The sequence below is a fragment of the Phalangium opilio genome, unplaced genomic scaffold (genome assembly GCF_054372755.1).
Source record: "Phalangium opilio isolate 3A_F unplaced genomic scaffold, DU_Popi_V2 ptg000089l_1, whole genome shotgun sequence".
NCBI lineage: Eukaryota > Metazoa > Arthropoda > Arachnida > Opiliones > Phalangiidae > Phalangium > Phalangium opilio.
In genome coordinates, this window is record NW_028324194.1 from 2,935,323 (window position 1) to 3,079,501 (window position 144,179).

Below are 144,179 nucleotides of genomic sequence, written 5' to 3' on the forward strand. Positions count from 1 at the left end.
GCGGTTGGCATCTGGTATAAATTTGGCTATATAATTTATCATCCCCAGAAGGCTTTGGAGGGCTGGTTTGTCTGTTGGTGAAGGAAGCAAACTTATAGCTGCCACTTTGGCGGGGTCAGGTGTGATGCCAGAAGCATTGATGTGATGGCCCAAATATTTTATTGCAGGTACGGCTAGTTGCATTTTTGTAGAATTGAATTTTAGGCCATAAGTTAATGCACGATCCAGAATTGTTATGAGTCGTGCTGTATGTTGCTTCTCATTAGTGGTAGCGATCAAACAAGTTGGGAAAACCAAAATATTACCTCTCCGTGTCGAGAAGATTATATAACCTTAAGTATCCAATGAAGGAAATATATCACAATGCACGGGCCTTGATAGATATAGGAGGCAATGAAGGAAATATATCGCATGCACGGGCCTTGGTAGATATAGGAGGCAATGATAATCTCTCTCTTTGCACGAGAGATTTATCTTTAATATTTAAATAAATATAATTTTTTTTAATTATTTTAATCTTCAATAATTAACATTAATAATAGTTAAATCGTTTAAAACAAAGTTATACCTATTATCTTCTCAAACTTTGCTAATATTGACGTTTAAAGTGAAGGGTACCCCTCTTCCCGCATTCTTGAAATTTTGGGGTATATATACGATTCGTTTCCATTATAATAGTAAGGAAAAAGCGCAATTGCGAAAACCTCTGGTAGCGATCCTACCTTAGGGAGGCTAGACGTTTCTCGTAACCCTAGCTGATCGCCGCGTATATCTTAAAACCAAACGATGATAATGGAGTAGAAGCCAATGATACAGATTGGTGTCTATGTGGAATAGACGGAAGACAAGTGGATGGTGGTGTTAGAAGCCAGTGTAAGTGCAGACTGGTGTCAATGTGGGATTGACAAAGAACAGAAGATGGTGGTGTTGGAAGCCAGAAAAGTACCAGACTGGTGTTCATGTGGGATGGACGAAGACCAAACATGGTGGTGGGAGAACTCAAGTATAGAGTAGCCAACGGAGAGAAATACAATTTTCCAAATTTCTGTGAACTGTCAATGCGGTCCGGAAATTGGGAATACGTTTGCTCCGATACGCAAACTGCGAACGCGGTCACGTGAGTGTAACAACAGACAGACACACAGACACACAGACAGACACACAGACACACAGACAGACACACAGACACGGCCGTTACAGAACCTCTCCTGGACTACGTCACACGGAGAGGTAAAAATCATCAGTGGAGATGTGAACGTCAGGGAAATCTGATACTGGGTATAAAGAACGCATGGCATGTTGACAGATTTCTGTTCCAAGGGAGCCTGGTGAAACGAAATCGTCCATAAGGTGTTGCAAAAGTACATAATTTGGAGCTAGTTTCTGTGAGTTTTATTTGCCAAAAAGCACTCATTGCATCCAGAACCGTGAAAATGCGTGATCCTCTTAATTTTGAAAATATTTCTTGGTTGGTTGGTAAGGGGTATGGCTGTCGTTTAATCGAGTTGTTTAGTTTTCGAGGATCAAGGCAGATGCGTACACGAATTTCAGCAGGATCTTGAGTGGGTTTTGGCACCACAACCATAGGGTGAACCCATTCAGTTGGCTCGACAACAGGTACAATAATACCTTGTTCTTGCATTCGCTGTAGTTCTGTTTGGACAGCTGCTTGGTATGCTATCGGTATCTGGTGAGCAGCAGAGATTGATGGTGTGGTGTTCGGCTTGAGTTGAATAGAGTATTCGCCTGGAAGCAAGCCAATTTGATCAAAACATTCATGGTATTGTTTTAAAACCTCTTCTATTGCAGGGCTAGCAGTCTCTTGTACTTGACTTGGATGTGGCAGTATCGATGTCGATTGTATCCCCAGTATCTGTTGTTTATTTAAGGCTTGCCATCTCGGCAAAACCGGGCTAAGTGGTTGATATTGGTGAATGATTAGTCCCAGTTGAGTTGCTGCTTGCGCACCTAGGATAGGGGTGCGATTCTCCTTCGTGATGTAGAATGGGAATATAGACATCGCGTTGGGTGAAGCGCAAGGTATATTCGTGACGCCCATGATAGGGACTGAGTGACCCGAATAAGCTGTGATTGTGTATAATGGCGGTTGTATAGGTGGTTGTTGTGGAAGGGCCTTGTACATTTGTTCGGTAATTATGTTTACTTGGGAGCCCGTATCCACTTTAAAAATTGTTGGAGCATCGAATAAGTATATTTCATCATAGATTTGATCGGGTTGTTGTGATAGTGCTTCTATGGTGAGCGGTGATTGCTTTGGTAGCTCTTCAGAATTGTTAGGATGAGTTGTCAGGCAGTAGGTGCTGTACTGTAGAATTTCATCGTGTGGTGTGGGATCATAACACGTGAATGAGTCCCCATAGTCACCATTGGAAGGTTGAGCCTCATAGTTCGAGTAGGGGTCATGGAGTTGAGAATCGTCATTAGGTTCATATTCTTGGTTTGGTATGTATGGTTCTTCTGTGTTCAGTGCATGCGACGAGCGACATCGGGTGGCCCAGTGACCTCGGACGCCACATTTCAGACACGACGAGGTTTGTGCAGGGCAAGGACGTGACGGGTGTTGCGTGCCGCATCGAGAACATCGATTGGGGTATGAAGAGTTCTGTGGTAACGGTGAATAGTGATGTGGTCGTGAAGAATGTCCTGCACGCTGATTGTGTTGTAAGTTGCGAGGGGGCAAACGGTTAGAATGAGCTGACGATGGCGGCTGTCTGTATTGAGAGCGAGTAAAAGGACGGAACCGTTGTGAGCTGCCGCGGCGTTGTAGAGCGTCGAGTGTATTTGGGGGTTGAGGTTGAGAGGGAGCCATAGCACCGGCATAGACCCTCGAAATTTCATCAGCTTGACAGATCTGTATGGCTTCTTGGAGTGTTAGACGAGGAATGGACAGAAGGCGTTTTCTTGTCAGTTCTTTTTTGATTCCCATGACTATCATGAGTGTGATGAGATCATCAAGAAGGGCCCCCAAGGCACAGTTCTGGGCCTTGGTTTTGAGATCGATGAGAAATTCATCAAAAGTTTGGTTGTTGGCTTGTTTTGTGCATATAAACACGTAGCGGAGATACGTGACGTTTTTATAAGGTTCATAATACTTATCGAAAGCGGCGAAGATCACTGGTAGGGTGCGTGCATCATCTATTTCTTGTATAGTTAGTGTATTGTAGATGCGACACCCGGAGGTGCCCAGGATGTGCAAGAAAATGGCACGTTGTCGTGCGACTGGTTCAGCGTTGAGATTGGAGGCGACCGCATAAATCTCGAAGCACTCTTTATATTCTCGCCAGGCCGAGGCTGGATCAGGGCCAGGAACAAATTGAGCCGGGCCTTTGAAAGTCGTCATTGCAAAGTTAGGCCTATACGGAGGCCGGTAGAGAAGGACAGTTGAGAAACAAACGCGTGAAAGTCCGTAGAACCTCTTTCACCATGTTATAAAGCACATTCTTTATTTAGATTAAAATACCGACTTGGTTCTTTATTGTTATCTAACTTATCAAGTCTAGTTACATTGTAAAAGTGCCCTCCCGTCTTAACAAGATCGTCAGCTTCCACTTAATGTGGTCACGTGTTCTAGCCTAGTTCGGTTCAGTTCTAAACTGTAACCTCTTCTAGTTCGGTTCAGTTCTAAACTGTAACACATATAAACTTATGGTATTACACGTAACTTATAGCCTACTTCTTAGACTTTGAACTAAACTTTTTTCTACTTAAAGAAAAATTTATAGTTTTCAATTGAACTTACCAAAAATGGTGCTATTTCCAATTATTATTATTTTATTTTTATTCTGACAAACATACCAATAAGTTTATGAAGAAAAAAGGCAAATACTATGGAAAAACATATCCCGGTCAGGATTAACGCTGGTTCCATATTTGAAATCTTCTCAAAACCTATATTGGATTACTTCTTTTTCAACACATACTAAAAACTACCCTCAAAAAGGGTACGAAAAGGGAGTAGTTTAAGTTTTTCCAAATCGATATGTATTTCCTCGCGTCTTTAGTCAACAAACTAATTTTGAAAGTTAGAACCGTATTCCGTTTATGTACGTTTTAGATTTGGTTCCGGCAAGATAAATGTACTTTACAGATTAAATCCAAGAACAATCGAAGTTTCTCATGCGTCAGGATCCCTTATCGTTGTTATCTCTAAATTACTTAGATATTACTTATAACTGGAAGTTAGATACGGATTGTCGTTTTACGAAGTCCTACATTAAGATGAGTGGCGCCATCTCCACTTTATCAGAAAATTATCGTATAGAATAGTGTCAAAATTCGGTTCGATAACTGCGTGATATCAGTGAGCACGTATGAGAAGGAGAGTTACTCTCACGCGCACCTACCTCGGCGCACAGCCGAGGATCCAGACGTCAGGTGACGTGATGCTCTAAGAATACTGGCCGTAAACAAACGTCTCCGATTTTTCCCTCTCTTTTGCGCTGATTGCACATGTGCGAAACTCGGTACCGGTTTTAAAATGGGTGCGGGGGGGTGGCGGATAATTTGGCCTCTCTTTCTCATATGTGCTTACTGGTAATATTGAAATGCACGAAAACATATATCTATAATTATAAAATAGGTAGTATTAAATTTTTCTTAAAGACGAGAGCTACTGTGTCATCCGCCATTGGTTTAATGGCGTCTGCTAAATCGAAGCTCTTTCCCATAATTTCCACTTACCTCTCTCTGTCTGTGAGAATTCAACCAATTCCATAGAGGTAAGGTATTTTCGATTTAGCAAAACATTAATTAATCATTAACAAACATCAGCGAGTCAGCGACTTGTCACCCAACTTGGTTTATGCTTATCAAATATGCGATTAAAAAACCACCATTTATTCAATCAAACAGAATTTATTAATTAGCCTTTACCATTAGGGCCATACTCAGTGTGGTTGCCAAAAATGGCGCCTTTTTCCATTAACTTCTTGACTATAAGGCTGGAATTACTTTTAGTGGCGTAATAAAGTGAATACATATTGTCTCGCTCGTTTGTGGCGTTGACGTTGGCCCCGCCATCTATTAGTAACTCCACGCATTTTTCTATCTTCTTGGATAGAGTCCGTTTAACCATCATTTCGTGGCAAGCCCAATTTAGAGCAGTGTAACCGTAATAATCCCTTTGTTCAATATCAACTCCCAATTCAAGCAATAATTTGGTCATATTTACGTATCCTTTAGAGGCTGCGTCAAACAACATAGTACGGTTATAATCACCAAATCTTTTGTTTGTGTCGAAGCCTCTTTGTAAAAATAACTGTCGAATATCTTTTCGATCATAATCGTAGGTTGTCGTTAAAGCGATTACGTCTATGACGGCTCCTTTATCGAGTAGGGTTTTCACCACTGGCATCAAACCCTCACGCGTCGCTACTTCCAAGGGTGAACAAGATTCGCGGAGATAGCACGGTCCGGAATTGACTTCAGCTCCATTCTCCATGAGGATTCGAATTATCTCTTCGTTCCTTTTGGCAATCACGATTGAAAGGGGCCTGCAAATATTCGACCCCAAGCACCTGTTAATATCTGTTCCGTTCGATAACAAATCCAAGAGAGTTTCTTTGTCTCCCGCTATGATCGCCCTGATCAAGTCATAAGTCTAATAATCCCTCTTAACGATTTCTCTCAGCGATGATCCTACATGTACGTCAGCTCCATTCTCCAACAAAAATTTAGCCACATCTTCCAATTTTAGTTCTTTCGCAATTGCCAATGGTATTTCTTTTATATTGTCCATAGCGAAGGATAACGCCGTGTTTCCACTATTGTCTATGGCGTTAACGTCGGCGCCTTTTTCGATCAATCTCTTCACAACATTAAAGGCAGCATTCTTCGAGGCGTGAATAAGTGGGGTACCATTATCAAAAATGTCTGTGGTGTGGACGTTGGCCCCGGCATCTATTAGCATAACCATACATTTCTCAATAATACGGACTTCCGATAAATCATCAGCCTCTATACGGTATATGCTCAAGGCGGTATAATTATAACAATCTTTATGATCAATATCCGCTCCCTTTTCAAGCAACAATTCAGTTAGATTTACTCTTCCGCGCTGGACCGCAAAGAAAAGCAATGTTGTTTCGCAACTGCCATATTGTTTGTTTGGGTCGAAGTCCTTTGGTATTAATAACTCTAAAATTTCTGTCTTATCAAAGTCCATGGCGGTGACCAAAGCGTGTTCGTCAACTTCCACTCCTTTATCGAGAAGGGCTTTAACCAGCGTCACGGATCCCAAATGCGTCGCTGCATCCAGTAGAGGATAAGAGTCACCACAATTTTTATTCGGATCGGCTCTTTTTTCCATGAGAAATAGGGCTAATTCTATTTTCTTCCTTCGAATTGCGATTGAAAGGGGTGTTTCATAAACGTTTTCCAAGCACTTGTGTATATCTGTCCAGTTCGATAATAAATCTGATAACTTCTCTTTGTCTCCCGCTTCAATCGCCGCGATGGCGCGATGACGTCATTGCATTGAGCACCATCTACAAACAAACCCTGAAAGTAAAGCTTCGATTATAACTTTCAATTTCATTTTAATTATTTAGGGCCCCAAGAAAGCCTTAACGGTTAATCCCACTTGGCCCAGATACCACTAATAATAAAATTTAATTATTTAATATATCGAAGGGGTGTTAAAGAAGAGTTTTACGAAGAAATAACCACCTTTTCTCTTGATAGCTAACGATAATATTAAAGTTTTTCATTAGCTAGTCCTGGTAAGAACTTAATGTATCCCAACTGTTGGTTAATCTCGAATATTACCTTAGCGAGTTGGAAAACAAGAATACTGTACTACCATACCCCCTAGGGTAATCATGGTACTATATTCGCACATACAAAACTAACACGCCATCACCACCCCAACGACACCTAGCTATTTCGTAAATTTTTTACGTGTCTTGTTCTCCATTGTGACGCCATAGCTATATTAATTCACAATTTTAGAAGTCCTCGTAAGATCGTTCTTTCGGTGTCAGAGGGCAACCTAACCCGCACAGTGTTTTAGGTTCAGTTCAGTTTACCGTCTTCTACGTGAGGTTTTACTACGAAGTTTTTAAGATGAAATTGTTATATTTACCGTGAATGCAGCCAGGAAGAGAACCACCGAGAATTCTTTCATCACTTCGAGAAATTATTAAGATAGTCTTCGTTTTAATGTCGAATATACGATACCCGAGATTGAAACGTGCATTCCCTTTTTATTTTAAAAGAACAACAAGGAAGTTCAGTTTCATTATCGACCCAGATGGAGTAAAGTAAATAATTAAAGAATACAATCTGATTAAACTTCCTCAATTAGATGAGTTTCCAAATAAACAAGGTCAAGGTTAACCCAGACGTAACTCACTTTGTCTCTAAGCTATGTCTGAGAATGGCAGCAGAGTCTATATGCAAATGTAGTAATGCTTAATAAAATTGTCAACACCCCATTTTAAAATTAAAATATTAATATCAAAGTTCTTGGCATAGCGAATTGAAACAATACTTTTTAGCTAAGTAATTATTGAAGCCTGAAAATGAATTTCTCATTCTGGCAAGCGCTCCCGCAGTCCCCATCCCCCAGCGCCAACCCAACAAACCGCTCTATAAAGAAACTATTTTGCCTATACACGCTATCCTATAAATCAGCTTCGATGCAGCTTCCCATCAAATTAAACGTAAATCTTAGCGTTCTCGTAATATAACTGGGTGAATACTTCGACGGTGCCATTGTTGCTTCTTTCTCAATACTTCCAAGGGCCGGAAGTGGATCTGTTCTTAAAGAGGGTCCCGACTACCTTTTTTTACGTCCATCGGAAGTCAGAAAAACTGAGCACTGAAAGCTCATACTATAGCGCCTATGTACCTTCTATCGCGATTCTTTCACATTTCGAGCTCCAAGGTGATACCGGATCTTGCCTTAATCGGTTACTATCCACGGATGTTTTTCGTGTATCTCAAGCTACAAACAAAAGCACACAAACAAATACACACGAATAGCGCCAAGCTAGATCTGGTTACATAACTGCACCAAGCAAAAATTAAAAAAAAAAAAAAAAACACTCACTGGGTGTCCTCCGATTTTTTGGCCGTGTAGTCAAAAATTTACAGGCAAACACTATTCTTGGATGAGACTGTCTCATCCAAGCACTATTGTTGCAGAATGTAATAATCTCCATTGGTTGGTGCAAGCATAGAATATACACAAGAGAGGAATAGAAGGTTTAGCCTTCCCTAAGGCATTATTCAATATCTCGGGTTATTTTTAGTCTCCATTTCCGGTGTCTCCCAATTGGCTGAATTCTTTCTAGCGTAACTGGTTGAAAAGCATCGTCTGCTTTACAAACGAATGTTATTTTGTTAGGCTTAGCAATAGGCAGGCGGCTATGCGATAGGTATGTAATATTATAACAATTATATTAATTATATTAATTAAATATTATATAATTAATTAAATTTCTCTGTTCTATTATTTTCTAAGGCTTCCCTTTTAAAAATGTATTCATCAAGGTATATGTGTTGCTATGGACTATGCACCAAAAAAGGAATTACTAATAGCAAAAAGAAGCCTCTTTCTTCTCAAGATAGTTTTGTGCGTTTCCCATGTACTAAAACCGAAAGAGAAAAATGTATACGATGGGTTTCAGCTTGTGGTCGTGAAAACCTGTCATTAGCTGATGTAACGAAATCTAGCCAAATATGTTATCGACACTTCGAAGGTTTCCAAGGACCGACTTATGAAAACCCTGACCCCATTCCTTTCATTTCTTTGGGCATTAAATCAAAACCAACCAATGCAAGGTCTAAAGATGAATTTAACTTGAAAAATATAACTAACGTAATTGGTTTCTCAAGCGAACTATTCGAAAACCGCGTGAAATTTTGTAAACTTAGTAAAGGCTCAGCTATTTTGGAGTGCACAATCACAGTGAATAAGGAAATGATTGTAGAATCCATTGGTAACCGAATCAACCCTGAAAGTGTCTGCGCAAACTTTATCTTGAACAAAAATGAAGATATCTACACCTTTTTAAATGAATTAAACAAGTTTAACGTTTGTTGTGGAAACCCAGATCCAGATTTGGTTAATTATTTTAACAAACAAACAAAGCATAAAAAGGGATACTATTCTGAGAAAGTCCAAACCATTTTCAGTGAAGATTGTCCTAGATTAATTCAAGGAAGTAGAAAAAGATGTCACCATTGTGCGCGTTACCGTGGATGCCTCAGAAAATTGAGATCTGTAAAAATTTCCAAAAAATCAGTAGAGAAACAGAAACAGCAAAAATTTGTAATTAATAAGCATAAAAGCATGACTCGAAATCGAGAAAAAACAAAAGAGGCTATTTCAGCAATGAAGGAAATGTTTAAAAACAAATTAAAAATGGAGCCAACTGGATCATTTGGGCGGTATTCCTTAGACAACAGTTGAAGGCAATGCACCGATCAAAATATGGAATGAGGTGGGATAAGACCTTCTTAAAATGGTGTTGCTATCTTAAAAATAAATCTACCTCATCTTATGAAGCGTTAAGAAAATCTGGATGTATATATTTACCAAGTACAAGAACGCTCTATGATGAGGCACATGTGGTAACATCCAAATCTGGGTTTTATGAGGAAGTGTTCACTGACATGGTCCAAAACACCAATATTCATCAGCGACCAGATTGGAACCGCTACTTTTTAATTTTGTTGGATGAAATGAAGGTTAAAGAGGATTTGACTTGTCATAAAAATACCGAATTTTTAACTGGATTTAAAGACATAAACAAAAACCTAAATACCTTGAATGATATGAAAAGAGACATCAGTGGTGTGGACACTCCTCCATTAGCGACGCAAGTTTTGCAACTTATGTTGCGAGGAATAACTAACAATATTAAAATCCCCTTTGCTCATTTCCCATCCACGGGAGTGAGTAGCTTGGAAATATATTTTATACTGCAAGAAGCAATTGAGAAGCTAGAGATTCACGGGTTTCGTATTCTTGGAATTGTGGGGGATGGCTGTTCAGACAATCGTAAATACTTTAAGATGTGTGCTCAAGCTGCAGGCGAAATTGATGAAGATGGCTCCAAGATTTATTTCAAGGTCCCTAATTTGTTTGCCAACGATGAGGAGAGAGATATATATTTTCTTTCGGATGCTCCACATCTCATAAAAACAACACGAAATTGTTTTTACAATAGTTCAAAAAATTCTAAAGTTCGTCAATTGTGGAAAAACAACGAAAATATATCATGGGATGTAATTGTAAAGCTTTATTATTATCAACTACGTGCAAAGGGAGAATTTAAACATGTTTCAAAGTTGTCCTATGGCCATGTTTATCTAAATTCTTATGCTAAGATGAAAGTGAACTACGCTGTACAGGTCCTCAGTGAAACTGTCGCGTCGGCCATCGAAAATTGTTTTGGCAAAGAAACTTTTCCTGAAACAGTTAAATTTATACGTGTATTTAACAAGTTTTTCGACATATGCAATGTTAAAAACTGTAAAGAAGGATTCCAGAGGAGAAATCGGAACAAAGCCCCTTTCAAGTCAATAAATGATGAAAGACTAGAGGTAAATATTCAAAGCCTTCTCCGTTAAGTTCTAGAAAGCTATACTACGATTTGATTTTTAGTGGCTCGAATACGATTTTATAAAGTATTTGGATGAATGGAAAACGGATGTCTTCTGTCGAGAAGGAAAATACACAGCTGCACAACGGGCAAAGATGCTTCCTAGCCACGAGACAATTGATGGTCTCAAAATTACTGGTAAAAACTCGGAGATTTAATGAATGTGAAACCATAGAATATACACAATGTGTATATTCTATGGTGAAGCCGACCTACAGAAATATTAATTTTGTAATTTTAAAATGTTTTAGTGTGCTCAACTGTTGGAATTGTCAAATTTCTTTTGAATAAAGGAGCACCCTATGTGCTAACACAGCACTCAGGATCCACTAGAGCAATACTTTGGACGGATGAGGTCAGCTGGGGGCAGAAACAATAATCCCTCTGTGTGGCTTTACCAATCAAATATTGATAAATTAGAATCATTAAGAGGATTTGTTTTAGAAGCCATTGGTGGAAATACCAAATTACAATAAAGTAGAGAAATGAGATCAGTAAACAAATTTTATTATAAGTACTGTAGAAATAAATCCTGGTCAGGATCATTTTCTAAGAAACTTAAATCTTCCTTATTCAAGTTATTATTTTCTATACATGTAGATGTATTAAACTGAATATTTTGGTCACTGTTTGTACTAGGCAGTGCTTTGATAACAGTAGGAACCTTTGCCTTTTTAAGGAGAGGAGTTAATACTTTTTCATTCTCAAAAACATAAGTAATTATTTGGGGATTTTTTCTAATTGCGGGAGTAGTTATTGCTTTTTTTAGAGAAGTAGCTATCCTGGATTGATTCACAGGAGCAATTACCATTGCATTTTTAAATAAAGGAGTATTTAATATGGCTCTTGTTGGTATTTTTGGTTTTTCAATCACAGTACCCGCTATTTTTGAGTTTTTTATCACAGTACCCGCTATTTTTGAGTTTTTTATCACAGTACCCGCTATTTTTGAGCTTTTTATCACAGTACCCGCTGTTTTTGAGTCTTTTATCACAGTACTTGTTATTTTACGCTTTTTGGACTCAGAATTATTTAAAACAATTTTACTTGGTTTTTGCGGGGAGTTTTCTTTATTTTTAGGAGTAATTCTTGAAGGGCTGCCTGTGTATTTGTGTGCGTTGGATTCTATATTTTGTGAAATTTCTTTCACTTTTGAAGCAGCCTCAGATTTTTCTTGCAGTGATTTTCTTAAAGACTTTTTCGCCTTTAGACATTCTTTTGTATCATGCTGGTAATGCTGCAACACGTCACCAACGAGAACTTTCCCACGAGTATTCAAAAATGTATCGGCTACAATTTTCAGCCACTTCTTATCTGTGTCAATCTTACCAATCTTTACCCAATTTTCTAAAATCATTGGATCTTCAAGGATCTCATTTATTGCGATGTCCTTTAAATTGATATTGGTGATATTGCTGAAAGATTTGGAATAGTGCCTGTCTGAGATTACTTTCATTCGAATGACAAGATTGAAAAACACTTCTTCAACTCTGATTAGTCCTCCTCTGTCGACCATTCCTATCCATCGTTCAGATTTATCATGTTCATCTAATAAGTTCTGTCCTTGTTTTTCTATTTCATCTAGAATCTCTTCGGGCAATTTTTCGTTCTTAATGATCTTGCTAAAAACCCGGCTACATACCGAAGTACATCTTCATTTATTTGAACATTACGTGATTTCCAGGAAGAATCTTTCACACCCAAAGCTTCTTTTTTTGCCCTCATTTCATGGGTATGTTTTTTAAATTCTTCTAATCCAATTTGTGCAACAGAAATTAGGTCAGAAAACACCCTTCTATAAATTCTTTGCACAAATGTTCTTTGAACACATTTGGACAATGTGTGTGGTACTCTGTAGCACTTTAAATTGCTCTAATTGTTTCAATATATGATCTACGACCGGAGTATCGTGATTCGTATTCCATATTTTAGAGAAACATTCAAAAACAATTTTCCAATTATTTATTTCCTCGTTTGAATTTACCTGTTCCCGTTCAATTTCTGAACAAACCTCAGGTAAACGTTTCCGGAAATACACTACAAAACATTCAAACAATTTAACGGTTTAATTTTAAGAAAAATATCAAATAAATTTGTTACATACCTTTTAGCTGATCAACGTTTAACATCTTCGTGATCAGCTCAGCCATCAGCTTAAAAAAACCGTTTGTAAGCAGACGACATTCGGATAACTCCTCCCAGGAACAAACCGGAAGTTAACTATGAAAAATACCCGAGGTGTTTAGGGAACGACCTTCTATTCCTCTCTTGTGTATATTCTATGGATAGATTCAACGGTATTGGTGATGCCCATAACCAGTGCACTAATAGCGCGACGAAATTCACGCATGCTCAGTAGAGCTCTATTTGAAAGAAGATAACCTTAATATTGGTACAACCCCTACATAACACATTGTACATCTCTTTAATTTATTCGTGTTATTGACACTGGCAGGTTGGGTTCAATTTAATTATTCAATAAAGTTTTAATTACTATTATAGAAAAAATTTACTTTGGCTTTAAGGATTTAATATACTGTTATTTTAATGTCCGTACTTACAAAACATTACTTGCTAACCTGGACAATTTTCATACTATATTATTTGAATTTTGTGAACAGTAAATTATTTGAAGGATAACATTACTGTGATTGTAGATATGGCTCGCCTTGACCGATTGCGAATCTGTTTCAGATTGTCTAAGGTCTCTTTGAAAAGGAAATTAACTAGGTATCTTTAAAATATCGATATGAAAAATTAAAAGTCTATCCTTTCAATTCGTACAGTTCATTATTTTCGAGTCTAGGTTACAAAAGCTATTTTTCATTCTACGCTGTTCTGAACTGCGAAAGTGCTACCCTTCTCAACTTTTATTGTGCAATCCTTGAATGTGCTGCCCGTTTTAGCCGATTTCAAATCTCTTTTTATCTGTTCGAGGTCATTTTTAAGTTCATTGACTTCTTCCGAAAAAGACACGAACAATTGCTCATTCGCTGTCAGGTCCGCAACTTTTGTCCGCAGTTCTTCTAACTCTCCGCTTCTTTTCTCCACGACCAGATTCCGTTGTTTTTTCAAGTCAGATAATTCTTCCTCCAGGATAGAAATTTGATTACTCTTCTTATTTTTTTCTTCCATGACCAAATCCAGTTGTCTCTTCGTTTCCTCAATTTCGGTCTCAAGTTGAGTAATTTTACTACTCTTCGTGTTGTTTTCCTCGATTAACAATTCCTCTTGTTGTTTTCTTTGTTTTTCCAGAACGGACAAATAGAACTCGAGTGCATCTGAATCTTTTTGATGCTGCACCTTTAGTCTCGCAATTTCTTCCATCGTTTCCTCCATTTGTTTCTCCGCTTCCTCTTTTTCACTGAGAGCGGAATTCAACTGATCTTGAAAATTTTTAACTCGATCATTTAGTTTTGATAATGTTTCTCTCAGCTCTTCATTATGCATTTCACTGCCGAATTTAGCTCCACGGTCCAAAAGAATCTCCGAAGTACTCCAGTGGCGGTTTCTGATAGCCAAATCCAAAGGAGAAATGTGATTCATATTGTATACGTTAATCATTGCGCCTCGGTTTATGAAGTACTTTGTTATTTCATCGTGTCCCTTTAAACAACTATAATGTAAAGGCGTCCTACCATGCTCGTCTCTTACGTTGACATTGGCGCCGTTATCTATTACAGCTGGGGTTATGCCAAAAAAATCCCTCTTGTCAACAGTCTCACCTTTTTCGAGCAAACATTTTGCAACATGCAAATGGCCATAATATTATGCATAGCGTAAGGCAGTGTTTCCATTTGTTTCTCTCTTATCAATCCGAGCTCCTTTGTCTATCAACAGTATAAGCTCCACCTCCTTCAAGTCACCTCTCCTGCAAGCTTCTATTGGCCGTGTCCTGTTATCCTCACCTTCTTGCTCTATATCAGCTCCATTTTCAATCAACAATTTTACAACATTCAAGTGTCCATTGTCGGCAGCGTACATTATCGAGGATCTGATTTCTCTGTCCGTTTCATTAATCCGAGCTCCATTTTGGATCAACAATTTGACAAGATCGATATGGCCAAAACGGCAGGCGTGGATCAACGGAGTCCGACCTGAACTGTCCTTCTCGTTGGGATCTTGCTTTCTTTTCAACGCAGTCTCTACAAGATCTAAATCACCATCAATTGACGCAGCATGTATGTCTAAACGGGATTGAGAATTCCACATATTGTGATTTTAATTAGTTTGATAACAGCAGTAGAATATTCTCTTTTTCGTAGTCAGGCCTCTGGTATTTTCTAGATAATTAGAAACACCGTCATAAGTTATATTATAAGGCCATCTCTCACATTTACCCGAAAGATCTTTACTTCTTGGATTTGATCAAGCATTAGTGAGAGCGCCAGTTGTTGACTGGTTCTCCCAGCTGACGAGTATAGTTCGTTATTTGCGCCAGGAGTTAAGTTAGAAAGATTTCTTGTAATCCTGCAAAGAAATTTGGTACAAACTATAAACCAAGGTCCTTAATATCCACGTCTTTTTTACAATTATAGGAAAAGTTCGAGTTCCACATCAGTAACTTTTGCATACATATATGGATCCCACCGTCTCTTCTCGCAATTACTTAAAGGGGCTGTTCGGACAGTGGGACAAACGACGATCTTCCTCATAGAGCTTAACATAGCGGGTGGGTAAAAAAGGAGAGGGGGTCGGACAGCCCCTTTAACCTTATATTAAGTTTCCATTATAATTTTACCAACTTGGAACTTAACAACTATAGTGCATTAAAATCTGTACTTTCTATTGTTGATTTGATTTCTGCTTGACATTTTGTAAAATCATTTCTTAAAAATAAGGTTGTAACCCTCGATAGGAATTAATTAAATAGGGAGATTCTCCCGAGGGCCATAAAAATGAATAAAGACAACTTACAGTTTTAATCCAAATGTAACAAACAACTTTATTGGTTAACTGATATAGGGATAAACACGTAAGCTAAGTACCGAACTGGTAGTACAAACAGAGTCGCTCCGTCTTAGGAGAAATCGTAAACAGAACTGATAACAAAATTCTAAATTATCCTAGATCACATGTGTGGAAGGGAGAGTGGCTTGTAACATGGAGGCTAGATATGCCCTGCCAGAACCAAGGAGTGGAAGCTCCAAGGATTCTGGCAGCCATGTTACATCGTTGAATTTTTTTTGGGGCCCAAGGGATGTAGGGGATAAAATGGGACAGTGCCAAGGATATGTGAACTATTCAGGAAACACTTGTGCCGATGAATTCCTCTATTTTTGTGTGGTAATTAGAAAAATCAAGGTAAATAGGCCTAGATGAAAACTATGAATTTATTTGAAATACAGTTAAAAGATTATTGCTCGTCTTAAAGGGGCTGTCCGGCCCCCTCTCCTTTTTTACCCACCCGCTATGTTAAGCTCCATGACGAAGATCGTCGTTTGTCCCACTGTCCAAACGGCCCCTTTAAATATAACCTTACCATTCAAACTATGAGAGGAGCGCGTCCATCAGCGCGCAATAAACAACCGAACTGTTTGGGGTAATAGATGGTTGTTGCTTACAAACTAAATTGGGTTCCAGTTTCATAATCATATTAAATCCATTAAAAACTTACCAATTTAATGCGACTCAATTTGGGTGTGATATCACCTCCTGAATGCCGATGAATCTTTTCCACAAAAATTCCCTTTATCAGTAAATGTAAAAGGAACGCTATTTCAATATCGCACGCAATACAAAGGTATTATAATCTATCTGAGATAAAATAATCTTTCTGTACAAGTGAAATTTTTTGTTTCCAACTAGGCCTAGGGCCTATAGGCATATATAATATTTTTTAGCCTTTCATTTAACTGATTTTATAATTCCGGATATTGTCTTAACCGTTAATGAAACAGATTTATTTTTATTCAATTTTATTTTAGCAGAACTAGGGTTGGTACTGGTAATTGTGAACACTTTTTACAAATCTTTGAATAACTTCCGTAGCGTTAACGTTAGACACCTGAAACTTTCACAATATCTTATTTCCAAAACCCCTTAGAGAACCCCAAAATGTGAACAATCGCTGGTAAATGTGAACACCCTGACCCTAAATACTAAACACGGGACCCAAATGTGAACGACAATGTTAATCAAATTGGAGGAATAAAAGAGCCCCTATGAAAAAGCTACCAATACGTAGGGCCTAAATTAGGGATGAACCGGTGCCGATACCGATATGGTATCGGTACCGGTTCATCCCTCGGGGTTTCCCGATAGTATCGGATCGGTTGGTTCGATACCGATACTAAACCGATACTCGTTTAAAATGTGTTATATGGCGCTACAAGACATTTTTAGGTGATAATATCTCATTTCTATGAATTTCAATCGTGACGAGTTCTCATTTATATAAAAAGTACCTGAATTCAGTTTATCTAACAACTAATAAGCGAAAATCTTTCTTAGCACGCGCCTACTACTCTAGGGATGAACCGATACCATATCGGTATCGGTTGAAGTATCGGGTTTTGGATCATAGTGAGTAAATATCGGCATCGATCGGTATCGGTTCATGTTTGTACCGGTATCGATCGGTATCGGCCATCTCTAGCCTAAATTCATGCACCTAGATTAAAGTTTACGAAGGTTTGATAAGTGAAAATAGGATAATATTGTTTGAAACATTACCTGAGTCAAAATGTTCAATAATTTGTTAAAAAGTCACACTTTATTCAGTCCCTAGTATAACAGCTGACTCGCGAAGAGTCGCGATCCCGTTTTCCCGCCCATGCGTTCAAGCCTCCATTCTCTTGCCTCTTGAGCTTGTTCAAAATTTTACTATCCCTAGTTTCCAACAACAATCACCTTTACCATAAGTTTATCATGCCTCTAAGTAGAGATATGGCTGCTACTCCTATGGCAATAGTGTTTGTCTGGCTCCCTTTATTGAAACCCTATATTCTCTCCGTATCATTTATCACCTCAACTTGAATACAAAATTGTACTGCCTAGCCTAGCGTTTCTTTTATACCTTTTAGAATGTTTCAGGACTGAAACCGCCTCTATCTCACGAGAGAGAGAGGGATTCTGGGGTTGCTTAAGTAAAATTCGTTCCCCCCCCCCAATGCCTGCCTATACGAAACGTAAAAATCTCCTTTATCCCATTGGATGATTTTTTTCACGTGACCCATTTAGTAATCGTCTCGACCGCTTGGTGGCTGCACCGCGACAGAAATTTCAAAATTTTCTCTCTTCGGATCTTAGCGCTATAAGAGTTATGACATCACAGTAGCCTGCCTAAGATGCCCAGTTGTAACCCATATTTGTGTACTTAGAGGCATGATAAACTTATGCCTTTACCAAAGGCCTGCGCGTAGAAGTTGCACGCCACTGCATGCGGTCACTTTCTCGTTTATTTTTTTACCTCCCCACTTTCTAGAACGAGTCTCTCCTCTTATACATCCTCCTTGGGCCTTACTAATCAGGCCGGTATCATATTGTTTTAACTAAGCTTTTTCACACGGCTTGCTCGGCGTGGTAGTTAGTAACAACAATTTTGTCACAAAAAATAAAATTATCAGTAGCAAACCTACTAGTGGGTTTAAACGTACCCTGTATGTTAATCCAGGTCGTAATCAACCTACATGTCAAATTTCATCCAAATCCAATCAGAAGTTATAGCGGAATTAAGACTAAGAAACATCCAAACTCAAAAACTTAAAAAATTACAATATTTGTAGGATCAACTGAGAGTTTGCATCATAGCCTTTTCTTTTGGTATCAAAATTCGGCTGTCTGTCCTTAATGCAATTAATTTGAAATCATCAATATAATTCATTCTTTATTATTGCAACAATTACTTTTCTGATATACAACTTTACATTACAATGATTGTTAATATCATGCACAAAATAAAATTCAATTCAATTCAATATGGCTCGTCTTCGTTTCAGACTGTCTAAGGTCTCTTAGAAATGGAAATTAACTAGGTATCTTTAAAATATCGATATTAAAAATTAAATATCTATCCTTTCTATTTGTAAAGTTAATTATTTTTCAGTCTTTATTATGAAAGCAATTTTCTTCATTATGTATTATTCTGAAGTACCAAAGAGCTACCCTTTTCAAATTTTAGTGTGCAATCCTTGAATAAGGGCCCCGTTTCAGCAGATTTCAAGTCTTCCTTAGACTGTTCGAGGTCACTTTTATGTTTTTCGACTTCTTCCAAAAGGTTTTTGTTTTGATCTTTCAAAAGTTGCCTATCCTTGGTCAGTTCAGACATTTTTGTCTGCAGTTTTTCGACTTCTTGCAAAAGGGTTGCGTTTGCAACTTTCAATAGTTGCCTATCCTTGGTCAGTTCAGACATTTTTCTCTGCAGTTCTTCTAACTCTCGGTTCTTTTCTTCAATGATCAAATCCCATTGTTCTTCCGATTCATTTAATTTCTTCTCCAAGAAACAAATTTCATCACTCTTTCTGTCAAGCAAACCCAGGACGGCATCAACATCTTCTTGTTGCTTATTCTTTAGTCTTGCAATTTCTTCTTCGTACTTCTTCTTCAGTCTCTCAATTTCTTCCATTTTTTCATTCAAAGCTTCGTCTTTTTCATTCAGGACCGATTTAAATTCATCTCGGAATCGTTTAAGACGATCATTCATATTTGAAACCTTTTCTCTCATTTCTTCATTTTGTACATCATTGCCAACTTTAGCTCCAGAGTTTAAAAGAATGTCTGAAATAGTCCAGTTTCGTTTTTCGATAGCCAAGTCCAAAGCTGACTTCCCGTCATTATTGACGGCGTTAATATTGGCACCACCGTCTAAGAGGACCGTGATTATTTCCGAGTGGCCCAATGCGCAACATTCGTGTAAAGGTGTCGAGCCAATATCATCGTCTCTTTTATTGTTGACATTTGCGCCATATTCGATTAGTGCACGAACCACATCTGACGAACCACCACGAATAGCAGCGCATAATGGTGTAAGGTTACATTTCGCCACGTGCTCAATGTTTGCTCCATTTTGCAGCAATGATCGTACTACATTCAAGTGGCCATTTTCGGAAGCTGCGATTAACGGTGTTAAGCCTTCAAAATCCATCGTGTCAACTGCAGCACCTTTTTCGAGCAAAAATTGCACAACTTCTAAATGGCCGCTTTCGGAAGCGAAGTACAAAGCAGTTTTTTCCATAATGTCTTTATCATCAATCTGAGCTCCGTTTTCTACCAACAATTTAACCACTTTAACACGGTCTTGATTGGAAGCGAATATTAAAGATGTCCAGTCGGAAACAGCCCCCGCATAAAAATATAGGCCTATTAGCTTAATTAGCAGGGATCTCGACCTTAAGCATTTCAGTATTTTATTACTCGAAGGAAGAATATACGTTGATTCCTTAATATCTCCATAGTAATCTAGGGGAGACAGACTAACTTGGGCTTTGTATTGGATCAACATTTTTACGACATCGAAATGGCCGAAATAGGAGGCGATAATCAAGGGAGTCCGGCCAAATTGATCTCTCTTGTTTGGGTCTTCCTTTCTCTTCAAGCAAGCTTCAACGCTTTCAATGTCGCCACGCATTGACGCCTGCATTATGTTTAAACAAGACTTAGAGTTCCCCTCTGACGCCTCCATTATATCTGAACGAGATTTGGAATTCCCCATCGTGTAGACCGCCACCTGTCCTGTATTTACTCCGTAATTCTTCTCTTATTTCTTGTCTGCTTTTGATATTAGATAATTAGAGAAATTGTAAAATTATATATTAAGACCCTCCCTCAAAATACAATTACCCGAAAGTGCTTGAGTGTTAAGCCAATAATTGCTTCTCGGATTTCTTTTAGCGATGGTGAGAGCGGCAATGGTTGATAAACTCTCAGGTACAGTCCCTAATTCAAGTGCAGATTACTGCTAGAAAGATTTCTTGTCGTCCTGGAATGACATTTTAGAGAAAAATTAAACAGAGGACCTTATTACTATGTGGCAACGTTTCAGTTATAGAAATGGTTAGCGTTCAACTACATTATCATTGCATATATATCTCTTATAGAAATGAAGTCTGATGTTTTTTTTGTTTTTTTTTTGAATATACCAGAAGCAAGATGAGACTAGAAGTATCGAGGTAACTAAATTCTTCTCTTGGTGAAAGTGAATATTCTTTATAACTAACGGCTGGCCCTCTGGTAGCGGTTTCTGAATTTTCCCTCTAAATCGTGACCCGCTCGTGGCGGTAGACGGCTGAACTAGATTCAAGCACCCGCGTCCGTGTTCCGCGGCTTTAGGATGAGGAGAAGGGGACAGGAAATTGTTTTTGAAACTCGTCCAATTTTTACCTCTCCGAGTGACGTATGTATACCCCAAAATTTGAAGAAAGCGGGAAAGAGGGGTACCCTTCACTTTAAACGTCAATATTAGCAAAGTTTCGAAAGATAATAGGAACAACTTTATTTTAAACGATTTAACTATTTTTAAAGTTATTTACTGGCGATTAAAATAATTAATATCATTTATATTTAATTAATTATTTAAGATAAACTTATTTCTATGTAATGACACAAGTGAGAGTTTATATAGAACGAGTAATGAAGATCGCATCCGAATCGAAACACTACACGCATATCAAAGTTAATATAAAGCGAGTAGTATGATAAGATCTCTTACAAAACGATAACATTTCCTTTTTGCAAAATATTAAATGGAAATATTTTAAATATTTTTCGGCATTACGATTCTTTTAGTAGTTGTGTAGCTATAAAGCTCTGTTTCATCTCAATATTCCAAGAACATCTTTTGATATTAACATTTCAAATTGGTGTTTACTTTTTATTTCAGCTTTACTACATTTATATATAGTGTAAACGCAACTTATTATTTCACCACATAATAACTGGCTTTTAATACTTGAAGCGATTGGTTCTATAAATAAGATACCCTAGATTTAAGCCAGAATTGACCTTGTTTCGTGTCCTCTTACATGAGGTGTTAACGGTTCGGAGTGAGCCGAAAGTTAAATACACACTTAAGTGATAGATATTAGGTGCTCATTAGAATAATGAGAATACACAGGGAAATGTTAAACGATTAAACCTTACGCAATACCTCGCCAATTTGAGCTACGTATTTCCGGTTTTTCTCATTGGTTGGTGGACCCATGGACGAAGTAATACTGAAGAACCAATGGCAACCCATTACTGCCCCCATTACTAAGCGACTAAACAACCAATGTAAAGCTTACTTCCCCCTTTTCATCCCCAAAATGGAGGGGGTTATGAAAATGCGGAGTCAAATCCCGGAAAACGCTAGAGCCATCAAGACAAAATTAATAAAAACTGTCTTTGTAGACAAAGACGCGAAAAAGTAAGAGATAAGTGTAGAAAATTAAATGTTTGAAGTGACAGATATTAAAATTTTCATTTTTGAAGACGTGATTATAAAACATCAATTATTTGAAAAAATTTCTTATCTTAGTTTTTTTCACCAAAATTCCTTAAGTAAAATATTTTATCCTTAAACATGTGCATCATTTTAAAAATAGAACACGTATGCATTTTATTTTCTTTTTAAAATTTAGAGTTAGTTTGAGTATTCAGGCCTATAAGGAGAATAAAATGGACAGAAAATCGTTGATAGCAGACAAAATAAAATAAGCATGAAAACTTAACAAAACGTGTTCGTTATTTTTAAAGTTTTCGAAGTTTCAAAAATTGACGTGTTGTATATCTCTCAAAAGATCACGATCCAGCTACAGATCCTTTTGACTCTAATAACTACATCACAGTCAAAGGGCGAATGTAATTTTCGGTTCGCAATATTTTCAATTTTAAAATATAAAAATAAATTCATCTAGCTCTATTTTTCAGATATCCGAGTATTTGAACTTCCTCGAAGCAAATGTTTCTAGAAAATAAACAGTAGTATCAAGGTAGATTCTCTGAAATTTTTGTGAAAAAAACTAAGATAAGAAATTTTTTCAAATAATAGATGTTTTATAATCACGTCTTCAAAAATGAAAATTTTAATATCTGTCACTTCAAACATTTAATTTTCTACACTTATCTCTTACTTTTTCGCGTCTTTGTCTACAAAGACAGTTTTTATTAATATCTGTGACTTCAGTCTGAATATGAGTTAAAATTGTTTAGAAACTAGTATTTTAAAACTTATACTGAAAAGCAGGTGCTCCATTTAAGTCTGGTGGTGTTGCGCATTTATTAGTTACCGCGATTGAACTAACAAGGCCCTAACCATCTATTATAGAAGTACTAATCCTGATTGCTTTTACGCCCAGTCCAACTCAAATTGCCTTCCCGTCGTTTTCACGTGCAAAGCACAGTGGATGCAATAATACAAATAGATTCCGTAAACCTAGGCTAAAAAATATTACGTAGACCTGTGCACAAACATATTCCGTAGACCTGTGCCAGGTGACCACATTTCCTAAATTTTATAATTTTTTCCATTTTTGGATGTCTTCCTATTAGTTCCTATAATTTCGATAATTTTCCTATATTTTCCTATTTTTCGAAATTGTAGATATTTTGTCCCCTCTCACTTTTGGTTTTGTTATAAAACATAGAAATTTGACAGAAAGTAATGCCGATTTCCACTAGCTACTAGCAGGAGTTCATAATAACCCGAAGTATGAAACTGGCCATAGAGCTAGTGGTAAAAATCGCGAACAACAAGATTCTGTCGTTGCGCATAGAAAGGACTAGCCTGTTTATGTATACAGTATATCGTAGTGGTATCTATGCTCCTTGGTTTTCGTTCCAAAACTTCCGTTGGCTGGGATCTCCGTTGAAAAGAAAAATGGCGATATGGTGGACGTAGAAACACGTTGCAATTCTTATATTAAAAATACTGCGAATAAATTTGCCCAAACCATTTTAATTTAACCACGGAATTCTCACTCACACATATCACAACAAAACATTAATGACGATCGTTTAAATGTTTTGTAGAAAACTAGAAACCTCGACTAAAAGCCAACTTCTTAGCCAAGGCTTAATTTACACCGTTCCAACTGAAGCAGACGTGAGCCATTTTCGCTCCCAAAATCACAAGATAAAAATAGTGCTAAACCGGAAGTGTGTAAGTTAATGCGCGTGGGCGCTAAAAAATGGGGCAACTATTTCTTTGGGAGTTAAGCGGTGTATGAATCCGCTGAGCTTTACGGCGAAACTTTGTTGTTACGGGCTTTTTAACCAGTTTCATACTTCGGGTTATTATGAACTCCTGCTACTAGCAATCAGCCACCGTGGATTTACAATACAAGCTAACGATCTGTGATTCAGATATTCCTATCGCGTTTTAAGTTTTAGTTTAGTATTCCATGAGGTATGTAGCTAAAGCTATGGAAGCCTCTAAAAATATTTGTCACGGAAGTCTGTGATGTTTTAAAGTTATAGCATGTGTTTCTAAGATTATGTTCCATAAGTATGACACTTCCTATACTTCGAAATGCTAGAGACTTAATGAGAGCTAGTTCGAGAACGACGCGAGAATTGACTACACGCGATTTTCTACTCCATCTTCCTATTTAGTCTGTACTAAGCCTTTGACAGGGCTTCATCAAGCGTCGCTTTACGAGAATCTATGAAGTTTCATTTACGTCACTTCGAGACAAGCTCTCAGTAACCAGTGAAAAATTTATGTAACATATCTTACGAACTTATGGTTATAATTAAACCAAAGTTTCTTTGTAAATCTTGTCTTAATACTCTAAAAGCATTTGCAACCTATATTTTGCTATTTTTTCAAGAGTAATTGTCTTGTATTTTCCTATTTTTTAATTATACATCTATATCTATATAAATCAAAGTCCTGACTGACTGACAGACTGACTGATAATCAACGCCCAGCCCAAACCGCTAGCCCTAGAAGGCTGAAAATTTGCAGGAACGTTACTCGTAAGTAGTAGGCGCGTACAAAGAAAGATTTTTCCAATCCGCCTCCATCTTAATAAATGGCGCCCGGAAATGTAAAAAAATCTTCTCTTTGTAAGAAAGTCCGCGCGTTTCAACCGATTTCACAAAATCTTTAGTACACTGGATTCTTTTAGCCTATAGACGGGCTGAATGGTTCTTCGGGATAGATTTGCTGCCATCATTTTAAATGGCGGCCAGATATTTAAAAACCCTTCTTTATATAATGTTGCTTGTAAAGTAATAAAAAATGTCCCGACGAGCTGATGGGCGACGCCGAGTGCCTTCGCTCCTAGGATGCTACAAAAATATTAGTCGAATCAGTAAAATGTACCCATTCTTGATGGAAGTTCTTACTACTAGCATGCGATGCCGCGGATAACAGCTAGTCTACTATAATTTCCTGTAAATGTCATAGACTTGCACACAAACTGATGTCATAGACTTGCACACAAACTGATGTCATAGACTTGCGCACACACTGATGTCATAAACTTGTGCAAAAAGAGATGTCATATACCTTTACACAAAAAGATTCCATACCCCTATGCTCAAAAATATGCAGAAGAATATCTTCTACACCAGTGCACAAAAATACTCCATATCCATTTGCACAAAAATATCCCGTATCCATTTGCAGAAAAATGTTCTTTAGAAAAAACAGATTTCTTAGGTCTCGGCACAAACCGATTCAGTAGGCCTGTGCGCAAAAATATTTCGTAGACCTGTGCACAAACAGATTCCGGAGACTTGTACACAAAAGGAAGTCACAGGGCTGTGCACAAACAGATGCCATAGACTTGCGCAAAAAATACATCATAGACTTGCGCAAAAAGAGATGTCATGGACATGTGCACATCAGATTCCATAGACTAGTGCGCAAACAGAGGTCTTAGACTTGTTCACAAACAGAAGTCATAGACCTGTGCCCAAAAAGATTCCATAAAACTGTGCACAAAAAGATTCCCTAGACTTGTGCTAAAAAAATATTCCGTAGGCCTGTGCACAGATGCCGTAGACCTGTAAAGAAACAGATTCCCTAAACCTGTGCACAAACAGATGCCGTAAGCCTGTGTACAAACAGATTCCGGAGACCTGTGCACAAACAGATTCCGTAGACTTGTACAGAAGTGGAAGTCACAGGCTTGTGCACAACAGATGTCATAGATGTGTTCAAGTCAGATTCCATAGTTTTGTGCACAAACAGAAGTCATAAACTTGTTCACAAACAGATGTCATAGACCTGTGCCCAAAAAGATTCCATAAAACTGTGCACAAAAAGATTCCATAAAACTGTGCACAAAAAGATTCCCTAGACTTGTGGTAAAAAAAATATTCCGTAGGCCTGTGCACAGATGCCGCAGACCTGTAAAGAAACAGATTCCGTAAACCTGTGCACAAACAGATTCCGGAGACCTGTGCATAAACAGATTCCGGAGACCTGTGCATAAACAGATTCCGTAGACTTGTACCCAAGTGGAAGTCACAGGCTTGTGCACAACAGATGTCATAGATGTGTTCAAGTCAGATTCCATAGTTTTGTGCACAAACAGAAGTCATAGACCTGTGCACAAAAACATTCTATAGACTAGTGCACATCAAGTTTCAAAAGACCTGTGCACATAAAGATTCCATAGACCTGCGCGCTAAAGATTCCATAGACCTGTGTACATAAAGATTTCATACCCGTAGCACAAAACTATTCCATACCCATTTGCACAAAAAGATTCCATAAAACTGTGCACAAAAAGATTCCATTGACCTATGCACAAAATATTCTATTGACTTTTGTATAAACATGTGACATAGACCTGTGTACAAAAATATTCCACACCCATTTGCACAAACATTTTCCGTAGGCCCGTGCACGAACAGATGCCGTAAACTAGCGCATAAACAGATTCCATAGATTTGCCCACAAATATATTACGTACACTCGTGCACAAATGGATTCCACAGACTTGTACACAAGCAGAAATCATAGGTTTTGCACAATCCGATGTTATAGACTTGTGCTCAAACAGATGTCATAGGCTTGTGTAAAAAACTTACTTAATAGACTTGTTCAAAAAGAGCTGTCATCGTCATATGCACATCAGATTCCGTACACTAGTGCACATAAAGATTCTTCAGACTTGTGCGCAAACATATTTTGTAGACCTGTACACACACAGATACCATAGACTTGTGCAAAAATAGATGTCAAATATTTGTCCAAAAATAGATGTCAAATATTTGTGCAAAAATAGATGTCAAATATTTGTGCAAAAATATATGTCAAATATTTGCTCAAAAACACATCCCTTAGACTTGTGCACAAACTGATGTCATAGGATTGTGTAAAAAACTGATTTCCATGGACCTCTGCACAAAAACATTTCATATACCTGTACACAGAAAATATTCCATGGACCTCTGCACAAAAACATTCCATATCCCTATGCTCAAAAATTTTCCTTACCCATTTGCACAAAAATATCACGTTCACCTGTGCACAAAAATATCAAGTACACCTGTGCACAGAAATATTCCGTATACATTTTCACAAGTGTTATAGACTTGTTCACAAGCAGGTGTTATAGAATTGCTCACAAACAGGTGTTATAGAATTGCTCACAAACAGGTGTTATAGACTTGTTCACAAACAGATGATTATGACTTGTGCACAAACAGATGTAATAAACTTGTACACAAGCAGATGTAATAGACTTGTGCACAAACAGATGTAATAGACTTGTGCACAAACAGATGTATTAGACTTGTGCACAAACAGATGTAATAGACTTGTGCACAAACAGATGTAATAGACTTGTGCACAAACAGATGTTTTAGTCTTGTGTACAAACAGATGTTTTAGACTTGCGCATAAACAAATGTTACAGACTTGCGCATAAACAAATGTTATAGACTTGCGCATAAACAAATGTTATAGACTTGCGCATAAACAAATGTTATAGACTTGCGCACAAACAAATGTTATAGACTTGCGCACAAACAGATTACATTGACTTGAGCAAAAAGAGATGTCATAGAAATGAGCACATCAGATTCCATAGACCTGTGCACAAACAGAAGTCGTAGACCTGTGCACAAACAGAAGTCGCAGACCTGTGCACAAACAGAAGTCGCAGACCTGTGCACAAACAGAAGTCGCAGACCTGTGCACAAACAGAAGTCGCAGACCTGTGCACAAACAGAAGTCGTAGACCTGTGCACAAACAGATTCTTCAGACTTGTGTGCACATAAAGATTCTTCATACTTGTGCACATAAATATACCATATGAACAAAAAATTCCATTGACCTGTGCACAGAAGATTCCATACTCCTATGCTCATAAAGATTCCATGCAGATTAGCTTTAATTGGTAATCTAATTTAATTACCTTTAATTGGTAATCTAATTTAATTACCTTTAATTGGTAATCTAATTTAATTACCTTTAATTGGTAATCTAAATTAATTACCTACAATGGGTAATCCAGTTTAATTACTTATAATATGTAATCTACATTAATTACCTATAATTGGTAATCATCTTTAATTGCTTATTTTGTTTAATTATTTTTAATTGCTTATTTTGTTTAATTTGGTTTAATCTGTACTTCGCAACTAAATTAGTTGGACGCGCAAAAGTTATAATGACAATTAAGCTAGCTAATTGCCCTACCAATTTGATTATCTTAAGACACTATATCCGCAGTAAAACGACGTAAGTCCTAGAATGACTTTCTTTATTACTTAACCCAAGCAAAAAAGTCTTAAGTTTCCCAGTTTAAGGGTAAACCACGTAATTCGGAGCAGGTACTTAAATCTATTAAAAACAATACTTAAACTTTGTTTTTCTTAATGAAACAAAAATTGGCGCCTACTTTAAAAATGGGGCTTTCATTTAAGACCATTTTCAAATCTATGAAACGTATAGTTATTTTTGTAAGGGTAGTTACAAAATGGGTAAGTTTGGAAAATTTACCATGTTATTTCTATGGAGATTTTCTAGTTTTACGCCAAAATCTGTGATTAATTTTATGGAAATGAAAACCACCCTTAGCAACTTTATGCTTTGTAAAACGAACTATTGGATGGATCATCTTGAAATTTTTACCACATATTAAGGGCCCGGAATTTAGTTCAGTAGAAAAATTTCAAAACAATAAACTTAATACGAAAAAAGTAACAACCAATCCAAAAACCTTCCTTATACATTAGAGCCGTCATCAGGCCTTATCTAAGGGAGCTACCGCTCCCTTAGAATAAGACTTTAGCTGCTTCCCTCGTTAGAACGTTGATTCCCCCACTATCTGGTTTGCTACTATCTGCCGCTAGAAGGCGAATTAACAAGTATTTTTCAACTTTCTCCCTCTGCCATCCGTCCTTCAGTATCTTTTCGTCCATGGTGGACCTGTGTTTGGAAAGTAAATTCGTCTCGACTCGGAGAGGTTTATTTTGGTTTCCCAACTTGTTTTCTCTCTAGTGTAGGCGCGATGGAAGCGACATAAAAACCTCAAATTTGTTCACTAGTGCCAGGATCTACTACCAATGCTAGCTAGAGCTCTTTACTTCTATTCTCATCTTACTTCTGAATATACTGAGCAAAGTTGAAGACTCAAAGTGACAACGTCAGGGTACATTTTCTGAAGTCGATTTCTTGTCCGCGTAAGAAATGGGCTTCATGCTTTCATTTGTGTCCTATTTGAGAAGAAAAACCAAACTTGCTTAAGAGTTCCCCTTCTTTATTTTTTTCAAATCCTTGAAATTCTACTGGTTGTTATTCTTCAAAAACATTTAAAATACTTGAAAAATGAGAGCTATGTGTAATTTAAGCCAAAGCAAGGGAAATTAACACATTTTCAATATACCAAATATCCAGCTCCTTGTATACGCAAGGAGTAAACAGAAAAAATCATGGTGTGACGAAATTTAGCTTGGGAGAGCTCGCGGATCCAAGGTGAATTTATCGGAGTGATGCGCAAAATGCGCGCGATTCTAAAATGTAATAAAATAAAATAAATAAAACTCATTAAATTAAATATAGGCCTAAAAGGAATAATATAAAAAATAATAAATGATCTCTTATTACGAAATAATTTTCATTTAATTAGTCTTAAAATCGAGAACTACTGCGCCAACCGCCATTGGTTTAGTGGCGTCTGCTATATCAAACCAGGGAGTAAGGAACGTTAGAGGGAGTTTTGATCTAATGCTAAAAAAACCGTCATACAGTGGCAAATGGTAAAGAAAGTGGGGGGTAGGAATTTTTATCTCCGTTCCTCAATTTTTGCTAACGCGCGGGCGCGAGTGACGTCGTTTACTACCGCCAGCAGCTCTGCGAATAAAATTAGACACGAAAAGTCGAAAACTACCCTAAGCCTTGGCTAGATATCAGCGGCGCATCTCGAGCCGCCGGCGGCCGGGCTTGCCGTAACGGCGAGAACAGAAAAATACCTCGTTAAAAAACAGATGCACGGCGTCTTAAATAGTCCAAGCAAAAGCTACCCAGATTGATAACAACTAAATATTATAAGATTTTCTTTAAATTTCAACATAAATATAGCTCTGCGAATAGAATTAGACACGAAAACTACACTATGCCTTGGTTAAATATCATCGGCTGAGGCCGAGCGGCGCATCTCGAGCCGCCGGCGGCCGGGCTTGCCGTAACGGCGAGAACAGAAAAATACCTCGTTAAAAAACAGATGCACGACGGTTTTTAAATTTGACGCATGCGCGCGGACACCGCGTTGAGTCCCCGAGTCAGCGCCAGAGAGAGACGATTTTAGCCACGAATCTAACGAACGCGCCTATTCGCTTTAATACTCCCTCTAACGTTCCTTACTCCCTGATCAAACGTCTCACGCCTGTGATCTTGTGGGCTATACCCTAACTTACCCTTACTCTCTCAGCCTGTGAGAATTCACCCGATCCTTTTAGGGGTAAGTGTTTTTGTTTAGCAAATCATGGCGCAGTAGTCCTCGATTATTTTTATTACTAATTAAATGCTAATTATTTTGTAATGAGAGACCATTAATTTTTTTATATATTTTTTCCTTTTATATTTAGAAAAAGGCTGTTCTTTTAAAGTATACTGTTATGTTATGTTGACCTTTCCTTTAAACCTAACCTTGAACACTACTCTTTTCCATTCAAACAATGAGGGGAATGCGTCCATCACAGAGCAATAAAAATCTAAGTGTTTGGGGTTTTAGGTAGTTATTGTTTACAAACTAAATCGGGATCCAGTCATTCGTTTCATAACAATATTAGTATTAAATCCATTAAGGACTTACCAATTTAATGCAACGCAATTTGGGTGTGATGTCACCTCCTTCAGGACACCGATGAGCCTTTCCACAAAAACTCCCTTTATCAGTAAATTTATTAAGAACACGATGCAAAGGTATTATAATCTGTCTTAGATAAAGTTATCTTTCTCTACAAATAAAATATGTTTGTTTCAAACAATATATAATAATTATTTTTTAGCCTTTCATTTATGGTTTTTATAATTTTCGCGATCCATTAATAAGTTTTCCGGATATTGTTTTAATTCTTAATGAAACAAATCAATTAATTTTTATTCAATTTTATTTTAGCAGAACTTTAAACTTCACTGTAAATCTCTGCCACACTCTTACATATCATTCTCGATTTTAGGTAATATTTGGCTCCACTTTTTCCCACTTTTTTTATAATCCTCCTTGATCCATTTTAAATCATCCATTCCTCATAAAATCCATTTATTTCTATAAAATTCACTACAATATTTAATAGTTTTTAATCATATTAAAAGTGAGAAAAAGAAATAGGCGCCATCTACACTAAGTTACTGACACTAAAGGCTTGAGCGTTACTAACAGACAAATTCAGAAGTTTCTTCCCTCCAATTTTGTTTATATTATTGGGCAGTTTGAGCTTTCCCACCTTTGCTGGTTTTCACTGTTTACTTTTAGCCATTATAAACAAAGCTCATGAAATAGGTCGCTCTATAAGTAAGAGTTCAGTAAAATTTACTCTATAAAATTCACTACAATATTAAATAGTTTTTAATCATTTTAAAAAGTGAGGAGAAATTAATTTGAAATCATCAATATAATTCATTCTTTATTATTGCAACAATTATTTTTCTGAACTACAGCTTTACATGAAGGCCCATTTACACTAGACTAAAATCTTACGTTCTCGTCGGCGAAGTCGCTTTGTTCGCTTCATTAGACTGTTCACACTTGTCAACGACTACTTAAAATATTCGCGGGTTTAAGGTTGAAAAAATTCAATTTCGTCGGTCAGTGTCGAGATGGCAGCACCTCTTTTTAGCGACCTTTTCTTTAGCAGACGGCAGACGCACTCTAGGGCTCTACTCAGTTTGGACCTTGTCCTTATTGGAATGCGTATCGGCTATTTTTTAGGATTTTAAATTGAATTTTTTCAACCTTAAACCCGCGAATATTTTACGTAGTCGTTGACAAGTGTGAACAGTCTAATGAAGCGAACAAAGCGACTTCGCCGACGTGAACGTAAGATTTTAGTCTAGTGTAAATGGGCCTTGACAGTGATTGTAGATATGGCTCGCCTTGACCGATAGCAGATCCGTTTCAGTCTGTCTAAGGTCTCTTGGAAATGGAAATTAATTAGGTGTCTTTAAAATATCGATATGAAAAATTAAATATAGCCTATATCCTTTCAATTTGTACAGTTCATTATTTTTCAGTCTTTATTATGAAAGAAATTTTATTCTCTATGCATTACTCTGAACTACCAAAGAGCTACCCTTTTCAACTTTTATTGTGCAATCCTTGAATAAGGGTCCCGTTTTTGCAGATTGCAAATCTGTTTTAGCAGATTGCAAATCTGTTTTAACAGATTGTAAATCTGCTTTAGACTGTTCGAGGTCTTTGTTAAGATTTTCGACTTCTTCCATAAGGGTTGTGTTTTCAACTTTCAATAGTTGCCTATCCTCGGTCAGTTCAGACATTTTGCTCTGCAGTTCTTCTAACTCTCGGTTCTTTTCTTCAATGACTTATTTCATCACTCTTTCTGTCCTCTTCGTCGATTAGCAAATCCAGGGCGGTCGAGTAAACCTCTTTTGCATCAGAATCTTCTTGTTGCTTTTTCTTTAGTCTTGCTATTTCTTCTTCGTACTTCTTCTTCAGTCTCTCAATTTCTTCCATTTTTTCATTCAAAGCTTCGTCTTTTTCATTCAGGACCGATTTCAATTCATCTTGGAATCGTTTAAGACGATCATTCATATTTGAAACCTTTTCTCTCAGTTCTTCATTTTGTATATCTTTGCCGAATTTAGCTCCACGGTTCAAAAGAATGTCTGAAATAGTCGAATTGCGTTTTTCGATAGCCAAGTCCAAAGCTGACTTCCCGTCATTATTGACGGCGTTAATATTGGCACCACCGTCTAAGAGGACCGTGATTATTTCCGAGTGGCCCAATGCACAACATTCGTGTAAAGGTGTCGAGCCAATATCATCGTCTCTTGTTTTTGTGACATTTGTGCCGTTTTCGATTAGTGCACGAACCACATCTGATGAACCACCACGAATAGCAGCGCATAATGGTGTAAGGTTAAATTTCGCCACGCGCTCAATGTTTGCTCCATTTTGGAGCAATGATCGTACTACATTCAAGTGGCCATTTTCGGAAGCTACGATTAACGGCGTAAAGCCATTAAAATCCATCGCGTCAACTGCCGCACCTTTTTCGATCAAAAATTGCACAACTTCTAAATGGCCTTTTTGGGATGCCCAGTACAAAGCAGTTTCTTCCGCAATAGATTTCTTATCAATCTGAGCTCCGTTTTCTACCAACAATTTAACCACATTAACATGGCCTTGATTGGAAGCGAATATTAAAGATGTCCAGTCGAAAACAGCCCCCGCATAAAAATATAATAGCTTATTGTAAATGGAATACGATATTGACGTGGGTGCTATCAAGGTGGAAAAGTGAAAACCTTTTTCCTGAGTGAGGCATTTGCTCCAAATTAGGGAAAATCTTGGGCATTTGAAGTGTGTCGTCAAAAGTTTCGATCAAACCACGCGATGATCACAGGACCGGATTAAGGGGGGGGCACTGGTCCCCGGGCACAAGGCTTGTTGGGGGCGCATTAAGTTAAACTATTCCCCTCAGCAACATTTGATATTCCATTTTCCCGGCTTAAGGGGGCGCGTATTATCTCGGCCCCCGGTTGCAAAATTGCTTAATCCGGCCCTCAGAATAGTCAGGAATAGCCTATAAAGGAACCATTTATACAAAAGAAGTTCTTATATTCAGCATGAACATTTCAATGCAAAACGCGGGTTCAGGTGACTTTCCTTATAAACTCTAGTTTAGGCTTGGCGAAGGCAGAAGGCATTTGTGGGCGGGATTTATAAGTGCATTTATAAAAACCGCCCACTAGCCTTCGCCAAGCCAAACCTGGAATTCAGGAGGAAAGTCAATCTGTAGGGTATCCACTCGGTGCTCACAGATCCACTGGACCCGAGCTTTGCTTTAAGTTCCAGCGTTGAATTGTAGAGATGGGCCGATACCGATGCCATATCGGTATCGGTACCGATATTTGGCTTTAACCGATATATCGGTATGGGTTATAAATGAACCGATATTTCTACCCGATATTTTTTAAAGAAAATAAATACTTATGTTGAGAGTAGATGGCGCCATAAGACCTAAACTCTGAGACAGCACAGTTTTTCATCTATTTTTGGATAACGTTACTAGTGTCCAAAATGGGTTTGTCGTATATGATAAGCCAGTTTTATAGTTTCAAGTACCGAAATTGGATCGAGAATCATCTATAGAGATGGACCGATACCGATGCCATCAGGCGCGTAGGAACGTTTCGAATTTAGGGGGTATAGTCTAAATATGAATTTGGGCGCCCCCTTCCCAAAGATAAGAAAAATGTCGAAAAATATATTGAACAAGATTCAAACATAGTATTTTAATTGCTGTGACAAGTGAAACGGTGAATTCAAAACTGGTGTCCGATAGGTGTTGGTTGTTGAAAACCTTTTTTTTTATCAATCCTCTCTGGACACGTTTTAGTCTTTTTTCAGTCATTGTTGCCCGTATGTCAGGGCACCAACTCTTTTTAAGAACTTTTTAATAGGAAATATAGGATTCTTTATGCAAAATTATAGTATTTTATAGGACCGGATTTTTAAAATTATAGGATTATATTGGACTCATAAATGATAAGACCTAGAGTGTTGATAATTTTATTTTATTGAGAATGTAAGATGCCTTAAAGAGCGTTATAGCACCTACACAGAAAAAACGAAGTATAGGTTTTGAGCACATCCAATTGATTTAAACATGTTGAAAATCTAAACCCCTAGATTTGACGTGCGAAAACTAAACCAACTAGTACCAATGGGTGTAATAGCTAAAAATATAAAAACTAAACACAACAGCGCATTGAAAGCCTTTAAAAACACGTTTAAAATCTAAACTTATCGTAAAGTGGGCATAAACCGAAACGCCAGGGTTTAAACGTGTTCAAAACCTACTCTAGGTGTAAAGGATATAAACATATTGACATCATGTAGTTAACTCGAGCATCTGAGGAAGAATAATTAATATTTTATTTGGTGAATCGGTTTTAACCCCTTCTCATGCCGAGAGGCCAAGGTTCAGAAATTTGGGAATGGGGTACATTCATTCGCTGGTACTTGACACGACAAAAGTCAGAATTTACTCACAAAAAAGCGATATTAGAACTTCGCCCATATTTAGTAAATAAATAAAATTTTATTTTTATATTTGTTTGGTTTATAATATAACTGGGTTTAATTTTGAGTTATGAATTCTAATTTTAGAAAAGTGTTGCTCATTAAACGGTTTGACTCACGCTAAAATTGCCTTTAAAAATGTTTCAGTGCCATTTTTGTTGTGAACTGTAAGTTTAGATCAGAGGTTTAGTAATTATAACCGATCAAAATATATTATTTGTTATCTTGGCGTACCAACGTAAAAACATCAAAATGGGGTTTTCTATTAAAAATCAAGATGATTCTAAACTTGCAAATGATTCTAAACTTGCAAATGAGTGTATAGAATATGTTTACACTTTTTTTAAGCCTTTCTAGGCACCTGGGACCGGTCAGTTCAACGTTTTTGCTAGGGGACGACCACGTTGACTGTTTTACCATTATACCAGGGTACTTATATTTGTACGCGGCGATCGGCTAGGGTTACGAGAAACGTCTAGCTCTCCAATGGCGGGATCTCCCTCCAAAGGATCAAGCAATTGCGACGTTCTTATCTACAGCTGCCATTCGAATCCTTTATATACTACCTATTTGAGTAAGGCGAAGCAACAGGCGTAAGCTTCATTTCAAACGTCAATATTAGTCAAGTCTTTCAAGAATGTTTAATTGTTCTTTTTTAAAACGATGTAAAGCTCAATAAGGCGAACAACTAACGAAGAAAATATCAAATATTAATTACATATTTATTTTAATATTTAAGATAATCTTGTTTCTCAATTCAAAATTAATACGGAAAGAGTTAAAAAGCAGTCTATGTTTTTGTCCGTGTGTGTCCGTCCGTTGTTACACTAGCGCGCTGCGTTAGCAGTTCGCTTTGCTTTGATGTGTAAAGAAATCCTACAGAACCTTAATATGTTTCGTAACTACGATGCATTTAGTACTTTTCTAGCTTTAAAGCTCTGTTTCATTTTGATATTCCAAGGATATTTTTTTTAATATAATATTATTATTTGAAATTGCTGTTTATATATTACTTCAGCTATACTACATCTGTATATAGAATAATCCTTGCTATAAAGATTTCAAGAAGGAAGCTTAGGCCTGGACTCAATCGGTAAATAATTGAGGCCTGAGGTGAACTAAACTGTGGGTTTTTATTTTCGTGTCTGTAATGAAGGGACATTAACGGTTCAGAGTGAGCCGAAAGTTAATTACACGTTCAAATAATCAGGTGTAGATTTAATAATAGAAGAATGCATCATGGTGGCAATTAGATCAGTGAAAGGGCTAATCGTGATCGGGTTATAGCTTAGAAGTTTTCATTCTTATTATGGTGCGTATTGGCTTTCAGTGCGTCTAACCACAAGTCAGCTTTGGTGATATTTAACGTTAACACTCATGTTGGCAAACTAAGAAAATCTTTGAGGTGAAACGAGACAGTAGTGTTAATACTGCTAACCAGTTGTGAATGTAGCTATAAGATTATAGGGTTAACAGTTGAGGCGTAGAATATTGGGCCTTTTCAAACACATAAAGGTTATATCTCTCCAAAATCTATTCACTTCATTTCCTATTTTTTCCCATTTACTGATTTAAATGTGTCCAAGACATATTTTTATTGGATGTAAATGTCGTCTGCTTTACTGTATATTCGCTATGCTTGGAATACTGCTTTAATAATTCCTAATTTTTTACTTCAAAAAGAGAAATAATTCTATATCTAGGTTAATAAGTTTGTAGTAGTAGTCCTCCTCTTGACTCGGAGAGGTAATATTTTGGTTTTTCCAACTTGTTACACTATTGCAACGCGTTAGCAGTTCGCCTCGTGTAAAGAAGTCCTACAAAACCTTAATATTTTCTTTTTTCATAATTTTAAAGTAATATATAGATTTATTTTTCGTAATTTCGATGCCTTTGGAAGTTTTGTAGCTATAAAGATCCGTTTTATTTTGATATTCGAAGAATAATTTTTATTTCATAATTTGGAATAGTTGTTTATATATTACTTAAGCTATACGACATCTGTATATTAACGTTGGAAAACTACATGCGGGTTAGACATAAACGTTTTCAATCTGAACGCGTTTGAAACATAAACGTTTTCAATCTGAACGCGTTTGAAACATAAACGTTTTCAATCTTAACGCGTTTGAAGCATAAACGTTTTCAACCTTAACGCGTTTGAAACATAAATGTTTTCAATCTTAACGCGTTTGAAACATAAATGTTTTCAATCTTAACGCGTTTGAAACATAATCGTTTTCAATCTAAACGCGTTTCAAACATAATCGTTTTCAATCCAAACGTGTTTGAAACATAATCGTTTTCAATCTAAACGCGTTTCAAACATAAACGTTTTCAATCTAAACACGTTTGAAACAGATACTTTTTCAATCTATGCGCGTTTGAAACAGATACTTTTTCAATCTATGCGCGTTTGAAACGTAAACATTTTCAAACTATACGCGTTTGAAAAATAAAAATTTCAGAACTAAACGCGTATAGGCTGGGCTCGTGTTTAAAAAGGCGTTGCATTTTCCCGTTTAGGAAAACGTTTAGAATCTAAACATCGTTTTTTCTGTGTAGATCTAATCAAATGCTAAAGGGTTCACACAGAAGACACACATTCAGATTTAAAAGAGATTAAAAGAGATTGAAAAGTTACCAAATCAAACTATTTAAAAGGGATGTTTTTCAGAGAAAACCCTATTTCCATAATTCTTTTTTATAATTAAAGGTCTCTGCTATAATTGAGCTTAATCTGTGAGCTTAGACATTTCAGATGAAAGGTCTTAGGTGAAATTAAATTAGAACGAAGCTCAGAATGCAAAGTAATTGCTATAATTTCAAATAAAAACGAAAAAAAAAATCAAATTCAATTATGAGACAATTGAAGATAAAAATATCCTGAGCGAGCGATTTTTTGTTCTGACCAAATGAGATCTTGCTAATTCTGAGTTTAATACGTCACACAGCTGGGATTATAAATAATTACACCAAAATACCAAAAAATAGGACTTTATAGAAATTATAGGATACTTTCTAAAATTCATGATTTTATGGGAATTATAGGACTTCTGGGGCCTTGCTGTTAGTACGTTTTTAACAGCTTCAATATAGAGAAACTTCTCTCTGCTGAAGTGTAATGGCAGGCACAACAAGAAGAAGACGAATTGAGTTGCAAATAGAAAAAGACTGGGTTTCGTCGTCCAACTTTCCTGCTGCCGTTGTCATTAAAAACAAGTTTCTCCGAGTCCGCTTGATTTTCACATTAGACCTTTTCGGTATTCATCTCTGCGAAGGTGCGAACGGTTTTCAGCGCCCCAAATTTGTGAAGCTGAATAAGCTCTCTACCTTTTTATGCCTTACCAAAGACGGGCTCTTAGCTCCGCCACTAGGACGGGAAAAGGCACCGCGCGTAATACCGAAATGGTCTATTCACCTCCTTTTTACTTCAGTGTAATTTTGGCGCCCTTTCTGACCTATTTAGGCGCCCTAGTAGAATTTTAGGGGGGTACAATGTACCCTTGTACCCCCCGTTCCTACGCCACTGGATGCCATATCGGTATCGGTTTGATATCGGTTTAATCGAAGGATCGGGTAAAATATCGGTATCGGTATGTATCGGTTTCCGAAGTTTCGGATCATATCGGTATCGGTTTAAACTGGTATCGGCCCATCTCTATTAAATTGTTTTCTCGACATTTTCAAATAAATATTTAATGGGTTAATGCAGGGATAGATTTAATTTTAGAAGTAGGGATGGAGAACAGAGTAATCTATGCGCGCGTCTGACCCCCTTCCCCGGGACGGGGGGTATGAAAGAAGAGGCGGGCCATAGCGACAGAGGTAAAAGGAACTACGTTTTTTTACGATGGGAATAAACCGGCGAAAATACAGGGTTTTAAAAAAAGCCCAGCCCACCGGGTTTTATTGGGTACTTGGGTTTTTTATCTTTAGCAGCTGCGTGCATGGTAGAAATTGTCATTCAAAAGTAACTGCTTAGTAAGTAAAGTCTTAAAATGTTTCATTAAAAATAACAAATAATTTTGAATGGTACTAAAGAAGTTCAAACAACAAATGTCTTTAAAATTAAATTATTCTTGCTTTAAAATTCATCATAATTTAAGATCTTATTGATGGATTTTATTAAGTAGGTTTTTATGGTGGGTAAAACTCAAAAACCCGCGGGTTTCTTTTTTTGGGCTGGGTTTTTTTTTAATGCGAACCCTGCGAAATTAAGAGTGCTTCGTGGGGTCCTCACAGGATGGAGGGAGGATAAGTTTGCGCGGCAATGTCCCCGAGTATTGTGAGTTTAAGGAGGGTACCTAAAAATATTTGGTCTTACCGGGAGGTAAGTACGTCGAGAGGCTAGACACGAAAAATTGTGAGAGGATAGAGCTATATCACTTGAAGAGGGGGAAACGTCACAGTTGCCTGCCAATAAACGGAGCCGGTTATCACCCTCCCTCCGTGCAGGCCGCTGAAGAACTCTATGCTAAATTTCTCGCACAATATGGCGAAACCCCGCCTCAAAAGCTTTCCTTTCCTACCGAATTGAAATAGCTCTATAGTCTAGTTTCACAAGGTAATTTGAGAGGTCTCAAGGCGAGCGAGGTCAGATTGAATTTCGCCGTCAATTTTAAGGTCATCGACGAATAGGCAAAGGGAGGAAGCTAATGTGTCCGGAAGGTCGTTGATTTAAATTGGGAACAATAGTGGGCCAAGAAAACTGCTTTTGTCAATGCCGAAGGTGTTTTCCTTATCCTTGATTAGTTTATTTAATGAACCAATTTCATTTCGTACGCCTCAGCATTACCTTTTATTATGAAATGCGCTTGAATGTTATTGTATTTTTGATACAAAATTGGAAGGGATATATGGCGTTTTTATATTTCTTTTATATATTTTTGTAGGAAAGTTCAAGAAGAAACGTTCCACTCCGTTCAAATATTCTACTGAATTTAAAAGAGATCTACAACGTCACATTATAAAGGGTAACAAAGGAAAACGCTTCACATGTCATCAATGTGACTTTGCCAGCACGAACAAGAGTACTTTGATCAGACATAAACGCATTCATAGTGGTGAAAAACCATTCAAATGTTATCAGTGTAACTACGCATGTACGCGTAGGGATCATTTGATCGCGCATCAACGCATTCACAGTGGTGAAAGACCATTCAAATGTGATCACTGTAACTTTGCATGTGCGCGTAAGGATCATTTGATCGCGCATCAAGGCGTTCACGGTGGTGAAAAACCTTTCATTGTGATCAGTGTGAATATGCCTGCAGACAGAGGGTTAATTTAATCGCGCATAAACGCGTTCACAGTGGTGAAAAACCTTTCAAATGTGATCAGTGTGAATATGCCTGCAGGCATAAGTATCATTTAATCGCGCATCAACGCATTCACAGTGTAGAAAAATCCTTCAAATGTGATCATTGTGAACATGCAAGTACGCGTAAGGGTCATTTCATCGCGCATCAACGCATTCACAGTGGTGAAAAACCATTCAAATGTTAACAATGTAACTACGCATGTGCGCGTAAGGATCAATTGATCGCGCATCAACGCATTCACAGTGGTGAAAAACCCTTCAAATGTGATCAGTGTGGTTATGGATTCAGACAGAAGAGTCATTTGATCAAACATCAACGCATTCACGATGGTTAAAAACCCTTCAAATGTCATCAGTGTGGCTGTGGATGTAGGCAGAAGTGTCATTTCATATTACGTAAACGTACAAGTCATACGAATGAATAGATGGAATTGAAGACTGCTCTATAATGTAAAATTTCAAACCGTGAACATGGTGTTGGACAAAAACTATCTCTCGTCCTCTTTTGTAGAAAATGGGCCGAAACTGTTTACGTAAAACTCCATTAAATTTCTCCATTCCGAATTGTATTAACTAAAGCGTTGCGCCTTTTCAGAGACAAGACTCTTTAATAGGGCATTAAATCCTATTGTTACACCGCCGTTTTCAGAATTAATTGTATTTTAAATGTGGTAAAATTCCCAGACGCAATTAAGAGTTTTTTCTTAAATAGTTGAATAAATATATCTGATATTAATTATTTTAATCGTCATTAATTTACCTTAATTCTTGTTAAGTCGTATAAAGAAACGAATTTCCTAAAATCATTTTAAATATAGTTATTGTTGACGTTTGAATTCAAGCGTTTGCCTCTTAATATATTTTGGAAATTTAGAGTATATAAGTCGATAGATTCACAATAAATTGTGGAAGCCCTGCCACCGGGAAGTATTTCGTAACCCTAGCCGATCGCCGCGTACATCTTAACCCTAACAACGATAATGAAGCGTATATTGTTTATTACTGCGAAAGAGTTCTGGATATAGCATATGTTTACTCCGATTTGCCAACTGCGATCGCTGTGACAGACAGACACACACAGATGCGTGACGACTCGAGGTAATAAAAACTATATAGAGAAGCTTCATCATCTTGTTGAGGGTGCTTCTTGCTAGTCTAGGGTAGTAAATAGCCAGAACACTTGACGCAGCAAGGGGGTTAACCGAGAGCGATGATGACGGTAACTTGTCTTCTGCTAGGAATTAATTATCCGAACATCTGTTAAACATTTTCTGGTAAAAATTAAACCACCATTTGAGCCAACGTTTCTGCTCCCTTCAATTTTTCATCCGTAAATATACTTAATCAACGCTATTTTTATCTCTCAGACTCAGAGTGACGGATGTCACGTAAAGGTAATGTCCAGGATCTCTGTGTGTGTTGTGTCGGTCTGTCCGTTGTTACTTTTCTACTTGAGTAACAATACACACTTGCTCATAGGCCTAGTCTCTCGTTAATTCCACATAAACTCAATCTGTCGCATTGGCTAATAACTTTAGCACCTTCCGTGTAGTTCTTAGATGTAACGAGAAACGTCTAGCCTCCAAATGATGGGGCTCCCACCAAATGATCGTGCAATTGCGCTTTTCAAATTCATCATCAACTAGTCTCCGACTATCCACATAGAGACCAATCTCTCAAATGTGATTGGCTGCAAATTCATAATCGTAAGGGGTAAGATTACGGAATTGTGGCACCTGGAGTAAGTGAGGTGAGATGGATTGGAATTTAGTGAAAGCGCATTGGGAGGCTAGTCGTTTCTTGAAACCCTAGCTGATTACGGCGTACATCTTAACCCTAACGCTGATAATGGATTAGAAGCCAAAATTGCTTTCTGTTAACTGCGAATTCGTCAGGGGATCTTGCTGGCCACAGAATTGGTCCACCTCTACCGATCCAACGGTTTGGAAAGTGCTCAGTTAGCCATTGGCGAACATTGACCGCCCAATGTGGTGGCGCACCATCCTGCTGGAACCACAGGTCCCGCATCACTGCTAATGGTAATGCGTCTATCGCATCACTAAACTCGTGGCGCAGGAAGTGCAAATACCTGTCACCAGTAATGTTGTCCTCTAAGATGAAAGGTCCGATGATTCTGTTCCCCAGAATGCCACACCAAACATTTATCTTCCATCGAATTTGATTAGAGACAACCTACGAGATTTCAGGAGTTTCGTCGTGCAAGACCGTTAACGTAGAAGAGACCGTATAATTGATAATCATGATAGGGAAGTCGACATTCTAGCAGCACGTTTTGAAGCCAATACTCATACTAGTAGTAGAGCGGTCGGAGAAGTGGTTGGTCTAAGCCATTCAACCGTTCTTGCCATTTTATATCGGCATCACTACCGGCCCTATCATATCCACCTCCATCAAGCCTTAACGGACGACGACTACCTAAGACGTCAAGACTTCTGTCTTACCATGCGCGAGCTAATTGAAGCCGATCCATTGTTCTTAAGAAAGGTTCTTTTTTCTGATGAGGCGACATTTCACATAACTTACATTACTGGACCCAACGAAATACATACTGGTTACGGCAACATTACCATCAAATTCGATGGAAGATAAATGTTTGGTGTGGACCTTTCTTCTTCGAGGACAACATTACTGGTGACAGGTATTTGCACTTCCTGCGCCACGAGTTTAGTGATGCGATAGACGCATTACCATTAGCAGTGATGCGGGACCTGTGGTTCCAGCAGGATGGTGCGCCACCACATTGGGCGGTCAATGTTCGCCAATGGCTAACTGAGCACTTTTCAAACCGTTGGATCGGTAGAGGTGGACCAATTCCGTGGCCAGCAAGATCCCCTGACCTAACCCCACACTGAAGGCCAGAATTCGAAGCGCAATTGAACGAATCACTCCTCAAATGCTAGAAAATGTAATACAAGGCATGTACAATCGTCTTGAAGAGTGCCTACACCACGACGGTAGGCACATCGAACATTTACGCTGATGGGTTTACCAAACAGCCCTTTAATTTGTAGAGTGATGCCTTAGTTCCTAAGCTTAATCGTAGGTCTTTAACGTTTCAAAGTGCGTATCATTAAACGATATTCACTATGATACTTGTTGCACGTTCTTATTTGCATACAATGACACATGTCACACCCTGTATACGAGCTCGAAAATGTACTGCAGTGAAGTAGTCCGTCAGGGGTTTTGGAGGTTTTCCACAAAGGTAGGTGTTACTCTGATCTCTTCCACACTGTATAACCTATTTAATCTAGGAGTGCTGTTAGATTGGGGTTAATCATAGTCAAGGGTGCCAAGGTTCGAAATCAGTTTTAATCAGTGAAGATTTACCCTTGGTCTCATCAATTATTGTTTTCACTGGTTTTGATCTTGCTTTATTCTAAAAATTTGTATTTAAATCCAAGGAGGTAAATTGGTTTGGCCAGGGATAGATTTTTTTTAAGAAGGAATGGGTAACAGGTGCGCGTCCAAGTCCACGACCCCCTTACCCGTAACGAAGGGGTATGAAAGAAGAGGCGGGTCTTATTTTCATTATGGTGTTGTATGTATATCCGGGTAAAATAAATGTCGTCTGCCCCTCCGCCTGCCAAGTTGGAATGGGCTCGGATTGTAATTTTTGAAAACACAAGCAAATTTAGCAGAAATGTACTTCGCTTACAAAATCATGAGGATATTAGACATGATTGGCTTAAGAAAGAATTAGCGAACACTTTTCACCCTTACAGATGTACTCCAAATCCAAAACACCGGCACCAAATTCACTAATTACCTTTTTAATTGCTATTAAATACAATTCCCGAATAATTTCCGGACCCTCGCTTTTAGACGGCTCCATTTTGAACCCCTGTGAAGACGCTTATCTGTACAACGCAAGAGGGGTCGTAGTCATAGCGACAGAGGTAAACAGGAATTACGTATTTTTGGCCCTCCTTGTCAGCAACGTCACCAATACGTAGTTTTAGTGAGCCAATAAGATAATTTAATTTTTTGGTTACGTGTTGAAGGAAGGGGCTCTATGCTCGGCTATGAGTCGGACTGAAGTAAAGGCCAAACGTTGTCCGTTCCTTCTTAAAAAAGTAAATCTATCCCTGGTTTGGCTCTACAAGCATCGCCTTGCAATAATTTTTACTACTATAGCTACATTATCATGGGTGTACCTTGCATGAACAGTTCCCAAAATGGAAACCGCGATTCCATATAAACAGCAGCCCCTCCATACATTAATGACAGCAGCATAGTTCAAAACTGATTTTTTTTTAGAAATCAGCAGTGTTTAACTACAGTTTTGAACAATCCCTAAATTAGAGTTTAAATAAGCAAACTTACACCATCATATACGACTATCGTTTTTAAAGTCCCCGTAGTACTGCTCTTTAGGGATCAGCTGTAACGGTACACCGCGTTACGAAAACCGCAGTATACTGAACTGCTGTAACGGGTAAACTGCGTTTTCGGGAAACCGCTATTATGGGGTGCGCTCATGTTTGATTCCCATTATCATGCACTTGCACCGTTATTTTTTTTAATTTTGACAGAGCAGTTACTAGTTTCCATGTGTTTTAATAAAAATAACTGCAGGGGCTTATTTACCTTTCCTTTCTTATTTACGTAATTTTATTTCTAAATAGGATAACCGTAATGACGTTCTTTTAGAATACGAAAGAAGGTTAAAAAAAATTCAAGCAAAAAAGGGGAGACGTTAACAACGTCTTCATGCGAGTGAACGCCATCTACTTTAGCAGCGTTCACCATTTGGAATCATTTTGCGGTGGGTTTGACAAAGCGCAAAAAACCCTTGCGTTACGGTAGAGATTGTTTCTTGTCGTTGGGCCTCGCTTGTCGTTGGGATCAGCTGTAACGGTACACCGCGTTACGAGAACCGCAGTATACTGAACTGCTGTAACGGGTAAACTGCGTTTTCGGGAAACCGCTATTATGGGGTGCGCTCATGTTTGATTCCCATTATCATGCACTTGCACCGTTATTTTTTTTTTAATTTTGACAGAGCAGTTACTAGTTTCCATGTGTTTTAATAAAAATAACTGCAGGGGCTTATTTACCTTTCCTTTCTTATTTACGTAATTTTATTTCTAAATAGGATAACCGTAATGACGTTCTTTTAGAATACGAAAGAAGGTTAAAAAAATTCAAGCAAAAAAAGGGGAGACGTTAACAACGTCTTCATGCGAGTGAACGCCATCTACTTTAGCAGCGTTCACCATTTGGAATCATTTTGCGGTGGGTTTGACAAAGCGCAAAAAACTCTTGCGTTACGGTATTGATTGTTTCTTGTCGTTGGGCCTCGCTATCGAAGTGTCGAAGGCGGCTTCGAACACATTGAAAGACTTGATTAATCTAAGGCAAGAGACAATGTCGTTTGTAAAATCATTTGCTGACATTTTCATTACGGGACAGAATATTGAACTTTTGGGAGACTGGACATCGAACAGAGCCGACTTTCTGTTGAACAAAAGGAGCTGCTCAAAATACCTGAAGACAAAGCAAAGCTTAGCCTTTTCGAAGACGTCTCTCGATGATTTTGGCGCCATATTTCTCGCGTACATCTCTTCATTTTTGGTAATGCTCGTCCAGTTGTTAATGTTAATGTTGAAAGGGGTGACGCGTCGCCAAGTCGAGCACCGATACCAAAAGTATATTGTGCACCCCGAGCTGGTTAGACTGCGTAGAGTTCTGTCGCCTCGATGAATCGGAGAATCCGATTAACCGAGACAGTAGAGAACAGGTGATGCTCCATGGTGTGTATGTCAAAATGCTCAAACCTCATGGCCGCGAGGTAGTCGAAGCTGCAGAGGATATGGGATAAGGTTTCCTCTGCCTCCCCGCAGAACCTACAAAGTGCGTCATCAACGATGCCCAGTAAGTGCAGGTGTCTATTCAGCCGGCAGTGTCCAGTGAGGAGACTGGCAACCAGCCTAATTTTGCTTTTGGTAAGGGCAAGCAGTTCCTTTGCCCTAGTAATGGAAGGACCCGGGACAAACTCCTTGGCTTATCTCTGCCCATCCATGTCGAGCCAGAGCTACAGTTGAAGTGCAGACAACCGGCAGTGAATCCTATGACGAATGATGCCATGGGGGATGGGAACTGCAGGCTCAGGTCCGAAGAACTTCGCCTCAGCCCCTTTTTGGCATACATATCAGCCCTCTCATTGCCCAGGTGTCCGCAGTGTCCTGGCACCCACAGCAATTGAACCTTGTTGCGATCAGCCAAAGAACCTAGCAAATCCAAACAGCTGAGGACCAGTCTAGAGTCGACAAGGCACTGGTTCAGCGCCTTGAAGGCGGCCTGACTATCCGAATAAATCTGAATCATCCGTCCGCGGTAATGTTGCTTGTTGCAGAAATCCCCACATAGACAAATGGCCATGATTTCCGCCTGAGAAACGCTGGAAAAATTGCCAAGGCTCTCGTAAAATCCAAACTTCTTGGTCAAGCAGTAGACCCCGGCACCAACTCCAGAGTCCGTCTTTGAGCCGTCCGTGAACCAGATGGGCTCCCCCCCCCCAGTTCCAAGGACTGGGGTGGTGGAAGCATATTAAGCAGGATTTCCAAAGAAGCTGTGGGGGCTGTCCTCATGGACCCCGTGATACCGATGCACGCCAGCCTTTGAAGCTTGCGTAGTTCATCTTGAGCTGTTTTAAAGCGAACCCTTGACCACCAGACAAGAGCTCCATAGGAGACCACCGGCCTGATGATCCTAGTATAATTCCAGTTTACAGCGCTAGGGCTTAAGCCCCAGGACTTGCTGACTGAACTCCAGATGCGCCTTCTTGATACTAAGATCAAGATGAGATTTCCAAGTAAGCTTGGCATCAAAAGTCACGTCAAGGTACTTGACCTTGGTGGACTTCTTCAAAACCTGTCCAAAGAAAGAAATATCGTTGAAGAAGTCATTAGTCCTTTTCCGGGTAAACGGTATAAGGCCAGTCTTGTTGGGATTGACGGTGAGGTTAACCCCCCTACACCGTTCCTCAACATCATGCAAGATAGTTTTCATCAGTGTAGCGATTGTTGCAGGGAACATCCCTGTAACAATCACTGCGATGTCATCCCAGCAGCTCATCCACCACCAGGCACCAAAGAAGAGGGGAAAGAATCCCTCCCTGAGGACAGCCACGGTCGGTGGAGATTTTCCAGGGATTCCCCGAGAAGAGACGCCGTCACCATACGATACGTGAGCATGGAGTGTATACAAGGACACAAAGTGTCGTCAATACCAAACCGCTCCGCAGCGCGAAGGATAACTTCACTAGAGCCCCTATCAAAGGCTCCCTCAATGTCAAGGAAGATGGCCAAGGACATCTCCTTGAACTCGATGGCCCTGTCAAGGTAGTGCTCGTCCAGTTACGACACACTTTCAAAAATAGAAACGTGGAACGAAGACTGCAAGCTCTTGAACTGAGGAACTACAGCCCTAACTGAAGATCTGATCCCGCTTGAAAAGGACGAAACATCGATTACAATTTGTTGGTGAAAATACTCGTTAAAATTAATTAATTTATTTTCATTCTTGGTGTTTCTGCTGATGTAAAACATTTAGAAACGTGTTTCTCAAAGTTTATTTCGCGACACGTTCTTGTGTCGCGAGGGTTTTCGACCATCTATTAAAGGGAGGGTGAAGTAGAAAATCAAGTGATTTTATATCGATTCTTTACTAATTATAAGACCAGTCTGCATAGTGAAAAATTCAGGAAATACTGCCGAATTATTTTAAAATTCAAATTAAGTTCAGATTTTAAGGATAATTTTAAACAAGGACTTATGACCAATCGCATAACGCCCTGCCTTTTTATTAACAAAATTCTCGTGGCACGTTCCATGCCTAGCGCCACGATTGTCACGTCTCGCGCCTAATTTTATCAAATCTCGTGCAAAATTTCATTTAACACGGAACGTACCACGAGAATTTTGTTAACAAAAAGGCAGGGCGTTACGCGATTGGTCGGCAGGCAGTCTTTGTTTAAAATTATCCTTAAAATCTGAACCTAATTTGAATTTTAAAATCATTCGGAAGTATTTCTTGAATTTTTCACTATGTAGACTGGTCTTATAATTGGTAGAAGAATCGATAAAAAATCACTTGATTTTCTACTTCACCCTCCCTTTAAGAGTCGATTCAAAAAATAGTTAATAGGATATTAGAAAAATTCACAAAATATATTGCTCTAAAACATGTCAAGTGGTATTTCACTGCATGGACAGAGCAATATTGCTTTGTCCATGTTCACTGTGTCAATATTGGATAGCAAATAATTTTTGACTCTTAGTCTCTAGGAGTCTAGTCCAGTGACTGCTTAGGTTTAATACAGGCTGAAACATTCATATTTTCACCACGATATTTCGGTTCTATAGAGCAAAACTAATATGGAAATCGTTCAAAATAAAGCTCTCGGAAATTTAAAAGAATAAAAACTTCACTTGGAAAGATGTGTCGTATATTTAGAATCAGGGCAAAGATGTGTGGTAACTTCGAAAACTTTGGGACACACTGAGGTTATATTATAATTCACTCTCCATTTCGACCACCACAGGAAAAGACCTCCCTCATAGCTAGCGACATTTTTAAGATTTTTCGTTTAATATTCTAGTCCCTAGCAAAATGATCTAATTGTATTTTAATTTGAGCATTGTTTTAATGTTTTCAGGGATAGATTTACTTTTTTAAGAAGGAATGGACAACGTTTGGCCTTTACTTCAGTCCGACTCATAGCCGAGTCACGTAACCAAAAAATTATATTATCTTATTGGCTCACTAAAACTACGTATTGGTGACGTTGCTGACAAGGAGGGCCAAAAATACGTAATTCCTGTTTACCTCTGTCGCTATGACTACGACCCCTCTTGCGTTGTACAGATAAGCGTCTTCACAGGGGTTCAAAATGGAGCCGTCTAAAGGCGAGGGTCCGGAAATTATTCGGGAATTGTATTTAATAGCAATTAAAAAGGTAATTAGTGAATTTGGTGCCGGTGTTTTGGATTTGGAGTACATCTGTAAGGGTGAAAAGTGTTCGCTAATTCTTTCTTAAGCCAATCATGTCTACTGTCCTCATGATTTTGTAAGCAAAAGTACATTTCTGCTAAATTTGCTTGAGTTTTCAAAAATTGCAATCCGAGCCCATTCCAACTTGGCAGGCGGAGGGGAAGACGACATTTATTTTACCCGGATATACATACAACACCATAATGAAAATAAGATCCGCCTCTTCTTTCATACCCCTCCGTCACGGGTAAGGGGGTCGTGGACTTGGACGCGCACTCGAATAACCCTGTTACCCATTCCTTCTTAAAAAAATAAATCTATCCCTGATGTTTTAAACAGTTAGACAGCGTCGCAAAATTAACCCTTTTTCATTTTGGTTATTTAAAAAATACTGCCGTTGTAGGCAAATACTTCAAAAACTAAACGATAAGTGCACATAATGGATGCTCAAATTTTTACTTTTGACAACATGATTATAAACCATCAATTATTTTAGAAAAATATTCATGTTCGTAGTTTTTTTCCGTCACAGTTACTTTTTCAAAAAAATATTTTATGATGAAATTGAAATGACAGCATTATTTTAAAAATAATACGCGTACTCCGTAAAATGTCCATTTTAAATTTACTTACAAACAAGTTGGGAAAACCAAAATATTACCTCTCCGAGTCAAGAGGAGGACTACTAATACAAACTTATTAACCTAGAAATAGAATTATTTCTCTTTTTGAAGTAAAAATTTACTAATTATTAAAGCAGTATTCCAAGAATAGCGAATATACAGTAAAGCAGACAACATTTACATCCAATGAAGATATGTCTTGGACACATGGAAATCAGTAAATGGGAAAAAATGGAAATGAAGTGTATAAATTTTGGAGATATATAACCTTTATGTTTTTGAAAAGGCCCAATTGTCTACGCCTCAACTGTTAATCCTATATTCTCATAACTACACTCGAAACTGGCTTGTAGTATAAACACTACTGTTTCGTTTCACCTCAACGATATTCTTAGTTTGCCAACATGCGTGTTAAGGTTAAATATTACCAAAGCTGACTTGTGGTTAGACGCACTGAAAGTAAACGCGCACCATAACAAGAATGAAAACTTCGAAGCTATAACCCGATAACGATTAGGCCTTTCACTAATCTAATTGCCACCATGATGCTTTCTTCTATTATAAAATCTAAACCTCATTATTTAAACGTGTATTTAACTTTCGGCTCATTCTGAACCGTTAATGTCCCTTCATTACAGACACGAAAATTAAACCCCAAAGTTATTTACTGTTTGGTTCCCTAAGCCTATTGCGGATACTACTTGATTATCCGACCAGTCCTTAGCTTTCTTCATAATATCACTAAACCAAGGATTATTCTATATGCAGATGTAGTATAGCTTAAGTAATATATAATCAGCTATTTCAAATAATAATATTAAAAAATATCTTTGGAATATCAAAATGAAACAGAGCTTTAAAGCTACAAAATTTAGGGCTGTGCGAGCCTTGATTTTTTGGGTTCGAGCCGAGCCTCGAGCCTTGCATTTTTCGGTTATCGAGCTTCGAGCCAAGCCTCGAGTTTCTTATCGAGCTTCGAGCCTTAAGCTGCATGTTCAAAATCTGGTTTCGAGCTTTTATCGAGCCTAAAATTTCAATGGCGGGCCTTAACGACTTTCAATTTTAGCTCTTAATTTGGAATGATATTCCTTGACACTTTCAATTGCTGGCCTTGGTAAAGAAAAAACCTATTAATTCGTAAATATAACAGATAAACTTTTATTTGACTATAATTAAACTCGAATCCTATTATCACTAATCGAAATTACTTACGTGCACTGACAATTGCATTGATAATACAAACCAAGCGTATTTTTCTATACATAAAAGTAAAACTAAAACTTGAAGAATGATTTTTCATTTTTTTCTTTGCTCACAAGTGGAAGTTAAACTTACACCAATCAAATGTGGGCTAACAAAAAAGACACCAACCAGAATATTTTCCTATTTCGCGCGTCACTGCAGCGTCTCAACATTCAGTAGATTGTGTTAGATGGTAATTCTTGACCTTTAACCTAATCTAGAATCTCACAGACCACTGACTGAACCTCGATAACCTCAAGATTTGGTGTCGAGCTTTTATCGAGCTTTTTTCCGAGCCTCGAAAAGTTACTCGGCTCGAAGCTCGATCGAGCTTTCCAGTCCTATCGAGTACTCGCACAGGCCTAACAAAATTACTAAATGCATCGTAATTACGAAAAATATTTCCACATATTCACTTTATATTATGGAACAAGGCGAACTGCTAACGCAGCGCACTCGTGTAACAACGGACGGACACACACAGACAAACACATAGACTGCTTTTTAACTCAAATCGTATTAATTTTGAGTTGAGAAACAAGATTATCTTAAATAATAAAATAAATATAATTAATATAAAATATTTTCTTCGTTAGTTATTCGCCTTATTGAACGTTACATCGTTCTAAAAAAGAACAATTAAACATTCTTGACAGACTTGACTAATATTGGCGTTTGAAATGAAGCATACGCCGGTTGCTTCGCCTTACTCAAATAGGTAGTATCAAAATCGGATTTATGTACTAAGAACGTCGGATCGTAGCTTTAGCCTCTAGTGCCATCCTCGCATACTTTATTGGGAAACTTCGTCTGCTTATATTTTGACTCCACCCACAAATTCTGTATATAGCCGCCCTATTTTCGTGGTTAATTATTTTTTTCCGAAATTGCGCCAGTGGTTAAAAAGCAAAGTGGACAACAATGCGATATAACTGAACTCCCGATTTAGTGGAATTAAGTTTTAAAGTTATGAATATAAATAATTGATGTTTCTTTTTTTAAGTATCTTGTTTTTCTTCAACATCAATATTCTTAACTTTAAAACTCAATTCCACTAAATCGGGAGTTATATCGCATTGTTGTCCACTTTGCTTTTTTACCACTGGCGCAATTTCGGAAAAAAATATTTAGCCACGAAAATAGAGATAAGAATATCATTTTCGATTTCTAGAAGTCGCTATATACAGAATTTGTGGGTGGAGTCAAAATATAAGCAGACGAAGTTTCTCAATAAAGTATGCGAGGATGGGTACTAGAGAATTTGCTACGTTCAACGTTCTTCTTACATAAATCCGTTTTTGGTAGTATATAAAGGCTTCGAATCGCAGCTATAGATAAGAACAGCGCAACAGCGTGAATATTTGGTGGAAGCGCCGCCATTGGGAGGCTAGACGTTTCTCGTAACCCTAGCCGATCGCCGCGTACGTCCTAACCTTAATAATGATGGAGTAGAAGCCAGTGTGTACAGACTGGTGTCCATGTGGGATGGACAAAGACCAGAAGATGGTGGTGTGTAGAGACCGGTGTCCATGTGGGATGGGCAAGGAGCAGATGGTGGTGGTGATTAGAAGCCAGTGTGTATTAGACTGGTGTCCATGTGGGATGGACAAAGACCAGAAGATGGTGGTGTGTGGAAGCCAGTGTGTACAGACTGGTGTCAGAGTGGGATGGACAAAGAGCAGATGATGGTGGACTATATAAGCCAGTAAGTAAAGACTGGTGTCCTTGTGGGAAGGACAAATGACCAAAGGATGGTGGTGTTAGACAGGCAATTTATAATAGCCATTGTAAGTGGAATACAATTTTCCAAATTTCCCGGAACTGTAAATGTGGTCCGGAATTTGGGAAACCTTTGCTCCTATTTGAAAACTGCGAACGCGGTCCCCTGGGGGTAAGTCAATAACAACAGACTGACACACACACAGACATACAGCTACGTCGAAATTAGAACCTCTCCGTGACATACGTCACTTGGAGAGGTAAAAATTAATTATACTTTATCTGCATTCTGCCCATAAAGGGAGAATGATAAAAACTCCAAGTCACGTTACTTTTGATACGAACAAAGATGTATAACAAGAGTCAAAGAATATTTTAGTTATTAATTGAGAAAAGGACTTAATTTATAACATAATTATTCAATTGGCGATTGAATGAGAAGAACCCAGAAAAATTGAAACAAAGCTTAAAATTTCAGACCATATAGATTTTTGGGCGCTCTTTAACGTGGTTTGGTCTCCCACACTATCCCATTGGTGGAATTTCCGCCATATTGGAAAATCGTGGAAAATGGCAGACAAAATCGAGAAAACGTTTAATTACTCTGGTTCTACTCAACCGATTAACACGTAACTGGGCTTCAATTGTAGATTACCTTGAAACATATATTACATCACTAATGATATTTTGCCCTACAACTAACCAGAAGTTCACAATCTGACCTCATATAAAAAATGGGAATTTAAAGCATTTTATGGGTTATGACAAATATATAATTCTGACAAGAGTATATTTGCTGAAGTATTTTATTTTGGGAAGAACCGATATATCTAAAATGGTTGATAAATAGAACAAATTGTACATTTGACTCAGATGGGTTTGTCATCCAAGTCTTTTCCATATTCATCATTCAAATGTTCAGTATTTGGGTAACTGTCACAATAAGTCGAACTATCGCCTTCAGTTGCGTTTAAAGTGCCAAGTTTATAAGGTTTTTTTTTTGGTAAAGGTTTTATCCATTAGTTGTCCTCCTCGGACTCGGACTTGCAACTAGTTGCCCGTGTTACAACCTGTTTTAATAGAAATTTGCAGGTTCTCGGGAGTCCTGCGCAAGGCTAGTGACACTACTAGACAAGTCCATTTTTCCCCTATGCGAGTCTTCCTTTTTTTTCTCTCTCTATAGTCGCGACTCGCGTTTACACGAGACATTTTGAAACCGTTTTGGAAAGTACAAAAGGAATATTACGCTGTTAAAAGCAGAGATCTTTCACGTCAAAAGGCAAATATTACTTTTCAAAAAAAATTAGGCCTTTCCAAAACGGTTGAAAACGGTTTCAAAGTTTCTCGTGTAAACGCTGCTTATTTTTGTTGGGCAAGTTTATTTCTTATTCGCGAGGGGTCAACTAAAGCAAGCTACACCATCGTAAGTAAATAAGTGACTATTTTTAATTTAGACTCATAAGACTCAGTAAAAACTTTTGGACTCGCATTGGACTCGATTAACAATTTTTGAGTTTTTGGAGGACTCGCTAGAACTGGAAAATTGGACTCGAAAACTCGCGAGTACTGGAAAATTGGACTCGAGAACTCGCGAGTACTGGAAAATTGGACTCGAGAACTCGCGAGTACTGGAAAATTGGACTCGAGAACTAGCGAGTACTGGAAAATTGGACTCGAGGACTCGCGAGTACTGGAAAATTGGACTCGAGGACTCGCGAGTACTGGAAAATTGGACTCGAGGACTCGCGAGTACTGGAAAATTGGACTCGAGAACTCGCGAGTACTGGCAAATTGGACTCGAGAACTCGCGAGTACTAGAAAATTGGACTCGAGGACTCGCGAGTACTGGAAAATTGGACTCTAGTCCTAACATATTTAAATGCAAACGTTGACAACGTAATCTTTCAGCAGCTTGTTCTCTCTCGTTACATTTGGTTTTGTCGCCGCCGTTTTCGACTTAAGTTGTCATGCAGCTGTTCCATATTAAAATAACTAGGGTCACTGCGCCGTTTCTCCCTACGTATTCTTCGAGTCATGTTGTCACGCAGCTTTTCCATTTCACGATAATTAGGGTCATTACGCCGTCTTTCTCTTCGACGTTCAGCGTCACGTTGTCCCTTAGACTTACGAGCGTGTATCTGATTAGCATCTTGACCTTGTAAATTAACGTTAGGCAAACTATTGGACGTGTCACTTCTCAAAGTGCAATTTCTTTCATTAGTCTCTTTGTCTTGTAAGGTAACATTCGGCAATTGACTCGAAGTATCACTTGTCCAAGTGCAATTTGATTGAGTTGCACCTTGATTTTCTAATTTAACGTCAGGCAAACTAAATGAGGCTGACGTGTCACTTCTCCAAGTGCAATTCGACTGACTACCGTCTCGATCTTCTATTTTAACCTCAGGCAAACTGTTCGACGTATCATTGACATTTTTCGAAGTGCAAATTTGCTGGTTCGTCGTATTCATTGCTACAAACTTCATCAAAGCCTTTTTCTTAGCGGCGTATAGTAACCGTTTTCGTTCATTCTCTTTCTTTCGAAATTCTGGATTCATTCTCAGCCGCCTCATTTTATGGGTTGAGGAATGTTTTTCAACTGACATTTTAGTTAGACTTTAGTTATTTTCCTCGGTTGACACATTTGATTGTTTGGTGTTTATGCGTTAGAGGTTTTACTACCGCCGTCGATTTGCCAGAACGTAGCAGACGATATGAACAGAAAGTAGTACCAAATATTTTGCTGGACTCGCGACGGGAAAATTGTCAAAATTGCTTCCAGACTAATAAAAAATGTTTGCTTTAAGAACTCAACGGCTTAAACTGAAAAATGCATTGAGAAATTTATAAAGAAAAATTTAACATAACAAATTAAATTTAATGAAATATGGAGAAAAAGTTGAAAAACCCGAAATACATGGGAGAGGTAGTAAAAAAAAAAGGGTATATATCGTCCCCTCACGGTGAAATCTTTTAAAATTTACAATAATTAATCTAATTAAATTTATCTTTCCAATGAACCTAATCTCATTTAAGAGAGACAACTCCTTCATACTTAAATTAACTAATGAAGTTAGAAGGAAAGTAAAATATCTCGCACCCCTCAAGGTGAATCTTTTAAAGGAAAAGTAGGTAACATACCATCATACCTTAAAAGAACGGCCTTTATCTATGTATAAAAGCAAAAATATTAAAAAAAATTATTAGCGTTTAATTAGTCTTAAAAACGTGGATTTCTGCGCGGCCATTAGTTTAGTGGCGTTTGTTAAATCACGTGGGAAACTCAAGGAAGTTTATGGAAAAACATAGGAACTGTATGGAAAAAACCCTGGAAAACACAGGGAAATATATGGGAAAAAAGTGGAAAACACAGGGAAATGGGTTTTCCAAAAGTTATATGAACCCTGCATTCAGTCGTTAAATCGGGATTGCTTAATAAACATCCAAACTCACAAGCTTCTACATTCCTAATATTTGTAGGTTTCGTACACCGGTGTATTGCAGGTAGAAGTTCTACAGGGTTCGATAGTAAATACATTTTACCCCTGCAAGTTCGGCACTAGATTGTTCGCGCACTTTTCGAAAAACTACGCGTCCATTTTTGAACACATTTAAATATTGGTAAATTCCGCACGCTTTAATAATTGACAGCGTTATGTTTCGTGGCAGTCGAAAAGCCAGGTTTTCACCGACCAAAATTCACGAATGCGGTAAAAACAATGCTGCATATAAAACGGCGGCAAACCGTAGTGAAACTTGAAATACGAAGAGCGCGGACTCGTGGAGACCATGGATTAACAAACGCTAGGGATTGTTTGCTCCCCCTAAAAGATAAAGCATGCGTGTTCCAAACGCCTCCTAGCCGCAGCTACATTCCCTAACAGGAAGTTATATGAAAATTTGACCAAATATCACGTGTCTTATGACGTCAAAATTAAAATCCAGCCTAAATTAGAAGCCGCCATCTTTAAAATCCACAAAACCGATTTATGTTGCCTAGAGATGGCGCTAGATCTACACCCGTTTTGGTCCAATCAAGGAATGATTCGCAACATGTAGTTGGCGACAGTATTACATGGGAAACACTGTTAGTGAACAATCCTTAGCGTTAGTTAATCCATGTGGAGACCAAGGCTTAAAGTTTATGTTGAAAATGCACCAATAGAAACCTATCGATTTTCGAAGACTTCATTGTCTTTGTAAAAACATTCGCTTTATCATATAAATAAGATTAAACCAAACAAATTAGTTGACTCTACAACACAAACGCCTTCAATTAAAAAATGGCGTCGAATAAAACATGTCAAAAGTTTACCAAAACCAAAAATAAATATTTATTTTTACTATAACGTCACGCATTCGTTGATTCCTATTGGCCAACGCTTTCCTTTCAAACAGTGAAAACCAAGCGTAAGAAAAGAAAATAGATGCATCAAAATGAAATGAAACACAATGTGAAAGAAAATTATTTACTGAGTTTGTTTTTCTGTACAGTCAAGTTAATACACGCTATTTTCAGTTTTTACTTTTGCGCTCTTTAGAGCAGCGAAAGTATTGTTCTGACCTCTGTTGGCTGGACGGCTGGCTGGATTTGGTGTAACCGCATAATAAGTTTCGTCATAAATAAACTTTTGAATTTCAAATTTCCCGCGAATTTTCGACTCGAAATTCACCCGTAGTTCACCTCACACCTCATAGGTGGCGTAACGTATTTAATTTCAATTGAAATTATTTTTCTGTCGGCGCCGGGCCTCGAACCCGCAATGTCCTGATCCATACGAGACGCCAGTGAAGTCGCCCGACCGCGCGCTCTACCACGAAGCCACGCTTGGTTGTATTACAGAGCGAGTTAAATTATACTGAAGAGAAGAAAGAGAGAGTTAGGATATGGACCCCCCCCCACCTCCCCGACGCCCGCACTTACTGCGTGGGTTTAGCGGGAGACGAGAGAGAGAGAACTGTGCAACTGTCTGGCTTTAGATATGGACCCCCCACCTCCCCGACGCCCGCCACTGGATGCTGTCGAATATATATTGTATCGCGCTAGAGGAGGAGGGACAGTTGCTTGCAATTTTTTTTTTGCAATTTATAATTATTATATATCTTTTTAATCCTAGGCAAGATTAGATTTCTACTTGGGAACTTAAACATTACAATTAATATTATCATATTAATCAAAAAAGAAATTAAGGTTCTCCCCGACAGAAGGCGCGCTAAGCAGAGAGAGTTTTCTAATTTCACCAATGATATCGTTTAAAAGTTAGGCAGGTTGATTTACTAATAAAATTAAATGTATTAACAAAATGAAACTCGAGTCAGCGTTTTAAAACTATAACTAGTTTGGGACGGAGGTACCATTGCTCACTATTTGTTTGGCAAGTTTAAAATTAAATGATCACTTAACGGAACTGACATAAAATAATAGGTAGATTTTTGCAGAATTAAATTGCAGATTCTTTGCAAAATTAACTAATCATTTTGGCAGTTTCCGCTCTCGCTGGGTTCATCTACTAATAACAGTTACGTAAGTGATAATTATAAAAATAAAATCAACAATCTCATAAAATCAACAACTCAAAATATAAAATGAAGTTTATGATCAAAATGAATCTAATTTCAATCAACGACAAACGGAATCAACGTGTTCATCTCTCCATCCACGGAAATATGAAATTTCTACATGAAACATGAAAGTGCTATCAACCTAACAATTTTTAGAAATGTAATTTTAATCAGTGAAACATACTCATTTAAAGTTAACTAATTATAAGTCGCTAATTTGATTATTATATTTAAAAAAAATTATATTATTTAAGTAATAAATTTAACGATGGTGTTGATAGTACCAATAGAGTTTTCAAGGATTGATTACGTTAATATCAACATATCAAACAAAAAGTATTTAATTATAATTTGGAATTTCAATTTAAATTTATACAGTTTTTTAAATGCCCATTGAGATTCAGAGTCTGTCAATCTCCAGTCTCTGCCAAGTGATTTAAATTTTCAGACCCTCTCTGTGGGAAAGGGGGAATTAAATTAACGAGACTTACAAACTGACATCATCCTTAAATTAAATAAGGATTATAAATTAAAATTTAAATCAAGGTATTGAAGGTTTAATTAACGTTACTTTGAAAGTATCAAATTAAAAATTTACAACTTAAGCTCATCAATAAAAAGAACATTAAGATAAATATTAATAGGCATAAACAATCATCAATAAAAAGAACATTAAGATAATTATTAAAAGGCATGGACAATTTACAACTTAAGCTCATTAATAAAAAGAACATTAAGATAATTATTAATAGGCCTTTCCTATTATGGGGGTAGTAAAACTGTACCAGTCCAGAAAGAACATACAATTTTGTTTAAGAATGGACTAGCAAAATTTCACTATTTTGTCTTCCTTAAACTTTGTATTCTGGCAGCTCTGTTGCCAAGAGTTTTTTGTTAGTTTGGCAACCTAGGCCATCGTCATCAAAGCAATGTTTTTTCCTAACCTCAGGCTCATACGCCGAAGTGTGTACCTTATTCGAATGTTAGGAAAGGATTTTAAAATATCCATGCGGTGGGATAACTAGTTAAATATCAGCAACAGTTGAAAAACCTTCGCCTAACTAACAAGGTCTGCTACAGTATAAGGTACAATTCGTTCAGTAATATAAATCGGTTACATAATAATAAAAATATAAATTTAAATAAGATTTGCAAACGCTTCAGAAACTCCCGTTACTCGGACCCCGAGTCCCCCGTCTCCCCGATACACTAAAGACCGAGGCTTAAACCTCGTAGCTCGCGGCCATCTTTATTGTTTACATCATGGGCTCGTCACTACAGGGTAGGAAATAAGACAGGTTTACAAGTCCCAAACCAGTTTATTAATTGCTCGGACCAGTTTATTTATTCCAAAAGTTGGGGTCAGTGGTATCAGGGAGCACTTTATTAATTAGGGTTTTTGGAAAAAATAGACGGTGGGACCAGTTTATAAATTCGGGGTTCCATTTTAGAATTTTTCTAGCTCAACACATTTTCTACCAATTCTACTCCTAGGTAGTTAGTACTCCTTGGCTACAACTTCCCTACAAAAGTTTTGTATTCTATTGACTATTGATCTTGTCTAGCGTCTATACTCTAGAATGAGTCTCTTGTAGTCGACAGTCTAGACCATAGCCAGTACTAGTTGTCAGTAGTCGTATTTCTCAGTAGTGCATGGTCACATTACAAGATTTTGATCTGGCTTACTGATAGCGAGAGAAGATATTGCCGCTGAATTTATGGAAAATGCAATAAGGAATAAGGCTAGTTCAGAAAAGGATTAAGAACTTCAAATATCATTAGACATGTTGATTGATATTTAGTGGCAACTAGTTGAAAAATTGTGATAAGAAATAAAAGTTAACTGTTATGGATTGTTATATGCTACTTTTTCCTACAGTAAAAAATTCAAATTCAATTACAATTTTCAGCTTCTTTACTTTTGTGTCTTTACGTGCTTTTTATTCTCACCATTTTAGAAATTTAATTTATAGTGGGACCGGTAAAATAATAATTAATGCGAGGGTCACTGGTCCCAAGGACCACCACCACATCCGCGACACCAATTCGCCGCAACCCACTCCGAAACAGACGAGCGCCTGAAAGGCTCAACCTATGAGACAGCAGCTAAACCAAGTTTTCACCATAATAACAATAACCTCATGAAGGACAGTATAAATAATGAGTTTAAACAAACTTTTCACCATAATAACAATAACCTCATAAAGGACAGTATAAATAATGACTTTAAACAAACTTTTCACCACAATAACAATAACCTCATAAAGGACAGTATAAAATAGTGACTTAAACAAAGTTAAATCTGAATTACAATCTACCTCATTTAGCTCAACCAAACTGTTACAAATGCATAGCGCAATATTACAAGTTGCCAATGATCTTCGAATTTTATTGTTAAACCCTCACATTATCTTAAGACTCATACAGTCACTGGGTTTTAATCTCACGGGAGAGTATTGCTATATTCGTAATTCCCGCCTATTCCAAACACAACCTAGATGGCGCCCCATCCTCAGATATGATTGATTGTAACCCCCATTTTCTAAGCATGAGATATACGTCGTTTACCAGGCAAATTAAAGGTGGGCTGCCATTGCGTCTTAGTAGTTTTTGATACCGCCATCTAGCGTCGAAGTAAAGCGTAAAATTCGGTATTTTTGTCTCTTTAAACGTCGGTGTTTAAAGCCATCTAGCGTTCAAAAGCAGGAAGTTCAAAACCATCGTCTGAAATCCTTTGGCTCGGTGAATCCGATGATTTGAACATATTTTTTAATTCTCATTGGTAATTAGTAAGTTTTGAAAAATAAAAATGGCAAGCTGGGGTAGAACATGTTCCGTTCTTGGCTGTAAAAGTAGTGATAGGGATTTAAGGGAGTGGAGATCGTGGGTTTGCAAACTTCATTCGGGACCTGACAAAGGGTTAACTCTGTGTCATAAAGATTGTTGTTGTCCGCGGCCATTTTTAAAATACGGAATAAAATCAAAGTACAGAATTCGCTCACTAGATGGCGATTACCAAAAACTACTCACATTTTAAAAATGGGAGGTAACCTCGTACATCGCGTATAGGAGAGAACACTCCTCACTTCTTTATCCGCACTCAAGCGGCATCCTTGCCACCCAATGTAACGAATGACCATAATCATATGGTAGAATAAATCTTGGATATTGATTAGTATATCTAGCCTAATTAATCCACCAAGACTTGAACACTACAGTTAATTACTTATTTAATTAAACTGTAAACCAAATTCTTACTAGATTGGTTTTATTCATAATCGGAATGCTATTTTATAAACAATGGAAAAAAACCTGAAAATTATAAATTTGTCGGGGTCAATGAATATAGTAATACTAATTCTAGTCACTAGAGGGCGCGCAAAAGTGTAATCTGGCCGGGGCCATCTTGTTTTTAAGTAGAAATGAAACACTTTTTCATTCGATCAAACCATTTTTTTGCATCGATAGACGATTGCGGAAGACAAAATAAAAACGTTATTTTATTTGTCTAATAAATTCGTTTTACCAAAAGTGAATAGGCTACTACGTACAGAAAGTGTAGAAATTGAAGTCTGTAGCGCCTTTTCCTGTGGTTTTAATGAAAACTCTTGAGCAGACGACGCGTAAAAGATAAAGTCAAACCAGATTGGTGGTATTCGAACTTCCCTCCGTTTAGAGCAGCCAATCGTGCTTCAAAGCAATTACATCACCGAAAGTAGTACGAGTGAGGAAATTTAAAGCCCCGCCCATTGACATGCGCGATAACCACTGGATGTTTTACTTCCAACAGCAACACGTAGATGGCGAACAAATCTACTTTTTGGCGCGAAATTTAAAATGCTTAGTTATAGATCATTGGTGTTGCTATAGGTAACGTTAGTTCAAATCATAATGAAACGGTGAATATTTGTGTTATATGTATATTTCCTACCACGTACACATTATTTATTACTAAACAATAAAGTGTTTACATTTATTATTATTAATCCTGAGGTTATGAAAAATACTTTAAATTATTGGTAGACCGAGCGATGATGCCTTGATTGGAAAATACCTGCCTTTGCGTCTTTGCAAGTTCATGTCTTTTTTTTTTCAATAAAAGACTAACAGTTTTCTAATAGCTAATTTGTTTGAAGGATCATTTTTCTGTGAACGTTTGCAGTTAATTGCAGGATGAGGAGAGTAGTCTTTGTAAAGAGCGGCTCTTGGAGTCAATTTAGCTCCCACAAATGTAAATAATGACGATAATGACTTGTTTCGTTATGGTCTTAACTTTGCATTAATTTTGCCCAAGCAAAGTAAGGTTAACACACATTCATTCTATTTCATAATTGCAATTACTTACGTTTTTGGCCAATTCAATTAACTTCAAGCGAAGCACTTTACAAAAACGTCTCTCCTCATCCTGGAATTAACCTCAATAAATAATAAAAACAATCCTGATTGCAAACGAGCAAGAGATGTTATTAAATCCAAACTTGTTATACATTTCTTCTATTCATTCTTTTATTCATCTCAGACAGATATTGTGAATGCATCAGTTGGTTTTGGGGCTTCAATTGAAGGAACTGCATTTGAGAGTTTCTTTATTATTTCTACCTAAGCAATTCAGAGAAAAATGATAATGCAAACGAAGTGGCTATTAGTAAGCTATTAGTCTTTCATTGATAGAACAAAACATTATCTTTCAAAAGAAGGAAGTGCTGGTATTATCCTTTTAAGGCATCATTGCTTGGTCCACCGATATATTTAAACATTGTTTCCTAACGTTGAGATTATTTGGGAAATATACATCCATTTCTGTGTTTCTGCAACTCGGGATTGGACATTTACAACTCATATTTATTTAAGAAATAATAAATTTAAATCCTAAAGACAACTTATTCCCATAATTATACAATAACAATAAAAAACTTATGGACTTAAAAATATTAACTTATATTGTTTAGCAATAAACAATGTGTATGTTGTTTAAAACATGGCGAGAAATATTTTTTAAAATCTATAAAATACCACGAATATTCATCTTTTTATTAAGATTTGAACTAACATTATCAAAAGGAGATGATCCAAAGGACATAGCTTTCCAGCCTAGGAATGAGGGTAATGTGTGTCAGGTTATCTCTAACGAACGTCTCATCTCGAGTGTTCCTAAAACGTGATATCCCAAGGCTAGGCCGAATGTATTTACTGTAGAGTAAATGGTAGTTGAACACCCAAAGTTTTTCTCTACTAACATTTTTTCTGGGCGCCAACTAACATCAGCCGCGGAAAGCTGGGTCTCGCTAAAAAAATTCCACCCCCCTTAAAAAATGTACGAAACTTCAATTTTTCGATGGGAGGTTGGGTCCGCTTGTGATGAGCTTTTCGGCCAATAGAGAGACGTAGATCCGCTCGCGTAGATCTAAGGCGATCGGAGTTTACGTTATGGCGGAGCAAGTTAGGTGTAAATGTATTAATTTAGAAATGGATATAAGGCTCTCAAAACAAACTCAGAGTATTTCCGCGCCAGAAAAATATAATTCCGTCGGCTTTCTCTAAAAACGTTTGCACACCACACGCCATAAAAAACGCAAACACCGTGCACTTGGATGAACCCTCCATGCTTGAACTTACTCGGATAGAAAAATTAACCCCGCCTGTTTTACTTCACTCTCCACCGCTGTGGAGCGCTGCTTCGAAAGCTCGTTCTCGGTCGTGGCCGATATTTTAGAAATTTTATCTCTCCATTCACGCGAGCTCCGTTGGGCACTTTAAAAAGCTTAACGTCAGAACTTTCAGACACAGAGGCTACGCCAAAAAATCTTACATAGGAACTTGGTGTAAGATTATTCTACTTGTGACATTATCTATAGCAAAGCCAATGTTCTTAAACGAAGCAATTTCAGCCATTTCAATTTCGCGCCAAAGGATAGATTTTTCCCGCCATCTACGTGTTGCTGTTGGAAGTAAAACATCCAGTGGTTACCGCGCATGTCAATGGGTGGGGCTTTACGTTTCCCCACTCGGTCTAATAGTCACGTGTACCAGGAACTATAACTTCAAGAGGTAGGGATACAAAGGTACAAGTGATTCGCCGCCGCGTTACTGTGGTTTTCCGCTTAGGCGGGGACGGTTAAGAGAGCGAGAGAAATAACAACGCGGAAGTTCTTCACTTTCTGTACGTAGTAGCCTATTCACTTTTGGTTTTACCAATGCATGAATGGGCAGTTGCGAAATAGATTTACTTAAATGTGCATAGCTTTTTTTTAGTTTTCTTTTATAATTTTCCGTATGATCTATTATCGTTTTATCAATGTCTTTTACAATATTCTATTCTAAATATCCGACAAATTAAAACGTCTCTAAAAGTTTCTTAAATTACTAAGCTCCATTTTTTCTAGCTACTAGCGTCGCGTTTAATTATTTTCACACTAAAATTTTAATTTAAAAAATAACCACCGAATTAGTCGCCTTTAACGCGTTAATTTGATCAAAATTATTAATTCTTGAATATTAATTCTTTTCTTTAACAAATTGAGTTTACTGTTGATTTGAAAATTTTGGTTGAGGGGGGGGGCAAGCAACAAAAAGAAAATAGTAGAACTTGAAATATTGTACTAAAATTAAAGGGTCCATAAAATTAATTGGTTTTACTATTTATAGTACTAAACAAGTCGGGAAAACCAAAATATTACCTCTCCGTGTCGAGAAGATTATATAACCTTAAGTATCCAATGAAAACGTCGACCTTTTTGCCCTCATCCTTTCCCGCGCTTTGCGCTTCCGCATTTCATCCTTACTCTCAACATTATCTTCCTCCATTTTACATATAAAAATCAAATACTCACAAAAAGAAGTGGCAAAAACCTGCTGGCTCTTTACAACCACTTAATTTGACTTAATATCTAATTTCCAACAACAATAATATACCGGTAGTTTAATTGACAACCTACTAGCATCGAAATTCTCATTAAGAATGGCTCCCGCGGTAAAAAAACGGCAATTTTCAACTAGGTGGGCGTTATCTCATTAGATTTGAAAAATATCATTTGTCTTTTTTACCAATGCCTAACCGTTTGGATTTTTTAAAGCAATCTTGGCACCAAAAAATATTTTTGAATGAGGATAAAAAAGGTCTATCCTCTCGTCATTTTTAAAGCTTTTCTCATGATTACTCTATACAACAGTAACAAGGAGTATAAACCCATTAGTGGAAGCAGTATTTTTTTCCCAAAACAATCTCGCTTATGTTTATGCAATGAATGAAATATATCACAATGCACGGGCCTTGATAGATATAGGAGGCAATGAAGGAAATATATCGCATGCACGGGCCTTGGTAGATATAGGAGGCAATGATAATCTCTCTCTTTGCACGAGAGGTTTATCTTTAATATTTAAATAAATATAATTATTTTTAATTATTTTAATCTTCAATAATTAACATTAATAATAGTTAAATCGTTTAAAATAAAGTTATACCTATTATCTTCTCAAACTTTGCTAATATTGACGTTTAAAGTGAAGGGTACCCCTCTTGCCCGCTTTTTTCAAATTTGGGGTATATATACGATTCGTTTCCATTATAATAATAAGGAAAAAGCGCAATTGCGAAAACCTTTGGTGGCGATCCCACCTTAGGGAGGCTAGACGTTTCTCGTAACCCTAGCTGATCGCCGCGTATATCCTAAAACCAAACGATGATAATGGAGTAGAAGCCAATGATACAGATTGGTGTCTATGTGGAATAGACGGAAGACCAGTGGATGGTGGTGTTAGAAGCCAGTGTAAGTGCAGACTGGTGTCAATGTGGGATTGACAAAGAACAGAAAATGGTGGTGGTGTTAGAAGACAGTGTAAGTGCAGACTGGTGTCAATGTGGGATTGACAAAGAACAGAAGATGGTGGTGGGTGATTAGAAGTCAGTAAGAACAGACTGGTGTCCGTGTGGGATGGACACCAGAAGATGGTGGTGTGAGAACTCAAGTAGAGGAGCCATTTCCGTGACTGTGAAAGCAGTTCGGAAATGGCGAACACGTTTGCTCCGATACGCAAACTGCGAACGCGGTCACGTGGGTGTAACAACGGACAGACAGACACACACACAGACAGACACACAGACAGACACACAGACACAGACAGACACACAGACAGACACGGCCGTTACAGAACCTCTCCTGGACTACGTCACACGGAGAGGTAATTAGTCCCAGATCTAAGTGAAATAGAAAAATAACAACTTTCAATGGTTCAGCTAGTATATTTCAATCGTTCTCAGGTAACACACAGCGCCATCTCTGAAACGCGTCAACAAGTAATTTTTATCATGAGCGTACACCAAAATAAATCAAAATAAATCACATTTGGAAATAGGAAATTTTGATGTCTCATGCTAAATCAGAGTTTTTAAATTTGAATATTACGTTTAAAGGGGCTGTAAAGTGGCATCGGCTTGTGTAAGAATTATTTGAAATAAGTCAGAGGCACCTAAAATAATAATAACCTAAAATAAAACCCTTGATTGATTGGAAATAACGAAGTTTAAATTAAAAAGTGATTAAGTATGATAGGGTACTTAAATGGGTAACTATTTTGGTTGGGCAAGTGTATTTCTTCTTCGCGAGGGGTCAACTAAAGCAAGCTATACGATCGTAAGTAAATAAGTGACTATTTTTAATTTAGACTCATAAGACTCAGTAAAAATTTTTGGACTCGCATTGGACTCGATTAACAATTTTTGAGTTTTTGGAGGACTCGCTAGAACTGGAAAAATGGACTCGAGAACTCGCGAGTACTGGAAAAGTGGACTCGAGAACTCGCGAGTACTGGAAAATTGGACTCGAGAACTCGCGAGTACTGGAAAATTGGACTCGAGAACTCGCGAGTACGGGAAAATTGGACTCGAGAACTCGCGAGTACGGGAAAATTGGACTCGAGAACTCGCGAGTACTGGAAAATTGGACTCGAGGACTCGCGAGTACTGGAAAATTGGACTCGAGGACTCGCGAGTACTGGAAAATGGGACTCGTGGTCTCGCGAGTACTGGAAAATGGGACTCGAGGACTCGCGAGTACTGGAAAATGGGACTCGTGGTCTCGCGAGTACTGGAAAATTGGACTCGAGGACTCGCGAGTACTGGAAAATTGGACTCGAGGACTCGCGAGTACTGGAAAATTGGACTCGACAACTCGCGAGTACTGGAAAATTGGACTCGATGACTCTGCGAGTCCAGTTTTCCACGTCTCGCACTTGGACTCCCACACCTCTAGTCCTAACATATTTAAATGTAACGTTGACAACGTAATCTTTCAGCAGCTTGTTCTCTCTCGTTACATTTGGTTTTGTCGCCGACTGTTGTATAATGTAGATACTGAACTGAACTGAATTGTCTTGTACATTGTGCAGGCCTATATAAGTATACGAGCTAACGAGGGGCTAGTTAGTTATCGCCCGAGCTGTAAATATGTTACGACGAACACTTAATAAAGTTGATCTTGTTACGTTTTAATCAGTCGTGTTATTAATGTGCAGATAACACAACATGGTGTCAGAAGTTAGTTCGACCGGGTTCTAAGTACGTTTTATTTTTTCCTTTCGTGCCCTGCGTTCGTGTTTCGCGTATTTCGCCGCGTCGCGTTCCGCTTGACCGAGGCTTAGTGTGGTTTTGCCCGTGTCGTGAAATTTTTTCTCACAGTCGCGCATATTCTATCCCGAGTCGTGTTCAACCCAGCCAATTGCAACTTTCATGGCTCAACCAGCGGTACCGAGCGTTTTGGCAGTTGCTTTCCAAGTCACTCCTCCTGAGCCATTTAACTTCGCGTGTCCGAATGACTGGCCATCATGGAAACGGCGCTTTGAGCGCTTTCGGAAAGCGTCCGGCCTCAGCGCTAAAGACGACGAAGAACAGGTCAACGCACTCATCTACCTCATGGGAGATAAAGCAGATGACATATTCAGTTCCTTCAGTCTTGCTGCCGCGGCACAGACAGACTTTCAAGTGGTCCTTAACAAGTTTGAAAGCCATTTTATTATTCGTCGGAATACTATTTATGAGCGGGCCAAATTCAACACACGCTTTCAAAAGGAGGGCGAGTCCGCGGACGAGTTCATTACATCAGTATATGCCATGGCAGAACATTGCAACTACGGCGCTCTTAAGGATGAATTAATTCGTGACCGTATAGTGGTGGGCATTTCTAACAAAGCCCTGTCGGAGAGGTTGCAAGATGATGAACATCTATCGTTGGAACAAGCTATCCAGAGAGTTCGGAGCGCAGAAGACAGACGACGGGAACAGCTGGAGTTAAATGGATCGACGGTAACTGAAACCCGTCAAGTTGACCAACTGAGAAGTCGCGACCGCCGAACATTCGCACCACATATCCAACGATCACGTTTCAAGAATACGTCCCAAGTTAAAGGGGCTGTCCGACCCCCTCTCCTTTTTTACCCACCCGCTATGCTAAGCTCTACGAGGAAGATCGTCGTTTGTCCAACGGTCCGAACGGCCCCTTTAAGAAAGCAAACAGGGGGTTTTCATATAACCGAGCATCAAGTTGCCATCGTTGTGGAGAAGAGGACAACCATCCAAGAGACAAATGCCCTGCCAGGAGTGCTAAATGTTATACATGCAACGACATCGGCCATTATTCAAAGGTATGCCGTCGAGGGTCGCAAATTCATGAGGTAGAGGCCGATTCTTTCTATGTGGGGTCCATCACGGCAATGAAGGCAAACAGTAACAAGGACCAGAAGCTGGATCAGGACGTTGTTCTCAGGAAGTATACTCTTATGGAAGAAATTGACCTTTTGCCAGTATCAAGCGAACGTAAGATAAAATGGATGGTCCCAATAGAAATCAACGGGAGGTTAATTGAATTCAAAGTCGACACTGGTGCTGAAGTTAGCGCCATTCCCATGGAGCTGTACGAGTCCACGCTGAGGAACCACCAATTGCTCACCTCGGACAAGTTGTTATATGGTCCAGGAAAAATTCGACTAACAACGACGGGGAAAATCAAGGCCAAGCTTCGATACAAGGACATCACGACAGACTCCTATCTTTATGTCATTCAGAACCTTCAAATACCGCTATTGGGCCTAGCCGACAGTGAAGACTTATCATTAGTAAAAATGGTTGAAGAAATTGCACCTTGAACATCAATAAATCCACGTGAAGAGTTTCCAGATCTATTCGGACGCCTGGGCAAGATGAAAACACCCTATACAATTCGATTGGATCCTAATGCCAAGCCTTTTGCGTTGTCCACACCAAGAAGAGTTCCTATAGCTCTCTTAACAGAAACCAAGGCAGAGTTAGACAGGATGGTCGCACGTGGCGTCATATCATTAATCGAAGAGCCCACTGATTGGTGTGCCCCCATGGTTATTGTGCTGAAGAACAAACCAAAAGGGTTCCGGAAAGATTCAGAGACGAGTCTTAACGACGTGGAAACACCAAGTTTACGTATCTGCGTGGACTTCACTCATTTGAACAAATATATCCGCCGGGAACGGTATCAAATGCCAGCAGTGGATCACGTCTTGGGTCAGTTGGCGGGAGCCAAGATTTTTTCGAAGTTGGACGCAAATAGCGGATATTGGCAAATCCCATTGGATAAGAAATCTGCACCGCTCACCACTTTTATCACACCATTTGGACGTTTTTATTTTAATCGACTACCATTTGGCCTCAGTTCAGCGTCAGAGCACTTCCAGCGTCAAATCAGCCATGCACTTGAAGGGGTTTCTGGAAATGTGAACCTCCAAGATGACATATTAGTATATGGAACGGATCAAGACGACCATGACGCTCGCCTTAGACATACGTTACGCAATCTGGAAAAGGCGGGTGTGACACTCAACCTCGAGAAATGTGAATTTTCTGTCACAAGAGTCAAATTTCTGGGTCACACGATTGATGAAGAGGGCATTAAGCCGGATGACGACAAAATAAAAGCCATCACACGAATGAAGCCACCGGAAGACGCAACGCAACTACGAAGATTTCTTGGTATGGCTAATTACCTAGGAAAATTTATTCCAAACATGGCAGAGATCGCGCAACCGCTAAACTCTTTGCTGAGCAGCAAAAATCAGTGGCAGTGGTCGGACGTTCAGCAAGACGCTTTCACCAAACTTCAACGAATCCTCTCATCAATGCCGGTATTGGCCCCGTTTGATCCTAAGAACAGATCCGTTCTTTCTGCTGATTCATCATCGTTCGGCATTGGAGCCGTATTACGTCAACAACAGCCCGACGGCTCTCTCAGGGTAGTTGCGTATGGATCAAAGACATTAAGTCAGGCGGAGAAAAGATACGCACAAATTGAGAAGGAAGCGTTAGCCATGGTTTGGGCTTGTGAGAGATTCAAGGACTACAATGTCGGGGTAAAAGTTGACATAGAGACCGATCATAAACCTTTGGTTGCCATTATGCAAACAAAGCCACTTGATGACTTATCTCCTCGCTTGCAACGCCTAAGAATCCGTCTGATGCGATATGATTATGAAGTCAGCTACATTCCCGGCAAACAACTAATAATCGCAGACACCCTATCTCGACGTCCGTTGCCAGATGTGGGAGCCACCGAGCTTGAAGACGAGGTCATAGCTCATGTGCAATTGGTCACCTCAAGCATACCAGTATCAGACGTCCGTTTATCAGAGATATGGATTGCGCAACAGGAAGATGAGACCTGCAAGAAACTTCGACAATATATTCAAGTTGGTTGGCCGATACCAAAGGATGTCCATCAAACTCTCCGAAAATATCTTCCGTTCCGCGACGAGATAACAATTCAACAGGGTTTACTCATGAAAGGCCCAAGGATTCTGATACCCGATACCGTTCGAAGGGATATTCTCGAGAAAATACACGAAGGTCATCAGGGCATTACTAAATGCCGAGCACGAGCGAAGTCCGCTGTCTGGTGGCCTGGGATCTCTAAGGATATTGAGGACAAGGTCAAGAGTTGTATAACATGTATCAAGGAATCGAGCAACCCTCACGAACCGCTGCGTCCCAGTACATTTCCAGATCGTCCATGGAAGATACTCGCGATGGACCTATTCTATTTGCAAGGAAAATGGTATTTACTTGTAACCGACTTTTACTCCAGATATTTTGAGATAAAGCAATTGAGCGACATGAGCACCAAAACGGTAATCAACGCCATTAAGAAAATCTTTGCGACACACGGAATTCCGGAAGTAGTGAAAAGTGACAATGGACCGCAATTTCAGAAGACCATTACTTCAGAATTCCGAGAGTTCGCCAAAACTTACGGTTTCACACACGTAACCTCAAGTCCAAGATTTCCACAAAGCAACGGTTTTGTCGAAGCGGCCGTTAAAGTCGTTAAGCAAACACTCAAGAAAGGCGAAGATCCGTGTCGCGCCATTTTGTCTTCTAGATCAACGCCTTTGGCTAACGGTTATACTCCTGCGGAGCTCTTGATGGGACGAAAACTTCGCTCCACCTTGCCAACAACTTCTAGGGATCTGATACCTAGTATTCCGCCGTACGACATAGTCCGACAAAGGGAGGAAACCCGCCAGAGGAAATTGAAGGATAATTATGATAACCGTCATAAAGCCAAAGAATTATCCGTACTCTCAAGGGGAGAAAGTGTGTGGATAACTGATCTCAAGACTCAAGGAACGGTCAAGTATCACGCAGAAGAACCAAGATCATATATCTTGGATACCCCTCGGGGCGTAATCCGAAGAAATAGGTATCACTTGATAGCAATGCCGTCAAATTCCATAGAGTCCAATAGCTACGAGCCACAACTATCAACGTCAAGGCGCTTCAGTATTCATGCACCTGAGCCATCACAACCATCAAGGCCAATCGACTCTGATACTGCTGAGCCACAACAGTCAGACTCCGCATTACAACCGTCAATGCCAATCAACTCTGGTACTCCTGATCCACAACTGTCGACAGCAACAGAATCCAGCAGCAACCAGTCAGAATCATCATCCAGCAGCAACCAGTCAGAATCATCATCCAGCAGCAACCAGTCAGAATCATCACCTCCAACCGCAATCATTGACAGCTCACCAGCAATAAGAACAAAGAGTGGCCGAGCGGTGAAAAAGGTCCTCAAGCTTAATTTATGATATAGATAAAATCCTGACGATATATAAATTAACTTAAGAGAAAGGATGTTGTATAATGTAGATACTGAACTGAACTGAATTGTCTTAAATGATTGAATTGGACCTTGTACATTGTGCAGGCCTATATAAGTATACGAGCTAACGAGGGGCTAGTTAGTTATCGCCCGAGCCGTAAATATGTTACGACGAACACTTAATAAAGTTGATCTTGTTACGTTTTAATCAGTCGTGTTATTAATGTGCAGATAACACAACACCGACGTTTTCGACTTAAGTTGTCATGCAGCTGTTCCATATTAAAATAACTAGGGTCACTGCGCCGTTTCTCCCTACGTATTCTTCGAGTCAGTCACGCAGCTTTTCCATTTCACGATAATTAGGGTTATTACGTCGTCTTTCTCTTCGACGGTCAGCATCACGCTGTCCCTTTGACTTACGAGCGTGTATCTGATTAGCATCTTGACCTTGTGAATTAACGTCAGGCAAACTATTGGTCGTGTCACTTCTCAAAGTGCAATTGCTTTCATTAGTCTCTTTATCTTGTAAGGTAACATTCGGCAATTGACTCGAAGTATCACTTCTTTAAGTGCAATCTGATTGAGTTGTATCTTGATTTTCTAATTTAGCGTCAGGCAAACTATTGGACGTGTCACTTCTCAAAGTGCAATTGCTTTTGAAATCGCGCGCTATCGCTGATTCCCGAAAACACACGACTACGTAATTTATCTTAATTCAATATATTTATTAATATAGAAAACCGGTTAATTTATATTTACAATCCGTTAGTTTAACATTAATATACATTACAATCCGTTAGATAACATTTAAACAAGTAAATAAAGTTAATTAATCTAATAAACATCATTAACTGGTCTTGATCCCGGTACTCGTCCAACTGCCCTGATTCCCGGGCTACCTTTGAATTATATCCCCTCGGGCCTCCTGGGATCAGCCAATCCGGGGGCGAGCAGACGACAGGTCCAAGGTTCAGCTTTCTGGGCCGTCTAGCGGGGAACTCTGGTATTGGTGTAGCTTGCTCCATCTGGTGGTGAATCCTGGTAACGGGCTCCCCGTTACATCCTCCCCCTCTGCAAGAAAGAAGCAGCGGCCCCGGGTGACGGGGAAACAGCAGTGTAAAGCCGCTGGGAGTACCTGAAAAGAAATTTCGGGGAGGGAAGCCCCACCCAAAGCCCGGGAACCAAATTCAAAAACTCGGGTGGACCACAGATAGGGAGTTAAGGAAACATATTTATTAGGTCCTGATGGGTGTGGGATTCTGGGATCTGGCACCGGATATAATTATTTAGAACTGAACTGAACCGATTCATGTAAACAAAAGAGGGTGGGGGAATCGGGATCAGAAAACGACAGTCTTGGACTCGAGCTTGAGTGTGACAGTAATGTTTTTAACTAAATAAAGAATCTTAATAAAAGTATAGAGAGTTATTAATTAGAGAGAGAAATCTAAGAGTAATGGGAACAAATACTACATGGTGTCAGAAGTGCCTAACAACCCCGTCATAAAAACCCCGTGTAAAGTGAGAATAATTTGAAGAATACGCCTACAGACCGAGGCTTAAGAAGTCAACGTGAGGATTTTGGAATCCAAAGAACTTGTTGGAATCAGATTACTGTTGTTCATACGGCGGACGTCGATAATAATGATGGCAACTGTCTACCAACCACCACATACTTTTGCGCCTGAAGATAATCCGGCCCAAGAATGGCGCCGTTGGAAACAGCGATTCCAGTACTATGCAGCGGCTATAGGGCTCGATACTAAACCAGTTGCTCAGCAGCGTGCGATTTTACTCCATACTATCGGGGACATAGGAATCGAGTTGTACAACTCCTTTGCGTATATTGAGACCGATACCAATCCGACATTAGTAGAAGTTCTAACTGCGTTCGACGGCCATTATAAACCGTATATGAGCCTCACCGTAAAAAGACATTTATTTTATAAAACGAATCAAGAACCAAGCCAATCCATCGATGAGTATGTTACTAGCCTAAGGACTAAAGCGGCTAACTGCGAATTCGGAACTCTAAAAGAAGGTTTGATAATGGACCGCATAATATTGGGAATTACAGATCAAACAGTAAGGGAGAAACTGCTTGACACGGACGATTTAGACTTACCAAAGGCAATTTCGATCTGTAAAACAGCGGAATCTTCAAAGAAGGGCTTGCAGCAAGTTAATGGACAGGATACACCGGTAATCTACGCCATACATAACCAACAAGGGCACCCAAGTCAGAGTTACATGCACACGGTTCGGTTTAGAGGACAAGGGCCAAGACAGCAGTACCACCAATCAGCTAGATTCCAGTCAACACCATATTTTGTACAGAGTGGAAGATCGCGAGGATATTCGCCTCAAATTAGGCCTAATACTGCATGGACAAGGCATACAGAAATTGGAAGAGGGCTTTCAACTCAACAAGATAATAGACAAGGCTGTAATAACTGTGGCACAATACAAGGCTGTACTAACTGCGGCACAATACACTCTCACCAATTCTGCCCAGCCCAAGGTAGACCATGTCATAATTGTGGTAAATTGGGCCACTACAGCAGAATGTGCCCGCCATCTCCATCGGTACACTTTCTGGTACAAGAAGACACACCGGAGGAGACCCAAGAGCAAATGCAATTTACAAATAATCAGTGGCAAAATCAGGGGGAAGTAGGACAAGAAGTACCAATAGAAGGGAGAATCGCGGGTGACACCTACCCCGGCGGTCCTAGCTATGAACTCTCGACTTCTTCAACACAAGACTGGAAAATGAAATTAAACACTAATGTGGAAGACGAGGCTCTCTTCCTAGGAACACTTTTAAAAGTTAATATCGATATCCCGGACAATAATGAATTAGACGAATGGATCGAAGAAATCCAAATTGAAACGGAACGTCTTCCCATGAAGATTGATACGGGGGCTCAAGCAAATGTAATGTCTTATCATACATATTTAAGGATACCGGAGCGGGACAGAGCACCCATACTGGCAACTACAGCTAAGATCAGAACCTACTCGGGAGAAGAATTAAAACTGTTCGGAGAATGTCGGCTACGGTGTAGATTTAGAGAGAATTACGTGTATACAACATTCTACATTGTCAAAATACCAGCACTAACCATCCTAGGCCTCAAAATATGTACCTCACTAGGAATAGTGAGGAGAGAGCTCGCAAGAAACACACAAAATGTACACAGCATCCTAGATAAACCGGGTACGCCGACACATTTGTCAGCGCCACCCAGCCAAGCTGGAATAGTCCAAAATCCTGCAAATAAGAGAAGAACAGAAGAACCACTTAAACCGCCCGATCTCGACCATAATGAAGATGAACTTAAAGTTGTAGAGGAACCACAAGAAGCACTGGAACAAATGGAACCCGACCTATCATATGAGTCACTCATATCCGATGAAGGAGACGTTGCGGGGAACCGGACCAAATGTATAAAAATACAAAACCCAACACCGTAAACACTTTGCCAAACAGACCAAGGCGAACAATAACTAAACCATAAAGATATCATTGGAATAGGAATAGAAAATTTTAGCTTGTATAAAGTCGTGATATTTAGTATATGTACAATTATAGAAAAAAAAATATTTTAATTTAATTAATGTTGGTTTGTCGTTGGAGGAGTCGGGGAAGGGGAGATGTGGGATTCTGGGATCTGGCACCGGATATAATTATTTAGAACTGAACTGAACCGATTCATGTAAACAAAAGAGGGTGGGGGAATCGGGATCAGAAAACGACAGTCTTGGACTCGAGCTTGAGTGTGACAGTAATGTTTTTAACTAAATAAAGAATCTTAATAAAAGTATAGAGAGTTATTAATTAGAGAGAGAAATCTAAGAGTAATGGGAACAAATACTACAATGGGGACAGGGGAACCTGCCCACTTTGGGGAAGGCAACCAAAAAAAATGGCCAAAATGGCATACAGAAAACAAAACATATACAAAAATCACGTTTTTTTTTTTTTTTGTTAAGCCAGAATACTACCCTAGCAGGGGCGCCGATCATGTGGGGGCAGTGGGGGCCCGAGCCCCCACTGGGAAAAATCAGAGGGGGCTCAGCCCCCTCTGGGAAGCCTCGTTAAATTTGGGTGACACTGTGAGTTGACCGAGACTGGTCCCCCACGCTCCCTTTTTTGACAGTATAAGGAAAATAATTATGGCCTTTTCTTGTTGAAATAATGGAATTATTTTTGTCTATTTTACTATATACGATTCCTATTAAACATTTTCTACTTAATATGGAAGTAGCAAGATTATAATCAGAACGTAGGTGCTGAATGTTTTCAGGCAACTCAAATCAATGCGTTTGAATTTAAATTCAACGCGACAAAAATTTTCGGTCGTGTTAAAATTTTCAAAACAATCAAATCCACGAATATTTCCGCTAAAAATATTTCAGCGAATCATATATCGGAAATCTGGAGGGCGTGTCTTTAAATATTAACGCGAAAAAATAATAATATAATAATATTTGTTGTTTCCCATTTTTCGGCGGATTTTATAAAGCGCGTTTCTCTGTCCTCTTTGCATGTGACACGAATGGCTTTCCATAGATTCGTGGGGCTGGTAATACCAAACGGACTCTTTGAGTGTTTCAGGGAGCCCAGCGGCCCTATAATCACTATAAAATGCTACCTATTTGAACCTGTCCTATATTATCTTATAATTCCATGAATGGTTCTAATACAATCTATGCTCTCGACTTAGTCGAAGTTTTCGTATAATTAAGCGCCAAGTTTATCAAAATTAAGCGCATTCATCGAGATCAAATTTATAGACAGCGAAATTGCGGAGCTCGCTTCGCTCGCTCTGGATTTTTTGTCCATACTAGTTTCAAAGTAAAATCCGAATATTTTTTTTGAGATTTTTCTACACAGCTTAAGCGAAAATAGAATAACCTATGATAATTTTAGTACTATATTTAGTATAAAAACACAATTTTTCTCCTATAAAATCATAATTCATAGGGAATTAAAAATTTTGGCTGAGCTTCCTGGTGTTGCCTCGGGCCCCAGCCCCCCCCCCCCTGGGAAAAATAGCGATCGGCGCCCCTGTCTCCAAGTGCAATTCGAGTGACTACCATCTCGATCTTCTATTTTAACCTCAGGCAAACTGTTCGACGCGTCATTGGCATTTTTCGAAGTGCAAATTTGCTGGTTCGTCGTATTCACTGCTAGAAACTTCATCAAAGCCTTTTTCTTAGCGGCGTATAGTAACCGTTTTCGTTCATTCTCTTTCATTCGAAATTCAGGATTCATTCTCAGCCGCCTCATTTTATTGGCTGAGGAATCTTTTTCAACTGACATTTTCGTTAGTTATTTTCCTCGGTTGACACATTTCATTGTTTGGGGTTTACGCAGGGATAAGGGAGTCAGATGGATTGGAAATGATGATGGGCGACCTGCGGCACCATATCTCTCCCAGTGTACCTCGCGCACGCCCCTACCATTCCGTAGGCGATTGCTAAGTGCTGCCGCGTAGCGCCATTTTATTTGAATGAGAACTAGCTTCTATTTTTGAGATAGAGGGAGCGTCCTTTACAATTTCGTCCGGCACGACCCTACCTAACCGCTGGGAATGATGGGAGGACTATGGTGCCGTAGGTGGGGGTACAAAGGCAACGCTTAAGGTATGGGGGTTTCCACTCCATTACTCTCTCCTTCAAGGTTTACGCGTTGGAGGCATAGCTTTTACTACCGCCGTCGATTTGTCAGAACGTAGCAGACGATATGAACAGAAAGTAGAACCAAATATTTTGCTGGACTCGCGACGGGAAAATTGTCAGAATTGCTTCCAGACTAATGAAAAAAATGTTGTTTTTAAGAACTTCAACGGCAAAAACTGAAAAATGGATTGAGAAATTTTAAAAGTATTATTAAATTTAATATATATATTTTTTATAATAACAATGATAAATTTAACATAAGAAATTAAATTAAAAAGTTGAAAAAGCCGAAATACATGGGAGGGGTAATAAAAAAAGGGTATATCTCGTCCCCCTCACGGAGAAATCTTTTAAATTAATCTAAATAAATTTATCTTTCCAATGGACCTAATTTCGTTAAATAGACACAATACCTTCAAACTAAAATTAACTAACGAATTTAGAAGGAAAGTACGTTATCTCCGATACATGGGGGTATCAAAAATAAGGTTTTTCTCGTCTCCCTCACGGTGAAATCTTTTAAAAAATTTAGTTGCCTACGGAATAAGAATTAAGGCCAGTTCAAGATTGGTTGAAGGTGGGGGACTTTAACCTATCTGGAAGAATCGTTCTTTGATATATTTCCTCTCGTGAAGGCGCTCTTTGCTATCCTTCTTTAAAGGGGTCATTCATAAAATTAAATTTGCTTTGGTTCATTGAGGTTTTAAGTATTTTATTATTGTTCTTATTGCATTTTACAATAAGTAAACCAAAGCAAATTACCATTTTCAAAACCTATCTTGAGTAAACTTACGAGACTTTAAACCGATATTATAGTAATTATATACCCAAAAATGTTTGACGTAACATACCTTTCTTAGATTTTATCTTGCAGAACTATATTACAGACATGTAGATGCATTCTGATTTAAATAACACGAAATTTAAACATAAAAATTTGACTAGTGAAAGCTGAATCGACAATCGTACACAGCGCGAGAACAAAAGCCGTATAGCCTTCTAGGAAACGAGCGCCAACCGAAACTTCTTTTTGAAAGACCCCCAAACACCACCCTCTACTTTTTTTATAACGGTTTTACATTCTATTCGTCTCTTCATAGTTAACACAGATATGTTGGGGAAACCAGTCAAAACGGGTAAGAAGAGGATAGGAAAGTAATCCACCCCTTCAGCTTCGGGCGTGTTGCTTCAAGTCAGTCTACCTATAGCGCATCGGCTCGGCGGGAAAAAAATTCAAATCGTAGCGTCGCGTCACCGAAGGATAGCAAAGAGCGCACCTAGCGGATATTAAAGGCGAACTAAAATGTCAGAAATACAGTCTGAAAGCCCTACGGAGAACTGGCCTTAATTCTTATTCCGTAGGCAACGGTTTATTTAGCAAGCGGCGAGGTGGTGCGTGGTCACTGAGCCAGTAAGTCCCCTGTGTGACCGCCGTCTAAAAAATAATAATGAAAATAACAATAATAATACAGCGAGACACAACAGAGAAATAAAAAGCAAAAAAAAAAATAAGAATAATAATAATAATAAATAAAAATCAAACACAAAACAAAAAAACAAAAAAATAATAATAATAATAACAATAAAAAAGCTAAAGCACAGGGAACCAAAACTGCATGGGGGCACAAACAGTCACTAAGGTAGGAGCAATCAAGGCCGGGTTGCTGGTTGCCGATGCCCCATTGCCAGACAAAACGGTTAAAATATAGAGGCCAAGGTCAACAGACCAGCGGGACAAGGTGACAGGATCAAAGAGCGGGACCTCGCGTGACGTGTACAGGTCCACCAATAGTAGGGACAAGTCGGTCGTGCCGAAACAAGGCAAACGAGGGGATAGATTTTTCACAGTCCAAGGTTTCTGGCTTCAGCCAGGTTTCGGTGACGGCCACCGTAAAAGAAAAAAATAACAGGATATAAAATAAAATTTACCGATAACTTAGAGGGACCTTCCGATGATTACAGTCGTCTCTAATCTTTTATATAAATGATGCTATTGCTGTCTCAAATAAAACTCACGGACCAACTAAGTAGGTGAGTCTTCAAGAGGCCGTAGCGAATTATGACGGCACTGCTTCTGCGAACAATTTGATCTATAGACTGTGAATGTGATGTCGTGTCGTCTGCTGAAGATTGACGAGTCGAATGGACAATTGGACATGCAGTTCCCTCTGTTTTACCGTAACGGTTCCTCCTTACAGTAAAAGAGAAACGTTCATATTATCCCTGACTGGTAAGAATGTATATTAAACTGGGGGGAAACGCCCTTGGTAACGCTATAATTTTATTATATTATTATCAAAATGTTACGTATATTATGTACTTTTGTAAAATAGTGGGGCTCATTCCTATTTTAAAGCCGTTTTCCATAGTGGGAAATTGATTAGTAGGATAGTAGTATTCCTTCTACGGGAAAAGCAAAACCTATAATGGAGAAAATAGTATGGATTGCTACATCGTGTCAACTATTCGTAGGTAAATATTCCCCCGTTTTTGTTCTGATCAGCATCATAAATTGCCGCCTTTTCCAAAATATTGCTATTTTCGGATCTTTCCTATTTTAGAGGCCGCCTTCGATAGTGGGATTTTTTTTTAGTAGGATAGTAGTAAAAATAGTAGTATTTTTCCTAGAAACGAAAAGCTAAACCGATGAGGGAGAAAATACTATGGATAACTAAATTCTGACTAAAACGCATTCATATGGTTTTACTCTATATATAATTTATGATTATTATTAGTGATTAATGCTATATTTATAGCAAGGTTTCGCCTTGAGGGAACAAAATCCCCTGTCGCTAGGGCAGTTCTTACATGCAGAACCATACCCGTTTAAGTGAGGGTAGTTCTCGCATGCAGTGTAAAACTGCATACAAAGTCGGCCATTTGATCGACTTAAACGCGGTATGAAACTGCATTTAAAAGTCAGTCGTATAGCCAATTAAAAACTTCTGGAAAAGGCAGAAAGTTTTCCATTTGTATAAATGTATGGGGTATTAAATCGGTTTTGGAGGCCATAATATTCAAGCAGTAGATACAGACGTTTTTGTGAAATATAATAATCGCTTTTCATTAAGAGGTTTTCGAGCACCAGAACCGCATTTAACATAATCTTCTCTACCATATTTCCAAAAAATAAAATCCATTTGAACTCTAAATGCGCTCAAAATAGATAGACCACTACTGACGCCTAGTTGAGCGGCCAGTGTAATAGTCCATGGTTCCATTATGCTTGCTTATTCTCCACTGGCCTCTCAAGTAGGCCACTACTGACGCCTAGTTGAGCGGCCAGTGTAATAGTCCATGGTTCCATTTTGCTTGTTTATTCTCCACTGGCCTCTCAAGTAGGCCACTACTGACGCCTACTTGAGCGGCCAGTGTAATAGTCCATGGTTCCATTTTGCTTGTTTATTCTCTACTGGCCTCTCAAGTAGGCCACTACTGACGCCTAGTTGAGCGGCCAGTGTAATAGTCCATGGTTCCATTTTGCTTGTTTATTCTCCACTGGCCTCTCAAGTAGGCCACTACTGACGCCTACTTGAGCGGCCAGTGTAATAGTCCATGGTTCCATTTTGCTTGTTTATTCTCTACTGGCCTCTCAAGTAGGCCACTACTGACGCCTACTTGAGCGGCCAGTGTAATAGTCCATGGTTCCATTTTGCTTGTTTATTCTCTACTGGCCTCTCAAGTAGGCCACTACTGACGCCTACTTGAGCGGCCAGTGTAATAGTCCATGGTTCCATTTTGCTTGTTTATTCTCTACTGGCCTCTCAAGTAGGCCACTAATGACGCCTAGTTGAGCGGCCAGTGTAATAGTCCATGGTTCCATTATGCTTGCTTATTCTCTACTGGCCTCTCAAGTAGGCCACTAATGACGCCTAGTTGAGCGGCCAGTGTAATAGTCCATGGTTCCATTTTGCTTGTTTATTCTCCACTGGCCTCTCAAGTAGGCCACTACTGACGCCTAGTTGAGCGGCCAGTGTAAAAGTCCATGGTTCCATTTTGCTTGCTTATTCTCTACTGGCCTCTCAAGTAGGCCACTATTGACGCCTAGTTGAGCGGCCCGTGTAATAGTCCATGGTTCCATTTTGCTTGCTTATTCTCTACTGGCCTCTCAAGTAGGCCACTATTGACGCCTAGTTGAGCGGCCCGTGTAATAGTCCATGGTTCCATTATGCTTGCTTATTCTCTACTGGCCTCTCAAGTAGGCCACTAATGACGCCTAGTTGAGCGGCCAGTGTAATAGTCCATGGTTCCATTATGCTTGCTTATTCTCTACTGGCCTCTCAAGTAGGCCACTAATGACGCCTAGTTGAGCGGCCAGTGTAATAGTCCATGGTTCCATTTTGCTTGTTTATTCTCCACTGGCCTCTCAAGTAGGCCACTACTGACGCCTAGTTGAGCGGCCAGTGTAATAGTCCATGGTTCCATTATGCTTGTTTATTCTCCACTGGCCTCTCAAGTAGGTCACTACTGACGCCTAGTTGAGCGGCCAGTGTAATAGTCCATGGTTCCATTTTGCTTGTTTATTCTCCACTGGCCTCTCAAGTAGGCCACTACTGACGCCTAGTTGAGCGGCCAGTGTAATAGTCCATGGTTCCATTATGCTTGCTTATTCTCCACTGGCCTCTCAAGTAGGCCACTACTGACGCCTAGTTGAGCGGCCAGTGTAATAGTCCATGGTTCCATTTTGCTTGTTTATTCTCCACTGGCCTCTCAAGTAGGCCACTATTGACGCCTAGTTGAGCGGCCAGTGTAATAGTCCATGGTTCCATTATGCTTGCTTATTCTCTACTGGCCTCTCAAGTAGGCCACTAATGACGCCTAGTTGAGCGGCCAGTGTAATAGTCCATGGTTCCATTATGCTTGCTTATTCTCCACTGGCCTCTCAAGTAGGCCACTACTGACGCCTAGTTGAGCGGCCAGTGTAATAGTCCATGGTTCCATTTTGCTTGTTTATTCTCCACTGGCCTCTCAAGTAGGCCACTATTGACGCCTAGTTGAGCGGCCAGTGTAATAGTCCATGGTTCCATTATGCTTGCTTATTCTCTACTGGCCTCTCAAGTAGGCCACTAATGACGCCTAGTTGAGCGGCCAGTGTAATAGTCCATGGTTCCATTTTGCTTGTTTATTCTCCACTGGCCTCTCAAGTAGGCCACTACTGACGCCTAGTTGAGCGGCCAGTGTAATAGTCCATGGTTCCATTATGCTTGTTTATTCTCTACTGGCCTCTCAAGTAGGCCACTACTAACGCAAAGATGAGCGGCCCGACACCTAACCTAACCTAACCGAACCAAACCAAACAAAACCAGACCGAACCGAACCGAACCTAACCTAACCTATACTTATCTAGTTTGAAAGTTAGGACATATCTGTACTGGCCTCGCAATTAGTTTAAAGGCCAGTGTGATACTTCCATTTCGTTTTTAATATTTATTCACGAACGGCAAAGTAGCCGACGATAAAAACATAGATAAGAGACCCTAGTTTAATTTTGCGTGTTTATTCTCTACTGGCCTCTCAAGTAGGCTACTACCAACGCCTACTTGAGAGGCCCGTGTAATTGTCCACGGTTCCGTTTTGCATGTTTATTTTCTAATGGCCTCTCAAGTAGGCCACTACCAACGCCTACTTGAGAGGCCCGACATGAAATTTCACCCGCCTCGCCTAAACCAAACCTAACCTAACCTGGTCTAATCTCGTTTGAACGTAAGGGCATATCTGTACTTGCCTCGCAACTAGGTCTCTTGGGACCCCTAGTTAAAAGGCCGATGTATTATTCCAACATTTCGTTTTGCATGTTCATTCTGTACTGGCCTCGCAATTAGAACACTTAAAACGCCTTGTTAAAAGGCCAGTGCATTACCCCATTTCATTTTTCCTGTTTATTCACGAAAGGCTAAGTATGCGCCTCTTTGCACGGAAAAAAGACAGTAATATAGCAATATTTTGGAAAAGGCGGAAATTTATGGTTAGTCAGCAATATTTTGGAAAAGGTGGCTAATAATGGTTAGACAGCAATATTTTAAAAAAGGCGGCAATTTATGGTTAGTCGGCACAATGTAGCAATTCATACTATTTTCTCCATCATTGGTTCTGCTTCTCCATGTAGTGGGAATACTACTATTTTTACTACCATCCTACTAAAAAAATTTACCACTATGGAAAACGGCCTCTAAAATAGGAATGACCCCTATTTTCTGTATTACTGCCGTGAAAAGAGGCGCATACTTAGCCTTTCGTGAATAAACATGCAAAATGAAACCAGGGATAATTACATGGGTCTTTTATCTAGGAGTTTGTAGTCGACTACTTGAGAGGCCGGTACACAATTAAGTGAAAACAAAAAGTGGAGGGGTGTAAAAAAATTAAAGCAATGTATAAAAGTAGAATTAATAAATTTTATTTACAAATAGAGATTGCCTCGGAATTTTGAATAATCAAAAAATTATGTATCTATCCTCGATATTTGAATAATGCCTCTTGAGTAGTCAAAATGTAGCTATCATAAGTTCATAAAATACGTTCCATAAGTACGGCACTGGTTACTGAGAGCTGGTTACGAAGTTACGTAGCTGAAACGTCATAGATTCTCATAAAGCGACGCCTGGTGAGGCGCTTTCAAACGCTTTAACCGCTTAGTACAGACTAAATAGGAAGATGGACTGCAAAAGTAAGTTCTCGAACTATCTCTCAGTAAGTCTCTAGCATTCCAATGTATAGGTAGTGTCATACTTATGAAACATGTCTTATAAACTTATGTAGCTATCCATTACATTTTCCATTGAGTTGAGAAAATTACCACTAGAGTGGCCTTTCATCCGCTAGGATATAAGACCCAATTAACTATATCACGCGCTTGTGGCGCCGTCCCGGTGCAACCGAGGGAACTAAAAGAAAGGCGGGAAATTTCACTGATTTCAAGAATACATGTATTTACACATTCTTATCTAGGCTTCGAGATGGCGACACTATCGCGTGATAAACTTGGAAGCTGTCCGTCCCGATGTTTCCAAAAGTGTCCCACGTACCCCAATCAGTCTGGGAAATAGCACACTTCCTCTGGTCCAAAACCAGTTTATTAATTGCTTGGACTAGTTTTTTAATTCAAGAAGTGGGGGTTACTGGTCCTCGGGACCAGTTTATTAATTGCAAATTTATATGAGAACAAAGGCTGGGACCTCTCCGGAGACCAGTTTATTATTTAGAACACTAGGGGGTCACTGGTCCCTAGGACTAGTTTAAAAAATATCCTTATTTCCCAGACTGACCCCTATAGGCAGGTTAACGCAAACGCCACTCTAGGGATAATTTTCTCAACTCAATGGTATTTTCTCCGTCATCGGTTTAGCAGGGATAAGGGAGTTGAGATGGTTTGGAAATGATGAAGGGCGACCTGCGGCACCATATCTCTCCCGGTGCACCTCGCGCACGCCCCTACCCTTCGGTAGGCGATTGCCAAGTGCTGCCGCGTAGCGCCATTTTATATGTACGAGAACTAGCTTATATTTTTAAGATATAGGGAGCGTCCTTTACAATTTCGTCCGGTACGACCCTACCTAACCACTGAGGATGCTGGGAGGACTATGGTGCCGTAGGTGGGGGTACAGAGGCCACGCTATAGGTATGGGCATAAGGAGATTTGAGACAAGGGTTTAGCTTTTCAGTCTAGGAAAAATTCTGCTATTTTAACTCTCCTCGTGACGATGACGTCACGGAGAGGTATTATACTGGACGTGTCTGTGTGAGTCTGTCTGTCACCGCGTTCGCAGTTGGCAAATTTGAGCGAACGTTACGAGAAACGTCTATCCTCGCAATGGCAGGGCTTCCACCAAAGTTTCACGCAATTGCGGGTTTTCTTATCATTATTGTGAATCAATCGCCTTATTTACCCTAAATTTCCAAAAATTGTTAGATAGGCATACGCTTGAATTGAAACGTCAACAATAGCTATATTTAAAATCATTTCAGGAATACAGTTTCTTAAAACGATTTAAATAGAATTAAGGTCAATTAATGACGATTAAAATAATTAATATCAAGTATATTTAATTATGTAAAGAAAAACCTCTTAATTGCGTCACGACTCGGAAAGGTTTATTTTGGTTTCCCAACTTGTTACTTCTATCCTACTAAAAAAACATTTTCTCACTATCAATGGCGGCATAGTCGTATAAATATCTACAGCGAGCTCACCTCGGCTCGGGCTCAAAATTTAAACAATTTTTCCTAAGAGCTCAATGTGATCTCAAGCTAAGTTAGTTTTTATAAATTATGAGCTCGGCTCGGGTTCATTCTCTTAATTTTTACGGGTTCTGTTCGAAGCTTCGAGCTCAACCTCGCTCTAATATCTTTCGCGGGCTCACCTGAAGCTCTAGCTCAGTCTATTTAGCAAGCTTGAGCTTTGTCCTAGTTAATTTAGCAACCTCAAGACTCAATACGGTGAGCTTGCTTTCATAATGCTCGGGCTCGTAGTTTTGAATTCACCTCGCTGGAGCTCAAGAAAGGCATAAAATTTGTAACAAGGCTCCAACTTAAATGTAAATAAGGCATGTAACGGATCCAAACCTATCGAAACTACTATGCCTTGAAAAGGAGTGGATCATTTTTGCTATTTCAAAAACTAAAAGTACTACCAGAATAAATAATTTGTAAGTGCTAGTTGTAGTAAGAAAGGCATAAAATTTGTAACAGGGCTCAGAGCAAGCTCTCGTTAACTTTACCGTTGAACCTTCAGGCTCACTTTGTAACGTATCGTGAGCGGATCAACCTCAAAAATGTTTCAGGCTTATTCGTTATTTTGAATAGCCTCGCTCAATCTGCGCTCGGGCTCACTGAAATGAAGTCAGCGCCGACAGCTATGATTGTGATCAATAGGGCATACAGTCTTTCAGACCTATACGAACTAATAGTAAATAAAGGTTATCTTAACAGGGAAACTGTGCCAAGTATGATGGATTTAGTGAAAGACTGTCGTGTTATGGTCGAACGTTTAAGCTGGTAAGTGATGAATATAATACAACTTTAATGTAAATAAGGCGTGTAACGGATCCAAACCTATCGAAACTACTATGCCTTGAAAAGGAGTGGATCATTTTTGCTATTTCAAAAACTAAAAGTACTAGCACAATAAATAATTTATAAGTGCTAGTTGTAGTTGTATTCATAAATTGCGCTTGAGGAATTCAATAGTCTTGAACAAAATTACACCATATTAGTTGTGATGGTTGTGACAACCTATTTGCACTAGTTAAGCTTTGCCATATTTCTTTAAGCTTTGATAGGGAAAGTTACAATGTATGGGGAGAACTTTCTTCTGATTTGTTCGTTTTTGTTACACCTGCAGTTTGAATAAATATTTTTCTTTAGGAAAGATTTACAACTTCACAAACTCCCTTTACTAAGTTCCGAAATGAGTTTAGTAAATCTTCAAAGTGTGGCGATTAAAGAGGTATTTCCGAAATTATTGAAATATTCCCTGTTTGAGGCAAATAGAAAATTACGAAAACTTTGTTTTTAGGAAATGAAAGATGGGGAAAATCGTAACTACGATCACTTAAGCAAAGATGATCTGATCAATGAACTAAAAGCCAAGGATGATCGAATCAGGAAACTGGAAGCCGAGGTATTTTTTAAAGCATACAGGGTAACTTTTTTAGAATTGTGAAATTAAGCTCAAAACTAAGAGACAGTTTTAGGACCATAACCCATTTTTATTGTGTATGTTAAAATAGAACCAACCTCTATGGGTTAAGATTATTGGTGACAATACCTATCAGGATTGTCTCTCATCTCAGGGTATATTGGTAACATGTCTCTCTTTATTAACAAAGAAACCCATCGAGGACATTTGTTGCTGATCCCCCTTCTTCCCTTTAAACTACGTTCGGCCAAAGAAAGTCCCGGGAATATTAACTCGAGGGTTGTAATGGAATCTTTTTTTTTTTGTTTAGTGTAATGTTTTAATTTCAAACATGGAAAAAGAGAGAGAGAAAACAACATTGTCGATAAATAAGCAATTACACGAAATTGAAAGACTTAATTGGGTCATTAAAAAGTTGGAAAGGAGAATCAAAGGTCTGATGGTATGGAATACATTCTTTATTTTCATGGTCTTTAGGAAAGAGAATCAGGTTTAGAATGCGAGTTTAATTATTGTTAATTAATTAAAAACTAGAAGAAAATTGGAATACATCAAATAGCTAATGATGTGAAAACTGAACCTGATGTAATTGATTCTGGAATGAATAACCAGGAATTAACCCTTTCAATTGTGATGCAGCAACAACCAAAAGAGGAAATTACCTTGGAAAATGCTGAAAAAATGGGGCTAATAAGTCGAATTACGAATGTAAGTGTCGCTAGACTGAAAAACAGTGACAGTTTGCCACTTTGCTCGCCTTCACCTGACCTCGAGGTCAAAAACGAAGTCGAAATGTCTCCTCACTTAACGACGGAAAGCGATTCGCCATGGGAACCTCTCGAGAACAATATTAACATTAACGATTCTTATCGTAAATCGCAAAGTCTCTCAACAAAGGATGTTACAACTCGGTCGCTGAAATTTCGTGTTCCGGAATTGAATGTTGAAGTCGAAAAACATTTGGATATTTCTCTTGAGGCAGATGTCGAAAGCGATTCCCTAGAAAATGATCTTGATGATAACCAATCCGGAATCAGTTTGACAGATGCAAAGAAAACTGATAGTAGACAAAATCAAACTGAGAAACTGTCCTTGCCAAATCGGGAGTTTGCTGATCCGGGGTCATTGAGTGTGCCAGTGTGTGTGCCTAAACTACAATGTAACCCAGATGAACTATCAGAATTGACCTCCGTTTCGATGGAAATCGATGTACCCGAAGTTCCGATTGAAGCTGAAAAGAATAGTTCGGAGACGTTTGAAAATGCCGATCCAAAGAATTCCGAAGGTAATACTGCGTCGTCCTGTTCGGAAATTACAAGCAATTTTTTTCCGCATAGTGTATTCCAATTAACTGCTCTGAGATCGCTCTGGATTTGCTCTAGGCGACTTAAAACCCGATTCATTTCCGGAGCTGCGTTAACGATGGTCTTTCCCCCTCTTAATCGTCAATATAAATTTAGCGAGGCAACTCTTTTGTACAGATCAGTACCGATGTGATCTTGGGTTCATTTCAAATTAATTGTAAAACGGAAGCTATCTAGGTGAAAAAGTGAAAAAATTTTACTTGAGTGAGGCATTTGCTCCAAATTAGGGAAAATCTTGGGCATTTGAAGTGTGTCGTCAAAAGTTTCGATCAAACCACGCGATGACCACAGGACGGGATTAAGGTGGGGACACTGGTCCCCGGGCGCAAGGCTTGTTGGGTGCGCATTGAGTTAAACTACTCCCCCTCAGCAACATTTGATGTTCCATTTTCCCGGCCCCCGTTTGCAAAATTGCTTAATCCGGCCCTCAGAATAATCAGGAATGGCCTATAAAGGTGTCTGCGATTTTTATCCGAAAGTATCGTTCGACGAGTTCTGTTTCCATCTTTCTTAATCTTACATTCAGGACATTGTTATTAAAGACCGTTTATTATGAAATGCACTTGAATGTTATTGTATCTTTGATACAAAATTGAAAAGGATATATGGAGTTTTTATATTTCTTTTATATATTTTTGTAGGAAAGTTCAAGAAGAAACGTTCCACTCCGTTCAAATATTCTACTGAATTTAAAAGAGATCTACAACGTCACATTATAAAGGGTATTAAAGGAAAACCCTTCAAATGTGATCAGTGTGAATACGCAAGTACGCGTAATAGTCATTTAATCGTGCATCAACGCATTCACAGTGGCGAAAAACCCTTCAAATGTGATCAGTGTGAATATGCCTGCAAGCAGAAGGCTAATTTGATCACACATCAGCGCATTCACAGTGGCGAAAAACCCTTCAAATGTGATCAGTGTGAATACGCAGGTACGCGTAAGAGTGATTTGGTCACACATCAATGCATTCACAGTGGCGAAAAACCCTTCAAATGTCATCAGTGCGAATATGCAAGTGTGTTGAAGAGTCATTTGATCACACATCAACGTATTCACAGTGGCGAAAAACCCTTCAAATGTGATCACTGTAACTATGCATGTGCGCGTAAGAATTATTTAATCGCGCATCAACGCATTCACAGTGGCGAAAAACCCTTCAAATGTCATCAGTGTGGTTATGGATTCAGGCAGAAGAGTCATTTGATCAAACATCAACGCATTCACAATGGTTTAAAACCCTTCAAATGTCATCAGTGTGGCTGTGTATTCAGGCAGAAGCATCATTTCATATTACATAAACGTGCAAGTCATACGAATGAATAGATGTTTTTGAAGACTGCTCTAAAATGTAAAATTTCTTTTAATCGTACCATGAATAAGGTGTCTGTCGTCCTCTTTTGTAAAAATGGGCCGAAACTCTTTATGTAACAATCCATTAAATTTCTCCATTCTGAATTGTATTAACGAAAGCGTTGCGCATTTTCAGAGGCAAGACTCTTAGGGCACTATGTCCTATTGTTACACCGCCGTTTTCAGAATTTAATGGTATTTTAAATGTGGTAAAATTCCCAGAGGATGCTAAAATAAAAAAGTTGATAAACCAAAATAAACTTCTCCGAGTCCAGACGCAATTAGGAGGTTTTTCTTAATATATTGAATAAATATCACTGAAATTAATTATTTTAATCGTCACTAATTTACCTTAAATCTAGTTAAGTGGTTTTCAGAAACGAAATTCCGAAAATCATTTTAAATATATAGTTATTGTTGACGTTTGCCTCTTTAACATATTTTGGAAATTTAGACTATACAGGGTGATTCAGAGATGTATGCGTTCCTTGTAATAGTAGATTCCTTGCAAAATTTGGAGTCGAAATTTCCTAAGCGGTTTTGGTCTTCACCGAACCGTTACAGAGTTACAAGTCCTTAAACTCCGGGCCCATTCAGACGGTGCGTAAAATCTTGGTCTAATAAGGCATAGCTTGTTTAATACTCTTGTTACTTTTGAAAAAACAAAAACAAAAAACAATCAGATCGTAAAGCGATTTTGGTTAAACGAAATTCAGGTTTTCAGAAGAAACTCGCGATATCAAACAGCGCCTCTCACTATCTTTCTCAAGCAAGCAGTGGTTTTAACGCGTCGTCTGAAGAGGGTAGTAAACAAAAGGTTAAGAGTAGTTTAAAATGAGCTATCATCGCTGATTTCCAAATTAAGAAATTCTTACAAATTCACATTTTTTCCTCCAAGCTTCCGCTGATAGACAGCTAGAGCTTTTCACACTCTTCAGACGAAGCATAAAAAGTACTTCAATACGTCAGAGTTTAAGTCGAGATGCTGTTTGTGAGGATGAAATTCATATGCCAAACGTGCAAGCTTTACTTTCAATAAAAAATGATAATTTTTAGAAATTTCTTTATTTCGGTGTGACAAAAGAATTAAATTGAAAAAAAAAAGGTCTTCAACGTCATATTAATGTAGTTGCTCAAAATGAGCACCATTGGTGTTGATGCATGCCTGAGCCCGACGTCTAAAAGACCCTTGCACACTGTTTAGCATTTCCAGATTTGCTCGAATGCTCGCCGCAGCATGTTGAATGCGCTCCCAAAAGAACATCTCCTGTTGGAATGGGTGAAAAGTAAACCATCGCTTTCATGTTTCCCCACAAGAAAAAATCCAGTGGATTTAAATCTGGAGAACGGGGAGGCCTCGCCACTGGTCCAGCGCGTCCTATCCATATTATATGAAAAAGGACTTGGTTTGCCCAAGCCTATAAAACAAAACGATAAGAGTTTTTTCCAGTTGACTGAAGCTCGGATATTTTATTTTTCTATATAATTTTAAAGACAATCCGTATTTTACCACTCTTTAGAATTTAATTCAATCTCCTGATTTTACTGGTAATGGATTTATTTCCTATAAATTAATTGAAATAAAAAATTACTTATCTCAGATTTTTCATGATAAAATTTTACGAAAATGAAATTGTTGTTGAAAAATCTGAGATAAGTAATTTTTTATTTCAATTAATTTATAGGAAATAAATCCATTACCAGTAAAATCAGGAGAATGAATTAAATTCTAAAGAGTAGTTAAATACGGATTGTCTTTAAAATTATATAGAAAAATAAAATATCCGAGCTTCAGTCAACTGGAAAAAACTCTTATCGTTTTGTTTTATAGGCTTGGGCAAACCAAGTCCTTTTTCATATAATATCTGTTCCTTCAGTCTGCATTTGTATTAATCTATTATAAAACAATTTTTTGCCTGAAATGCGAAATTTTTCACTTCTAGGACACGGTTAAAAATGGTTCTACACTTCTACTAATTCTTAGAAGGTACGGCTCACAATTCGTTTTAGAACCCGAGCTTTATAGTCAACTTCAAAACCAACCTCCTGCCACGATTTTTAAACTATCAAAGCCGTATCTTTTACAGTGCACTTTACGATTGCAATTATCCATGACATTGCGTTCAATTCCCTTGTACGTTTACAGTGAGTGGCACCGTGGCCAGTTATTTTAATTAAAATACCTAGGCCACAGGTCCAGTTTTAAAAAAATCCTTATTTCCAACACTGATCCATCTATCCTTCAAGCTTTTACATCACCCATTGCATAGACTCACTCAATAGTCTGCCTAAGCATGGATTAATAATAGAAGCTTACGCTTCCTTGATATTTAACTCACCTTAAAACGCGCACAACATTTATTCCTCGTCTGAAATAGTACCAGCCTGGCACGCGCGTTTGTGACGTAGAATTTGAGGCAAAATCAGAGGGGGTTGAAGTTTTTCACGTGATCGAGTTCTAATTTTTAATAGCTCGCGCGAAATTATTTTATGAAAAGCGCGCGCGCACGTGCGCCGAAAGAAAAAAGTTTGCCTCAATTTCTACGTCATCAGCCCCCCAGTCCCCACCCGCGCGAATTTTTATGACATAAATGTTGTAACCCTCGGTAGCAATTAACTAGAATAAAAGGGGGATTTTCCCGAGGGCCATAAAAATAATCAAAGACAACTCACATTTTTGAATCCAAAGTAGAAGAAGAGTCTTCAAAAATTTTATTAATATAAAGAGAAAGGGATAAACCCAACTAGACCGTACACTTAACAGGTTATATAACAAAAAGATCAACCGCTCTGTCCAATAGCTGACTAGTGACTGAATTAACAGAAAAAATCACAGAGATTCTGAGGAGGAGGATTTTCCCGAGGGCCATAAAAATAATCAAAGACAACTCACATTTTTGAATCCAAAGTAGAAGAAGAGTCTTCAAAAATTTTATTAATATCAAGAGAAAGGGATAAACCCAACTAGACCGTACACTTAACAGGTTATATAACAAAAAGATCAACCGCTCTGTCCGAGAGCTGACTAGTGACTGAATTAACAGAAAAAAATCACAAAGATTCTGAGGAGGAGGAGCATGTAACATGGAGGTATATATACCCTGCCAGACCCAAGGAGTAGAAACTCCAAGGAATCTGGCAGCCATGTTACAATGTGTTTAAAATCAAAAGGCTACAGCGAAATATCCATGAAGCGTAAGCTTTTATTATAAATCCATGGCCTAAGTGAGGCAACTTAAGCCTTGGTCGAAACTAACATAAAAAAATATAAATTTAAAAGGTATCTTAAGTATAGAATTTCAACCGAGACACATAATTAAACGAAAATTAGACCCGCCAGAGAAATTTTTAATAAATATAGTGTTATATTTATTGAAAAATATCAAGTTAAAGTTTCAAGGCGGTGAAATGGCAAATTAGCGTCGTCTACTGTAGAGTAATGAACAATTAGCGTCGTCTGCTGTAGAATAATCTTTTGAGGTACTTACATTTTTAATTAAATTAAAATACTTAGACTTAATTAATTTTGATGAAACTTAAAAAAGGCACACCTTGAATAGTTACTTGTTAATTTGAAAGTATTCCGAAACGTAACTTCGCTTTAGGTTTTAAATGATTTGATGTGCAGGAGCACCAAAAACGCCATGTTATTCCTATGGGAAAATCGGCGAAAATCTGTGAATTTTCATTTAACATTACACGAGGGTGTGGGATCTTATCTAGAAGGGCCTACCGGCCCTCTAGAATTCCTGAATATTGTTCGTTAAGAAATTCCCGAACCGCACGACTGTAGTATAATATTATACTTTAATTTAATTAATATTATACTTTAATTTAATTAACATTATACTTTAATTTAATTAATATTATACTTTAATTTAATTAATATTATACTTTAATTTAATTAATATTATACTTTAATTAATATTATACTTTAATTTAATTAATATTATACTTTAATTTAATTAATATTACACTTTAATTTAATTAATATTATACTTTAATTTAATTAATATTATACTTTAATTTAATTAATATTATGCTTTAATTTAAATAATATTATAATATAGTTTATGATAACCTTACAAATAATGATGTAGTTTAGTTAAGTTTAAAACTAACCGATTGAGGAAGTTACTATAGGGTTAGTACTGGTAATTGTGAACACTTTTTGCCAATCTTTGAATAACTTCCGTGGAGCTAACGTTAGACACCAGAAACTTTCAGGATATGAAATATGATTCTTTAGACGCAATTCGCTATGTTTCCAGCCTTTTAACTCTCTTAAATATTGCACCATATCCTATTTCCCAATCCCCTCAGAGGACCCCAAATGTGAACAATCGCTGATAAATGTAAACACCCTGACCCTAAATGTTTCGTTTTCTTATATCTTTTACTAACGAATGTTCGATCTAATTAAGAAAGACAAATGCTTCGCTAAGTCATACTGGAACTAGATAACAACAGTTCTGTTTTTAATACTTTCTTTACAAGGATACACACTATTACAAAAATATATATATACTAGGTGGTAGTGACTGAACACTGGACCCAAATGTGAACAACAATGATAATCAAACGGGAGGAATAAAAAAGGCCCTAGGAAAGGACAGGGTTGCCACAGTACTTGGAAATCCTGGAAAATCTGGAAAAGTCAGGGAATTTAAAAATGGCCCGAAAAGGTCAGGGAAAGTCAGGGAATTTTAAAAATTTCAGCAAAGTCAGGGAATTTGATTTTAGTGGGTATAACTTCTGGGAATAAGTCTTTATTGAAAGAGTAATGAAAGTTTCTCCTCATGCTCTCTCAACACAGAAAACTCTAGATTAATCCTTGAAAATGTCTAGAATTTTTTTTGTAAAGTAAATGCTCTCTTGGACTGTTATTTATAGTTAAAATGTTTTTTATTTGTTTTGGTGCAACAAATACATGGTGGGAAAACTTATTGTAGAGAGTTTATTTAATTATAAGCACTTAAAACGTGCTGTAAACATTCACACTTTCGGCCTAAAAGGTCAGGGAAAATCTGAGAAAAAGAACAGGGAAAACCTGGAAAAGTCGGAGAATTTGGTTCTGAAAATTCCATGGCAACCCTGAAGGAGCTACCATTACGTAGGGCCTAAATTCATGCACCTAGATTAAAGTTTACGCAGATGTGATAAGTGATAATAGGATAATATAGTTAAAACAAATACCCTAGTGAAAATGTTCAATAATTTGTTGAGAAGTCCTATTTATTTCGATACCTCACATAACAGCTGTCTCGTTTTCTCGCTTTCCCGCCCAATAAGTAGTGGTAGCTACCGCCCTCTTACCACTAAATTGATAAACTTACTAATGGCGCGAAATTTGAGTCTTTTTTGGGTCAATGATGTATTTTAAAGTTAATATTATCCGAACGTAGATTTCTCACACCACTTTTACATTTTTACCTCTCCGTGTGACGTAGTCCAGGAGAGGTTCTGTAACGGCCGTGTCTGTGTGTGTGTGTGTCTGTCTGTGTGTCTGTCTGTCCGTTGTTACACCCACGTGGCCGCGTTCGCAGTTTGCGTATCGGAGCAAACGTGTTCCCAATTTCCGGACCGCATTGACAGTTCACAGAAATTTGGAAAATTGTATTACTCTCCGTTGGCTACTCTACTTGAGTTCCCACAACACCAGTTTTGGTTTTCGTCCACTCCACATGGACACTAGTTTGTGTATACCACATACACACTAATCTATCGTCATTGGCGTCCAACAACCAACATCTACTGGTCTTTCGTCTATACCACATAGACACCAATCTGCAACATTGGCTTCTAACACCACCATCTACTGGTCTTTCGTCTATACCACTTAGACACCAATCAGTAACATTGGCTTCTACTCCATCGTCTTCGTTAGGTTTAAGATATACGAGGAAATCGGCTAGGGTTACGAGAAACGTCTAGCCTCCCAATGGCAGGGCTTCCACCATCGGTTCACGCGAATGCGTTTTTATCTATTATTATAATGGAAACGAATCGTATATATACCCCAAAATTTGAAGAAAGCGGGCAAGAGGGGTACCCTTCACTTTAAACGTCAATATTAGCAAAGTTTCGAAAGATAATAGGAACGATAGGGTACGATAGTTCTATATTTTCTTTGTCTATACTTGAGTTCTCACACCACCATGTTTGGTCCTCGTCCATCCCACATGAACAACAGTCTGGTACTTTTCTGGCTCCCAAACACCACCATCTTCTGTTCTTTGTCAATCCCACATTGACACCAGTTCGAACTTACACTGGCTTCCAAACACCACCATCCACTGGTCTTCCGTCTATTCCACATAGACACCAATCTGTATCATTGGCTTCTACTCCATTATCATCGTTTGGTTTTAGGATATACGCGGCGATCAGCTAGGGTTACGTGAAACGTCTAGCCTCCATAAGGTGGGATCGACCACCAGAGGTTTCGCAATTGCGCTTTTTCCTTACTATTATAAGGGAAACGATTTCCATATATTATATACCAAAATTTTAAAAGAATCGGGTAAGAGGGGTATGCTTCAATTTAAACGTCAATATTAGCAAAGTTTGAGAAGACAATAGGTATAACTTTATTTTAACAACCAAAATGGGAAGCTCCTCTCAGAAACATAATAATTTCTTTTCTCTGTATATGAAATGAAAATATGGATAATATTGCGCTCCTTCTTTAATGGTATGAATCCTTGCCTGTCTAATAATATTTTACGTAGGAGTAATACGTTTTTAGCGAAGTCTAGAGAGGATAAACATAAGCGGGATTGTTTCGGAAAACATAATACTGCTTCCACTAATGGGTTTATACTCCTTGTTACTGTTGTATAGAGTAATCATGATAAAAGCTTAAAAAATGTTTTATTCTTAATAAGAATATAAAACATTTATTTTGTATCAAAAAATATTTTTTGGTGCTAAGGTTGCTTTAGAAAAATCCAAACGGTTAGCCATTGGTAAAAAGACATGTGTAAGCTATTTGCAGAGATGATAATTGTTTTACATGTTTTAAATAAGACTGAAGCTTCCACTATTGTGTTTTGCTCCTTGTTTGTTTGACTAAAAACCATCTAGGTGTAGATAACAGCCAGACTAAAAATTTCAAAAATATATATTTTAAATCTAATCAGATACGCCCACCTAGTTGAAAATAGACCTTTTAAATTTGCGGGAGCCATTCTTGAGAATTTTTCTTTGCTTGTTGGGTGTCAATTTATCTACCAGTAAATATTTGTGTTTGGAAGTCGAATATTAAGTCAAACTAAGTGGTTGTAAAGAGCCAGCAGGTTTTTGTCGCTTCTTTTTGTGAGTATTTGATTTTTGTATGTAAAATGGAGGAAGATAATGTTGAGAGTAAGGATGAAATGCGGAAGCGTAAAGCGCGGGAAAGGATGAGGGTAAAAAGGCGACGTTTTCATTGGATACTTAAGGTTATATAATCTTCTCGACACGGAGAGGTAATATTTTGGTTTTCCCAACTCGTATTTTTTAGTAAAATAGCTTAAAAAGGATTCTAATTAACCTTGAAACATTAGCAATTTTTTCTTGCTTTTATCTAACTCTATTTATAAAATCGAATTCCGAATCGAAACCACAGATATTAATATCAATTTTATAGTGAAAAACGTGATCTATCTAACGATTAAAGGTTTGTTATCGTGGGATTATTTTAGCTCTTGCTAAAGCTTATTCCCCGATGGTATTGTATTAAGCAACACCTAAAATTGGCATCAACTTAAGTTGATTAGTCCGAATTGGTGTGTATATAGGTTCGTATCTTTCATCCACGTATTCCTACAATGTTCATACCATTTTTATCGTAATCCTCAATATTCAATCCACAAATAGAGCCCTTTTAAAAGGAATTTAAGCCGCCCAAAAATTAGCCAGAAAATTTTAAAGAAAATATAGAATCGTTCACATTTACCAGTACCAACCCTAGTTTAATAAATATTATTCTGTAATTTAATTAAGATAAAGTTCTGTGGGTTAAGTTTAAAATGAACCTAATGAGTAAGTTACTGTAGTTTATTACTAGATTGATTTTATTCATAATAGGAATGCTATTTTATGAACAATGAAAAAAAAAACCCGAAATTCTAAATTAGCTGGGGTCATCTTATAATAAATATAATAATACTAATTCTTGTCACTAGAGGGCGGTAAAAAGTTATATGACTGGGTCATCTTGTTATCTCTCAGACTCAACGGATGTCACGAAAAGGTAATGTCCAGGATGTCTGTGTGTGTTGTGTCTGTCTGTCCGTTGTTACTTTTCTTCTTGAGTAAAAATCCACACAATGTATGGTGCTACTCGAAAGAAGGCAATGGGGGAACAAACATAATTGTCTAACGGGAATTCCAGTTACAGGGCAGATGACGTATTCAGGGTTGGAAGTAAGGTGGATTTTGTTAGTGGTCCTCGGGACCAGTGACCCCTCATGTTGGAATTACTAAACTGGTCCTTAGGGCCAGTGATACTTGCATTAAATATTTTTTACTGGTCCCATTATAAATTTAATTTTCAAATTGGTGTGAATTAAGAGCACGTAAAGGCATAAAAGTAAAGAAGGTGAAAATTATAATTGATTTTGAATTCTTTACTGTAGGAAAAAGTACGATATCAAAATCAAAAACAGTTAACTTTTATTTCTTATCACAATTTTACAACTAGTTGCCACTATAGCCAATCAACATGTCTAATGATATTTCAAGTTCTTCATCCTTTTCTGAACTATCCTTATTGCGTTTTACATCCTTTCGGTGACTATAACTTCTCTCGCTATCAGTCAGCCAGAGTACGAGAGCTCCATTAGGATCAAAATCCTGTAACGTGACTAGTACCATACACTACTGAATTATACGACTACTGGCAACTAGTACTGACTATGGTCTTGGCTGTGAACTACAAGAACTCATTCTAGAATAGACGCTAGTCAAGATCATTAGTCAATAGACTACAAAACTATAGTAGGGAAGTTTTAGCCAAAGAGTACTAACTACATAGGAGTAGAATTGGTAGAAAATGTGTTGAGCTAGAAAAATTCTAAGAAGGAACCCCGAATTTAGAAACTGGTCCCACCGTCTATTTTTTCCAAAAACGACCATGTGAAAACGACAATTAATAAACTGGTTTCATACTTGTAAACCTGTCTTATTTCCAACTTTCTGACGTAGACGAGTATGACAGGCTAATTGACAGCCAGGCTGAGAAATAAGGCTGGACAAATTGCAAATGGCAATATATAAATGATTAAAGAAAAAAAATAACAGGATATAAAATAAAATGTACCGATATCTTAGAGGGACCATCTGATGATTACAGTCGTCTCTAATCATTTATTGCTGTCTCAAATAAAACTCACGGACCAACCTAGTAGGTGAGTCTTTAAGAGGCCGTAGACAATTATGACGGCACTGCTTCTGCGAACAATTTGATCTATAGATTGTGAATGTGATTTCGTGTCGTCTGCTCAAGATTGACGAGTCGAATCATGAACGCTGGATCTCTAAAGGGACTGGTAAACGGAATAGATTTTTCTCTATAGCACGTTTGCTTTGTAAAAAAATAAATAAAAAAAAACGGGTACGGCCAAGGTCGTTTAAATTTCTTTTCAATAGGTTTATTCAGAATCACAAAAGACCGAATGGCCTTGAGTGTTCCCAAATTCACAACCCCCATCCCTTCCCCCGACGCTATGCTAGAGAGGACTCGGTTTGTACAGTGGAAGGCGGGCGTTTTCCGGTCCCTTTAGAGATCCAGCGTTCATGGTCGAATGGACAACATGCAGTTCCCTCTTTTACAGTGACGGTTCCTCCCTACTGTAAAATAGAAACGTTCATATTATCCCTGACTGGTAGGAATTTATATAAAAACTATAGGAAACGCTAAATCTTTGTTTATGGCTATAATTTTATTATTATCAAAATGTTACGTATATTATATACTTTTGTAAAATAGTGGGGCTCATTCCGTTTTTAAAGTCGTTTTCCATAGTGGGAAAATGATTAGTAGGATAGTTGTATAATTTGTATTCCCCCTACGAGAAAAGCAAAACCTATAATGGAGAAAATAGTATGGAACGCTACATCGTGCCAACTAATCGTTGGTAAATATTCCCCCGTTTTTGTTCTGATCAGCATAATAAATTGCCGCCTTTTCCAAAATATTGCAATTTTACCGTATTTCTGCCGGGAAAAGAGGCGCATACTTAGCCCTTCGTGAATAAACATGCAAAATGAATGGGGTAGCAATATATTGGCTTTTTAATTAGGGGTCCTTAGTGTCGTACTTGAGAGGCCAGTACAGAATGAACATGCAAATTTAAACCGAAGGGAGGTTTCTTATATTACTTTTGGTTCGATTAATGACGATTAAAATAATTAATATCAATTATATTTAATTATGTAAAGAAAAACCTCTTAATTGCGTCTCGACTCGGAAAGGTTTATTTTGGTTTCCCAACTTGTTACTACTATCCTACTAAAAACATATGCTCACTATCGATGGCGGCATCGTCGTATAAATATTCACAGCGAGCTCACCTCGGCTCGGGCTCAAAATTGAAACAATTTTTCCTTAGAGCTCAATGTGAGCTCAAGCTAAGTAAAGTTATTTTTTATAAATGAGCTCGGCTCGGGTTCATTCGCCTAATTTGACAGGTTCTGCTCGAAGCCTCGAGCTCAACCTCGCTCTAATATCTTTCGCGGGCTCTCCTGGAGCATGAACGAAATAGTGAACAATCCAGGACTTAACAACCGACCTTTGCACGTACAAACCAAGACATCCACTTGTTGTAACAAGAACGGGGTGGAAAGATAGGCGGAGGGGATGGAAGTTTGAGAGAGAAAAATAAATTGGGGACAAATTAAGCTGTAATTTCCGGTTTTGCTAACGCCATCTGCGAGTGAACAAATGAAGAATAATATTTGAAGTTTTAGAATCTAATGGCGTTTCAATTTTCTTGAAATTATTGGAATTTGGTCGTTATTTAAGTAAATTAGTTAAGAATAAGCACTGTGTATTTCCAAACTGTATCAGTGATAGCTGGTATTTACAGCTTACCTCATTTCTCCCTGTTTACATAAACCGCATTCTCTATTTCGTGTATGCCACCAAAGATAGCTACCCTCTCACGTGACCTTTAATTTTGTCCCTAAAACGACATAGTTCCGCTGGCGCGAATTGGTCTCAACAGGGGGAACTAGTAGTCGCTTGTTACACATAGAGGATGGGTTTTTACCTCTCCGTGTGACGTAGTCCAGGAGAGGTTCTGTAACGGCCGTGTCTGTCTGTGTGTCTGTCTCTCCGTTGTTACGCCCACGTGACCGCGTTCGCAGTTTGCGTATCGGAGCAAACGTGTTCCCAATTTCCGGACCGCATTGACAGTTCACAGAAATTTGGAAAATTGTATATCTTTCCGTTGGCTACTCTATACTTGCGTTCTCACACCACCATGTTTGGTCTTCGTCCATCCCACATGAACACCAGTCTGGTACTTTTCTGACTTCCAACACCACCATCTTCTGTTCTTTGTCAATCCCACATTGACACCCGTCTCTACTTACACTGGCTTCTAACACCACCATACACTGGTCTTCCGTCTATTCCACATAGACACCAATCTGTATCATTGGCTTCTACTCCATTATCATCGTTTGGTTTTAGGATATACGCGGCGATCAGCTAGGGTTACGAGAGACGTCTAGCCTCCATAAGGTGGGATCGACCACCAGAGGTTTCGCAATTGCGCTTTTTCCTTACTATTATAATGGAAACGATTCGTATATATACCCCAAAATTTGAAGAAAGCGGGCAAGAGGGGTACCCTTCACTTTAAACGTCAATATTAGCAATGTTTGAGATTATAATAGGTATAACTTTATTTTAAACGATTTAACTATTATTAATGTTAATTATTGAAGATTAAAATAAATAAAAATAATTATATTTATTTAAATATTAAAGATAAACCTCTCGTGCAAAGAGAGAGATTATCATTGCCTCCTATATCTACCAAGGCCCGTGCATGCGATATATTTCCTTCATTGCCTCCTATATCTATCAAGGCCCGTGCATTGCGATATATTTTTCATAACAACAACAAAAATGGGAAGCTCCTCTCAGAAACATAATAATTTCTTTTCTCTGTATATGAAATGAAAATATGGATAATATTGCGCTCCTTCTTTAATGGTATGAATCCTTGCCTGTCTATTAATATTTTACGTAGGAGTAATACGTTTTTAGCGAAGTCTAGAGAGGATAAACATAAGCGAGATTGTTTCGGAAAAAAAATACTGCTTCCACTAATGGGTTTATACTCCCTGTTACTGTTGTATAGAGTGATCATGATAAAAGCTTAATAAATGTTTTATTCTTAATAAGAATATAAAACATTTATTTTGTATCAAAAAATATTTTTTGGTGCTAAGATTGCTTTAAAAAAATCCAAACGGTTAGGCAATGGTAAAAAAGACAAATGATATTTTTAAAATCCAATGAGATAACTCCCACCTAGTTGAAAATTGCCCTTTTTTATCCGCGGGAGCCATTCTTAATGAGAATTTCGATGCTAGTAGGTTGTCAATTAAACTACCGGTATATTATTGTTGTTGGAAATTGGATATTGAGTCAAATTAAGTGGTTGTAAAGAGCCAGCAGGTTTTTGCCACTTCTTTTTGTGAGTATTTGATTTTTATATGTAAAATGAAGGAAGATAATGTTGAGAGTAAAGAAGAAATGCGGAAGCGCAAAGTGCGGGAAAGGATGAGGGCAAAAAGGTCGACGTTTTCATTGGATACTTAAGTTTATATAATCTTCTCGACACGGAGAGGTAATATTTTGGTTTTCCCAACTTGTTTCATTAAAGGCATGTCCTGGATTGTTCACTATTTCGTTCATGCCTGGAGCTCTTGCTCAGTCAATTTAGCAAGTTCAAGCTTGAGCTATGTCTTAATAAATTTAGCAAGCTCAAGTGAGCTTGAACTTGAGCTTGCTTTCATAATGATCGGGCTCGTAGTTTTGAATTCACCTCGCTGGAGCTCAAGAAAGTCATAAAATTTGTAACAGGGCTCAGAGCAAGCTCTCGTTAATTTTACCGTTGAACCTTCAGGCTCACTTTGTGACGTATCGTGAGCCCGGGCTCAGCCTCGGAAATGTTTTTCATTGCTATGATTGCGGTCAACTAATAATAAATAAAGGTTATCTTAAAGGGGCTGACCGACCCCCTCTCCTTTTTTACCCACCCGCTATGCTAAGCTCTATGAGGAAGATCGTCGTTTGTCCCACGGTCCGAACTGCCCCTTTAACAGGGAAACTGTGCCAAGTATGATGGATTTAGTGAAAGACTGTCGTGTTATGGTCGAACGTTTAAGCTGGTAAGTGATGAATATAATACAACTTTAATGTAAATAAGGCGTGTAACGGATCCAAACCTATCGAAACTACTATGCCTTGAAAAGGAGTGGATCATTTTTGCTATTTCAAAAACTAAAAGTACTAGCACAATAAATAATTTATAAGTGCTAGTTGTAGTTGTATTCATAAAATGCGCTTGAGGAATTCAATAGCCTTGAACAAAATTACACTATTAGTTGTGATGGTTGTGACAACTTATTTGCACTGGTTAAGCTTTGCCATATTTCTTTAAGCTTTATAGCGAAAGTTACAATGTTTGGGGAATCCTTTTATGATATTCTTTCGTTTTTGATACACCTTCAGTTTGAATAAACATTTTACTTTAGGAAAGATTTACAATTTCACAGCCTCCCTTTACTAAGTTCCGAAATGAGTTTAGTAAATCTTCAAAGGGTGGCGATTAAAGAGGTATTTCCGAAATTATTGAAATATTCCCTGTTTGAGGCAAATAGATAAATACGGGAACATTGTTTTAGGAAATGAAAGATGAGGAAAATCGTAACTACGATCACTTAAGCAAAGATGATCTGATCAATGAACTAAAAGCCAAGGATGATCGAATTTGGAAACTGGAAGCCGAGGTATTTTTCAAAGCGTAGAGGGTACCTTTTTAGAATTGTGAAATTAAGCTCAAAAATAAGAAACCCTTTTAGGATCCATTACCCATTTTTATTATGTCCCTTAAAGTAGAAGGGTGGGTGAAATAATTAAGATTATTGGTGACAATACCTATCAGGATTGTCTCTCATCTCAGGGTATATTGGTAACATGTCCCTCTTTATTAACAAAGAAACCCAACGAGGACCTTTGTTGCTGATCCCCCTTCTTCCCTTTAAAATACGTTCGGCCAAAGAAAGTCCCGAGAATATTAACTCGAGGGTTGTAATGGAATCTTTTTTTTGTTTAGTGTAATGTTTCAATTTCAAACATGGAAAAAGAGAGAGAGAAAAAAACATTATTGATAAATAAGCAATTACACGAAATTGAAAGACTTAATTGGGTCATTAAAAAGTTGGAAAGGAGAATCAAAGGTCTGATGGTATGGAATACATTCTTTATTTTCAAGGTCTTTAGAAAAGAGAATCAGGTTAAGAATGCGAGTTTAATTATTGTTAATTAATTGAAAAATAGGAGAAAAGTGGAATACATCAATTAGCTAATGATGTGAAAACTGAACCCTTTGAAAATGATTCTGGAATTAATGGTCAGGAATTAACCCTTTCAATTGTGACGCAGCATCAACCAGAAGAGGAAATTCAAAGGTATTTAAAGGGCGACTTGGGTATTTTGGATGTTTAGTCGATAATGGCAAAACTGATGTCGCTAAAAGCGTCCGTAGACCGTTTATATTACACTAAACATGGCAATCTCTCGTAGATTTTATTTATATTGAAAACGGAACTGTTTTTATTTGAATAGTTTGCTAAGTACAGCTGCTGAGATAATCAACGACATTTCCCAAAATCTACTTGACACGGAGGCCAATAAACTCAAGAAGTCTGGTAATGGTACGTAAATTTCGATTGCTTCACTGACGTTAATTATGCTTCTAATTGACGCGGCTTATTGCTGGTAAGGGACATGGTCTGTGTAATGTATTGTTTAAAAGGCTTACTAATTGCCAAAGACTACATGTGGCAATGTAGTAACGCTTACCCAACCTGATGTAGTTCTCACTTAATAAGACACTTATTAATTTTAATGTTTTTCATTAAATAGGGTCACTGCGAAATGCCGAAGCTGTCAATGTCCAAGGCATGCTGGGTAAAGAAGATATTATTCCAAAATCACCATCTGTTTCTGAGCCTCAATGCGTTGCGGAGGTTGGCGATACAAACACCGAAACTAAAATTACCTTGAAAAAGGCTGAAAAAATGGGGCTAATAAGGCGAATTACGAATGTAAGTGTCGCTAGACTGAAAAACAGTGACAGTTTGCCTCTTTGCGCGCCTTCACCTGACCTCGAGGTGAAAAATGAAGTCGTAATGTCTCCTAACTCAAAGGTGGAAAGCGATTTGCCACGGGAACCTCTCGAGAACAATATTAACATTAATGATTCTTATCGTAAATTGCAAAGTGTCTCAACAAAGGATATTAAAACTCGGTCGCTGAAATTTCGTGTTCCGGAATTGAATGTTGAAGTCGAAAAACATTTGGATCTTTCTCTTGAGGCAGATGTCGAAAGCGATTCTCTAGAAAACGATCTTGATGATAACCAATCCGGAATCAGTTTGACAGATGCAAAGAAAACTGAAAATAGACAAAATCTAACTGAGAAACTATCCTTGCCAAATCGGGAGTTTGCTGATTCGGTGTCATTGAGTGTGCCAGTGTGTGTGCCTAAACTAGAACTATCAGAATTGACCTCTGTTTCGATGGAAATCGATGAACCCGAAGTTCCGATTGAAGCTGAAAAGAATAGTTCGGAAAATGTCGCTCCAAAAAATTCCGAAGGTAATACCGCGTCGTCCTGTTTGGAAATTACAAGCAATTTTTTCCCGCATAGTGTATTCCAATTAACTGCTCTAAGATCGCTCTGGATTTGCTCTAGGCGACTTAAAACCCGATTCATTTCCGGAGCTGCGTTAACGATGGTCTTTCCCCTCCTAATCGTCAATGCTAATTTAGCGAGGCAACTCTTTTGTACAGATCAGTACCGATGGGATCTTGGGTCCATTTCTCGTCAATTGGGAAACGGAAACCCGAACTGATCTAGCGCCTTAGAGCTGTAAATGGAATGCGCTTGTAACCGATTTGCTTAAAAAGCTGAGGTTTACAGAGCAAGAAATAATGAGACAAAATTAGGTGGCAAAATTCTATCTCGTTTATTATACCAGATCCTGGTTAGGTTAGTTTTATACATCAAAAATATAAATTTATGGGGTTAGTTAAATTTAGTAATAATTTATGATAATGCTATTTACAATGTGATACTTAAATTGGGAAGCGCCAGTAGGGAATGTCCGTACTAAAATAACATAACACTTACAGTGATAAGTAAGAGCCATGTGAACTGTGTCTTTTGGTCTTGAAACGGTACGCGACTAGTGTGAGAGCGCGGGAATTCACTATAATACCATAAACCGTTAGAGGGTCGGAAGGGGCGACCGTCTATTACTGCCGACGACAGATCTTAGCCACACTGCTCCCAAGGCTGTTCAGGCTTTATATACTTTTCCCTTATCTCTAGTTCGGCCTATCTAGACCAGGGGGCGCGCAAGTAGTGCAATAGAGCTCCCTCTGGCTAGAGACTCCATCTTATTAGGGTGGATATAGGCAGGGATAAGGGAGTCAGATGGATTGGAAATGATGATGGGCGACCTGCGGCACCATATCTCTCCCAGTGTACCTCGCGCACGCCCCTACCATTCCGTAGGCGATTGCTAAGTGCTGCCGCGTAGCGCCATTTTATTTGAATGAGAACTAGCTTCTATTTTTGAGATAGAGGGAGCGTCCTTTACAGTTTCGTCCGGCACGACCCTACCTAACCGCTGGGAATGATGGGAGGACTATGGTGCCGTAGGTGGGGGTACAAAGGCAACGCTCAAGGTATGGGGGTTTCCACTCCATTACTCTCTCCTTCAAGATATAGGCTTAGGGTTAAGTTAACATAATTTGGTGCCTGAATGGGTAAGTCATGTTATGATGTTGTTTGTGAAGGCCCAAATGTAGCGTGTCCGCTACATCGACGTGGGTGCACCAAATTAGGGAAAATCTTGGGCATTTGAAGTGTGTCGTCAAACGTTTCGCAAGGCTTGTGGGAGGCGCATTGAGTTAAACTATTCCCCCTTAGCAACATTTGATGTTCTATCTTCCCGGCTTAAGGGGGCGCGTATTATCTCGGCCCCCGGTTGCAAAATTGCTTAATAGTCAGGAATAGCCTATAAAGGTGTCTGCGATTTTTATCCGAAAGTATCGTTCGACGAGCTCTGTTTCCATCTTTGCTAATCTTTCATTGAGGACGTTGTTATTAAAGACCTTTTATTATGAAATGCGCTTGAATGTTGTTGTATTTAGCAAGGTGTGGGTATATAATCACACTGCGCTAATGGATTGTATGTGTGTGTGAGTTAACCCCGGGTACACGAAAAACAAGCGTGGATAGAAAGCGATTAAGGCAAGATCCGCTACCACGTTGGAGCTTGTAATGTGAAAGAATATGCGAAAGGAAATACATTAGCGCTATGGTATGAGTTAAAGGCAATTTTCCGACTTCGGATGGACGTAAAACAAGTTTGTCTGGACCTATAGTTAAGAAAAGATCCTCTTTAGGCTCTTCAAAGTATAGGGAAAGAAATAAGATCGGCATCGTCAAAGTATTCACCCGGTTAGATTGCGGCAACCCTTAAGTTTACCTTTCATTTGACGGAACGCCGTATCGAAACGGATTAAAATACTTTCTCTTTACTCCGGTTTTTGGGGTTAGCGAAGGAGGATGGGTAATACGGGGAAGGTAGCTAGAATGAGAGATTCATTTTCACACGGAAAGGACACTATGTGTAAAGGCTTGGTTGCTGCTATTTATTTATAGTTGTCGTTGAAAACATCTCCTGACCCTTCAATGTATGTATATTTATATTTAGTTGTTTTAGGTTTTTATCTGCGTTGTGAAAGACATACAGGCTGTTACGTCTTAATACTGAAGAGTTGGTATATGGGGGAATAACTTAACTCTAGACTTGTTAACTCATGCAAGTATATACAGATATATAAAAAAATAGATCAGTTAAAACACTATCTTGATATCTAATCTTATTTTTTGGTCTACTGGTCTATTTTTTAATCTAAGTCTCAACACAGGCTTTACGATTATGAATTGTGAGTGTGTATGTTTGTGGATTGTCTGGCGAAAAAACCTTTTTATCTAGATGTGGTAAGAACTTAATGTACACCAAACGTTGGGCCATCTCGAATATTAAGTTAGCGATTTAGAAAACATGAATACTGTACTACATTCGCACATACGAAACTAACACGCCCTTCCCACCTCAACCACACCTAGCTAATACGTAAATGTTTTTTACGTGACTTGTTACCTCTCCGAGTGACGTAGTCACGGAGAGGTTCTAATTTTGACGTGTGTGTCTGTGTGTCTGTCTGTCTGTCTGTCTGTCTGTGTGTGTGTCTGTTGTTACACCCACGTGACCGCGTTCGCAGTTTCCAAATCGGAGCAAACGTGTTCGCCATTTCCGAACTGCATTCACAGTCACGGAAATAGCTCCTCTAATTCTCACACCACCATCTTCTGGTCTTTGTCCATCCCACACGGACACCAGTCAGTACTTACAGGCTTCTAATCACCATCATCTTCTGGTCATTGTCCATCCCACATGGAAACCAGTCTGTACACACTGGCTTCTATCACCACCATCTTCTGGTCTTTATTTTTGTCCATCCCACATGGACACCAGTCTGTACACCTGGCTTCTAACACCACCATCTTCTGGTCTTTGTTTTTGTCCATCCCACATGGACACCAGTCTGTACACCTGGCTTCATCTCCATCGTCATCGTTTGGTTTAAGACATTCGCGGCGATCAGCTAGGGTTACGAGAAACGTCTAGCCGCTCCCTAGGGTAGGATCGTCTACCAAAGGTTTTCGCATTTGCGGTTGTTCTTGCTTTTAACTGTAGTTCGACACCCTTATATACTACCTATTTAAGTAAGGCGAAGCAACTGGCGTATGCTTCATTTCAAACGCCAATATTAGTCAAGTCTCTCAAGAATGTTTAATTGTTCTTTTTAAAAAGGATGTAACGCTGAATAAGGTGAATAACTAACGAAGAAAATATATTATAATAATTATATTTATTTTAGTATTCAAGGTTATCATGTTTCTCTAAACAAAATTAATACGGAAAGGGTAAAACAGCAGTCTATGTGTTTGTCTGTGTGTGTCCGTCCGTTGTTACACTAGTACACCGCGTTAGCAGTTCGCCTTGTGTTGATGTGGAAAGAAATCCTACAAAACCTTAATATTTGGTTTTCTCACAATGTATAAATTAATATATGGAAATATTTTTCGTAATTTCGATGCCTTTAGTAGTTTTGTAGCTTTAAAGCTCTGTTTCATTTTGTTATCCCAAGAATATATTTTATAATTATTGATTGAAATGGATGTTTATTTATTACTTAAGCTATACTACATCTGTTTATAGCATAATCCTTTCATTATCGATAACAAGAAGAACGATACTATGTCGGTCAAATGAACTTTTATTTGTCAATAGGCCTAGTGAACCCAAAAGTAAACGCTTGGGTTTGGTTCTCGTTTCTGTAATGCAGAGACATTAACGGTTCAGAGTGGGCCGAAAGTTAAATACACTTTTAAAATAATCAGGCTTAGATTTTATAATTGAATAATCCATCAAGGTGAAAATCTAGGCCGCGTTCAGCAGAGCTCAGCGCTGTTAGCAGTGTCGAACAGAAGGGGATTTTGTTTTTGGAGTTTAACGTCACGGTGCTCAGCGCGGTCACCAAAGAAAATAGTCGGGTTCTTGGATAACGTGAAACCAAAGAAGATACACGCCCCAGGGACCCTATTCTGTAATTTTCTCGATCCCGACCGTAAACCTTACGGTTCCGGTAAAGTTTCCAGTTTTCCGTTTTTCGCATAACGGTCAACTGAAAAATCCAGAAAAATGCTATTCTATAACTTTTCCGTTAAGTAAATACTTTTTTCCCGTTGATTTTTCAATTCCCGGTAGCGTTTTCGTTAGGCTTAAGTAGAATTATTGACAGATAGTTCACTTGGTTTTTCTTTAATTGTTTATAAATTGTCAACTTAATTCACTTTCATTTATCGCGAAAAACATTACCTTTTTTCTTCTTCAGCAAAGTGAAGAATTCCCAATTTCATAAATCGGTAGGTCATTTTAAATATCGCTCTCGAAACTTAATTGAAATTATGACCAAAAATAAATACATTTGTAACAATTAAGTATATATCAGTTTAGTAGCGTTTTTGAAATAGGCTTAACAACTCGTTTTTAATCCGTAAAGTCCCAAACGGGTGCCTTCGAGCTCACGAAAAGTTAACGTTTACCGTTACCGTTAAGTTTTCGTCCAAAAAGTTACAGAATAGACTTTTTCTCAAAACGGTTTTAGCCGACCGTAATCTTTACGGTTCACGAAAACTTTACGGCCAAAAACGCTTACAGAATAGGGTCCCAGGAATGGAAACTGTAGCTTCCTCTAGTGTAAATTTTTGTCTCTCCCCTCCTAGTACGCTCCAAAGGCAGACCGAGGTATTTCCGGCTACATTGAAATTGCATAGACCGGAAGGTCCTTGATCAACCCAACCCCGAGACATACCTTCCATTCCCGGAGCGTATATTTTCTTTGGTCAAACTCATAGTTCTCAGCTTGGCTGTAAAAACACGGCGGTATTATTACAAATAGCTCTTGCTGATTCTGATGGGACTATACCTATTTAATTGGCGTGAAACCAGTTGATCACGCGAGAATTTTAAGAGACAAGTTAGTCTTTTTAATTTTAATTATAAAAGTTGTTCTTCTCTATCTCTATAAATATGTTATCATACAATTTTTGTTAAGCCTTGGTACCTTGCACGCTTTATTGCGCTAGCGTAATTTTTAAAACACCGATGACCGGAGAAAAGCGTTCAGCAAAGCTATGACGACAGAGCTCGCCGGTTAACGTTTTCCAAAATCCGCTGTCTTTTTTGGTGAGCTCTGCTGAACGCAGCCCAGATCAGTGAAAGGTCTGATCGTAATCGGATTATAGCTTCGTGTTTTCATGCGTTATATGGTGCGCATTTACTTTCAGTGCGTGTAGCCACAAATAAGCTTTGGTGTTATGTAACGTTAACAGTCATGTTTACAAACTAAGAAAATCGTTGAGGTGAAACGAGAGGATAGTGTTTACACGGCAACCCTGTTGTGAATCTGGCTTTGAACATAGAGGGTATACAGTTGAGGAGTAGAAAATTGGGCCTTTACAAACACGTAAAGGTAGTATCCCTGCAAAGTTTTATCTCTTCATTTCCCGTTTTCCCCCATTGGATGATTTTAATGTGTACAAGTATATCCTTATTGGATGTAAAATGTCGTCTGATTTACAGTATGTTCGCTATGCTTTTTGTATACCTCTTTAATATTTCATAAAATTAACTTCAGTATTTGTTCATAAAAAAAGAAACATTTCCATATTGGGTAAATAGGTTTGTAAGTAGGCTCGGAGAGGTAATATTTTGGTTTTCCCAACTTGTTTTGATACAAAATTGGAAAGGATATATGGCGTTTTTATTTTTCTTTTATATGTTTTTGTAGGAAAGATCAAGAAGAAACGTTCCATTCGATTCAAACATTCTACTGAATTTAAAAGAGATCTACGTCACTTTATAAAGGGTAACAAAGGAAAACGCTCCAAATGTGGTCAGTGTGACTTTGCCAGCACGAACAAGAGTCATTTTATAAGACATAAACGCATTCACAGTGGCGAAAAACCATTCAAATGTGATCAGTGTAACTACGCATGTACGCGTAAGGGTCATTTGATCACTCATCAACGTATTCACAGTGGTGAAAAACCCTTCAAATGTGATCAGTGTGAATACGCAAGTATGCGTAAGGGTGATTTTATCAGACATCAGCGCATTCACAGTGGCGAAAAACCCTTCAAATGTGATCAGTGTGAACATGCAAGTGCGTGGAAGAGTGAATTGATCACACATCAAAGCATTCACAGTGGTAAAAAACCCTTCAAATGTGATCAGTGTGAATACGCAAGTGCGCGTAAGAGTGATTTGATCACACATCAACGCATTCACAGTGGTGAAAAACCATTCAAATGTGATCAGTGTGAATATGCAAGTGTGCGGAAGAATGCTTTGATCACACATCAACGCATTCACAGTGGTGAAAAACCATTCAAATGTGATCAGTGTGAATATGCAAGTGCGTGGAAGAGCGATTTGATCACACATCAAAGCATTCACAGTCGTAAAAAACCCTTCAAATGTGATCAGTGTGAATACGCAAGTACGCGTAAGAGTGATTTTATCAGACATCAGCGCATTCACAGTGGCGAAAAACCTTTCAAATGTGATCAGTGTGAATATGCCTGCAGGCATAAGGTTAATTTAATCGCGCATCAACGCATTCACAGTGGTGAAAAACCTTTCTAATGTGATCAGTGTGAATATGCAAGTGCGTGGAAGAACGTTTTGATCGCACATCAATGCAATCACAAAGGCGAAAAACCCTTCAAATGTGATCAGTGTGAATATGCAAGTGCGCGGAAGAATGTTTTAATCATACATCAAATATGGAATCCATATCGCGTTGCTGATATAAATTTATTAAATAAAATACAGGCCAGGGCCTCAAAAATCCCCCTTCATCTTCGTAAATTACCACGTGGGGCGCGATTATCTGCTCTAAATTGGTCGCCTCTCGCATCCCGACGTACTTACCTAGATCTAGTTAGCTTATTTCGTATTCTTTCCCGTGACGATAAAATTTTTTTTAGGTATCCTCCTCCAGCAAATCACAATACCCGAGGGCATAGGCGTAAACTTTTCCTACCCTCATCCTGTAAAGACCCCATGAAGCACTCCTTTTTTCGGCGGGTTATTCCCATCTGGAACTCTCTCCCCTCTGATCTGGTTTTGCCCCCCCCCCTTACCTGCTTTTAAACTAGGACTAAGAAAATTCCTCAAAATTTAGTATTTAGTCCCTCACCCTCCTCCCTTCATGTCCACCTACTATTACCTGGAGCTGTAAGGTTTATTGTAAACCCTAGCTCGTCATCCCACACGGAGCAAAAAAAAAAAAAAATGTCTCAAATAAAACTCACGGACCAATTTAGTAGGTGAGTCTTTAAGAAGCCGTAGCAAATTATGATGGCACTCCTTCTGCGAATAATTTGATCTATAGAGTGTGAATGTGATGTCGTCTGCTGAAGATTGTCCAGTCGAATGGACATGCAGTTCCTTTTTCACAGTGACGGTTCCTCCTTACTGGAAAATAGAAACGTTCATATTATCCCTGACTGGTAAGAATTTATATAAAACTGATAGGAAACGCTAAATCTTTGTTTATGGCTATAATTTTATTATTATCGAAATGTTACGTATATTATATACTTTTGTAAAATGGTGGGGCTCATTCCTTTTTTAAAGCCGTTAAAGTAGGGACAAAGTACGCTACCTATGTCACATTATTAAGGGGGAAGTCTAGCGATTTGAAGTACGCAGATACGCCACTAGAGGCAGCACTATACATTTTTGTTTTGCCTAATCGAAAATATAGATGGCTCTGAAAATCGTCTCTTGAGAGGGGGGGTTTGGGTGGAGGCGAACGGTAGACTGTCAGGTGCGAAAAAATCATGCCTAAATAAACTTCATTGGGACAGTCTAAGCTGCTAGTGCAGGCGAAACTATATCTAAAACTGTCGAACCCTTCCTAGAAAAAGCAGGGAAGGTTAATCCCTAACAGGATAAAGAAAATGGGGGTGGGGGGGGTTTGAGAGATAGTTGGTATCTATAGAGGTCCGCGCACTAAGCAAGCCGTGTCGGTTAATTCCCGAAAAGAATTTTTTGCCACTGGAGGAGAGTACATTACTTTCAAAGAGATAAGAGTGAGAGTCTAGGTTGAGACTTCAGTGAATCTTACTGATGGGATGAACTACAGAGCATGAAGGATGTTACAGCGGGGGTTCTACATTCTTACCAGGGTTGGAAATAAGGTGAATTTTGTAAGTGGTCCTCGGGACCAGCGACCCCTCATGTTGGAATTATTAAACTGGTCCTAATTAACACTATTCATACCAATAAAATTATGTTAAAAGTTTGGTATCTAAACATTCTTACCTTTCGGATAATCAATTTTTCCTAATTTGTTTAAAACGGTTCTTTCGTGATAGAGGCTTCCTGCATAGAGGACGAATACTTTTTTCCTACCCATAATTGCTAATTTTTCAAATTCCCGTTTTCAAAATTTTTAATATTACAATAAGTAACTATTGTCTAAAAATTACATGATCATTATTACAACTAAAAAGAAACTTATTGGCGTTGCAATACTTAGAACACTATAGTGAGAGCCTAATTAAAATTATGGCTGTAACACATGAGATATCCTATCATTCCCAGAGCCCAAGTGGCCCCAAACCATATATGAATAGCTACAAAATTTGCCCACCTTCGAGAAAGGATACACAAGAAAAGCCTATTCAAAAAAAAATCTTCCCTCATACCCCCTCCCACCATTCAATAGAAGGACTGTGTAGAGAAAGATAATATGACGGTAAAATTTGGGGAGCATGGGGTTATACAGGCGTGGACGAATGATTGACAGGAAGGCTTAGAACTCGCCCAGGGTTGAGATGAGGTTTATAGCAAAAGCCAACTCATACATAGTGGCGCCATCTTTAGAAAACCTGAAAAGCTGGCTTCGGATTACAAATTTCGCATTTAATTTAAATCTATTTAAGCTAGAGTCACGAAAGCAAATCATTCGCTACAAAGCCTCGGTACGGACCGCTGACAATTGGAATTTTGCAATTCGAGTGTTTAGAACTGGAGATTCCAGTTCAGGGAGTTCTCTATTTTAAATTAAAATTAACGACTACAAATTATACTTAAAAAATTCTCAAAACTATATCAATCGCTACAATAGACATTAAATTTATTTTTAAAACAAACCGCGATGTTCTATCTTATTTAGTTATCTTGTATTTAGTTCAAGAAAATTTGCCTTTATTTCTTCAAAACACTAGACTTCCCCCTTAAACCAAGCGAAGTGAAATAGTTGTTAAATATTTATTTTTTTCCATATTTAGCACCACGTTCATGGTGTGAAACCAACCTGTTAGTACACCATTTAAAGTCCCTGTTTACCCAATTAAAGACCCTTTTTCACCACTTTAAGACCCTATTTACCCCGTTTTAAGGCCCTATTGACCCATTTCAGGTTAATTTTACTATGGTAATTAACCGCTTGCCTGCATAGAGACTATAAACCCCAAGGAGTGGCAGGTCCCCCGCTCTACAAGCGCAAATAATGATATTGCTCTTAAGTTGGTACATGAGAGCTTCCGGCCCGTTTAATTTTGCTTAGCGGAAGTCGTCCTGTACCAGCAACGCCGCCTATATTAAGGGCAACAAGTTGAGGCACTCCTGCCACTCCTTGGGGTTTATAGTCTCTATGTTTCCTGCCTTACGACCGAATTCCCATTCGTCTGAAAACTACCGCAATTTCGCGGTTTTGAGTTTGGTCTAAAGGGACAAACATCTTGGCTTAAATTATAATTCAATCTACTACCCGTTAACATCTGATTAATTTATAAAGATTGAGTGGTTATGTAAAATGAGCAATAATCCCATCTATTTTGTAAAACATTAAGCAAAATTTATAGTTTACAAGAATGAAATATTTTTAAATCGCAGAAATGCACCGTTATAAAGCGATTCGCTCATTTTTATTTTTAAGTCTATTACGTAACACTGTAACGAAGTTTGAACATAGAATGAGTTCCCAAAAATAATTTTTTAACGTAATATAGTGCCTATGAAAAACCACATATTATTAAAAGCAAATATTTTTATTTTTAAACGCTGTCAACGATAAAACGTTTGTTATTATTGAACTTTTTAGCCACATCGTAGTATACACAGTAGCATAAGTTTATCATGCCTCTAAGTAGAGAAATGGCTGCTACTCCTATGGCAATAGTGTTTGTCTGGCTCCCTTTCATGAAACCCTATACTCTCTCCGTATCATTTATCACCTCAACTTCAATACAAAATTGTACCGCCTAGCCTAGCGTTTCTTTTATTCCTTTTAGAATGTTTCAGGACTGAAACCGCCTCTATCTCACGAGAGAGAGAGAGAGGGATTTTGGGGTTGCTTAAGTAAAATTCGTTCCCCACCCCCCAACGCCTGCCTATACGAAACGTAAAAATCTCCTTTTTTCCATTGGATGATTTTTTTTTTCATGAGACCAATTTAGTAATCGTCTCGACCGCTTGGTGGCTGCACCGCGACAGAAATTTCAAAATTTTGTCTCTTCGGATCTAAACGCTATACGAGTTCTGACGTCACAGTAGCCTGCGGAAGATGCCCAGTTGTAACCCCTGTTTGTGTTCTTAAGAGGCATGATAAACTTATGGCCTTACCTATAAAACAAGCAATATTTTCAACGTTTTTTGTTGAGGGACCATGAAAAATAAACGATTTTTTTGGAAAAGGCCCGCGTTGATTAGCAATGACCTAATATTAATCTCGGTTTTTAAAATGAAAATAAAATTCTTATGCCATGAAATATTTTCCAATAAGCAATAATTGAAAGCATGTCTTTTAAAAAAGGTTTTAAAGTGATGTTTTAAAAAGTAAAACATGCTCATTATTAAAACCAATCTGCCTCCATTAGTTGTTGCCAAAAAGAGTTCATTTGGATAATTTTAACGGCATTAACTTATAATCGTGTTCATTCAGGCTTGATAGCATAAGAAAGCCTTCAACGTGTACATACTACATACACAATAGGAAAGGTAGTGAAGTCCCACGGAACACGACTATAAATATTCCTGTAAATCAGGCGTATGGTCCAGAAATGGGGTGAACAGGGGTTTGATATGAGATTAATAGGGGTTTAAGATTGGGACATGAAAAATGGGGGTAAATATGGACTTGAAATGGGGGTAAATATGGACTTGAAATGGGGGGTAAATATGGACTTGAAATGCGGGTAAATATGGACTTCAAACCGGGGTAAATAGGGGCTAGAAATGGGATAAATAGGGATTTGAAAAGTGTTGTAAATAGGGGCTTGAAACGGTCTAAATAGGGACTTTAAACGGGATAAATAGAGTTTGAAATGGTGTAAATTGAGATTTGAAATAGTGTAAATAGGGTTAATATAGACTTAAAATGGGGTAAATATTGACTTGAAATGCGGTAAATAGTGGTTTGCAATGGTGTAAATATGGACTTAAAATGGTGTATAAATGAGTTTCTTTTACTCCACAAAACATGTGCACGGGTGACGTCATGCTAAATTATACAGGGTATGGAATGTAAATGTTTGGAATTCATGTTTTATTGTATGAAAGTGACAACGAAGGACAAGGTACTAAAAAGAATACTGGAGAATATGCCTGAATGCAACAAAATATTTTAAAGCACAGTCCTACGATTAGTCTTAGAACTTGGGCCTTAAATTACAACCTCTAAACTGTCTGGTAAATACCTCAACGTAAATATTCGATGTGTCTACCATTGTGATGGAGCCACTCTTCCAGACGACTGTCTTTGTCTTTCAATACATTTGCAAGCACTAAACTCATGACGCATGGTAAGACTAATGTAATTGCCGTCTTAGGTAATCCTCGGCCGCTAAGGCTTGATGAAGGGGGTATGATAATGCCGGTAGTAATGCCCTTGTAAACTGGCACGAACAATAGAATGGCTTAGTGCAACTTCTTGTTCCACCGCTCTACTACTAGCATGAGATTGGTTCATTACAGACTATACAGTCTGCTCTATGTTCACGATCTTTCACTACTGAAATCACGAAAGTAATCGCCTTTTGCACCTGATGTCGTCGGTGCGGAAACCGTTCGGCATAAAACACTGCCGCTAGTTGAACGTTACCAAGACCTTCACCCAAAATAAACATCCTCCAATTACTCCTGGTTGGAATAGGTTGGCATTTTGCTAGGAAACCAGACTAACTACTGCTGCTTAGTTGAAATTAAAGGTTAATCTTCTTTTACTATTGTTGGTTCAATTTATTATACAAGTTTCAACAAAATAAATTGTTTGATTCTTACGGAACAACCCCTATTTTGCCCCAAAAATTCTAAATTTCGCGCCATTTCAATGGCTCTCTTTTCAATATGCGAAAAATACTTTTAAAAGCTCGTTTAATTGTAAAGGTTTACGAACATTGGTTGAGTTTCAGGAATTATACCACACACCTTCACAATTAGTAGCATTTTACTGAGATTAACCACTGGATTAACAAATGATAAAACCCTGTATACCTCAAAGGGAATGTTGAATTAACTGCTCTAGAAACAGTTACTGTAACGGCCGCGGAGCTTCTGAAATTTTAATAATACTTTAATTTTAATAATAAAATAAAGATAAGTCCTTCAAGTAGAAGCTCTTTTTCTACAACATACTGCCACTATCATAAAGAGTAAAGATCAAGAAGCATCACTATTATTTAAATTATCCAAGTCTGTAAACCAGGGTGAGAAATAAGGCGGTGGCACTGGGCAAATGACCAGTTTAAAAATTGCTTTGACCAGTTTAAAAATTGCTTTGACCAGTTTATTTATTAAATGCCTGGGGGGTCAGTAGTCACCGTGACCACTTTTTAAAGTCCCCTTCTTTAGTAAAAAATAATTCCCAGTAGTGGGTTTTAGAAATTAATGCTTATAAAACAAATAAGCAATATATTAAACCATCCCTAGAGCCATTTCAGTGCAGCTCTGCCTACGCTATATCCCGTATCATGCAAACAATTTGAAAAATATTGCTCACACCCTCTTCGTTATAATTTAATTTCTCCATAAAAATGGAATAGGCGAAGCTTCCGAATATTTAATATTTTAAGCCTTTTATCGAAACTTTGAACACCATATAATTTTCTTCTGTGTTGAAACTTGAGATACAACTTACCAACGTTTCGTAATGTCCCTCAGATTTTCTGCTTCGCCACACTGGGTGAACCCACCATCTCTTTTTTGAATAGGTACGCTTTTTATTTTTGTTTAAACTCGACAAAATTTGCAAAAGCAAAAGATTCTTTTTCAGATGTAGAGTCTTTAAATTACGACGAACCGCTATTTTATTTAGGCTTAGGTAATATGTTTGAAAATCGCGCTCGCAATCACGTGCTTATAAAAAAGTCACTTTCATGAAAACTAGAAAGTACAAGCGAGGAAGCGATATCGCTGTTTGGAAACACGCTCTCGCTCTCGCAAAACGCTTCTAATCTTGCTCTCATGAAAACGGGGCTTTAATGCAAATTGGGTCCTTAGTTCCGCGCCAAGGATGCGATTAATCAGGTTTCAGTGTGTGGGTAAGCAGGGAAGGAAATGAGGCTTTAGGCGGTTTACGCGTCTGCTGTTTGTTCTCTCCCTCCTATCTCCCCAGCACCGTACGAGACATGATCTTATTGCGATACGTGTTCCAATCGGTATGGTCCCATTTCTCCCAATTCTGTGTTTCCCAAAATACATTTTTATCCCAAACTTTCCGATTCCCAGTTCTCCCAATCTTATATTTCCCAATCGGAATTTTTATCCCAAACCATTCAATTCTCATTTCTCCCAATCGAACGGTTTCGTCTAATATTTTATGCTGCAAAGGCCGGGTTGGTTTGAAAACGACTTGGATTATTTTTAATGCGAATAGGTTAGGTTAGGTTCCGGTTAGGTTAGGTTAGGTTCAGGTTAGGTTTGGTTAGGTTTGGTTAGGTTAGGTTAGGTTAGGTTCAGGTTAGGTTAGGTTTGGTTAGGTTCAGGTTAGGTTTGGTTTGGTTTGGTTTGGTTAGGTTCAGGTTAGGTTAGGTTAGGTTTGGTTAGGTTAGGTTAGGTTAGGTTTGGTTTGGTTTGGTTATGTTAGGTTAGGTTAGGTTAGGTTAGGTTTGGTTAGGTTAGGTTAGGTTAGGTTTGGTTTGGTTAGGTTAGGTTTGGTTGGTTTGGTTTGGTTAGGTTTGGTTAGGTTTGGTTAGGTTTGGTTAGGTTTGGTTTGGTTTGGTTAGGTTTGGTTTGGTTTGGTTTGGTTAGTTTAGGTTTGGTTTGCTTTGGTTAGGTTAGGTTAGGATAGGTTAGGTTAGGTTAAATGATTTTCCTACCAATTAATGTGAAGTGTTATTCTAAATGTATTATATTTTTCTGCTAGATCCACGAGAAAGTTCGTGTTTTATAAATCATTTAACTATGGTACGCCTTTTCCAAAATATTAATGTTTAATTTCATTGACTTCTCAAATAATATGCCTTTTCCAAAACATTACTGTTATGTTAGGTTAGGTTTGGGTTGGTTAGGTTAGTAATATTTTATAAATCATTTAACTATGGTACGCCTTTTCCAAAATATTGATGTTTAGCTTCATTGACTTCTCAAATAATATGCCTTTTCCAAAACACTACTGTTATGTTATGTTAGGTAAGGTTTGGTTTGGTTAAGTTAGGTTAGTAATATTTTATAAATCATTTAACAATGTTACGCCTTTTCCAAAATTTTGACGTTTAGCTTCATTGACTTTTCAAATAATATGCCTTTTCCAAAACATTACTGTTATGTTACGTTAGGTTAGGTTAGGTTTGGTTTGGTTAGGAGGACGTCTCTTTCTCTTTGGAGCGGTTATACACTTCAAGTAAGTGTATCCCTTATGAAATGAAAAAAATAAATAAAACGATCAAATTCTACTCTATTTGAGTCTTTTTGGGTATGCAATATTGGTTTAATTGGAATAGGAGAACTGGGAATTGGGTTGAATGATGTTTGGGTTAATGGGAATTGGGTGTTTTAAATTGGGTGAAATGGGGGGTAACCTGTTCGACCACCAAACAGAAAATACAAGATTCAGGAGGAAAGAATAAAACAACTAAAAAGGGAACTGGATGCGGGGAGAAAAAACTCCATTTGAATATCTAGAAATCATAAAATGGAAATTCAAACTAAACTGAATATGTAAAACATATCATTGTTAATAAAACAAAAAAAATCTCTTTGAATTTATTAACATATGTTTTATGCTGAATTGGGAGAAAAGAAATTGGGGGAAAAGACATAGTTTTGGGTCAAATGGGATTGGGAGATATGGGAATTGGGAGAAACGGTTTGGGTTAAATGGGAGTAAATCTTGCAATCACCCGCGAAAAGCAGATTTTAATTTTAAAACCGTAATCTTAAGAGCGCACCGAGCGGCGACAAGCGGCGAACTAAAATGCCAACAATAAATCCTCGAAAGCTAGCATGCGCGGGCCTTGATTAACGTAGGCTCCGCACTAGTGCACGTGCATCGCGTTAGCATTTCGCCTTGTGTAATGAAATACTGCAAAACCTTAATATTTACTTTTATCATAATTTATAAGTAATATATGGATATATTTTTCGTAATTTCGATGCCTTTAGTAGTTTTGTAGCTATAACGATCCGTTTCATTTTTATATTCCAAGAATATTTTTTATATTATTAATTGAAATAGTTGTTTATATATTACTTAAGCTATACTACATATGTATATAGCATAAACCTTCCTGATTGATTACAAGAATAACACTAAGGTGGTTCCGTGACCTTCGGCGAAAATAGAAAAATATACTATTCTCGTCAAGGCTCACGAGCGGCAAGCGGAATACAGCGTGGCACGAACCGAGATGGTTTAGCGCATGCGCGCCGGCGGCAACGGCTCAGCGGCGTATGTATGCATCCACCGGGATCATCGGGATCGCCATCGCCTACCTCGAGACGGGTCTCGTACATAATCCCCCCGGACAAAATCCCCCTATTTTGGATTTGCCAAGACTTTTTCCCCCCGATTTTAGACGTGTTTGTACAAAATCCTCCCAGAGAAAATGTCCAGGACAAAATCCCCCAAAAGGAAAACTGTTCAACAAAATCCTAACAAAAGGATCATTTTATTGAAAATCCCCCCAGATAATAGGCACTTAGAAGTAAAGGTAAATGGAAGCCCAAATCCAAAGATTACCTTTGATAATAATGCAAAAGTATAATTCACAAGAGTCAAAGGTATTGCAAACAATGTTACTAAACCAAAAGAAGTAAACTACTGATTTTGTTTTAACTTATTTCCAAAATTCAGGTTTCTACCAACTAAATTTGTAAAGTAAACGTTATGATTTAAAGCACTCATAAGAAGCCAGCCGGTTTTATAGTACCGTTAGCCACCGAAACCTAACCAAACCAAACCAAACCAAACCAAACCAAACCTAACCAAACCTAACCTAACCAAACCTAACCTAACCAAACCTAACCTAACCTAACCTAACCTAACCTAACCTAACCTAGATCCTGCGGAACATAAAGGGATAACGTAAATTCGAATGTGACATGCAAAAGATAAATATGGGAATCGAAATCTGCAAATTAGTTTTAAATATTCTTTTATTTTTCTGTTTGTTACCATTCTAAGTTTCTGAAGGGTTCGTCTCCAAGCTGGGGATTTCGTTCCGTAAGCGGGGGATTTTGTCTCCAGTTTGGGGGGATTTTGTCTTATGCCCATTTGGACGGGGGATTTTGTCCGGGGGGATTATGTCCAGGGGGATTATGGGGGTCACCCGATTTCCACTGATGAAAGAGGATATTTCAAAAATTTTAATATTCATTTTTTTTTATAGAGTAGTGTGTATTTAAAAAAAACATTTCAACTATTTATACATGAAATTTAGCGATTGTAGATAATGCGATTTTAAAAATCTAGTATTTTATTATACTTTAATGTGGTTCGACTGTAGTAAAATCATCTAAAAATATACTTTTTATTTTACTTTAATGTGGTTCGACTGTAGTAAAATCATCTAAAAATATACTTTTAAGTCTTTCAGTAACTTTTAAATTGTTTTCTTTTAGACATTAGGCCTTAAAACCTCAAATTTGTTCATTAGTGTCAGGATCTATTACCAATGCGAGAGCGCTTTACTTCTAGTCCCTTTTCTTACTTACTACAGTATAATTCAAAGTTGTTCACCGCGGAGGAAAACTCCTTTTAACAAGCGGGGAGAGAACTTGCAAACTCTACGCAGAAGGATTTGTTCCCAGATTTTCACCCGGTGCCACAGTCCGGGATCGAACCCGGGATCCTCTTGCTGCGAGGCGAAAGTGCTAACCGCTACGCCTCCCCACTCAAACGCCGACTTGCTTCAAAAATGGATTGAGGCTCTTAAAAGAGAAAACTTCTGCCCGACTTTGAATTCATTTATTTGTAGCGAGCATTTTTTGGAAAAAGAAATTGAAGTAAAGAATGGCAAACACTACCTTTCAAAAAACGCTATACCCACCAAGGTTTTTAATCTAATTAAACAATAACTCGTGCTCTTAAAAACGAATTGAAAAACAAAATGTTTACTTTAGAACTTACCAAGCGTTGAACGTGACATTTTGCATTTGAATTTTGATCACGGGTCATTTCGCATAGGTCAAAACAACGTAGAAAACAGTCTTCAACTCGAGTTTACGCGCTTACAAATGAAATGTTTATTGCAGAAATGTTACGGTGCAAGTGGGAGTATAGGGGCGGATGGCGATAAGGACAAGAACCCATTCGCGATAAAAATAAATCGGTGGATTTATCTACGCGTGACAATTCGGATCAGTGACCAGCAATAAATACTAGTTGTAATTCGGACACGGATATAAGAACCTTTCCGGTATAATTAGTAAAACTGTTCCACTTATGCAACGGCAAAAACGGAAATCGGTAATCGGTGAATTCTTAGATTGAAGTACTAAATGAAGTGACATTGGATGAAAGGCCCTTGCATTCCAAGTGCCTTATCCCGAAAGAGAGTACATCTCCAAACCCATCGGGTGATGTTGGGGACATTTTGGTAAGGTTTGGTTGTACTGTTTAGCCTGCAATAAGAATGTATGTCATCTTTTGTGAAATGGACGTAGCTCGATCATACTTATCACGCAAAGGATCCAGAGACTTTAGTGAATTCCTTAAAAAGGAGAATATCTAATCTAGAAGGGAAAAATGAGTCTTTGCGTAAAAAAATGAGAAACACCTCAGAAAAACTCGCTAGAAGAGAGAAAAAACTTACAAATTTGCGAGAGTTGCTGAAGGAGATGCGCGATCAAAACTTGTTACTTCAGGAACATATAGTCACCATCAACGAAAATTTTTCCTCTACATCCAAAGCGTTATTTCAAGAACTAAGTGAGCTTGGAGTGAATAACAAAAAGAAACAGCCATACTCCGAAACAATTAAGCAGTTTGCTTTAACTCTCCACTTCTACTCACCAAAAGCCTATGATTTCCTAAGAAAGCATTTCTGTTTGCCCCACGAAAATACCATAAGAGAATGGTCAGCGAAGATCGATTCATCACCCGGCTTCACAAGTGAGAGTTTTGAATTTCTTCGTGGTGAAGCTGAAAAGAGTCCTTTTCCAATGTTAGCAGTTCTTGATATGGATGAAATGTCAATTAGGAAACACGTGGAATGGTGTGGTGATAAATTTACTGGATTCGTCAATTATGGAAAGGTTTCGGATAACACTCACGAGGAACAAACAGTGGCTTCTTCCGCTCTGGTTTTCATGTTGGTTGCGGTTAACGGTGCGTGGAAAATTCCTCTTGGATATTTTTTTGTACATGGCACCCCAGGATGGCTCTTAACAAACTTAGTCATGGAATGTTTGTGTCACATTCACAACACCGGTGTGAAATGTATCGCACTGGTATGTGCCGGATTAAGTAGCAACCTTACGACGGCCAAAATGTTAGGAGCGAACTTGGATCCGGATGATCTCGATCCCAGTTTCCCAAATCCTGCAAATACTTCAGAAAAGGTTTATCTAGTCCTGGACGTTGTTCATATGTACAAACTCTTGCGCAATCTATGGTCTGATTTTGAAATGATTATCAACGGCCTCACAAGTGAGGTAAAACAAATGCCTTAAAGGTTATACCATAAGTCTATTGTGTAAGGTCCCCATAAGTCAGAAACAAAGTTAATTTAAGTCATTAGCAAATGTCCCTAATAAAGGAAGCAGGTAAGGAAATTTCATCGCCCCCTGTCGGACTCTGGAGGAACCACAAAGCGGAGCTGACGTAATCTAATTTCGTATTGGGCATGTCTTCTAGGAGGATGGAACTCGAACGAGTTCCTTCCTCCTAGATGTCTTAGTCTTAAAGAATGAATCGTAGGCAGGTTTAAAAATGGCGGCGACCACTAAACGGTACCAGCCGCCATTCCCCAATTGGTGAAAAAGTTGAAAGTCCTATCCTAACTTCCGGTATAAGCAAACAGCCTAGGAATTATAGATGGCGCTTTTATCGTACCCATCAAATTTTCAAAATGTTGATACAAGTACAATGCCGGTGGTATAGGACCTAATTGGGGACTCATACTTATGGGGACCTTACATAATAGACTTATGGTTATAGTAAAACACAAAGCAGAGTTATAAAATATTAATGTTTATTAGGTTATTTGTTGGGATTACGTACATCACAAAACTACATAAAATGCAAGATAAGGAGGGTTTAACTCTAGCAAACAAACTTACGAAATTTCATGTTTATTGGAAATCCCAGAAGATGAAAGTGAAGTTGGCGGTGCAAGTTTTAAGTAGTTCTGTCGCAAAATCTTTGCAGATTTTGGAAGACACTGGGAATGAGATTTTTCATGGATGTAAACCTACAATTCATTTCATAGAGACACTCGATAGGTATTCAAAAAATGTTTTAACTCTGCTTCATTTAAAACTAACCTCTCAAGTAAATCTGGGGCTTTTGACATCTTAAATTCAAGATCACCTAATGGTAAAGGCTACAAAGCTCCAATAAGGCCAAATAAATTTGAAGAAATCCAACTCTTTCTGGAAAAAACCAAAGAGCTTCTATTGCACTTAGAGGATGATGAAGGAACACGACAAGTTGAGGGAAAAAGAAAAACTGGTCCTTTAGGTTTAGCCCTTTCTATTACCAGCATTTTGGAAATTTCAAAGAAATATCTAATGTCACCAGATCCACAGTTGAGGTTTGAATCTGAAACAACTGGGCAACTCTCCGAAGGATTAATAACATATTTTTCATTTTTAAAGCTATTTGCTTACTTACAAGCTCTGCCAGGACCACCTTGAATTATATTTTAAAGGGGCTGGCCGGAGCTGTTGGGGTGAAGGGGGGGTCAAACTGTTAGTTACCATATTGCTTACCCGCCCACCGCGACAGTGGCGCCATTTCTTATGGCTAAAGAGCTGGGTGTTTTCCCCCTGAACTAAGGGCGGACTTCACCCCAACAGCGCCGGTTAGCCCCTTTAATACAATGCGCGGGAAAGGCGGTTGGAATAACAACCCTACCACCAAGCAATTTGAAGGTGCCTACAGGAGATCACTCGCTAGCCGTCTATCTCCAACCTTAACTGGAAACGCTACACCTCTGGATGAAAAGGAAATTCTCAATTTGTGTAACATCCGTCGCTATCCCGAGTTTGATGAAGAAGCGGAATCACAAAGATTGACACCTTCGCAAATTGAACAGCGAGAAGATGCTGAAATTACAGATTTCTATATTGAACAACAAAACTCGTCAATATTTTTAGAAAATGCAGTTTATTACATTTCTGGATTTGTTGTTTCAAAGCTGTACAAAGTAGTTAAATGCGGGACTTGCTTAGCAGTCCTTGAGGAAGCACCCAATGAGCATAACTACGCTTATGACAAACACTTTAGATTCACCCGGATGAAAAATAATGGTGGATTGCGCAATCCATCGAAGAGTGTTCTCCAAATTTGTCAACTTACGGAATCATGCATTCGCCAAAATGTGACTGTATCAATGAAGTGTGACAAAATATCTTTGGCCATTGAAATTGCTGTCCTCAAAAATATTGTTGGCTTAGATATTTTCGTTGATCTCTATGAGCACATGTTTGATGCTGAAATGGGCATTCAGAACCATCGCATTGCACTAATAAAGCAAGTCATACGGCTATACACCAAAGTCAGAATGTTCAAACTGGCGAAAGATAAGAATCTTCAGTTGAAAGGACAGGCTATTAGACACAAACTTTCAAAACTGGTTTTATTTCAAGGGCAATAAAAACTACATAACCTTGTTAACTAGTCTAATTAAATAAATATAACAAACTAAGATGAAGAAGGCTTGATTCACTAGAACAATGATTTTAAGCCTTCGACAAAAAAATCAACTATTTTGGTTTGAAGCAACATAGGGGCCTGCGAATATTCGCGATTCGGTAAATTTACGAATAATATTTGGAATATATATGTTCGATTCGAGGATAATAAGAGATTTACGAATCATTTACCATTCGATTATCGTTTCGAATCTCGGATCAAATCACCTTAGCAATGTGGGGTCGAATCTATGTTTCAGGGTTTGGAATTTGTAGCATTTCTACGAATCTTCGATTCGATTCGAAAGTGCAATGAAAAGGGACCAACACAATCGAATATTATATTAAATAGGCATTTTGGTTTGTGGTACCCCTCAGATACTTTCGATTAATACTGGTACGTATTTGAGGGCTTGATAATTTGAGTGCTAAATGGCGAATATGAGTCCATAAAATACATTAAATTACAAATGAAACTACACCAAGTCGCGAACGGTGAAAACCAATCCTCAAAGTACTACGCTTTAGTGACTAAACACTCAAAGGCATTACTTGTACAGCGCTTCAAAGTTGAAATGCACGTTTTACTGTGAATGCCTGACTCTCTATCACATAGTATATGGAGGAATTACTTGACTTAAACTGGGTTCTATTAATAAATATATCACATAGTATATGGACGAATTACTTGACTTAAACTGGGTTCTATTAATAAATATATCACATAGTATATGGACGAATTACTTGATTTAAACTGGGTTCTATTAATAAATATACAAGTACACATAAATCATTTTATTGGCCCTTGATTCGGCTTTTACAAATGGTATTAATACATTTCTGATGAATAACAAATTACAATATTATTACTATGAGAACATCAAGTCTTTGTTCTTTTTGGCCCAGATTAGCGTTTCAGCGTTGTGATTAGAGAGCGAATGGCGAGAATCGGTCAGTACTTGAGAACCGACGGAATTAACTCTTTCTGATGCGCAGTTGGTAGCTTGAATAGAAAGAATATCGCGAGCGGCTTTGGCCAGCAGTGGATAAATACTGCATTTAAGCCCCCAGTAAAGCAAAGGGTCACCATTACGATCCATTATCGGCTCTCTTGAATAAGCAAATATTTCGTCATTCAGTTGGTGAGATGCTGTTTTTTCATTTGACGATACGCTTTGATGATTTAGATTAACCTTTTGGAAAATACAATCCAGTAAACTACCCCCACTTAACGATCCGTGGCTTAAGGTTCTTGAATCGTCAGACGTGTTATCTTGGAGAGTATCTCGCGTTGCAATGTGGTCAGGTAAGGCCTCGTCGTTACTAGTGCCGTTGAGATTTAGGATAACATTTTCCAAATAACGTTTAATTTCTTTGGTTTGGGTATCATCAAATAAGACCTTTTTAAATCGTGGAACCAGAAACGTAGACACCAATAAATAGTCCATAGATAGGTCAAATCTTGAGTTGAGTTGCTTTAAAAGCTCGTCCTTGAATGACTGTATACCCCGCGATGGTGCTTTCAGTACCTCTTCTTTTAGAACTGAAATACAAGGAATGATGAGACTAACGCTGACATGTGAATCGGCGCTCAACATTGTGGTTGCTTCAGCTATGATTTTGAGGATCGGGAGAGAAGCATCTAAGGTATCTTTCAACTGTTTGGAAAGAGAGGCGGGTGGACCTTTAAAGCACCTTTTCTTTGCTTGACATTCGATTAGTGCTAAGGACACAGCCACCTCATTTTTGTGCAGCCAGTCTAACAGCTTAAATGTGCTGTTGAACCGCGTTATAACGTCGAGCGGTGGCCTTGAATCGCTTAGTCCTGAATCCATTTGATGTTTTGTCAAAGCACTCTGACCAACTGTTGAAGAATGGAAGAATCCACCAATTCGATGCGCTCCTTTAATTAAATGCTTTACCATAATTTGAGCGTCTAATGCAGCGTTTATGGCAAGTTGTAATACATGTGCGGAACAACCGTGCCATTTCATACCAAGACGGCGAGCAGTACACGGCATCGTATTTGTAGTATCGGTGGTAGCAAACAGAACCATGGGTAGTTCAATTCCAAAATACTCCAACTGATTCTTTATTATGTCTTCCGTTGTAGCGGCTGTGTGATCGGCATTACGATCTTCCAGGTTTATAACAGATAAACACCGGGAAAAGAGGTTCCAGTTCGTCTCACTTATGTAGTGCACGGTTAAAGCCAAGAAGTTACTTCCGTTATCACCTTTCCAGTGATCGAAAGTAACGGAGATTCGAGAAGTATTAATATCTGACTTAAGAGTTGATCGCAATTTAACTTCAAGGTGATCCTTCATATCATCCAGCCTACGGGAAAGTGTTGTTGGGTGCGGAGGGCAATACCGGCCATCAGTGAATTCCGAGCACAAGTGTTTAAAACCTACTCCCGCTGCCGTTTCTAAAGGTCTAGCGTCAGCCACCACGAAATATAATACTGCTTTGTCATATCTATCCTTGGTTAAGTCACTTACTGATTTCGACTCGCGTCTTGATTTTTTGCTTGTAGATGGTTCCGATCCAGCGGCGTATGAAGTCAATGCTCGCTTTGCCTGTTGCTTTTGGGAATTAATTTCTTTAGCTTGTTCGTATTGAGCTTTATGTTTTAGTTGCAAATGTGTCCATAAGTGGGATGTGGTTCGACTCGGTTGCACTGACAACATTTGCAAACACAATTTACACCAAAAACCATCGCTTCGTTCATCAAAGTATGCTTTGGCAGATGACATAATCGTTGACCACCTATTATTTTGACTATTGCAGACGTTAAACGATATAGTGACGGAAACTTTCAATACTTGCTTACACTCCAGTAGTATTTTCTAATGGTATTACTGATAAGCAAATGAAACAAACTTCAATGGTTTCGGTTAATTGAAGCTTAAACAAGTTGGGAAAGCCAAAATATTACCTCTCCGAGTGGAGATGACCCTTTAAACAACCTAAATATATGCATCTATCGCTTTTTTTAATTCTTTGCAAGTGCAGGAATTCAATTTTAAAATAGTCAATTGTTCAAGCCTTTTCAATATCTCTCAATTGCTGTGGAAACTCTACTCTCTCGCTATACCTCAACCGTATTCTTAGTCTACCAGTATGATTTGTAACATTTGTCCATATCAAAGCTGAATCATCCCTCGCCACACAAAAAGCAAATGTCCCCAAAACATGGAAGCCACAACCCAATCACACATAAGCTAGGCTCCCACTTAACCAAAATAATTATTAAACAGTTAAATACTCACAAAAATTGGCAAAATCAATCTCCTTCAGTAATACGTAGCGCTTAAATATATTATTTTGCGAACAAAATTAATCGAGCGAATTTAACGTTTAACTTCTTCTCTTGAAATTCTATCAAAGAGTGATTCAACTGTTTAAAAAAAGGTTTTTTTCGCAAATAGGGCGCTATCATATCAACCGCAATTCCGTCATATTTAAAAAATATACATTGCCAACACTTTTTTAGACACAATAGTGGACGTTTTAGCCTCATTAAAAACATGTAAAACAATATCTCATCTACAAATAGCTTACACATGTCTTTTTTACACAAACAAGGAGTACTATAAACCCACTGCGGTTTTTTATTCAAACGTGAAACAATTTCGCTTAAGTTAATCATCTCTAGGCATCGTAAAAAATGTCTCTATCACTCCTAGGTAACTGTATGCACAGGATTTTACGACATTGTAACTCAAATTCATCTGATTATGTTTTAACAAGGTTAAATCTAACTGGGAGTAAGATGAAAGGAGTAGAAGCTTATCTGTCTTAGGAAATATGAAATTTTATCTTAACAGTTAAGTTTATAACGAAAAAACGCGGAAGGGGAAAACGAGCAGACAACAGCGATTTTTGGGGGTAGAAGGTTAAGAGCGCCATCTGTCGTCCGTGCCAAAGTTGAACTTCCTCTCGAAACGCAATGAGAAAGTGGGTAAAATAATGCCATCAGATATTTAACTGCGTCGATATATTTAACGACTTGACCCATGACATGCGCGTAACACTGGCTTTTATGAATCCTATTTATTGTTGGATGCTAGGAAACTTGGTAGACGTAACAGTCTGTACTAGTACCCAAGCATCCTTCAATAAACGCCTGCCAATATTGTGGTACGCATGGTACAACTAAAAAATTGGATGTGTATTTATCTTTCGACTCACTCCAAGCCTTTAAGCCCTCATTACAGAGGATTTGAAACACTATCGTAATTCCTAGTGTCTCGAATCTCTACGTTCCTGTCCATTATGAACAGTGCTGAGAGAATGATACATCAGAAAGAGCCATTCAAATCGAATTGCCGAAAATATTATCCATATTTTCATTTCATATAACAGAGAAAGCAAATTATTATGGTTCTGAGAGGAGCTTCCCATTTTGGTTGTTGTTCTCAAAAATATATCGCAATGCACGGGCCTCGATAGATATAGGAGGCAATGAAGGAAATATATCACAACGCACGGGCCTTGTTGGATATAGGAGGCAATGAAGGAAATATATCACAATGCCTGGGCCTTGATAGATACAGGAGGCAATGTAGGAAATATAACGCAATGCACGGGCCTTGATAGATATAGGAGGCAATGATTTAACGACTTCGGTACTTCGGTTTATCTTTAATATTTAAATAAATATAATTATTTTAAATTATTTTAATCGCCAGTAAATAACTTTAAAAATAGTTAAATCGTTTAAAATAAAGTTGTTCCTATTATCTTTCGAAACTTTGCTAATATTGACGTTTAAAGTGAAGGGTACCCCTCTTGCCCGCTTTCTTCAAATTTTGGGGTATATATACGATTCGTTTCCATTATAATAATAGATAAAAACGCATTCGCGTGAACCGGTGGTGGAAGCCCTGCCATTGGGAGGCTAGACGTTTCTCGTAACCCTAGCCGCTCGCCGCGTATATCTGAAAACCAAACGATAAAAACGCATTCGCGTGAACCGATGGTGGAAGCCCTGCCATTGGGAGGCTAGACGTTTCTCGTAACCCTAGCCGCTCGCCGCGTATATCTGAAAACCAAACGATAAAAACGCATTCGCGTGAACCGATGGCGGAAGCCCTGCCATTGGGAGGCTAGACGTTTCTCGTAACCCTAGCCGATCGCCGCGTATATCTTGAAACCAAACGATGAGTGTCCATGTGGAGTTGGACAAAGACTAGCAGATTATGGTCCTTAGAAGCCAGTTAGTAAAGACTGGTGTTGGTAGATGAATGGCCACATTTCCGTGAACCGCGAACGCGTTCCGGAGATAGGGTATTTGTTTGCTCCGATTTGTAAACTGCGAACGCGGTCACGTGGGGTCTGACAGACAGACACACAGACAGACACACAGACAGACACGGCCGGTGTAATACCTCTCCGTGACATACGTCACTCGGAGAGGTAAAAACACAAATATGGGCGACGCCCCCAATATATCCCTTCTTTTTTTAATTCTATGACAGTTTCCATGCGTTAAATTAAAAAACCACTTTCAATATCTTAGTTACATTAAACGTTGGCTTGCGATTGGCGCTTGAAACCTTTCTAACATTGTGGGGTCAATGTTCAAACTTCATTCTACGTTTTCAGTGCTATGAATTTTGGTATGCCATTCATTGCGGATAAGTATAAACACCGTCAAGCACAGCATTGGCACATTGAGAGTCTTCAAGATAGAAAAACTCAGATCTAACCATTTCCGTATCAAATACATTGTATAATAAGACGGCAGATGTGATTTCGCAACGTTTTCGGCTTCCAGTGTTACCTCGGTTTCGTTCCCCTTTTGAGGAACTAACAGTATGTGCGCGTACCAATCTCCCCCCAGAAAGACATGACATCTGAGGTTCTTTCCGTCCCTTGGAATTGCCGTCTCCCTATACTTGCCGCGTAGCGTCCTGTGCATCATTGAGACCTGCCTATTCGATTTATTTGAAAACATTTATCGAATCCCATAGTATTCGACTCACTATACGATGAATTCGCTTGCGATATGCCGTTTAGAACCAAAATAAAATTTGATTCGACATTTCTTATTGTTTCTATTTATTATTATTCGAATTCGAGATTCGACACACTGTTCACCTTATTATTTGATTTGGTTTTGTTCTCGGAAAATAACCGCTATTCGATTTGAGGTTCGAAGACGTCGAATTTGGAAGCTTCGCAGGGCCCTAAAGCAACAGGTTTTTATTTACAAAATGATTTACTTACGAACAGAATAAGAGGACCTCCCTTTCAGATTAGGAAATAGTTTTACTTTGAACAAACATTCGCTTAAATCTCTTTAAATATCAGCTGTTATTGCAAAGCATCAGCACGCTCGCTGGCAAAAGTTATTTATCCAATTTTTTTACCTTTCAAAGTTCAGCGATAGATGGCGCACTAGGTATCTTCCCCCGGGAAAATCGCGTCGACTGCTAGCTGTCATCTCCGTATTTTCCCCGATTCAGTAGGGTATCTAGACCCGTATATATATCTATGATTCCACCAGAAAAAACGAAAGTTAGTTAGTACTAGTAGTAGTCCTCTTGACTCGGAGAGGTAAATTTTGTTTTTTCCAACTTGTTTTCCAACAATATAGTATAATATTTTTTACCAACTTCTCATTTAACGTTTCTTACTCCGTGTGTTTATGTAAAACCCAAAGGAGGTATGAGCTGATAACCAGTTATTTAGTGATTTAGTCAGTTATATAGAGTAGTGCACGGGAATAGGCATTGTACGCGATTTCATGGATAATTCTATCGTTAAGGGGACTTGTAAAAGTGACAGCTTTCATAGTTCAAAAATCGTGGCGTGAGGATGGTTTTAGTGTTGAGTATAAAGATTGGGTTCTAAAAGGAATTTCGAAGCGTATCTTATAAATGCTTGTAGAAGTGTAGAATTATTTTTAAACTCATACTTATAATAAAGAATTTCGCATTGTTTTTCTAGTCCCGTATGAGTATATATTGTCCCTGACCCACCAGTTTTTACCTCTCCGAGTGACGTATGTCACGGAGAGGTTCTAAATTCGACGTGTCTGTCTGTCTGTCTGTCTGTCTGTCTGTCTGTCTGTCTGTCTGTCTGTCTGTCTGTCTGTCTGTCTGTCCGTTGTTATACCCACGTGACCGCGTTCGCAGTTTGCAGATCGGAGCAAACGTGTATTCAATTTCCAGACCGCATTTACCGTCCCGGAAATTGTATTCCACTTACAGGCTATAACTCCATTGTCTGTCTAACAACTGTTCATTTGTCCACCCCACATGGACACCAGTCTGAACTTTCTAGCTTCTAAACACCACCATCTTCTAGTCTTTCGCCCATTCCACATGGACACCAGTCTGTACACCTGGCTTCTAACACCACTATCTTCTGGTCTTTGTTTTTGTCCATCCCACATGGACACCAGTCTGTACACCTGGTTTCTAACACAACCATCTTCTGGTCTTTGTTTTTGTCCATCCCACATGGACACCAGTCTGTACACCTGGCTTCTAACACCACCAACATCCTTAAGGTTAAGACATACGCGGCGATCGGCTAGGGTTACGAGAAACGTCTAGCCTTCCAATGGAGGGGTCTTCCTCCAAGGTTCACGCAATTGCGATGTTCTTATCTACAGCCGCGATTCGAATCCCTTATATACTACCTATTTGAGTAAGTCGAAGCAGCCGGCGTATGCTTCATTTCAAACGCCAATATTAGTCAAGTCTCTCTAGAATGTTTAATTGTTCTATATCAAAACGATGTAACGTTCAATAAGGCAAACAACTGACGAAGAAAATATTTAATATTAATTATATTTATTTTAATATTTAAGATAATCTTGTTTCTCATCTCAAAATTAATACGGAAAGAGTTAACAAGTTGGGAAAACCAAAATATTACCTCTCCGAGTCAAGAGGTCTACTACTACAAACTTATTTACCCAGATATGGAGTTATTTCACTTTTTTGAAGTAAAAATTTACGAAATATTGAAGTAGTATTCCAAACATAGCAAACAGTAAAGTAGACGACATTTTACATCCAATAAGGATAAATCTTGGACACATGGAAATCAGTCAATGGGGAAAAGAACAGGAAATGAAGTCTACGCTTCAGCTGTTTACCCTATATTCTGGTAGCTACATTCACAACTGGTTTTCAGTGTAAACACAATCGTCTCGTCTCACCTCAACAATATTCTTAGTTTGCCAACACGAATGTTAACGTTAAATAACACCAAAGCTAAATTATACCCAGACGCACTAATAGTCATAGCGCACCGTAAAGAGAATAAAAAGTCTGTAGCTACTCGTTTACCACTAGCCCTTTTACTAATCTAATTGCCACCATGATCTTTTCTTCTATTATAAAATCTTTACCTGATTATTTAAGAGTGTATTTAACTTTCGGCTCACTCTGAACCGTTAATGTCTCTTCATTTCAGACACGAAAATCAAAGCCAAAAGTTTACTTCACTTCAGGCCTCAATAATTTACACTTTGTTTCACTAAGCCTATTGCGGATAATACTTGTTTTACCCGCCGGAGTCTAGGTCTTAGGTTTCTTCATGAAGTCACTAAACCAAGGATTATTCTATATACAGATGTCGTATAGCTTAAGTAATATATAAACAGCCATTTCAAATAACAATATTAAAAAAAATCTTTGGAATATCAAAATGAAACAGAGCTTTAAAGCTACAAAACTACTAAATGCATCATAATTACGAAAAATACTTCCACATATTCACTTTATATTATGTAAAAAGGGAATATTAAGGTTCTGTATGATTTCTTAACACATCAACACAAGGCTAACTGCTAACGCGACGCACTAGTGTAACAACGGACGGACACACACAGACAAAAAAATAAGCTGCTTTTTAACTCTTTCCGTATTAATTTTGAGATGAGAAACAAGATTATCTTAAATATTAAAATAAATATAATTAATATTAAATATTTTCTTCGTCAGTTGTTTGCCTTATTGAACGTTACATCGTTTTGATATAGAACAATTAAACATTCTAGAGAGACTTGACTAATATTGGCGTTTGAAATGAAGCATACGCCGGTTGCTTCGACTTACTCAAATAGGTAGTATATAAGGGATTCGAATCGCGGCTGTAGATAAGAACATCGCAATTGCGTGAACCTTGGAGGAAGACCCCTCCATTGGAAGGCTAGACGTTTCTCGTAACCCTAGCCGATCGCCGCGTATGTCTTAACCTTAAGGATGTTGGTGGTGTTAGAAGCCAGGTGTACAGACTGGTGTCCATGTGGGATGGACAAAAACAAAGACCAGAAGATGGTTGTGTTAGAAACCAGGTGTACAGACTGGTGTCCATGTGGGATGGACAAAAACAAAGACCAGAAGATAGTGGTGTTAGAAGCCAGGTGTACAGACTGGTGTCCATGTGGAATGGGCGAAAGACTAGAAGATGGTGGTGTTTAGAAGCTAGAAAGTTCAGACTGGTGTCCATGTGGGGTGGACAAATGAACAGTTGTTAGACAGACAATGGAGTTATAGCCTGTAAGTGGAATACAATTTCCGGGACTGTAAATGCGGTCTGGAAATTGAATACACGTTTGCTCCGATCTGCAAACTGCGAACGCGGTCACGTGGGTATAACAACGGACAGACAGACAGACAGACAGACAGACAGACAGACAGACAGACAGACAGACAGACAGACAGACAGACAGACAGACAGACACGTCGAATTTAGAACCTCTCCGTGACATACGTCACTCGGAGAGGTAAAAAGCAGCTTATTTTTTTGTCTGTGTGTGTCCGTCCGTTGTTACACTAGTGCGTCGCGTTAGCAGTTAGCCTTGTGTTGATGTGTTAAGAAATCATACAGAACCTTAATATTCCCTTTTTACATAATATAAAGTGAATATGTGGAAGTATTTTTCGTAATTATGATGCATTTAGTAGTTTTGTAGCTTTAAAGCTCTGTTTCATTTTGATATTCCAAAGATTTTTTTTAATATTGTTATTTGAAATGGCTGTTTATATATTACTTAAGCTATACGACATCTGTATATAGAATAATCCTTGGTTTAGTGACTTCATGAAGAAACCTAAGACCTAGACTCCGGCGGGTAAAACAAGTATTATCCGCAATAGGCTTAGTGAAACAAAGTGTAAATTATTGAGGCCTGAAGTGAAGTAAACTTTTGGCTTTGATTTTCGTGTCTGAAATGAAGAGACATTAACGGTTCAGAGTGAGCCGAAAGTTAAATACACTCTTAAATAATCAGGTAAAGATTTTATAATAGAAGAAAAGATCATGGTGGCAATTAGATTAGTAAAAGGGCTAGTGGTAAACGAGTAGCTACAGACTTTTTATTCTCTTTACGGTGCGCTATGACTATTAGTGCGTCTGGGTATAATTTAGCTTTGGTGTTATTTAACGTTAACATTCGTGTTGGCAAACTAAGAATATTGTTGAGGTGAGACGAGACGATTGTGTTTACACTGAAAACCAGTTGTGAATGTAGCTACCAGAATATAGGGTAAACAGCTGAAGCGTAGACTTCATTTCCTGTTCTTTTCCCCATTGACTGATTTCCATGTGTCCAAGATTTATCCTTATTGGATGTAAAATGTCGTCTACTTTACTGTTTGCTATGTTTGGAATACTACTTCAATATTTCGTAAATTTTTACTTCAAAAAAGTGAAATAACTCCATATCTGGGTAAATAAGTTTGTAGTAGTAGACCTCTTGACTCGGAGAGGTAATATTTTGGTTTTCCCAACTTGTACTATTATAGAAGCAGTTTTCGTATTCACATGCTTGTATAGAAAATCTTCCCGCACTGGGAGACGATTATTCGCGGTGAGGCTGCTTTCGAAATACCATAGACATCGGAAAACCTTCAATAGACCAGTTAGTTGATGGATTTAGTACTTTTTGGTACTTCAGGGTTTATTTATGATTGTTATGATTTTCTATGATTTACGGAAAGAGAAAAAATGTATGCATAACTAGAAATGGCACCTTATAGTGTCGTGGTCACTGTATTCTGCGAGTATTGAATTATTTATACATTTCTTTAGTTTATTAAGCACTGCTTGTAATTTTTTATGTATGCGAGCTACTGTATCGCCTTAGATCGATGTTGTGTGCTGTACACCTTAGCACATCGGAAACCACACGGAGTATTGCAAAATGGTTTTTGCCCTTGTTAAATTGTCAAAACTGGGATTATAAAAATTGAAACCATCCCAAAATTCAAATTGCTGTCAGTTATGTCCCCCTGCAAACAGTACTGCAGTACTGTATTGCACCATATAAACCAGTCCAAGGCGAAATTTCCCAGGACCGTGTGTCAGACGACGTCTAGGAGTGTGTGACCTGTATTGGAAGGCCCAAAATGATCGTACCCTGAGAATTTTGCCACCTAGCAGCCCGGGACAAATTTTTACCCCCGCCCACTGACCAATGCGTTTTATGGACAAAACTTTCCTGCCCATTCGCTACTGTATTCGATTCGGTCCCAGAACGTCATTGAAATGGATTTCTATTCGCCACAAAATAAGATTGACATGAGACGTCATCAGTCCCAGAATCATTTGAAAGCTGAGAAACACACACACACAAAAAACACTGTCCACTTCGTTAAAGGCTTGACGTCTCTAATGTCCCCACATTTTCATTTAAAATGTTGAAATTTTCTCCATTTCACGAACTCATGATTTTTAACAAAAGCAAATGTCACTATTTACCTCTTCGAGTGACGTACGTACGGAGAGGTACTGTCCTTGACTAGTCTGTGCCTATCTTTCAGCAACTAGATTGCCATAGTTCTACGTCTTATTGGGCATATTCTCTTCTCGTGCTTTACTATGGACAAAAGTTAGCAATCATGCTGGCAAACTAAGAATATTGTTGATGATAACAAGAGGCAGTGGCGCCGCCAGGGGGTAGGCTGGGTAGGCTACAGCCTACCCGTAAATATCAGAGGGGCCCCGAAATTAGGTTCCCATAAAATTAAAATATCATTATTACAATATTTTGATCTATGCCTAAAAGGCAATTTACTTTAGACAAAGTTTCATAAGGATGATGAACCTTTTGGCATCTGATTTTTACAATATTCTACAAAATGGGAAATGGGTTAACACTTTCGTGTTAAAAGTCTTTGACTAGCCAGAAACGTTATCTCGCTTTTTAATTTTTAGCCACATCACAAGTCAACATACGCCATTGCAAAATCTACGACTCGCTCAAAGTCAAACCAATTCTGCGACCACCCCAGCATCGGGTGATGGCATACTCCGGACACCAAGTCGATGTCCTTGGTGTTATAGATGTGCTCTGTACATCACCGACCACCAGCGCCATATGTGAATTTTACATCACGCCACACACCACAATTCCAATCCTTGGCGCGCACTCTGCCACAGCACTGGGGTTCATATTGCGACTTACGACTGACATACATCGAGCCTATCCATCATTAAGAACCCTGTACTCAGCACCTACAACAAGGACCGTCAAATCGCCCACGCAGCCTCACCAACTAGCTCAAATAGACCGCACGGAAACCTCTCCTATCCTGACATACGCTCCAACCGAGACTACCAGCGTCAGTACCAACACAGTACCGCCAACAGGCAGTTCGCCACCACGACAACAAGCCACACAACAGCAAACTCCGGCAGAAATACTCGCTCACTACCCGGATGTCTTCGACACCATAGGTCGCCTCCCAGGCAAACACCACATAAATCTACAACATAATGCCTATCCCTCGAAAACGGGAGCCCGCAAAATACCACAAGCTCTACGCAAGCCGGTGTATGAAGAACTCCAACGGATGGTACAACAAGGAATAATAACACCCGTAACCGAACATACCGACTGGGTACATCCTATGGTGGTGGTGGTAAAATCAAACAAAGACCTCCGCATCTGCCTCGACCCACGGAAACTCAACGCAGCCATAAAACGAGAGAAATTTCCAATGCCGACTACGAAGGAAATCTTCGCCGAGCTCAATGGCTCCACCATCTTCACGGTCTTTGATGCAAAATGCGCCTTCTGGCAAGTGGAACTCACGGACGAAAGTTCATTCCTTTGCACGTTCGCAACACCGTGGAGACTCTTTCGCTTTCTCCGTCTTCCGTATGGCATCATGACCGCCTCGGAGATCTTTCAACAATTCATGCTGTCCCTATTTCCACCACACCAATTTCCGTTCCTACACATATTAACAGATGATTTTCTTCTGGCAGCCCCAACACTACCATTGCACAACGAATATCTCATCCGTATACTGGATCGCGCTAGAGCTGTGGGACTGAACTTCAGTTCCAGAAAGGTACAGCTAGCCCAAACTCAACTAAGATACCTGGGTCATACAGTCAACGAACAAGGCGTGTCGATAGACCACGAAAGAGCTCAAGCGATCACAGCTATTCCAGCTCCCACAGACAAGAAGTCGTTACAACGCTTCCTAGGGATGATCAATTACGTGACAAGATTCATCCCAGAGCATTCGCAGAAAACAGCGCCCCTACGACTACTACTCAAGAAGGACACTTCCTTCTATTGGACGAAGAGCCTAGACCTAGCCTTCGAACAACTCAAACACACCATTACAACAGCTCCCGTCCTAGCCTACTTCAACCCAGACAAGCCATGTGTACTTTCGGTTGATGCAAGCCAGATAGGCGTGGGCGCCGTACTACTGCAATTTTCACACCCAATTGAGTATGCCTCCTCCTCATTCAACTCAACTCAGCAAAACTATGCCCAGATAGAGAAAGAACTCCTGGCCATTGTCTATGCGTGCGAACACTTTCGATTCTACATCATTGGTGCCCAGTTCACTGTGGAGACAGACCACAAGCCGCTCCTAGCCATACTACACAAGCCAATGCACCTGCTGTCACCTCGACTGCAGCGCTTAGTCATGAAACTAATGCACTACTCACCAAAACTAATCTACGTCCCTGCACCCATCTCTATATAGCAGACACTCTCTCACGCACACCGAGATCGGAAACTGACATCAATACCGATTACCTAAACGGGCTATACGTTGCACTACATTCCCTCTCTGCGATGTCTGAAGAAAAAACTACATCCATGACCACGGCCACTAGAAACGACGCCGAATGTAGAATCCTAAGATCCTACATCCACGATGGCTGGCCTAAACACAGGCAAAGGGTACCAATAGCAATCCAACAATACTGGCCCCATCAAGAAGAAATCTACGAGGAGGACGACTTACTCTACCGAGGCAACACCCTCATCATCCCAAGATCACAACGCGCAGACGTAATGAAACAGCTGCACATGGTACACCAAGGAGCAACATCATGCATAGCTAAGGCTAAATTACATGTCTTTTGGCCACAAATGACATCCGACATAACCAACTACGTCGCACAGTGCTCAGTATGCCGATCTCGAGATAGGATGAACATCTCCTTGCCAATGACGCCCCATCCCATACCAACGTTACCTTTCGAGGTAGTAGCAACAGATCTTTTCCACCTAAACTCTAAGAATTACGTGATACTGGTGGACTACTATTCCAAGTACATCGAAGCGCAAGAACTACCGAGCACGAACGCTGAAGCTGTAACAGAGTTCCTGGCCTCCAACTTCGCTAGACATGGTATACCTCGACAGCTGATATCCGACAACGGGCCACCGGCCACCCTACCAATCACACACCTTCAAGACATTCATGGCAAAATGGGGAGTACAACACACCACCTCAAGCCCGTACTATCCTCAATCCAATGGACTAGCCGAACGCAACATTCAAACCTTAAAGAACCTGATGATAAAAGCGAAAATGGAAGGGAAGAATCTGTACGACATTCTACTCGAGCTCAGAACAACTCCAATACACCAGCTCGGGTACACTCCAACAGAAATGCTTATGGGGTGAAAGATTCGCACGCACCTCAACACCTCAAACCAAGCGCTACAACCATCATATCCAACGACAAAGTTCGAAGAATCGCTCCTTGCCAAACAGAAAAACATGGTCCAAAACCAAGCACAACTAAAGAAGGAACCAGAACCAATGCGAAAAGGGGACAAGATCTATTACAATAACGGACCACGTACTTGGCTCCCGGGAACAATAATTGCCACGGCGTCAGAACCCCGGTCGTACATAATCGAGACTGAGAACTTAAAGACAACAAGACGAACGCTACAACACATAAAACCAAGAGCGGAAGGAAGGACACCAAGCCACCAACCACCCCTCACAGAGCCAAACAACATTCCAATCACGCGCTGAAACCTGGTGACATTGAACACCGGCAGTCCAGCCGTCACGTATAACAACCGACGGAGAACACCTATCACACTACAGAACGTCCCTCTTCAACCTCAGCCACGACCTAGGGAAGCCGACCTAGTTCCACGACAAAACACTAACCATCATGAGAGAACCACTTCCCCGCATCAAGAAGACCAAACTTCACGGAACGTCACGGCTACGACACCCCCACCACTAAATCAACGAACCACGCGTACCGGAAGAATCATCAGGAACGTAAATCGATTGAACTTGTAAAAAAAAAAAAAAAAAAAAATAAGAAAGTTGTATAAAGATCTCTCCCACTAAAAAAGTTAGGCCTACAAAAAACTAATCTAGCATAAAAGATAAAAAACAACTTCACCTAAAACAAACCATATATAAACTAAACGCAAGACAAAATTAGAACGAATTGCTATGAGATGACTCGTCCTTAAATAAAGTTTTAAACTCTCGACTCAATTGACTGTTTTTAAAACTATAACAAAATGGTACCAACATATCTATGATTTTAATATTTTCATTTTTAAAATGCAGAAAAATCCTCCGACTGGAAATGGAAAGATGGTGTCGACAAGACTGACACGATAACAGTTACGCCAACGACCACAGATGATCCAATCTCAACTACCGACATCACAACTCTATCGGACAATGCAACAGCCCTAGTGACAGACGTAGTCGAATTATCCCATATCAACAGCAA

General features: G+C 38.6%; 9 protein-coding genes and 2 long non-coding RNA genes across 19 annotated transcripts; 6 read left to right on the forward strand and 5 right to left on the reverse strand.

The window, feature by feature from the left end:
• Nucleotides 1-609: 609 nt before the first annotated feature.
• On the reverse strand, nt 610-4,244 carry LOC149647001 (uncharacterized). Its single transcript, XM_089849848.1, has 2 exons — nt 1,630-4,244; nt 610-1,325 (listed from the first exon to the last, which is right to left on the reverse strand). Exons 1-2 carry the CDS (start codon nt 3,359-3,361, stop codon nt 1,219-1,221), a joined length of 1,839 nt encoding a protein of 612 aa, XP_089705974.1. The 5' UTR covers nt 3,362-4,244; the 3' UTR covers nt 610-1,218.
• Nucleotides 4,245-5,484: 1,240 nt separating this feature from the next.
• Nucleotides 5,485-8,426, reverse strand: LOC149647002 (ankyrin repeat and SOCS box protein 6-like). The gene is made up of 2 exons (XM_089849857.1): nt 7,103-8,426; nt 5,485-6,519 (listed from the first exon to the last, which is right to left on the reverse strand). The coding sequence occupies exon 2, from the start codon at nt 6,326-6,328 to the stop codon at nt 5,621-5,623; it is 708 nt and encodes a 235-aa protein (XP_089705983.1). The 5' UTR covers nt 6,329-6,519; nt 7,103-8,426; the 3' UTR covers nt 5,485-5,620.
• Nucleotides 8,427-13,282: 4,856 nt separating this feature from the next.
• LOC149647003 (uncharacterized) lies at nt 13,283-15,688 on the reverse strand. Of its 3 annotated transcripts, none has more exons than XM_089849855.1 (3): nt 15,549-15,688; nt 14,987-15,101; nt 13,283-14,914 (listed from the first exon to the last, which is right to left on the reverse strand). In XM_089849855.1, exon 3 carries the CDS (start codon nt 14,193-14,195, stop codon nt 13,455-13,457), a length of 741 nt encoding a protein of 246 aa, XP_089705981.1. In that variant the 5' UTR covers nt 14,196-14,914; nt 14,987-15,101; nt 15,549-15,688; the 3' UTR covers nt 13,283-13,454. The 3 variants fall into 3 exon arrangements, with proteins under 3 accessions (XP_089705981.1, XP_089705980.1, XP_089705982.1); XM_089849854.1 differs by having other exon boundaries at nt 14,972-15,101; XM_089849856.1 differs by lacking the exon at nt 15,549-15,688 and having other exon boundaries at nt 14,972-15,210.
• A 4,776-nt stretch (nt 15,689-20,464) lies between these two features.
• On the forward strand, nt 20,465-40,693 carry LOC149647004 (uncharacterized). The gene is made up of 3 exons (XM_089849577.1): nt 20,465-20,498; nt 30,444-30,473; nt 40,178-40,693. The coding sequence occupies exons 1-3, from the start codon at nt 20,465-20,467 to the stop codon at nt 40,573-40,575; spliced, it is 462 nt and encodes a 153-aa protein (XP_089705703.1). The 3' UTR covers nt 40,576-40,693.
• A 13,306-nt stretch (nt 40,694-53,999) lies between these two features.
• On the reverse strand, nt 54,000-56,004 carry LOC149647005 (uncharacterized). The gene is made up of 2 exons (XM_089849858.1): nt 55,079-56,004; nt 54,000-54,277 (listed from the first exon to the last, which is right to left on the reverse strand). Exon 1 carries the CDS (start codon nt 55,808-55,810, stop codon nt 55,133-55,135), a length of 678 nt encoding a protein of 225 aa, XP_089705984.1. The 5' UTR covers nt 55,811-56,004; the 3' UTR covers nt 54,000-54,277; nt 55,079-55,132.
• A 2,453-nt stretch (nt 56,005-58,457) lies between these two features.
• On the forward strand, nt 58,458-59,058 carry LOC149647006 (uncharacterized). Its single transcript, XR_016371845.1, has 2 exons — nt 58,458-58,579; nt 58,644-59,058. It is a non-coding gene; the product is annotated as an uncharacterized LOC149647006 (long non-coding RNA).
• Nucleotides 59,059-59,188: 130 nt separating this feature from the next.
• LOC149647007 (uncharacterized) lies at nt 59,189-61,944 on the forward strand. Its single transcript, XR_016371846.1, has 2 exons — nt 59,189-60,644; nt 60,725-61,944. It is a non-coding gene; the product is annotated as an uncharacterized LOC149647007 (long non-coding RNA).
• A 6,345-nt stretch (nt 61,945-68,289) lies between these two features.
• On the forward strand, nt 68,290-69,905 carry LOC149647008 (uncharacterized). Its single transcript, XM_089849578.1, has 3 exons — nt 68,290-68,301; nt 68,443-69,162; nt 69,405-69,905. Exons 1-3 carry the CDS (start codon nt 68,290-68,292, stop codon nt 69,903-69,905), a joined length of 1,233 nt encoding a protein of 410 aa, XP_089705704.1.
• A 4,252-nt stretch (nt 69,906-74,157) lies between these two features.
• Nucleotides 74,158-76,798, forward strand: LOC149647009 (uncharacterized). The gene is made up of 2 exons (XM_089849849.1): nt 74,158-74,308; nt 74,376-76,798. The coding sequence occupies exon 2, from the start codon at nt 74,537-74,539 to the stop codon at nt 76,367-76,369; it is 1,833 nt and encodes a 610-aa protein (XP_089705975.1). The 5' UTR covers nt 74,158-74,308; nt 74,376-74,536; the 3' UTR covers nt 76,370-76,798.
• Nucleotides 76,799-80,709: 3,911 nt separating this feature from the next.
• LOC149647010 (uncharacterized) lies at nt 80,710-117,617 on the forward strand. 7 transcript variants are annotated; one of them, XM_089849836.1, is made up of 9 exons: nt 80,710-80,810; nt 87,509-87,574; nt 87,944-88,025; nt 88,095-88,199; nt 105,275-105,406; nt 105,499-105,629; nt 105,787-105,875; nt 106,087-106,821; nt 112,660-117,616. In XM_089849836.1, exons 2-9 carry the CDS (start codon nt 87,525-87,527, stop codon nt 113,514-113,516), a joined length of 2,181 nt encoding a protein of 726 aa, XP_089705962.1. In that variant the 5' UTR covers nt 80,710-80,810; nt 87,509-87,524; the 3' UTR covers nt 113,517-117,616. The 7 variants fall into 7 exon arrangements, 6 of the variants coding, with proteins under 6 accessions (XP_089705962.1, XP_089705961.1, XP_089705960.1 ...); XM_089849835.1 differs by lacking the exon at nt 80,710-80,810 and adding an exon at nt 80,944-81,052 and having other exon boundaries at nt 112,660-117,617; XM_089849837.1 differs by lacking the exon at nt 80,710-80,810 and adding an exon at nt 84,843-85,247.
• Nucleotides 117,618-127,105: 9,488 nt separating this feature from the next.
• LOC149647011 (zinc finger BED domain-containing protein 4-like) lies at nt 127,106-130,936 on the reverse strand. The gene is made up of 2 exons (XM_089849579.1): nt 127,661-130,936; nt 127,106-127,592 (listed from the first exon to the last, which is right to left on the reverse strand). The coding sequence occupies exon 1, from the start codon at nt 130,934-130,936 to the stop codon at nt 129,050-129,052; it is 1,887 nt and encodes a 628-aa protein (XP_089705705.1). The 3' UTR covers nt 127,106-127,592; nt 127,661-129,049.
• Between the last annotated feature and the right edge of the window lie 13,243 nt (nt 130,937-144,179).

Coding starts and splice junctions, on each gene's coding strand:
- LOC149647001 (XM_089849848.1), bottom strand. CDS start 3,361: ATGACGACTTTCAAAGGCCCGGCTCAATTTGTTCCTGGCCCTGATCCA. Junction 1,326..1,629: donor ACAGCGAATGCAAGAACAAG/GTATTATTGTAC, acceptor TCGTTTCACCAG/GCTCCCTTGGAACAGAAATC.
- LOC149647002 (XM_089849857.1), bottom strand. CDS start 6,328: ATGGAAAAAAGAGCCGATCCGAATAAAAATTGTGGTGACTCTTATCCT.
- LOC149647003 (XM_089849855.1), bottom strand. CDS start 14,195: ATGATTAACGTATACAATATGAATCACATTTCTCCTTTGGATTTGGCT.
- LOC149647004 (XM_089849577.1), top strand. CDS start 20,465: ATGGTGAGAGCGGCAATGGTTGATAAACTCTCAG. Junction 20,499..30,443: donor AATGGTTGATAAACTCTCAG/GTACAGTCCCTA, acceptor TTACTCTCTCAG/CCTGTGAGAATTCACCCGAT. Junction 30,474..40,177: donor TTCACCCGATCCTTTTAGGG/GTAAGTGTTTTT, acceptor ATATTTTTGTAG/GAAAGTTCAAGAAGAAACGT.
- LOC149647005 (XM_089849858.1), bottom strand. CDS start 55,810: ATGTCAGTTGAAAAACATTCCTCAACCCATAAAATGAGGCGGCTGAGA.
- LOC149647008 (XM_089849578.1), top strand. Junction 69,163..69,404: donor GTTTCAAGAATACGTCCCAA/GTTAAAGGGGCT, acceptor CATTATTCAAAG/GTATGCCGTCGAGGGTCGCA.
- LOC149647009 (XM_089849849.1), top strand. CDS start 74,537: ATGATGGCAACTGTCTACCAACCACCACATACTTTTGCGCCTGAAGAT.
- LOC149647010 (XM_089849834.1), top strand. CDS start 87,414: ATGAAGTCAGCGCCGACAGCTATGATTGTGATCAATAGGGCATACAGT. Junction 87,575..87,943: donor ATGGTCGAACGTTTAAGCTG/GTAAGTGATGAA, acceptor ATTTTTCTTTAG/GAAAGATTTACAACTTCACA. Junction 105,876..106,086: donor ACTCAAGAAGTCTGGTAATG/GTACGTAAATTT, acceptor TTCATTAAATAG/GGTCACTGCGAAATGCCGAA.
- LOC149647011 (XM_089849579.1), bottom strand. CDS start 130,936: ATGTCATCTGCCAAAGCATACTTTGATGAACGAAGCGATGGTTTTTGG.